This window comes from Pezoporus wallicus, unplaced genomic scaffold (genome assembly GCF_028554395.1).
Source record: "Pezoporus wallicus isolate ANWC-B61680 ecotype Strahan unplaced genomic scaffold, APGP_CSIRO_Pwel_v1 contig_5352, whole genome shotgun sequence".
In the NCBI taxonomy this organism is placed as follows: Eukaryota; Metazoa; Chordata; class Aves; order Psittaciformes; family Psittacidae; genus Pezoporus; species Pezoporus wallicus.
The window spans coordinates 3,685,911-3,825,546 of record NW_026639660.1 but is presented as its reverse complement, the minus strand read 5'-3'; the positions used below and the strand labels follow the sequence as shown (position 1 = coordinate 3,825,546).

The following is a 139,636-nucleotide window of genomic DNA, read 5'->3' as shown; positions in this document are numbered from 1 at the left end:
GCAAAGAACTGAGAGGCTGAGAGAGTAGGTGCAGGAAGAACATAATGCATCCATAGATCAGGAAGACACAGAGCCTCAGTCGCTTATCCAGGTCTTCTAATGCTTATGATATTTCATTAAAATAAGCCACTGTATTGAAGGAGGCTTAGAGGGCAGTAAAAGCATATCTATCTTTAAAATTGGCATTAGTGGTGATCCTGGGAATTACAGACCAATGAGCCTTACTCTGAACTAGGCAAATTAGCTGAAAAGATAATTAAAGTGCAAAGAATAAAACATCTAGATGACAGTGGTGATATAACAGGAACAAACCAAAACTGCTTCAGCAAAAGTATTCGTGCCTCACACAGCTACGAGGATGTTTTGTGCATGTCAGCAAAACAGCAGATAAAGGAAAACTGAGGTGGTTTATTTGGACTTTCAAAAAGCCTTCATCCACACTCCTGATACTGACTGGCACCATCTGAAAGCAAAGCAGTCAAAAGATGTAAGCAGCTATTGAAGATCAAAAACAGGCTCAAAGAACGCTAAAACACATTCAGTGGTCAATCTGGTGAGGGATTTCAAATGCAGTAGCACCTACATGGGTAATAGAATTAACAAATGATCACAGCTGTAAGAAGATTTTAGCAATCTCCTCTCTTTAAGTAGCTCTATTACAAGAGTACCCCTGCTACCTCTTCCGATCACGCAAGAGTGTCTGTGTTCATGAGCCCTGGAGAAAACCATGGAAAGCCGGTTGAGCTTGTGACATCAGTCTTCACCTTTCTTCAGTAAGTCTTATACTATCTAATGGATAGGAAAAGGGGGAGTCTCAAATCCTCATTTCCTAGGCACATGCTATTTCCTGAGCATCTTGGCTTGCTTTCTCCCTATAGATTTTCAAAATACATGATTACAGAAAAGAAAGCTGGAAGCTGCATTTGCTAAGCATTTGAAAAACACAAATAAAAGGAAGCTAAATGAAATAAAATATAAAATCTCAGTGGGATTGAAGTCTGGGACACACAAGGGCAAGTCCCATCTTCTGGGTATGACTATGGCAGCTCTGCCTCTAAAATGATGCAATAGGAACAGACTGCACAGCTAGAGCAATTAGAAGCCCATATCGCTTCTGAATGGGGAGAGATAGGGAAATTGAGGTAGGGTAAGAAGGGTATAGAAAGGAGATGGACACAAGAGATGGAAAAAATGGGTACAAAATAAGATCTGGAAGGGCAAAAGTAAATCGTTCCCATATACAGACTGCCCAATAATACCAGAAGAGAGGACATGTAATTTACACTGAAAGGCAATGCATTTTGGACTGATAAAAGGAGAGACTATTTTTACACAATGAATAATTAACCTCTGAAGTTCACTGTCACAGGATTTTACCTAGGACACGGGCATAGCAGCATTCAGAACAGGAAAAGCCATCAATATGAATAATGAAAATATCCACTGTTACAACTGACAGAATAAAATCTCTCTGCAAGGGGTTTTAACTCCTCCAGGGCCAGTGTAGGACCTCTGCTACTTGACTAGGTGAGGAGAGAGGCCATGCCTCCTGGGCATGTGCTCTGTTCTAGCTTACGGATGACCATCACAGTAGCTGCCACCTCCTTCTCTGCAACTCTTGGTGCTGGGAAGAGAAAGAGGACAGGTACAAGGCTGAGGGATGGCAGAGCCACTCTTGTGTTATAATTCCAGCATTCTGATAGAAGGGGTTTTAATTGCTTTTCATTTCCATCTCTGCATTGTTCAGCCATCTGCCAGTTCCCAAGGCCACAGAAGCTTGATGTCTCTGGAGGAAAGGAGAATTCAGCCTGCTTTCTGCCAGAGGAAGCTGTAGCTTTATATCTTACAAACCTGATCAAAGTATCCCCCCTTGACAGAAGAGCTGGCCAGTTTTCAGCAACTCATCTTGATGTCACCCATACCTTTAGCATTTTCATTGGCAAGCCAAAGTTATACAATATCTTCAGTAGTCTGAAGCTGAAGAGTAAAACCTAGATGCTAAAGACCCATTAGTGGATTTACAGAGGAGACTGGACTTGTCTCTGTGCCATTTTGCATTCAATATTTACCCTCTCTCAGAAAAGCTCAGCCTCATTTACCACTGCTCACTGGGATCAGCATTGATGGTTCCTTGTGAGATGGGTTACATTACCCCTTCTTTCCAGAAGGAGTGAATTTGGCAGAGAAACTTGGTTTGCCATCAGTCCCAAAGAGAAAAGTTGCAACATATCTCCTAGGCCTTCACGCTAAGGCCAGCTTTCCCTGCCTAGGGCTGATCACACATCAGCTCCTGCCTCTGTGGACCATCCTTCATCCCAAGAATGCAAAACATTTCATTAAGGTTGCCTAGGCAGCCCAACACAGCAAGGAAACAGGTGGGCCATCTCTATTTGGAACTGAACAATTAACATGTGAATTAAGCAGCGTATGTGAGTACAAAATGCAGATACTTAAAACATCCCTGCAGAGCCTATAAGCCACGATTATTGCTCCATGAGCAGCTAAAAGCACTGCAATACATCAACCAGGCAACCCTCCACCTGCTTCCTTCCCCCTGCTAGGCCTTTTCAGAGAGTGCTGCCAGTGCCAGCCACTTTGAGAAGCACAGCCCCAGGGAAAGAAACAGTGCTGCTGCCTTCCCTGGAACACCATAGCTCAGGAGAAAACAGGCACAAGCCTCTTCTACCTCTGCCCCCAGAGAAGGACTGGGGAATGATCAATAGCCACCAGCTCTGGTGTTCACATTGGTGGCTTCTGTGAGATTGGAGCTTGAACCCCCAAGCACATTACTGGTACCTGAGCCTGTCTTCCCCATGAGGTCAGGAGTGTAAGAAACACCCTGAGGCTGACTCAGTCATGCCAAAGCCCATCTATCCAAATACCTTGGTTTCTGTGTATTTAGAACACTGATTTGATTCTTTCTCCATGAACCTATCTGACTTCCCCTTGAACATAAGTAAAGTTTAAGCACAACACCCTACAGCAAGGACTGCTTAGCTACATGACATACGACAAACGGATGTTTCCCCTTTTGAACCTGCTAGCTGTCAGCATGGCTTGATGAGCTCCTGGTTCCCGCACTGGACAGGGGAGAAGTTGAAAGCCAGTGTGAGGAGAGGCTGTGTTTCAGGAATTGCTTCCTGCTCTCGGGGGACGATTGCAGAGGCTCAAGTGGATGTCTGAGTCCCAGAGGAGTCAGCGTTAGCTGTGACCTTCCCTCTCACTATCAGAAAGCCAAGGTGCCTAATCCAGGGCTCTGTGGGGCCAGACACATCTAAGGTGAGGTATCAAACAACTCATCTTTGCAGGTTGAGGCAAGTGGCAGATGCTTGCTTGCTCTCTTGCCCCAAGCACAACTGAGCACAGTAGCACTTGCTCCCAGGTATTGTTGAGGGATACACTAAGTCACATCACAGGGCCACCCACAGAGAACAAATCAAACCTATCTGATACTAAAGGGAAAAAAATAAAATAGGAAGGAACCAACAGCAGAATGCAAAGCAAATAAAACCCAACTATTTCTGATGGAGTGCTATTAAACTATTGGATAATGCTGAACTTAGTAAAGAGTATGAACAGTACAGAGTATAACAGGCTTGGGGAATAGTCTAGCACCCATGGGGGTTGTGATAAACTCAGGAAATTATTAACCTGTCTAAAGAAAAAAGGAAGAAAGGGATAAAATTGTTCTTCCTACGGAGGATAAAGTGGATTTTTTATATAACACAAAAAGAAGGTTATCAAGACCATCCTTGTGGATTACTGTAGGCGATTATATACACAGCTAAGTAGGATGAAGTCAGAAGTGGCTTGATTGTCTTCTGGGAAGATATGAATTAACAGGATTTTAGAAGATGTATAAAGAACTCCAGATAAGGCTGTAACAGATCAGAGGATACTGCAGCCGTGCTGTTGCTACATTAGGGTAAGAGCCTACCTGGGGGGAGGCTTTTCAGCAGCAATTAACCCTTAGTCAGTAAACCTTTCTAAAACAGCTAGCAAAGGCATCATGTCATTGCAGTGCCTATAAACTGAGCCTGACAGACCTTGGAATGCCTCTTTTGGGGCTCTCTTGTGTAGCCCCAAAGGCAGGCAGCTGAAACCTCCAGAAACATTGTGATTTGTCTCAAGACAAGCTGAAGAAGAACATTGCCTGCTTCCCTCCCTCTGCCTTGCCTGGCAGTGGATATGGACCCCAATTCATAAGGCCTCAGATCCCAAAGCCTGCTGGATTTTTCACTGACCACAGCAAGGAGAGAGACAAGCTCCTGTTTCTGACAGCTACACCTACAGCCTAGATGTGAAATGAGTTTGCCAAACTCATTTCACACAGAAGCTGCCATGCATTCACCAGGCCTTAATAACATTAGCTGACAAAGATTTTTCTAAATAGAAAATAGACTCTTCCAAGAGAATCTCTTCTCACCTGAATAAAGCAGAGGACTATTAGCCTTTTCCTTGCACGAAAGATCTCCTTTACTGAACTTAGATAAGATGGGGGAAGGGTAAATAACTTCCCGTCTCCCTCCTGCGTCCAAAACCCCACTGTCCTTCACAGTAGGGCTTATGCTAGGTCTCGAGGTGACTATCCAAGCAGAGCCCGTGGAGAACAGGCCCTGTGGAAGCGGTGCTCAGGGAAAGGGCAGGTGAGAAACAATGAGCCTGTCACTGCAGAAGTGAGGAAGCCAGGAATCAAATGCCAGGAACATTTCTTCAGGAGAGACAAATCCTCCCAGCTGGCAGTGAGGAACAGAGGTTGGTGGAAAGGAGCAGAGGGAGCAGTCTTCGATGGCTGATGTGGAGTCACTGTTCCTGCAGCTCAGCCCAATACAAGGGACCAGCATAAAGCCTGTTTTATGCAGGTGGGATGAGCTACTGGTTTGTCTAGCCTACAAATCACTGGCTGTACCTGTAAAGCTCTGAAAGAGCAATCTCCAGAGTGGCCACAAAAGAGACACTGCCTGCCTCTCACCCATGTGTCCCTCTCACTGCCAGGCTGAAGCATGGGCAGGGCATCAAACCCACCTCAGACACACCGAGCCTCACCTAAAGACCAGTCAGCACTCTGCCAATTAAAAGCACTCCATTTGGTGTCTTCATTGGGTAGGATGGGAGGATTTGTCTCTTGCTTATCTGCTGCTGAATGTGCTGGGTTTGCAGCCCACCAAGTGGAGACATGTTGTCAAGTCCTGAGCTTGCAGTGAGATGAGAAAAGCTTGCACGAAGTAATTCTAAAGAAGCACCAGCCACCCAGAGACAGGGAGATTTCTTCTCTTTCTCACTCCTCTTTCCTACTTTGACCCTCAGCAGAAGAGCCTTCAAAGCATTCTGGCAGGTACTCAGTTTAGCCTGTCTTTCAACAGACAAAACTGTTCTACTCATCTCTGCTTGCTTCCAGCTCTCTGCCAGAAAAGGGCAGCCAGAGCTACTGCAGTTCAAGATGAGAGGCAGTCAGCAAGGGTCAGGATTTCCTACAGTCCTGCAAGCTGCTCCTACAAACTCAGGGCCTGTTGTCTCAGGGAACAGCTACAGATCCCTCTATGCTGCATGTGTTCTCACACTGGCCTGCTCTGAGCAAACAGGCCTGGTTGCTTTCCCCTCCCAGGGCCTCCAACCTATTCACCGGCTGCTTCGCGTTCTGCTGGCATCATGTAGGAAACGCACTGTCCTTGTGCCTCAGTTTCCCCAGGTATGAAAGACTGATTATTTGTTTTCTGTTTCCCAAGGAATTGCAACCCATTGCTAATTAGTGTCTGCAAAATGCTTTCAAGCTCCTCAAAGGGAAGGTGCAAAAGAAGGACTAAATATCATTAACAGCCAGCTTTATTTTACACACAGCAGAAAATTAATGAGGTGTTGGCTCCTTGTGAACTGCAGCTACCATCCTGCTGAGTAAATTTTGCTTTCATAGCAGGTATTGCCCACATCTGTGCTCCTGGAGCGCTACCATTCGGGATGTTATCTTCCAAACCAAACTGCTACCAGCTCCTGGTGTATGCTCTCTTGCTAAGGCCTGCGGATCTGCCATGCACAGCTCTTCCATTCATTTTCCTGGAGGTGCCTGGGATGGTGGTGACAGGAGATGGAGACTGGGAGAGGAGACATTTCAAAGAAGGGGTGAGGTGTCTGCTTTCAGTTTCCTAATAAATAGTAAGGGAAAGCAGAAATTAGCTAGTTGTCAGTCTCTGAATTGAATAGCTCTGAGGGCTTCTCCAAGCAGTGCATCCAGAGTGTTTGTTGCCAGTCCCCCATTGTCAGGGCTTTCAAATGGCAGCTTTGGGTCCCTGCTGCTTGCAGGGCTGGCAGCCAGTCAGGGACTGCAAGAGAAGTCATTAAAAAAAATCCTTCTTGCTAATATAAAAGTCAGGTCTCCCACTGAGCACATCGGAAGAAGTGTTGCTTCAGTCCAGACAGTTCACAGAGTGGGTCTCACCTCACCTGGTGTACGGGCTGCCTTCATATGCTAAACATATGCCTGATGGGGAAAAAACATTTCCTTCAGCAGAGACAAGGACAGGGGAGGTCCCAGCCTGGCCCACTCTCCTCCAGGGCAATGCACACAAGGGCTGGGTGTTGGGGACTCCTCCTGCAGACAGGCTCTGTAGCACCGTCTGCTCCCAGAGCCTCTCTGTCCCCCAGGGTGGGGAAGGACAGAGCCAAAGGGCTTGCAGCCACTGCTCCCCATGCTCTGCTGTTTCACCCTGACATCAGTTCATCCACATGCTCCACTATCCCCACAGTCCCTCAGGGCTGCCAGGGAAAAGCAGGTAGGCTGAACACAGAGTTAGGGCTGCCTCAAGCTGGATTCTCCATAACACCATCTATTTCTTACCACGTGCTAGGCACCACTGGATGCAGAGTGCTTGGACAAAGCTGTCGGCTGCCAGGGATGCCCAAAGTCAGGACAGACTGCAAAAGGAAGTGCTGCCTTTGGTGTACTCCCATGGATCTGCATATAGGAAATCCCAGGAGAACAGGGAACCTTTCCTGGGCTCTTTGTCTATAATCCACTGCAGACTCTGCTGCTGGCAGAGACCTCCAGAGTCCAAAGCAGGGAATCAGCATCTTCTTTTCAAGGAAGGAACCAAATAGCCTCCATCTGTAAATTTCCCTGCAGGAAAAGGAATCCACCTCACAGGAGCAGAGTGGCAGGAGTGCTCTGGGACCTAACGCTTTCACAGTATTTCAGCGTCTCCAGTCCCAGCCTTCATCCTCCTTCTTTAAAGGAATTTACAACAACCTTAAAACAGCAGAGACTGGTGCTCCAGGCGAAGGTCAACATGTTCCAGTAAGATACAGGTCAGTTTATCCCTAAAGCCCTCAAAAGAGCATCTACTAGTGCGAGTAAGACCAGTAAGGCATGGTGCTCACTGGGTTGCATGTCAACCAAGACAAAGGCACTCCTCTCTGAAATGAACTGCAGAGATGAGTATGTGTGGAAAACACCCTGGTATGCTCCACCTGAGAGCAAAATATGGCTAAGCCATGTTTGTCAGTCTTAGCAGCTGGTACAAAAAATCACTCATTTGTTTCCCCTATAGATGTCTTACACTGTTTCATGGCATTTCTCCAGCCTCTTCCTAGCCCTGAGAGCATCTCTGAAGCAATCAGCTTGATGTCATTTCAAGGACTGACCATTGGAGGTTGCAGCTAAGTAGTTGCCTAACTTCCTTCTCTCTCCAGGTTGTGAAATCTGGGAAAACAGTGGAGTCCTCTTGTAAAGTCATCAAAAAGCATTCAAATCCCACCTGCATGTGCCACACACAGTTCAAATCCCAAATTAGAAAAGAAAATGCATGCCTTGTGCTGCAGCCTTGTTCCCCTACTGCTTTCTTCCATGCCCTGGTCCCTGTACTGCCTGCCAATGCCGTGCTCACAGCCAAGGCGATGGCTGTGAGACACAGCCCAGAGCAGCGCATCCAGCTGTATCTGGCCTCATGTTGGAGATGGGCAAGCTGCCCCAGGTTCAGAGCCATCCATAGAGCATGGAGTGGTCATATTCTTCCTGGAAGAGGAATGAGCCTCATCAGGGCAGCTAGTTTATCCCTAATACGTAAGGCAGAAGAATTATTTTTCCAGCTCTCTAGTGGAAAAGACAAATGATCTTTTGGACACTTAAAAATTTTCTCAGGTATGAGACAGAAGTAGAGAACATCAGGTGAAGGATAAAATAGAGAAAATGGTGCTGACGTTTAACTTCGTAACATTAATCAGCCAGACAATCTGAGAGAAAAAGTAATAAGGCTATTAGCCTGCTTCACACAGCCACAGCCTCTGCTGTCCACAGACAGAAAACCTTGCAGAAAAGGGAACTCCCCTTTCAAACCAGCATGCTGATGATTGAGGTGCAACCCCCAAAAGAAGGCAGGAGCATATTAAACTGTGTCAGAACCACTCCCAGCTGAGCTAAAAAGTCTCTCAGGCTGTATCCACATTGCTCTGTTAGAGCAGCCTCAAGAACCAGATACAAAAATGATGCTCCTGCACAGCTTGTACCATCCAGTCTTTAGTCCGGTGTATGCACAGGTTTACCCAACCCCGTATAGGATCCCGCATTTGAATACAGTTTGACTGGGCTAAAAAATACACTGTCAATCTTGAGGCAATGTTGAGAGGCTGACTGAGCTCTCAGCAAGTGCAGAGACCCTGTAAGCATCTCATCCAAGTGTGGGTTCAGTTCCTACTCCCACAGTCAGGACTGCTCTGGTCCAAGGAAGGGCAACATTACCCTGCACCGCACACAGCAGGCGGCCTGAGCTCAGCTCCCCAAAAGGGACAGGAAGACAGCTGATGTCTTTGGGGTTCACTCAGAGCTGGTTCACCTCAGCAGGAAAGAGAAAGTACTCAGTTCTCAGCAGTGATTTTAGGAAGATGCCTATCTAGGGAGGCACAGCCCACAGTCTTGCTTGTTGAGGGGAGAGGATTGGGGGCACTCCTCCATGGGCTGTTCTGATGGTCCAGCTTCAGGGGCCAAGCATCTCTGAAATGGGGACAGTGTCACATCATCAGGAAAAGGAAGGAGGTGGGAGCCTGAGCCTTGTGGAAACACAGCCCTCTCTTGCTAGCAATTTCACAAGAAGTGTCTTCATGCTGTGTTGGAAGAATCCCAGCAGCAATTGACAGAGAGGATTTCAATCAGAAATCCATCTCCTGTAAGGACTGCTTTGGGGGCCAAACGGAGAAAGTAACCTGCAATCTGCTTTGTATTGCTGAGCAATAATGGGGCCAGCTCAGATGGAAAGCAGATGAACAGAACATGAATAAGGACCCCAATCACTGGGAAGAGTGGAAACAATCAGAGCATCGACTGCCACAATACAGGCCGATGCCACTTTAACCAGCTCTGCAATAATCAGAGCCCCAGCTCTCTCTTCCCTCAACATTTGCCTCATGACATTCAGGCAGTGAGCAAACATTTTCCTGACCACAGACTAGACTTAAAACCACTTTGGCTGCAGTTTATCTCAACAAATAAAAGACCAGGAGCTGGTCTGATGCGTGACTCTGCTCAGCTCTGCCTACAGGCAGCTTGTGCACAGCTGTTTTCACTCTCCCTGGAGGACTCGCACCCAGCATACTCATAACCTGGTGGATAAGGGGCTGGGTGTACCGTGTAGTACCTAAACCAGAGCCACAGTAAGGTGGTCTGGCTTTGCTGCCACTGATGAGGGGGAGGTGGAGGGAACAACTGCAGGGCATTTGGGAAGTAAAGCAACAATTTGGTCACTGGAGCATCCCACCTCCTCTCACCAGACAGAAACAGCAAGCCTGCTTTGCACAGGCTCTCCTTCTGGGCTGGCCTTGGCTCTGCCATTCGGTCCTGCTCTCCTGCCAGGATTCATCCAGTTCTGCCCTGGCACCTCCACCAGCTGTCTACACTGCAGAGAAGCCTGGACCTTCCTCTCAGCAGTCAACCGTGGATAGCATCACCCAGCCAGCTCTGCCCAGGCATGCTCCAAAAGCTGCCTTGCAGTCAGACCCTTGCCCTGGAAGGAAGCCCAAAGGACTCAGCAGTCAATGCAGGGCAGCAAAGCCCAGCTACTGCCTGCCCTCCTCAGGCTGCCATAGTAGAGGGCTATGATCCTTTTTGATCATCTCTGCACTGAATGGAAATCTTCTGGAATTAGTTTTATTCCCTAAATCCTTGCCCTAGTAGGTTCAAAGGACAACCCGGAGGAAACACAAACCATGGTTAGGTTGGAGAAAGGCTGGAATACATCAACTGAATTTACACAGCAATAGCTTCTTGGTGCCCAGAAGGATTTCTGGCCAAAACAGAAGGAACACAGATCAATTTAAGGCCCTGGAGTATCTCATGAAGAGAGGAGCAGCATCCCACTCTGCTCACCTTGCACCTTTCATTCTCCTTCCCCATCAGGCACAGGGCTTGCCATGGGATCCTCATGAAGCCAGAGCACTGGCCAGAATGGACTCCCCATCTGCCCTCAGTACTTCTCTTCTTCCTGAAGAGCTTTGGGAGACCACAGGCACACCCCTGTGTAGGGTGGGAAAAGGGACTGCAAAATCTCAAGGAAGTTTTATGTAACCACAAAGCCATTTCCCAGGAAGCTGTATTTGTGTCATCTTTTTATATTTCAAGCCTGTTCCAGTTCTTTTATCTTTTTTTTTCTTCTCTTTTTTTTTTCCCCAGCACTAGCAGCAGCAGTGTACTTAGCCTGGTAAATAATGCATACCACTCTTGCTGCTATGCAGACAGACAAAGGCAGGTAGTGTATCAAAGAATAAAATTGTATAGTGAATTGCAGTGTAATAGCTGTAATTTAGTGCCCCGTGGGTGATCAGAGATTCAGAAAGTATCAGAGACCCATGCTCTGCGCTGACTGGCAAGGTGACTGGAGATATAGCACAGTGTTTGACCCTTGGATTGTTTCCAACCTAAGCACAGCCATAAAAAATTCAGAAGACCATGCTGTCTCCCAGCAAAATGGTTTGTGGGGTGGATAAATAGATGGATTTGGTGTGTACGCACACATGGTATATTTATGTGGGCACGTAGAGATAATCAAAGAAACACTGATCAAGACCCAGACTACTTATATAATAGAAATGGCTGGGGAGGCTAGGGGTGTATCTGGGTTGGGTTTTATTGTCTGCTTGCAGGAACGAAGGGAAGTCTTTGTTAGGGTGCCAGCTGGATCCCAGCACAGGAAATCTCAACTCATTTCATGCAGGCTAGCAGCTAATGATGTGTGTGTGTGTCTGTCTGATTTCAGTTCTCTGGCCATCTCAGACTTGGGGGCATTCAGATTCCTTGTCAGGTTCCCATTTCTGGGCATTTGTCTTTGCCAATCACCCAGGAAGTAATTTGAGAAAGCAGAAATGATAGCAGGAGAAATAATGCTATTTTCAGACTCCCCATTAGCCCCTTGATGAGAGGCAGTGAGTTACACGTCCCCTTGGAGCTCAGCAGAGACTTGGAAAGATATAATCACTCTCTTTCTACCTAAACAACATAGGAGCATGCAGGGATGCAGAGGGCTGTCACCTCCCATTTGCACACATCTCAGTGTAGGAGCAAACTCCTTCCTCTTGCTGCTCAGGGAGACACAAACATGCCCTGTCCTCACAAGCCTCTCTCCCATTGCCCAGGGGAAAGGAGAAGCAAAGGGTCCACCACATCCCCTAGAAGCACAAGGGCCTGCCCACAAGTAGCAAGCACTAAGCTAAACAAGAGGGGACTTGAAGCAGGATGGTGCCTGGGAAGAACAGTGCTTAGCTAAAAGCACTTTCTTTTCAAAGTGCATCCCACCATCCAGAAAACCACAGGAGAGGGCAAGCCCTTCACTATTTCTGCAGATGGGGACGGATTCAGTGTAGCTTCACAGCAAGGTGTCTGAGCCAGAGAATATATTTACGTGGCTGTCCTCTCTCACAACAAGTGACAGCTCTGACTGGATCAGCCACAGCACTCAGCAGCCTGTCCACCACATGACAGATGTGCAGAAGAGACAATGTAGGAAGAAGCACACATTTGGCTTCTCCCACCTCTGTCAGCAAGGCTGTGAAACCCTTAAGCACTTCACTACTCTAACAGCACCTGGAACCTTGTAGGACAAGTTCCTTCCCCATGAGATCCAGATAGAGATCATGGAGCTTTTTGACAAACAGCAGATGTGGTTCAGCTTCTCATGGCTTTCACAGCACCACCAAGCAAAACTGGGGATCTTAATGCCCCCGGGACAAGGACATGAGTGAATGCCACACATAAATTGAGTGGGAAGGTCAAGATGGAAACAGAAGAGAACTGGGCATTGGCGCATTAACTCCTAATGACTGCCAAGCAGAGGAGGCAGAGCAGGTGAAAATGGTGTTGAGGCAGGACAGAGACTGTGGTCACCATATGACTGAGCAAGAAACCAGTTGCCCACACAGGACCAGAAACACAGTTGCTGCCTCTGATGCCAGCACCCAATTCTGAAGCAGCACAGAAGCCCAGGGTTGTGTCCTCATGAGACTCTCCAAGATCCCACATGCAGGTCAGAAGCAAATTTGTCCTGGGGTACTGCCGCAGTTATGTTTTCCCTCCTCTGATGTAAACATTGCCAAACATTACAAACAGGGCACACTGTTCCACTCAGTCATGCCCTGATTCAGAAATACACAGATCTCTGTGACTTCCCAGGCAACCCTGGGACCCTGTATTGCCTGCACCACAGCACCCGTCTCTGTGATGAATGCACCTCTGCTAACTGCAGAACAAACTCAGCCACGGGGTTGTGGCCCCAATAACACAGCACTTCATAAAGCTGCTTGGGTCTCTCGCTCTGTTCTCAGATATTTATAAGGGACCCATCCCCACAGTGTATCTGAGCACTTCACAATCAGATATTTATTTTTGTAACTGTGCTCTTACCCTTGTTCAATAGATAGGAACTATGCCCACACTGTAAGTGGCTGGGACAGGCACCAAAAAATACCTCCAAACTGGAACCTGGCATAAGAAAACTTGGGCTGACATGTCCTGGAGTGAATGTTCAGGACCAAACCCGAGGGGAATCTCCAATTTCCAGTAATTCATTTGGGTATATCTGTACCCCTGTTCCCAGGTTTTCAGAGTGGGTTACACTCACTGGACCCATGGATCCCTGTTAGATCCTACCTCTAAAAGCCATTGCTCTAGTTCTCCCATGTCCTCCACACTATCACAGCACAATTTGGAGTTCAGCCTCATTCAGCTTCAGAATGAAATCTACAATTACACACTGTGCCTGGCTCTGTGAAAAGCAGGACTCCATCTGTTCCCACTGCAATTACTGCACTGCATGGACAGTCATGATCATGCATGAGCCACACAACTCATCAGAGCCCCTCATGTTTGACCGAGGCATGCAGGACACAGGATTTCACCCAAACAGAATCCACTGATGAGGGCAGACATCAGCCCTGTCTACTGAAGCCCTTCTTGGCCCAACTCTGCATTTCACCAATGCCAGTTTTGTCTCCAGGTAGGTTGCTTTAATTAATTTCATTTAACTAATTCTATTATCTCAAGTTGTTCCCAGAATCTGTGTGCAGCCCATCAAGATGAGAGCAGAGAACTGAAGATGCAGTCTGTTGGCTTCTCTACATTTATCTTCCCAGAGGAAAAAACCTCCACAACCTACAGGAGCATCCTCTAGCTTACAAAAAGCTGTCAGCATTTTCTGTTGCTGTTCTGTTCCCTGGTGGCATTTAATTCTGCAGTTGTCCCTGCTAGGGGCAGACATATCTGCACTGGAATTTGTGTTCCCTGGTCATCATCACAAAGGTCCAACATTATCCCTGCTTATAGGTCTTGGGGAGAAGGAGAGAATTCATGTGTTGGTCCTATAGGAAGGAAGTGGGGGAAAACCAAAACTCCATAGCTCAGTTCTAGCTAAAACCATCTCTCAGCTCGTCATCTGCCTCCCTTGCACTCAATTTTTTCTTACTTGAGAAGGTCAGTCCCCGCCCCTGGTGACATTTCCTGCATATTCCTTTGTGCTGGGAGTCATCCTGTACTGGGGACCACCTACCTTTCGCTGCATCCTTTGCTGCCTCAGCAGCAAGATGCTTTCTTTCCTCCGTCTCTTCACAGATGCAAGCATACAGAGGAAGACTCACCCTGCCTGCACTCACCTCAGCTTTCCCTTGCAGACAGGACAGGCTTCTGCTTTGACACAGGGCAGTGACTCGCTTCCTTCTACGATCACAATGACCAGCTGCATTTGGTGCAGCAGGGCTGGGAGTGGAAAGGAGACCTGGCACTGGAGCTGTATACCCACTGTGGTGGGGAAACTTGTTCTCAGAAGGTCCCTAGAAGGCCCTCTCCTGTCTCATGGTTCATGAGGCATTGCGTGACAAGCTGGGGAAGGCCATGCTTGGGGTACGAATGACTGCGACCCATGGTATAGCCAAGGATAAGAGGTCAGGCCCCAGGATTCAGTGCTAACCCAGCTACTTACTGGCTGAGGAGATTAGGTCAGATAATGCCTCACCCTTCACATCTATAAAGTGAGATGTCTGGCCTCAGCTTCCCCTCAGACTTGTCACACGACTGATTCATTTGTGCTTACAAAGCACAATGAATCTTGTAGACGGAGAAGGCAAAAAGAGGTAGGAAGGCAGTAAATCAGGAGTGCACAGAAACATTCTCCTAGACACATACAGCAAACCAGCACCAAATGGCTCACATCCATATTATTAAACTCTCTTCACCTCTGAAACACAGTGACCTCATGCAAAAGCCTACTGGGAATGGTCCTCTGTTGATAATAACTCCCAAATCATGCCTGGAAATTGTCTGGGACAGTCCTAGTGGGACCAAGCCAAACCATGTCAGGTTTGCTGACACTTAATTCTGATGATTGAGTTTGTATTCTGGGAACATTTCCTGATGTTGTTTAATTTACTAGTAAAGACTTAATTACTAGTTAAGACTTAATGTCTGTTCTATTAAATTACCCTCAAAGTCAGCACTGCTCTGATAAAAATCAGCAATTGACCCTAAACCTTCTTGAAAACGTTGATTCCTCAGCCCTCAGTCATTACCCCTCCATCTACTCAAGGATGGGACATATTATTAAATAATCCATTTATTAAATCAATTTATTAAATAAAAAATCAATTTATGAATAAAAAATCAATGTATTAAATTATAAAATTATTAAATAATCAGTATTATTAAATAATCAATTTATTATCACTTAAAGATAATAAGAAAGAGTGTTGTAAGAAAGAGCCAATAGAAGTAAAGCCAAGAACAAACCACATCAAACTGGTTAACTTTCTTTGCCACAGTAACTGGAATAGTGGAGAGAGTGTGTCCAGCAATGTGGGCTATCCTGAAGTGTAGTATGGCTTCTTAAAACCATCTTGTATGATATTTGCCATCGTTATGTGCTCTGACAGTAGTTATCAGTTGTTTGCCATCAGACCGGGAGCACTTACAGAGATCAGTCCCAGGGGTGCCTGGTCAGATCTATCAACTGGTTTTCTCAATGACTTAGATGACGAAACAAAGTATGTTTAGAAAAATACAAAGCTGGCCGAGCTTGCAAGAATTAAGTCACACTAGGAGACAAATTAGAATTTTAGAATCACAGAGCAGTTTGAGTTGGAAGGGACCTTAAAGATCATCTTGTTCCAACCCCCTGCCATGGGCAAGAACACCTTCCACTAGATCAGATTGCTCCAAGCCCCGTTCAACCTGGCCTTGAACACTGCCAAGGATGGGGCAGCCACAACTTCACTGGCAACCTGTGCCAGTGCCTCAACACCCTCACAGGGAAGAATTTATTCCTAATGTCTAATCTGAATCTTATCTCTCCCAGTTTAAAACTGTTCCTCCTTTCCCTGTCACTTCATGCTCTTGTAAAAAGTCCCTCTCCGGATTTCTCATAGATATTGGAAGTCTGTTATAGGGTTTCCCTACAGCCTTGTCTTCTCCAGGCTGAACAAGCCTAACTCTCTCAGTCTGTCCCCAAGGAGAGGTGCTCCAGCCCTTGGAGCATCTTCATGTTCTCCTCTGGACTCGCTCAAGCAGTTCCAAGTCCCTCCTGTGTTGGGGGCCCAAGAAATAATAACGATAATAAAATAAATGCACCAGTAAAGAAATGGGGAACAGCCGACTAGACCACAGCACTGAGGGAATGGATTGAGAAGTTACAGGACCATGAACTGAACATGAATTGCCACTGTGAAAGTATTGCATAAAAGGGCAAATTTCATCCTTGGCTTTATCACTAAGGCATACTGCCTGTAAGACAAAGGAGGAAATTTTTTGTTTTCTCAATACCCCAAGTTACAGAGGCTCAGTCTAAGTTTGGACTGGAGGAAGGTAACATCAGTATAAGAGGTGCAAAATGCATAGTGTTGAAGGAAGAGGAATGAGTCCAGCAGGGAGAAAACAGAAGAAGAGATGATACTAAACCTCAAATACATAAGACTGTAAGAAAGATGCTGACTAATTGTTCCCCATGTCTCTTGAGAGCAGGTCAAGATACAACAGGCTCAATTAGGTTATACATAGGAGGGAAACCTTCCCAGCTATCAGTCAGTGGGCACTGTGACAGGTCCTGAGGAGGTCACGCCTGGCATGTGTTAAGGGCAGTTAAGGCAAACACCTGCTAGGGTGGCATTAGGGTATCTGATCCTGCCTCTATGCACATAGATGGAATGACTTCTGAATGCTCCTCCTGAAGTCTGAAGACTCACACTTGTGTGATTTTTAGTTTCTAATGCCACTTCACTCATTTTGGCTGCAGGGATGTGACCCCCCAATACAGTAGCAACAGGCTAATCAGAGCCCCTGAGCAGGGTCTCACCAGAGCCTTATGCAGTCTCATTACTGGACATATTATTTGGTCTTTACCCACATGTCATCACTTCCTGTGCCTTCCTCTTACAGGCTTTGTGTTGGACCATCTCATTCCAGAGCTTACTGAAAACTAATTCTTTCCCTCTCACCCCTCTGGCAGGAGGTGTGCTCCACAATTTGATTGCTGTTACAGACAGAAACTTCTGATTTCCAGCTTAAATATGCTTGTGGCCAGTCAGCAGCCACTTGACGTGGAGTAGTTCAAATTCATGCTCATGCCTGTGGCTATTCTAAAACACAAAAGCTGATGTCATTGCATGTCAAAAACTTTCAGATCTGCCGTTCAGGTTCAAAAAAGGAAAGTATTATAAATCTGTTGAGGAAAAGGATAGGGTGGGCTTTTTTTCCTTGTGTCAGCATATAGGTGCCATGAATGACATTACAAAGGAAATTAAGCTATAACACAGGAAAGGCTTAAGAAAGGGTGCCAGCTGAGGGCAGACCCAAGACCTGGTGATGAGCATAATGAGGTTATCAGATGATGGATTCAGGAGGGCCAGAAGGAGTAACATGTGAATTGAACCCAGCTGCTTGCAGTGCTTTGTGAGGGAAGAACCAGTCCCCCTTTTCTGCCTCCCCAAAAGATGTGACAACGAAAAGTCATACTTGCCACAGAATGGTATCTGTATGTCTGTCTGTGGAGAAGCACATATCTGAGCATTGTCAGTCCTCCCCTGAATCAATACTCTCCTTTGTAAAGGAGAATAACACTTTCTGCTGAACTGATGGCTATTTCATCCCATTGCAAACCATAACAGATGGGTTTTCTTCAAACCTCTGTGCATTTTAAGACTGTATTTACAATCACTAAGCAAGTCTTGTCTAAGAGGAGAACAAACAACGTTCTCCCGCTTCTTCATATTCTCCCTGCCCTGGTGCTGTGCTTTCACCAGGGATGCTGACTGGGTCCTACTCGGCTTCTTTATTGCCTTCTGACTGAGCTGCTTCTGCCTGGAACGCCATTACCTGTGTCTCCCCTTGGAGGTGGGAGTTCTGGCCCCTTTGGGTTCAGCCCTTTGGGTTCAGCTCTGCGGGCTCTGTAACACAGAAGCAAGTACAAATTGGGAAACAACACAAAGTACAGCTATTCCTCATTTTCTGCAGCAAGAAAATGACACTGATACTGTTACCAACACGCGTCACTTCCCATAGTAAAAAATGTAGGGGATTTTTGAAAGAAAGGTAAAACACACTAATTAGGCATTAGTATTATCACTCCTTCTGTGATAGGCATCTGCACTACTGCCACTCTAGCAAGATTTCAGTCAGCAGAAGAGTATTCAGCCAAAATGAAATTCAGTCTGCATCTCTAACAAATGCCGCTGCTGCCCAGCTTTCCATTTTTTTGGTCAGCAAATAGCTCTGCTGTTTCCTGTCATGTAGCAGTCATGTCCTATCCTGAAGACAGATGCATTTCTGTGGTGTTTCGTGCTTTTTTTTTTTTCTAATACAAGATAGCAGTGTTTCATAAAAAGCTTTCCTGGGTCAGGACAAAAGCTGCCATGCATATGTAACACTGTGATTAGCATCTTGCAATAAACTGGCTGGCGTGCACAAAGCGCTGTCTCCTGGTAGATCAAAACCACTGCCTTCTCCTGAAGCTGCTTTAGCATGAAGCTACTGTTTGGGACGGGAGCCCCAAGGACAACCTGAAGTTCTCAGTGACTGTAACATTCAACAAGGCAGCGCCCTGGTGGTGCCTTGTTTTTCTGAGGTAACTGCCTTCCTCCCTGCTAAGCCCTGAACCCCACCAATACAAGAGCAGGGCAGAAGTGGCCTGAGCAGCACAGGGGCTCAAAGCAGGACCAAGCTGGCTCCCTTTGGGGAAAAAAAATAAGTCATTATTGGATCACAGAATCGTTTAGGTTGGAAGAAAACCTTTAAAATCATCAAGTCCAGCCATTACCCCAGGACTGCCAAGTCCACCACTAAACCATTCCACCACTTCCCTGGGCAGCCTGTTCCAATGCCTGATCATCCTCTCTGTGAAGAAATTTTTCATAATATTCAGTCTAAAAATCCCCTGGCACAGCTTGAGGCCATTACCTCTTGTCCTATCACTTGTTACTTTACAGAAGAGAGCAACCTCTCCCAGTCCGGCTTTGCGTTCTGACAAGCGCAAGGGGGGTGCCTGGCCATACAGCACACTGGAGACCCCCACCCCGCGGGAGCAGGGGTCTCTGAGGGGTGGAGAAGCAAGATGAGACAGCTCCGAGAGGTCCCACATCCGCTTTCCGGCCTGCCAGTCCTTCTCCAACCATCCCTCAGCCGGCCCTGCTGGAGCAGGCAGAGCAGGCTGGGGACAGCGCCGGCACAAAGTAGCTGGGCATGTCTGACTGCCGCGGCTAGCTAACCACGACAAAACAGGCTCACATGGCCACAGCAGACACCGGGCGGTCCCGTTGCCGGGGCCGGGCAGAAGCGCCCTCCCCAAGATGGAGCCCGCCCCACAGCGCAACCCCCTCACCAAGATGGCGGCAGCCCTGCAGACGTGGCCGCGCTCGGGCGGTGGCTCAAAGCGGCAGCCTGCGCATGCGCGGCCAGGCCCGGGCCCGGTACCATGGGCAGGAGGCGAGAGGGTCTGAGCGTGGCTCGGGAGGTGAGGGCTGGCGTGGCGCGGTGCGGCCGGGCTTGGCAGGGGCGAGGTGGGGCTGCTGTTACCGCTGAAGGCAATGTTTGTGTGGAGGGCATCGTTGAGGGCTGGGGCAGTGGGGGCTCAGGGGCACCGCTCCAGCTAGCCTGCGCTGGTGTCGGGCCCGGCCGCCATTTTAATGTGCGATGGTAGAAGAGGCCGAGTTGAGGTAGGCTGTGCTGAGCCGAGCCCTCCCGTGAGCGGAGAGCTGACTGCCTCGTCCTCTGCTGCAGGCCTTTGGCCGAACGATGGTGTTTGGTACCCTTGCTCCCAGTGAGCTAGCAAATATGTGTACGGCCTGGCCTGTGTGTGTACTGGTGGAGGTCAGCACCCTGCTGGGCACAGGCAGCCGGTTTGGAGGAACCCGGTGATAAACCAGTGCATGAGCTGCAGTAAGTCACTCAGGAGAAGGCAAAGAAACTTTTTTAAGGCATGACTTTGTTCTAAAGCTGCCTTTTTATTGTTGGGTGTTTCATAATCTCCTGAATGGCAGGAAGGCTGCTGGTGTTTAAACTTTATATTTGTCATCACAAACTGAGGCATGTCAGTTAAGGTCTCTCTGAAGCTTCATTCCAGCTGCAGTGAACAGTGCTATCCAGACTGACTTGGAAATGGAAAGCCCATAGTTTGAGTCTGTGGGGTTTGGATACTTTGGGGACAGCAATTTTGGATTCAGCAAACTGTTGAACTTTCTGACAAATAGCTGAAAGGGGCCATTTGAATCCACTGGCCCAGTGGATTCTCCAGTGAATCTCACTGGTCACCTCTCTCTGTCCTGAAGTTGAGTGTATGTGCAGCAGACCAAGATAGCTAGAATAGAAAGGACAAGGAAAAGACTTGGAGATTGTCGTATATATGTTTCATCAGCCAGTAATGTAAAGGTGAGTGTCCTTCTATATCATGCGTAGGAGTTCAGTTTATAGTAGTTTTCTGGTCTCTTTCATCTAGTTAGGCTTTTGTTGGAGAAGCAGACATTTCTGGGCACTCTAACCCAAATACAACCACCAAAGAGGGTCCAGAAAGGGATTATGCTGACTGTCCAAGCTCCCTTTCAGTGAGCCTAGCAGGGAGAGTCGAAACAATGGATTTTTGGTTGGGTTTTTTGAGATGTGGCAGACAAGGAGAGTTGAGGTGGTAGAGTCTACCTTACAGAAAAAGAGGTGGCAAAAAGGGTGAGCCTGTCAGGGACATGCTGGTCACAGAGTGAAAAGGGACTGATTTTAGCTGCTACAGAATATTCTTGCAAAGTGTTTGGAGACTTGTAGCTTTAGATTTTTTTTGGTTTTTACTTTTCAAAAGTTGTCATGATAGAACATGTTGTTTTTGAAAGGGATGTAGAACTGTTCTTTGGAGTGTTATGGGTGAAAATTTAACCTCTCAATGCAAAGATACAACTGAAAGATAAAATCCTTCCCCCTTGCAGTGATGAGAAAGGTACTGAATCAAAGTTAGTGAGGAAGAAAATATAATTCCTTTAAGACAGAGGAAGTGAGGGCTGTTTTTCAGGTGTCAGAATATGTGACAACCAAGATACTGATTTTGCAATTTAAACATTTTATTTGGTTCAGTATTACTTTCTGAGCTGTTATGATTGTAAAGAAAATTTTCCAAATGAGTCCTAATATGACATGATGCATGGGTAGCTATGAAAGGCCTAATCTAGGCAGAGTCATGCTTGTTTAACTGAAGTCATGATGCTAAATGGATGCAATTTTCTATATGCACACATATCAGATTAGCTTGCACTTACAAATTGCAGGTGTAATTGATATGTCCTGCTTTAAATTGATATAAATGTGTCTCCCTAATGTTGTGATGGTTTAAACTCTTGCCACTTTTCCTTTTATATAGCTCTGTAGCCTTTTGACAGGCAGCTCTATCTATGGACAGTGCTGAGCTGCACAGAACTTTCATGACAAGACTTGTCAGGAAAGTGAAACTGGGAGGACTGGTCTGTTATGTAGCAAAATAGGGAAAATGGAATGAGTTTAAGAGTGGCAAGGATGATCAAAAGTCTGGAAAACTTCTATGCAAGAAACAACTGAGCATACCAGGCCCTTTTAAGCTTTACAACATGACTGCAAGGCTAGACTATCTAGGTCCATATCCTCTGCATGCTATTTGTAGTTTTAAACAAAGAATGGCCGTTCACTGACAATACAAAGTTAGGCTTACCACCTGAAACAAGCAGCTGACAAGCACAGAACAAACAGGAGAGGATGTTTCCTCCCACAACCTGTGGCTGTTGCATGGCCAGAGGATGTTGTAGCCCTTAAAAATACAGTTGTGCCTCAGACAACAACTGAAAAAAAATCATGGAAGCAAAAAAGTGATGCTAGAAACTGCAAAGAGAACTCCCTGTGCTTAGGCAGTGCCTGCAGACAGGATCCAGCCCTTTCTCCTTTACTAACACAGAGGGTTGATCTGTAGGATTTATCTTAGACTTTTTCTGGTGTGTAGTGGCTTGCCTGGTAAATATTTCCAAGCATGCTATGGGCACAGCGTCTGCAAAATGGTTTGCCAGCATGCAAAATGATTCCAAGAGTGTGGTGAAAAGGGAAGTGTGTCCATGACCTGCAACTTAGCATTTGAATTCAAATAAAACTCAACTCTGCTGGGCTGATTTTAATTATCCAGCTGAATTTGTGGATGCAGGAGCCATTAATTCTTCTGTGAAAAGAATGGCTCAAGTGTGCTGGCAGGTGACAAGGCATGAGAAGGCTTCTCAGGGAAGGGTTTGTTTTTTTTTATTTGCCCCCACCTCTTTAGTTGGCTTTGATCTGTTTTGTGAGGGTCAGAAGATGAAAACCTCATTACCTAATGCTGCTGGATGTTGACATATGTGTGATATGGCTCTTTGCCAGGATCTTAATTAGGGAACTCATAAAAGTGGAGGGTGGATGCCAGTTCTTGAAAAGTGCTTTTAGCCTTTCTGCTGGAAAGAAAGCTTTTATTAATTCATTACAGAATGTATTAAAAGGGATCCAGCTCAACTCTGTAAGCAAAGCTGCTGCTTTTTCTCTTCTCTGTCTCTGCCTTTAATGTGAGCCATTTTGGGCTCCCTGCCCAAGATGAGCCCAATAAATGATATTTGTAATAAGTGTGTAAGACAGTTTGGATTGGAATCCACTTCAGGTCTCTCCAGTTTAAAAGGGTCTCTAGATTGCAAGCGGGTATTGCCAGAATTCAGCAAAAATGGCTCAAGGCCTTGTCATACCTTGTGAAGCGGGGAAGGCATCTGGTCTTAGACCCCTGTATGCATCCAAAGCCACTGGGACTTGACTTGCTGGAGTAGCTCTTGAGCAGCAGAAGGGCAGTTCTGCATGCCCCACATTGTTGCTTGGATGCGCCCATTTCATTTGCCCCTTTAACTGACACTACTTGAAGATGTTGCTGAGAGTGAAGTCCTGTGTCCCTGCTACAGGCCATGTGAAGCTGAGGGGTTGTTATGTGAGCTTTCTGCATGCTGCCCTTCAACTCTGTTCCAGAGGATCCTCTTCATGAAAAAGAGAGCTAGAAGGAGCAAGGGTTCAGATTTGCAGTTTGTAAGCCACTGTGCTGAGATTACCACTAAAAAGTTAAGCCAGTGTGAAGTGCAGTGATAGTACAGCTAAGTGAGCTTGGCACTTGTTTTCATGCAGGTTTCCAGTAGGCTTAGGTACATATCCCAACTAACCTTCTGATGTATTAGTTAGTAGGAGGGAAAAGCTTTCCATCCACAATGAGCTCAGGTATGTACCTGCTTCTAGGATTGCTCTCCTGGAGAGTTGCTGCAGGGCATTATGCCAAAGCTCTGCAGATTTTCTTGTGCTACAGCTTTTCAGGCTATGGTCCTCCTGGGAGTTTGCTCAGCAGCCCAGGGAGTAATCAGTAACTCCCAGGCATTACTCTGATTCCTGCCTGTGCTTATTTTCTGTTTCCTTTGCCCTACAGTGAAGAGTGTCTTACATGGCTGAGCTGCTAAAAGACTCCTAGCTTGCAGGAACACATCCCAAATCCCAAGTGAGGCAGTGGCACTGACATACCAAGATAGGGCTCTGCCTGTTGCTGATCAGTATCTGAGGCTAGTTTTGTAAATGAACCACCTCCAGAAGGCAGATAGTATTGTCCAAGTTTATAAGGAGGGAAACTGAGGCACAGTGAGTGGGTAACATCTGAAGCTCCTCAGTCTTGGCCTTCCTTACAAGCCCTATGTAATGCCCCAGACTAGCCTGAAGAAAGAAATTAGATTCTGGAGGAAATAAGTACTTGTTCCTTCAGCTGTGCTTTATTTATATTATTATTTTCTGTCTCTTGTGCCCACAGCTCAGCAAAGCTGATGGTGCAGTTCTGGGGCATGTGGTTTATTAACAAAATTATTGCTCTCCATCAGGGAACCCAAACTTTGGGTTTTATTTAAGAGCTGTAAAACCAGTGGAAAGTTTTAAAGTATTATGTGGAATCTGGATATTTTTAGTCAGCAGAAAGTAGGTGGAATATCCTCTTGTTATGTCTACAAAATGATGGGCAGAGAATGTACTAGTGGGAGCAACTGCAAACTGAGAAGGAGCAGCGGTTCTGGAGGAGAGGGTAGGATGTGCTGTGACACAGGTAATTTAGTGGTGGCATTGGCATCAGCCAAAGCTCTCATGAAATTGTATTATTTAACATGATTTTAAAACATGTTTGCAGAGAAGGCATGGTGCATTGTGGTAAGTTTGCTGGCTAAGGAGCAGCCAGGTAACACATGCTGAATTACCTCCTCCTGTGTATGTGAGGGTTTCCAGCAGATAAGGGAGCAGAGACACAGTCATTTGCACATGATAGAAACTAGCAAGGGAGATGGTTATTCTTAAACTGTAGTGGACAGACACCCCACCTCCACTCCACTGCACTCTGCCATTAAATCAACTTTCTGATAAGCATGGTCAGAGCTAGCTTGGGTGAAGGCCTAGGCTGGCCCTGAAGCAGACTGGGGCAATGCATCTTGCTCACTGAGCTGTAGTGGATGAGAGACAGTGATGAGCAGCTGGAATTAACATTCTTAACTGGCACATCTGGATGTGGAGGAGAACAACTATCTGCCTTGACCGAATGCATTTTCAGCTAACATGCTTCAAAACTATCCGTGTCTCCATCCAAGCAAATCAAACCACAATTCTCTGTGCTCTGGGATAAGGTGATGTGCCTTGGTGCTTCCTTTGAGCTCAGGGGAAGCTGTGCTGATAGCATTTCAACAGCCCTGGCAGAGTTGCCTGATAACAAAGGACTCTGAAATTTCTGTCTGGTAAGATGCAAAGATGAATTTGAGCCTTGTTACATGTGGCCCCTCCCCAGCAATACTGTGCTCCTTGCAATGAGACTTCAGCTGACTGGATAAACTCTTCTTCACAGTGCTTTATTCTCTCCCCTTTACATCAAGCCTCTTCTCCCATCCTGCTTATTTATAACACTTGCCTGCCTTTCCTGAGCAGAAGGTGTGAGATTACTAATGAGCTCAAGACAGATTTCATCCCCAAAGCAGCAATAATTAGGGATCACTATCTTTGATTTTATTTCCCATATCACTGTTTGTGGGAGTGTGTGTGCCCTGGGTCACCTCCGAGGTTGATGTCCAGGCAGCTGGTGTTTCATTCACCTCAGTACTTTACCCAGGACCGTGCTGCCTCTTAGCTTCTGGTGAGTGATGGCTCCCCACCACAGAGAGCCCATGCTGCCAGCCACCATTTGGCCTTGGCCTTGCTTGGAGAACCAGGTACAGCAGGAGTGTTGTGCCAGGTAGCTAAAAAGAGAGGTCATGCCATCTCAGGGCACTGAGGCCATTTTCTTTCAGGCTGGGATGTTGTGTTCATATTATCTGACCAATCCCGCTGTTCCTCTGCTGGAAGCAAGCCTGAAAGACAAAAGTTTTCCTAAAGATGTCTACTCTCTGGTTGCCAGGCAGAAGAGAGGAATGATTCCTTGGAGAACTGTTGTCCACGGTAGGATTCCTTCCTGGGCAATCCATTTGCACACAAGTGGATCAATCTTCTCATTATCCACAGTTACTTCCCTCCACAGGAAGACACAGGGGCAGGATGGCTGTTGGGAAACCTAACGAGGAGACACAAGGAGATGACCAGTGTTTTTCTGCATGGGAACATGTTGCTGCCAAAGTTGGTGCAGGTCAAATATGCTGGTGGGGAATGCTTGAGCATGCTGTGCAGACTGCTGTTGCTGTTGTACGATTGGTAGGTGTCGGTGTTTCCTCTTTGTCCCCTCTTCACCCAGACAGACAGCTGAGGTTGTTTTGTAGTCATGTCCTGTGAATTTCTGTATCCATTCACAGCACTAAATAAAAACCTTGAGCCTCAGGCTTTGGCCAAGGCCAGTTCCTCTCATTTTATCCTCTTTTAATTCCATAAAGATGCTTTACATCCCATCTTTCCTTGTGCAGCCAGATGCAAAGAAACTAGAACAGGTTGGAACAGGATTAGACCTCAGAAGAAGGTGCTGGGCAGCTGCTGGCCACACAAGTGGGAGCATTAGAGATGGCTTTGCTGGCTGGGATTACAATGTCACAGTAGCCTGGAGTATAATAAAGGCTGATCTGAGAGGCAGTGTGCTTTGTGTGCTGTGATCCTTACACATGGCTGAGGCAGTTCCTCCCTTGATTTGGGGAGGAAGGAGGTGGAGTGGCTGAGCTGCCATCCTTCGCATCTGAGTGGGCATGATCTGTGTTAGCTGGGAGAGGAGATGACGGGGACTGTTGTGGTGTCTTACAGATCGATGGGCTGGAGGAGAAGCTGGCAAGCTGCAGACAGAGCGTGGAAGAGGTGGATCTTAAACTGCGCAGGGAGAAGCTCAGCCCTGAAGGAAGGTATTGGTGACTGTCTCCTTTCACAGCATTGGCTGTGCACTTCACCTGCTGTAGTACTGAACATGGGCTCTTGAAGGGGTGGGAATATGTGGTTCCCCATGACAAGACCCTCTTGCCTCAACCTGGGGCTTACCTGGGGAACTTGCCATGGTGAGAAGTTTAGTGAGTTATGGAGAGAGCTTTATCTTACCAACAGCCTGACTCCAACCTGCACCACAATCAGCTAAGCAGCACCCAAAACGTGCCAGTTCATTTGCAGAGCTGGCTCCTGGCCTGCTAGGAAACAGCTCTGATTGTCTGACAAACGTTCACTGCATGCTGCTACTCAAGCCTTGCCAAAGCTGCCTAAATTTAGCTGGGGAGGCGGCAACTAATACTGAGGGCCAAACCAGACTGAGGGAAATTGCTCTATCTGGGCCTGTGTTGCAAATGTGTCGGGATGTATGGATGCATTGACATACACCATCTTTCCTTGGGAAAGGGAAGAGGGACAATTCCTCTGAAATCTGTCACTGACATAGAAAAGGCAACTGAAGGCTTCTAGAGCTGCGACTCAAGTGGGAACTTGACCTGCATTTGTAGCAGACAGAGGCAGAACTGTTTTCTCTAAACCGTGAAGCAAGAGATCCTGAATCTCCCAGCTGAACCTCAGATCTCTCTGCTCGAGGACATTCTTCCAGTCACCACCATCCTGCTGCTCTGTTCCTAGCAAAAAAAAATCTGGGAAGCTCAATTGTAGGCCCAGGGAGCTGTCCTGTTGGTCCTGGTGTCTGCTTTACAGTACTGTCCTATAGAACTCAGCTAGAAATGATCCCAGCAGTGGTGTCATCTCCACACCCCAATACTTACCAGCCTCAGCTTAACTTCTTTGTTCCTCCTTTCTACTCTTTTTCTCACCGCACCACCCTTTATTGGGGTTTTATATCCCCATCTATATTTGTGCAGGGTCCTGGCTCTCGTTTCTAGCTCCTCATCTCAATAGTTTTTTCTTAGGCCTAAATTCTTACAGTGTGCATTCTTTATCTGGTTCTTAGGTGGCCAGCAACCAAACCTACAGTTGTAGTAACTTGACAGAAGATACCTGTATGATTTCTCTCTGAAATACAGGGCCTAGAGCAAAAAATTAGCAATAGGGATCCCTGGTGCCCTTTGTGAATTTTGCACCTTGTATGGAGATGAAATCAGAAATTCTGTTGCCCTAATGCAGACCATTAAAAAAACCCTGGAGAAAGGTACCATGATAAAATTGATTAAGTAGCACACAAAGGAGAGCTCTGCTTTCCCATTTTGAAGTTCAGTTGTCATGGTTTCTTCACGTCTCATTTCCAAAGCTTCTTCCTTTGACTCTCTTCACAAGGCAACTTGTTAAGTAGCAGCTCAGTCATGTTGGTAAATCTTCTCACTTCTTCCTGGCTGCACTCCATGCTGCCTTTCTTCGGTTGCCTTGAAGAGCCCTTTCCTCTCCTGCTGCTCCAGCATAGCTTGCTTTCTTGCCATCCCTTACTTAACTAGCTGTACATTTAGATTTGGGTCTCTTTCCTCTTACAGGTTCTTGCTGTGCCCCAGGGGGAACAACAAACTCAGTTACACTTAACCGCTTTCTCTCTCTGCTCTGAAGCAGGAGATGGTTTGTTAGAGCATGTTTATTTACATGTACAGAGTCTGACTGACTGTGTCCTCACCACTGTAGTGGAAATGCTGCTGCTTTCAGGCAGTTTGTTGTTGTATTTAAACTGTATATTAATTAATCATCTTGTGCAGCTTAAGACAAGGGCTCTGTTGCCCTTAGTCTTTACTGTTATTATCTGGAGTGTTCTGTTTAGTAACAGGTTGTTTAACTGGTTGTCACTGGGCTTGGATTCAGCTTGTTGCCTTGAGTTGACCAGTTTGTGTAAATAGGATACCTCTGACAAAGGGACACCAGCTTAAATTGGTGAGAACTGGTGTTCCAGATGTGTTGGAAGGGCAGGATCCTGCCAAGAGCATGCAGGGACCCTGCCCCATCCCATAGCTGTGGCAGAACTTTGACCCACCTGGGGGAACAGAATAGGGGCCTGTATGACATACACAGAGCCCCCTTTCTAAGCCTGCCTGCATACACTGACACCATCCTGAAACAAGAGATAGGAAGCAGTTTGTGGGAAGGAGAAAATAATCTAAAACTTGTATCTCTTGCACAGCTGGGGGGGTTCTAAACTGTAACCCCTCCACAGTGAAGGGTGAGGGGCTCATTCTGTGAGCAAATAACCCTGGCAGTGGAATAGTCTCTCTTCCATCATATAAGCAAAGAAATGGACTGTGTTTGCCTTGCAGGTAATGAACTTATCTTCTCATTACAGAAAGTCACTGGAGAGAGAGAGAAACTTACTAATGACCAAAGCTGACAACTATGGTAAGAGCTTCATTAAAAATGGTCCCTCTGGGCTGGATGGGATCAGTGCTGCAGCTTAGCTTCATCTTCCAGCTCCTGCCACCTCTGACTTCTGCCTTTGAATTCAGGTTCAACCAAAGAGAGACTGAGGGAAATTTAGTCAGCATATTATGAGTCTGGATCCTCCTGTTTGAGCTGTGCTATCAGAGAGGAAAAAATACCCCAGCATCAACTAACGAGGGGGGGAAAGATGTCCCTTTCACTTACCCCAAGTTAGGAGTCTTTAGACTGACGTGAGTGGCTTTTAACATCCTCTCTCTTTTCCCCTGCTTTTTAATCGAGGCTGCTAAGCAAGCTGGCAAGTGCTCTCTGGAGTGTAGCAAAGTCTGCCCTCCCTGGGGAAAGTTCTCACTGCATCAGTTTCTGGGGCCATTCAGCACACAAGCGTAGGGATTCACACCGAGGTGCTGCCTCCAATTCCAGGGAGTCAGGGTCTGTCCTTGCTGCAAGTGCTGCTTTAGAGTTGAAATGAGAGTCCCTCAGAGCTACGGCAGGTTTGACAGCATTTCCATTCCACTAGGGATGCTGCTTTGAGTGTCTTCAGGCTGCTGACTGCTTGACAATACTCTGCAGCAGTGCAAGCACCATAGCTCACACAGAGGAAGGAAACACAAGTATCCTTTTAGGTTTGGAAAGTTGAAAACTGGGGCATGGTCATCAAATTTGTAATTTTAACTCCTGTTAAATGACTGTTTCCAGAAGATCCATCCCTGGCAGTGTTCAAGGCCAAGCTGGACAGAGCCTTGGGTGGCATGGTTTAGTGTGTGGTGCCCCTGCCCATGGCAGGGGTGATGGAACTTGATGATCTTACGGTCCTTTCCAACCATAACTATTCTATGATTCTATGACTAAGTTATTTTAAACAGATTCAAAGCTGTTCCCTAAGGACCTACCACTAGAAAGAGCATAAGACCCTGCACATCCCTGCCACCCTTTTACCAGCAGTCAGCCATCACCACTGGCACATGAACAGAGCAATGTGGCAGGCTGCTCAGGCAGCAACAGCCTCACCTAATGGTGATGGCTACTCCTCTTGGAACAGAACAGACACTGCATGTGCACACTGTTTAGATCACTGCTGTGGCCTCTGATTAAATCTCTGCTTATTCCAGCTGACACACATTAGGCCACAAACAGCAATTGCTGACAACAGCATTGCTCCTTCTGTTCAAGCTGCCTGGGGTTATATGACTGCTTACCCTTCCCACCCCCTCTGTGACCTTACAGATTCAAGCAGTTTGCGCTGTGGTTGCATGAGAAGGCTTGTCCTGTGAGAAGAACAGGGACAGAAAGGACGGCTAAAAGCCTCTTTTGAGGCTGGCAGCAGTGTGGCAACCTGCAGCACCAGGGTATTCCCACTGGAGTCTGCTAGCGGAAAGTATAGAGACAGTAACCCATGTAGCTCGTGCAGCAGCAAAAGCAGTCTGGAGTCTGCATCCAGCCTTGCCTTGCACAATAGTTACATTTGTTTGGCCATGCAGTGTGTAATGCTATAGAGCTCACTTCCTGCCTGTACCACCAAGCAAAGTCTTGTGGAACAGAGCTAGCAAGAATCAGACTCTGATTTTTGGGAAAGCAAATGGAACACAAGGGGTCATCAGTGGAACTCCTACTTTTGGTAGCCACTTCCTTCATCTTTGCAACTGTGTTTCTCCTTTTGTAAACCAGGGCCAGGGAAAGCTGCAGGCCCCAACAGAGTTAAGGGTCCAGGCTCATACCTGTTCAGCAGTTGCAGGACAAGAGGAAACCCAGATTCGGCAACATTCAGCAGTGGCTACAGTGTATTTACCAGACTGCTACATCTAAAAGATCGTAGAAATAGCTCTCTATTTGCCTTCCACATTCTTTTAAGAGATCAAGCAATTATTCTGATGACCCATTCTGTCCTAAGTAGGCTCCTAGAACAAGATCATTTGCAAACAGGAGCTGGTCTGGCACTGAAGTATTCCCAAGTACAGCTACTGAGGTTGACAGGGTAAGAGCAAATGAAAGGGTTCCTGCTAGTTCACTTCCTGTTCTGCACATCTTTTAATTGGCAGCTTTGCATACTGATCCCAGAAGAGTTGCCCATGGCCAAGGTAGCATTGTGCTGTTAAGACATTTTTGAAAGAAGATGCAGGTGCAAAACAGAACACTCACAGGCAAGGCTTTTATTTCTTTCCCAGAGAAAGAACTGAGTGCGCTTCATAAGGAGAACCGCAAGAATGCTGCCCTTGCTGTGGCTGTGGGACTGCTGATTGCTCTTATTTATGCCTGTTGGACAGTGTGATTGCACTCAAGAATTCTCCCTGCTGACCAAATGACTCTTATGCAAGGAACTCATCCTCCTCTCACCACTGTGCCTCTGCCAAGGGTAAGGATCAGCATTTCAGATTGCTGTTATTGCTCATCCTCTCCAAGCCTCATTGCAGGGAATCTTTCTCTGAGAATTGTGGGGTGCAGGAGACAAACGAGAAATCAAGCACACTTGTGGCTAAGAAACATGGTCAAGCAGAGCTGAAAGTGATGCTTTCTTACTCCAAATGCAGCACAGACCATCCAGCCTGATGCAGGAAGGCAATACATTCTCTATTTTGAAGCGGACCTCTGTGGCTTCAGACAAGTGCTCTCTGCCCAGCCCTGCTGGAATACATGCCACCTTTGTTCCTGCGACTCAGCCATAAGCTGAAGGGACACTAAACTCTCAAAGGGTAACTTTGGTATTGTGACCAAAAGATTCCAGGTGTTCCCAGAGGTGATCTAAATAAGTATGGTACCTCCTGCACACTGACTTGAAGGACCAGAGGAATCCTACCTTCACAAAACTAGATGGGAGGTAGGTATCTCTCTGTAAGCAGGCAACATCCAGCTTGAGATGTGGGTACTTGGGCTTTGAGATCTGCCTACCTCTCCAGTGCATCAACGCTTGGTAGCCATTCTGTGCCTTTGAGAATCAACACTTGAAATTGAACTATCAAGTCCCAAGGATGGAAGTACCTCTGCAAGGGCTTTAAATAAAATAATTTAACCTTGTAACTTCCTGGTTTCCTTTTTTTCCTGTTTTGTAACATCTCTCAGTCACTGCTTTCTTCTTATCCTGCATTCTCCCTGCTGACACACACTGCACCATAGTAAACCTAGAAGGGATTAGGCGTTTAACATACCTGGTCAGCAAGATTTCAGCAGTGTGTTATTGGTCTGTTGTGGCATGGAATCTACTCAAGTGTTTGCATTGAGTGGAAAAGCAGCCTCATATGCTGCATAGGAGTGCTGGGAACTGACACCTGTAGTCCACTCTCTGGTGAAGCAAGATACATTAGGTAGCCCTCAGTGTGCCTGACATGTCAGGAAAGCCATTAAAAGGCGACTGCCTTGAAAATTCAACAGTGCAAGGCATTTCTGTCTCCACACTAACACACTGCCAGACAGAATTCTATGGGAAGCAAAGTGGACAAGCACTGTTGTAAACTAAAAGGGCTGTATTGGTAACAGAGACAATGAAAGCAGGAGTCAACACAAAATGATACACAGCCTAATGACAATACATTGTGCAATTAATGTACATCAACATTCTCTTCAGCAAGACCTTCCTCACCTCCTCTTCCCAACATAATCCCTCGATATCTACCCTGCAGCAGGGAAGCAAGTAGCATAGTGGCTCATGCTTGCCTTCTTGAAGGGGGATTCAGAATCATGGTTCAGTGCTTCAAAAATAAAACTAAGAAGCAAATTTGAATGAGGGACTGGAGGCAACTCCGTATACAGGAAGTATTTGTTCATAAGAGCTGGCCTGCAGGCTAATAGGGATTTATGTACCCTCAGAGGCCTACACTCACCCTGGTGTGCTTCCTAGTCACCCTCCTGGCTGCCAGCCCACAGGAGACCAAAGCCCTGAGTGGAGGACACAACACCTGGGAAAGGAGCCTGGCAATAGGAGCAGCATGCTTTTCTGGTATTGGAACAGCCTCAAGGCAGTTGGAAGTGTCCAAACTCAAATTACTGGTTGGTTTAAAAAGCCAACTGCACACAGGCCTAAAAACCACAGCTGGAAGTTCCTTACTCCTCTGGGACAGATTCTTCTGCATCCCTCATGGAATTGCCTTGCCTTAGCCAAAAACAACCTGCCTGTAACAAACTTCTTGTTCTTTGGGGGTAAGGCCCACCATTTCTTTCATACATGTTTTACCAACACTCAGGAGCTGCATTAACAGCATGCAGTCCCTCAGCTGCTCTGGTAGACCTGTGTCTGGGCACTAGTAATCACCACTATGAAAAGAGCTCTGAGCCATTTCACTTTGGCCAGAGCTTGAGAAGAAACAGAACAGCTCTGCTGCACAGTATTCAGGGCTACCTACTTGTAAGCTTACCTCCTCCAGCTTCCATTGACTTACAGGCTATGCCAGCTTCTGTGCTGCTCCTTCAGCCAGGGGCACAGTACTGCAGTGATCAAACCTGCAGATCATTTTCTCTCGTGTTGCAGCTGTTAATTTCATTTATACTAAACAGCAGAGAATTAATACATGGTTATATGAAGACAGTTTGCTTGGGAAGACATGGAAGTGCTCCAAGCTCAGATAGCACAGCCTACTTGTAGGATAACAACAAAGGAAGTAGGAACTGCGTGCTGAGAATGAGCACTGATGCTGAGCATTAGAGGGTGGAGGTAGGACTTCAACATACCATCCTTGTGCTGGCTTCTCTGGGTGGGGTGCAGGGCACCCATGGACCTACAATGAAAACTTCCATGTCTTGATACATAAAGCTTGTTCAAATCATACATACGGGTGTGGAGAGAAAGAAACAAGAACCTAAACAAGTGCTACAGATTCTAGAACTATAGCTTTCTTTAAGGCACAGTTCAACCCCTAAATCAGTTTCCTCCCTACTGTCAATCTGTGTTTAAAAACAAGCCAAGAACAAAAAAAAGCAACCAAAAGGGGGTAGGGAGGGCAATTTTGCTGCTTGGCCAAAAGCAGTCGACTGTGTTATCTCCTGATTTATGTGGAAGACTTGGAAACAGTGCCATGGAAGCCAGAAGTGAAGGTAAAACATGCAGCAGAAGACAACTTTGAACCCAGCTCCAAAGGGCACATGGAACACTGTTGACACACAAATACCATGCTGACAGTTTCACAGCTCTGTGCCTTCACCCCAGATGCCATTCCAGGGCTGAATGAGACATGAAGAGTTTCAAAGCCCGCTTTGACATTTAAAAAGGAGAGTCAGGTAACCCTTCAGTGGGCACAGTCAGGGGACAGGATTTCTTCTGATTGACCAACATGGTTGAAGTCAAGATCTCTTTTCATGGAAGCCCTGCGGGTTTTTTTAACTAAGTCAGACATTGCCACCACTCCCTCTAAAGACCTTCAGCATCGCAACCTTCCTTTGTCTTCCTCCTGCATCCATTGCATTCCCTGAAGATGTGGGTAATAGTGTAGGGTACCAAGAACTAAAGTACCTTGGTCTTAGAAGTATGAGGCTTAGACATGTTCACAAATTAACCCCAGGCTGCTGGCTCAGGATCAGTCACTCATCTGGAGAGGGGAAATCCTTGTCACAGCAGCTTCTAGAGATCTGAGAAAGCCTTGGCACAGAGCACATCAAATCTGTGCCAGGAACTCTACTCATCACCTGCACTGGCCTTTGTCCAACAGGATACCATCACATAGGAATTGCCAGTGGGCAGCCAAGTGCCTTGGTAAGCAGAAATGTTGGAGACACCAGCAAGAATACATACTTGCATCCCAAACCCAGCGTTCACCAATGAGTGAACATGCTCCACTGGGTAGTGTAGGCCTTTGATGGGCCAAGGAGACAGATAGCTGCCAGGAACGATGCAGGGCCCCTTCAGTGTGCTGCTGCCCAGCTCTGCCCACCAAGACATCTCTGCTCCTTCCCACACTGTCAGGGAAGCATGAGGCTGGAGAGTTCTGGCATGTACAGGGCGCTCCACAAACCTCACTCACTGAATGTTTGAACAGGAGCAAACAAAACTGCCAGCCCCTTGGCCTCATGCATGCAGTAGGTCAGGACAAAAGGGCGTTTGGCCATGGTTCCAGGAGTCACCATGGGTACTCCAGCAGCAGGTGCTACCTGGGCCATCCACATATACACTGCCAGGGTAGAGCCTTGTTCTGTGCCTTCTGCATACAACCTGCTGGCTTGATCACCTCCAGGAAATGAGCTCTGGAGAAGATCAGGATAGAAGTTGTGGAACGTCCGTCCTCAGTCTCATCGGTTCCTGAAGAATCAAAGCTGGGCTCAGCCCCCCCTGCACCCCTCAAGGGAGCAGAGTTAGGGGAAGTGCGCTTGGATGAAAGACAAGACATCCTCCTTGGATAGCTTCTCTGGATCTTGCCTTTTCTGAGAGTCGTGCACTTTGACACCTTCCCCCCACTCCCAAAAGAGGCGGCTGTAATGGCAGACACTGTGGGCAGAGAGGAGAGCAACATTAGTTTGGCAGGGGAGAGGAGGGAAAACACTGTATCCTGACCACAAAGTGCACTAGAGAGACAACTGCCCTAGCAATTGGAGGCACACAGAGATATTCTGCCTAAGGGTTGCCTTAGAAAAAGACCAGTGCATTCATTCAGCTTACAAAGGCTATAGTCCTTAAGGCAACTTCCAAGTCTAAGAGATTTCCATGGAAACAAACATGTTAATTCTAGCTTCAGTCCAGATTTAGTTCAGCATTTGCTGGAAGGAGACATGTCATTAGGGAAAAACCTTCCTCCTCCCCCAGCTCCGAGTTTTTGAGCAGAAACTGTCATTACAGGCAATGGAGAGGCTTTAATGAAGAATTCAGAAAGCCTGCCAGCAGCAGCAATCTAATCATTCACCACAAACCTACTAGAATCAGTAATAGTTGTCCTGTGGAGCTTTGCAAACGAACAGCACTTCACACTGTACAAAACCAGCTAGGATCATCCCCTTCTTCCCCTGGTGTGAAATCACCAGCTCCACTTGGCTGCTGACAGCTCTGGTCCTACAATGCCATCTCTCACGCCATCCACCCCACACATCCCTCCCTCACGGCATCACCACAGTCCCAGCCATAATGAAAACAGAGCTGCTAATTACTGACAACAGAGCAGCCTTTAGTTTTGTACAACTACCGACACTTAATATTCATAGCTTATTTAGTGCCACTGTTCTAACAAAGCAGTACTAGCACAGCGACAAAAGCACATGTCAGTGGCTAATTACAGACACATTAGTACTTACTAACCACAACACCACACATCCTTTCTGGAGTCCCCTACAAGCACTCCCTCCACCTCCTCAGGTGTCCATGCTGACCTATTTCAGAATGCACAGGCAGAACACTAAGCCCATCCTGACAAGTGAATGGAAAAAGCATCCAGTGCCTCTGCTTTTTAAGCCTGTTCTTCAATTTCGATGGTTAAGGAAAGGTTAAGGATTCTTAAGAGCACTGCTGTAGGGTAAGTAAGGAGATTCAAAGTGAGAATGTCAGAAACCTTCTTTCCTATCAAGCTCAGAGGCACAGTCCTGGGTACTGGCATCTCTTGAGACCACCCGAGCACAAGGGGTGCAGAACATCTCCACCCAAGAGACCTCAAATATCACAAACTCAGAATTTGCTGTACTTAACGGCATGGGCTTAGCCTAGTACTCGACGGATACAGATGGGGTTCAGCAGCCACAATGTTAATGGCTGTCCACTGACAAGCCACTCCATCTTTTCCCAAGAAGCCACTGCTTTTCTCTCCCACACTCTCTTTAAACAGCTCCCAGCTGCCTACAGCTTATTGCACAGCCTGGGCTAAATGAAGTGGGATTTGCTCTTACATTATCAACTTCCAACCAAGCATCGTAAAATATAGACATGCAGCAAATTACAGTTACTGGGCTCAATTTCCATTTCCCCGTGTGCAGGGAGGTTCAGTAACTTGCACGCTGCTGCAGACCGGGGAGCAAAGTTGAGATGTGTGTTATTCATAGCAATTAATTGCAAACCCCACGAATCCAGATCAAGAATCATCTAAAAGTATGAGAAGGTGCCAGCTCCTGCAGCACACCCTGCTGGTGTCTAAGCTGCGCCTGCACTGCAGATGACTACAAGAACAGAACTCCCTTCCAAATACCCAGACACACACACACACACACATCTGTTCTTCCATAGCCACAGCTCTGGCCTGTACTCACTGAAAGGGTGCGATGGATTCAGAAGGGAGGTTGTATGTTGTGTTCTTAGTTATCTTGTTGAAGAAGAATTTCTTCTTGGAGTTTTTGCTGTATGCCATTGTCCAGGGATCTTGCAGAAGAGTCACAGGGATCAGACAGAAAATGGCAAGATGGGAGGGAAGCACAGTATCAATACACATATAGTGCAAGCAAGGAGGAGGAATCTGTAATAACTGATTCTTTTCTTACTCCTTTCTCCTTTCCTCCCCCAAGAAGACCTGCTTTCCAAGCTGTTCTCTATTCACTGAGAAAATTCCCTTCTTCCTGCATGTAAAGTTGACATTCCAAATAGAATATTTCCATGTAGTACTACTCGGGAAAATAGCTTCTTGATGAAAAAAAAATATAATCTCATTAAAAAAAGAAAGTCATCAGTCATGTAAAGAAATGAAATCACCCAAACAATAGCTAACTGAGATGCAACAGAAAAACCTATCATATAAATACCCGAAACTTTATCATAGAATCATAGAATGGCTTGGGTTGGAAGGGACCTTAAAAGATCATCCAGTTCCAACCCCTGCTATAGGCAGGGACACCTTCCTCTAGACCGAGTTGCTCCAAGCCCTGTCCAACTTGGCCTTGAGCACTGCCAGGGATGGGGCAGCCCAGCTGCTTATTCAAATCCAAGCTGCCCTCATTACATGCAGTTAATCTCTAGTCATTGGAATACTCACATTAATTTTTTTACCCAGTTACAAGAGGAGCAAGCCTGGTCAATACTTTTTACTTGACGATACAAAGAAAAGTTAAACAAGAGCAAAGATACTCTCTTCCTACCATTCACAGTCCGTACAATGTAGAGTCCTGTGGGCACAAAGTGCCGGTCATCTCGGCCAGTGTAGGACAGCCGTGGTATTCCCCTTGAACTCTTGATGACTTTCATCTCTAACCTAAATGTTGAGAGAAGGCAGTGACAGAAATTTCCTGTTTCTTCCTTTACTATCCTCTTGCACCCAACATGCAACCTGCATGTGCATGTCCTCCCCAGAGGGTCACAGTGAAAATTGGCAGCACTGCACCTAACAGGGCAAAATCACCACATCCTGGAGAATTTGGTTTCTTGCCTCCCCCAACATGGCTAGAGAAACCAGCCAGAGCTGTCTAGATCACGTAAGAAATTAAGTGCTGCAGTGAAGGATCTGTGACCATCTACCACACTCAGTCCAAAAAGCATTCCCATTTCAGGTACGAACTCTTCATCGTTCAAGCCACAGATACTTCTGCACACAAACTCAAGTGCCATTCATACTCTTACCATTGTAAAGCCACTGGCCACATTTACAGCATTAGAACTCAGGAGGATGATGCTCTGAGCCACCAGCTGCGTGAGCTTTAACAGCTTTCTCTAGGACTCCTCAAGCACAGATTAACACATCCCTCACATTCCTGTGCACTGGTGGCTGATGACCTCAATGGGCCCTAAAGTGTCTCACTTGTGCTGCTCACCTCACAAAAATCTTCTCTATTTCCTCCAATCTGTAAACTTCCTTCACTCTGGGGAGAAAAGACAAATAACGTGATTTAAAAATATTTCAACTGTCCTCTTTTTCTGTCCCAGCTACAGGGAGCTGCCAGTTCATTTTGTACAGCAGGAGGTGGTCAGGCATGACTGAGGTCCACCCTTCTCATCAGTCCAGTCCCTTACTTCTCCTGCTTGAGAAAACCCGATATGTGCATGCAGTGCATGCTCGTAAGCAGCATATGAGCCTCCTCGATGCATTTTTACTTTAGGCTGGGTATACACAAGAGGAATGACAACAAAAGTCAAGTGCTTTTGTTTTCCCATAAGGCAAATTCACCAAGGTCAGCCCCAGGCAGGTTCTGGCCTCAGCATGCTACCCTCACAGTAAAACTGAACTGCCTGATCCTCACCATCGACGTCCTCAAGGATGCCACAAACTCGTGTTTTACCCTGAGGAAAAAACAGCTTTTTGTAAAAAAAATAAAAATTAGTAAAGATTATTTGGAGCCATCACTCTTACTATGTCAAACTGCTTTTGGTTTTGTTGTTCTGAGACACAAAAAGACAATCAAAAAGCTTCAAAAGCACTGCCTCTGATCTGACACCCTAACCACCTATTTCCTACATGCTGCTACAAGCATCAGGCTTCAAAAAGTAGTTTGAGCAGGAAAGGACCCCTCTACAACCCATTTCTACAGCTCTCCTTCTTACTTCACCTTCAGCCCTCCCCAGCATTTTGAGCTGCTTCTGTTACTGCAACTGTCTGTCTTGAGTTTCACTGAGATCCCACTCATTATCATTCATTGAGCCACCAAGGAGAACATCCTCTTTCCCTTCCTCCAGCTTCTCTCACAGTATCACAGCATTTCTAGCTTCTGAGACAGAAGCTGTTTTATTCACAGTAACTGTCTGATACCCAGCACAATGATGCTCTTATGCTCCACTGTAGCAGAATTAATGAAATGGAAGGTCAGGAAGCAACCAAAGCTGAAGCTCTTTGTCAGGAACTTTTATGGGATTGCAAGGAAAGCCTTCTCCTCAGGCTAAGTATTTGGAGATTGTAAATACTGGTCAGCACTTCATTTATATACTAGCAGTCAGTATTTCTGTACTGCTGCTGACCCTTCAGGGCAGACAAGGACATAGAAGTCTTTGCAATGATTAAGCTAACTGGGTGATAGACCTACTACAGCACATATTTGAAATCAGCACCAGCCAATCCACCTGTAATGAAAACAAGACTATCATATGTGAAATGAGGGCACAACTTCTCCACTATCAATCTTTATCTTAGATATTTTAAGGGCTTTCATCCTCTTTCCACTGAACGTAACTGTGAATTTCAACTTGAAATTTAACTCTCCTTCAGTTCCTTATCTTCATCCTCCAACACACCAAAACCAAAGCACACCAGGCTGAAGAAAGGAGTCCTCAACTCACCGGATGGGGTTCATATCTGGCCGACTAGGTTTAGACACAGCTTTGACAAACTTCTCTGCCAGCTGAATCCTGAATGAAAACAGAAGGAGAATCCAGGAATCTAGCAAGATCTTTGGCACAGCAGCTAGCTAACGGTTTCAGCAGAATACCTGACTGGACACTTCAGTACATGCTCCACTGCTAGCCTAATGAGTACTGAGCAACTATTTTCACCCTGTCCTCCCAGCTCAGTGCTGAGTGATACTGCCTATTATCCATTCAGAATGGGTCTCCATAGCTCCCCACTGCAAGCCCACATGCTGCTGAACACATTGGTGTATCAGCAGGAAAGCAGGACTAGTAGAGACACCATGTCCCCAAGGAAGGAAACAGAGGCTTGTTCCTTCTCCCTCACCCTGTTGTCTGCTATGCTCATTCATACTCCCCGGATGCTCAGTTTACCCAGACTGAGCCTGACGCACCCCAGACTAAGAAAGGAGCGAGACCTGCCCTCATACACAGAGAAGGTACAGCTGGAAAAGGCTATAAATACTTCAACTTCAGAGCGGGTTCATTCACAGTTCATCTTTATATCAGTGTTTCAGCTGAATGCACTTGCCTCCCTGTACTCAGCATTCTGCTTCTACTGTGAACAATGTTTCTCAGTTGCTCCTACTCACATACAAGAAGCTTCTCCAAGATCCTACATACCTCTGGTTGAAATGCTGCTTTCGAACATCGCTCCCATTCAGCACCAAGACATCAAGGATGTGGATAGCACTGATTTTTCTCTGGGCTTTCCCCTGTGGAGGGCAATAGAGAAATCTACTGATCAGACTTCTGCTATTTTAGTTTTGATTTGTAGCCTATTTTTTGACAGGACATCATTCTCTTCTAGCAAGAAAACACCTTTCCTCAATACTAGAAACACACAATTCCCTGCTACCCATTATAGAGTAACACACCGTCCTCCAAGAACTGCTGTACCCCAACTACACAGTTCTGTCTCAGAGGAGAGAGAGAGGGCAGGACCACAGATGCCATCACGAGCTCTCTGTTCCTTATCAGGTACCACAGCAAGTGTGCACTGCAGCATCCTCATCTGAGATGCCAGAGGACAGGTAAAGTCCCAGGCAGCAGTGACCTATGCTGTGAATACACCATGAGAATCTTTTCCCCAAGGCAAAGACTGCAAACACTACTGAGCAGTTATGCACTCAAAGAGCCATAAACACATTACATCATGTTGGCAATGTCATCTGCTACTGCATGTACGACAACAGTAGTGCGTCCGGTCCAAAGTGTTAAGAGTTCATATCTCTAGCACTGGACAGAAAGAAGGAACTTAATCCAAAAGAGTTTCTCTAAAGATCATATACAAAAAAACCAACCTTGCACCTGGCACAGATGGAATACTTATTCTGCAGTATGTTACAGAGAATAGGTGAAACTGCTCATTGTGTTTGCAGCCGTTTGGTAAAGGAGAGAATAGACTCCTACCTCTCCTTTCAGCTCATGAACAATCTCCACAGAGAGAAGGGTATCTCGTGGCAGCTCCGTTTTCAAATCCAGCTTTGTCCAGCGGTCTGACTGGCGACCATCCCAAGTGTAGATCTGCGATTTCTGTGTGTAGAAAGCAAAGTCAGATTCAGCCAAAGCTTCATGAGGGCAGGGGTGAGAGATCTCTGAATAACTGCAGAACAGCCCTCAGAGAATCTTTTTGTCCTAGGCTGTCATAAGCAGTTTCTTTGTCAGAATTTTCAAGAAAGAACCTTAATCTCTACAGCAAAGGATCAAAAACACTTGTTCTAATCTGGCAGTGACTTTTCATACCCACAGAAAAAAAACAGAAATAGAACACCTTCAAAAGGACAGTGAAGATAATTAAGAGACACTAGAAAGTTTACAGGTCTCTGTGTAGCCTGCAATTATAAAACCAGGGTTAATTAGTGTGAAAGGCAGTGGAGTCACAAAAAAGAACTATAAAATAACTAGTCTGAGGGACTGCTGATGGGGATCCTTTCTGGCCTTTAAGGACAGGAAAGGATGGGCTTGAAACTGCAAGGCAGAATAGCAGCACTGAAATGAACCAGCAAAACTCCCAGACTGTTCTCAGCACTTACCCCTAGCCCCAAGAGGAACTTCTGCTCGCTTCCAGAAACCATACACCGGTAATCTAACACTTGGCGAATTTTCTCCAGTGTACTGGAATTTAGAGGTGTTGGTTTGTAGCTGAAGGTATCGATGTCCATCCCCTAAAAAGCAAAGTATGGAAAAAGCAGATTAGACACAATACATCAACAAGTAGGTAAATGAAACTTCTACGTAGAACAATGATCCATAGAACTAGCTGCTTCTTCCTCTGTTCATTCCTATGGGGAAGGTTCTGTTTGTATGAAAGGACTTGGAACACGCTTCCAGGTAAAGTCTCACCTGGATCAGCTCAAAGAACTTGGACTTTGGATCTGAAGATGAAGGTGCAACACGAGCCTGATCAGGAATCTGAAAACAAATCCAAATAATTGATAAGTATTGGGCTTTTGACACATTCGTAAGAACCCTTCTGGTTCCAACACATGACAGAACATCCTGCCCCTGAATCCCATTTCTTGGAATTCCAGTTCCTAATAAGGTAATCTGTCAAATAAAAGGTCTCATGTGTTTTGCACATTTAATGTAGGCATACCAGATCTCTTGGGAAACAACAGGCAAATTCAGAAAGTTTCAGACTAAATCTTTGATTTATGCATGTTTTGGTGAAATACTGTTTCACTGAAGTCACACAATTACCCTGTGAAACTGCTTTCCAGATCTATGGCCCCACTGCATTCAAAAGCTCAGAAAACTGCAGGCTCCTCAACAAGACCTTTTGGAGAGCTCTGCTGCTTGGGAACTAGCTGCTGAGTTCACTCTGTGTGTGATGAAATATTCTGAACTGCAGCAAAGAAGCCTCCTCAGTTAAGCCATACACATAATGAATCAGAAACATCCTGTTTGCTTACATAAACAGCTTGAAATGGTCTCTGACTTTCCCACAAGACAACATACTAAACCTCTGGCTATAAAGTCCTATCTGTACTGCAGCTCCATTCTTGTTTCACCACAGCAAGACACCTTCACGACCTCCCCGCTTGGCAGCTTGCTTACCCCCCATAGCTGGAGACACTCCTTTCGGATTTCAGCCTGCCGTGGCTCCATCAGCGTCCTAGATAAAGGCAGCAGACTGTTAAGATAGTGAAACTTCCCTACTCTTGCAGCATTACATATCCCCGCCCTATAAGACATACATCTTTCAGTGTTTGGCTTGGGAATGACAAACATGCACTGTTTCTCAACCGGTTACACAAAAGAGGATGCTGTCTTCTTTTCCCACCCTTCACCCACCTCCAATGCCCATGTTCAGCTATGTTTCATGGCTTGCACTACTGATCAGCAGCTATCACTTCATCTGATGGAAGTACACTGGGCATCAAGATTTTCACAAGTTATTCATTAGTATGAACTTGTGCTAATCCCCCAAAGCTGGGTACATAGCACAACTCACAAATAGTAATGAAGGCCTGCTGAAAGCCACAGAAATAAAACAGTTTCAATGTTAGGATTGACTCCTGGCTACCAGACTCACTCAACTTTTCTACTACATATTATCTCTAAATGACACCTGAACAGGAAAGTTATGCCAGGGAAACAGCTATGCATTGCAATGGCTTTAGTTTTAGGCAAGGAATTCCCATCATCAGTTTTAGGTAATTCTAGGTATGTAACTTAGATGCTTTGAATTGCCCCTGGAAAATGAAGAGCTATGAACCACACCCAGATGGTTACTGTAGAATTGAACATACCAGCTGGAAGTTACTTCTCTGCTTACATTCCTGCTAAGAAGCAGACCCACTTACGGTAATTAGAAAATCATGCAATGCTTGGAAGCCTTCTCAACAAAGGTGATAATAGACCATCAACTTTCAGGAATCCTCCAGCCACCTACATGTTTCTGCAAATAACTCAAACTGAGCTACCCAAAAGCACTCTTTACTTCGCTGGCTCCAAAGACCAAGCCAAGTAACAGCTCAAGTCAAGAACACATTAAAGAAGGGCAAAACAATTCATTTACAGCAGGTTAATTCAGTCTTCACCAAAAGCCAGAGGAATATACTCACGTGTCTTGAACAAAGGCACGAATTTTTGCTAATGCCTTTATCTGAACTTTGCAGTGGCTGAAAGAGAGAACAAGTTTCAATCAGGAAGCAAGTTAACTGCCACCAAGATTGTTCTACTGTTCAAAACAAGGAAGAGTGTTGGGACAACAGGAGGAAACCAGTCTGATCCTTAGAACAGTGACGGATCATTACCAACCTGATTGAAAATGTCAGGAAGGCCACTGGGAAGAACTAGGCAGTAGCCTCCTTTCTTTGCTAGACAGTACTCGGGGGCCAGTCACTAACAGTATATAGCATTTTTCTCTGCATGAGGTACCTCTGCTCTGCTAAGCCTCCTAGAAGGCAAAAGCAGAGCAGTGTAGCACCATCAACAAGTACCTCCAGGAGTGCAAGAAGCTACATCTGAAAGCCGTATTGATTAACCTGCCTACAGGCAGCAGCTCTCATTGCCCACAGGCACTCACTTTTCATTGGACTGGACAATGTAATCATAGAAATCCTGGTCGCCTTTGATTACATTCAGTGGGACAACAAGGTTCACATCTACATCTGAATTACGCAGCTGGTTGAGTCTGATGTTCACCATGAAGAGATAGTCCCGCACATCATCAATTCCCAGCTTTAAGCCTTTGCATATCATGTACCTGTAGAGCAAGGAAGAGAGATCACATGGGTTCACATCTTCCACACAACTAACTTTTTAGCCACACTCCCATTATCAGGACAGTTTCCCAAATCACAGGAATTTTTTCCTCCTGGGTATCCCTACGAAGGTGCAATCTTACCTATCACAAAGTGATTATACATTTCCTATGCTCTGGAAAGACTGGGAAACTCAGCCCTATTGAAAAGCCCCACAGATCTCCCTCAAGTAGTAAATCAATTCTGCTAAACTTGACAGGTACAATGATAACACATATAGTATGTGCTAGCTTGACTGGAACCACAGCTGTTTCATGCAAAACAGTTCAACTGCTTTCTCCCCAGAAAGGTAATTTGGCCAGTATCTTCTTTACCTTGTCAAAAATCATAATTTGCTAAGCATGTGAAATGTTTCCTCCTCCAAGACAGCTGCCAACTGAGGCAGCTCACAGAGCTTCCACTAGACTTACCCAAATCAATCTATCACTGTATTTAGAGGATAGGGTTTCTTTAACAGTCCCTCATGCTCAAGAATCTCACCTCTCCGAGTTGGCAGGGCGGCTTGTCACAGGTTTAAAGATACACACTCGCTCAAAGCAGCAATACAGCAGATAAATAAGTCCCACACTGAATGGAGTGAAGAGGTCAAAGGTTTTGCAGACAAAATGTCCTCCTGGGAAACAAACAAACAAAAAAAAAAAAAACAACAAAAAAAAACAAACAGATATATCTGTCCTAGTTCTCTTTGCTTTGTGACAACCATCTCAGGATGTACGCGTACACATTCAATTCTGTGCAACTAAGCCTCACTGCAGAGTGGACTTCATAGAATGTTAATATTCTTCCACAATTCCACCTACATCTTTGAGAATGAGGAAGAAGATGAATGGATAAAACATACCTGTCCGGACAATGGACAGTGCTGTAAGGAACTGGCAAAGCATGAGCTGTTTGCTCAGAATTTCTTGCAGATTCTCCTGACCCTCCACTGAGAAACCCTGCAAAGCACGTAGCATGTGATTAGTATATCCACACATCTGTCAGTCAACCAAAGGATTCTGTGCAGCTATATCACAGAATTATGGTCATTTCTGTTTCTTTCAGAGAAAAACCACTGCCACTGGGAATTTTAATGACATGCCTTGAAGAATTTCACATTGTAACTATGGACACATGTCAAATATCCTACTATATGCAGACTGAGGTAACATTTTTGGTCATTAGAGCAAGAAGAAAAAGAAATGGACCAACCCCATCAGCCATTAAGAAATGCACTCCCTTTTGATCAGTATTGTCCAAAACAAAATTCCGGAAAGCCGTAATGTTCTCTGGGCGAGTGATGTCTCCATCTCCATCAATCCCTCCCTCTCCTAAGGGAAGCAGAAGAGACAATTACTAACATGCCTGCAAGTTCTGACAAAAGATCAGTATGTGCAGGTGATCTATTGTATTCAATTAACATTTAGTCAGCCAATTACACAGACCTTGAGAGGAGAATAAGCATTAATACATTCCCTTGTTCACCACCAGAGATGCCAGTTAATTTAGGAAAATTATCCAGATTGTGTGGTCAGGGCTAGAAAAAGCCATATAACAGCCATGCTCAACTGATGAGTTTTACATCAGCCTCAGCAAAAGACAAATCATTTGCTGCCCTTCCCCGAGATAAGAACTGATGACACAACAACACAATATTCAGATCCAAGTAGGAACAACACATAGTTGAACCTACTAAAAAAAAATATGTAAGGTCCAACCTCACTGCACAGCTCACCTGTTAATAACAGGTTTTCACTGACAAGGCAAATTATTTACATTATGTATTAGCAACATTATGCTAAGTATTCAAAGCATTCCAAAGAAACACAATACTCTATTTCCAAACACAGTGTAATCCTGAATTTTAAAACAAGCAATGCCAAAATAACCCTCTGAAGAAGTTTATAAAAGGAAATAAGGTTTGTGCATGAGTGTTTGCAGTTTTCCCATATGCTTCTTTCTAAAAAGAGATACATTGTCCTCCAGCTTGGTGTTTTAGAATGCTAGTCTAAGGTGTAGTCTAGAGCTCAAGAATGATAACTTGAAATTCTATTTTGTGTTAGTCCCTATATATCTTCTGCAACTACAGTTCTATTAACTGAACTGGAAGACTAGAAAGCTGCGGAGTTCAGGATGCATTATAATGCTCTGAAAACTAAATTCCTCATCAATCATCCTGTCAGTAAGTGAAGTGACACCAGAATATGTGACCATTCTTCACAAGTATCACAGTAGTCTACTTCCTTCCCATCATTATAAGAGTTTGTACACTTCTCACTAGATTTCAGAGTGTAACAGACAGATCAAGAAAATGCATCAAAGTCATTGGGCTATTCATTTCTCAAGGCATCTCCTTCTCTCCATAAGAACACCAGTTTGCAGTGAGTTATGAAGATCCAAATGCTGCTACTGTTAGAACAAAGTTTTTATCTGCCTTGCTGCCCTTGCCATGAACCTTCACTTGAACAGATCTAATCCTGAAGTGCTAACCATTCTCTAACAGTTCGTGGTCAGGTGTCAAAAGTGGCAGTCAAAAAGAGTCAGTGGTTGAGGGAAGCAGGGGGGAAGCACAATAATGGAAAAGCAAACCCTCTTATCTACAATACATTCACACTCTGATTTCCTTTATACAGTGTGAAGTAAGAAGCAGGAATATTAGCAATCCTTGCGTTTCCCTTCCTCTTCCTAGAGGCTATGCAGAAAGAGGGCTCAAACATATGACCATGCTTAACAAGTTACCATCCACAAGGTGAGATGCAGCAATCATCTGCATACACCTGCTTAGTCTGTCTCAGAAGTAAAACATGTTAGCTTAAACCTCTTCAGACTGAGAAGCTCACTTAGTCACAGTGATTCAGATGCAGCCTCTAGCCCAAATCTGGTTTATTTGTTTTTACTAAGAGCCCACAATCACCAAAGCAGACCAAGGGAGGTCCAATATAGAAGCATGCTGCCAGTAAGGCAAGATTTCCATCTCTGGTGCTGCTAATAGACCTTCGGGCAAGTCAGGACACTGGAGCACCTTCCCTGTGAGGACAAGCTGAGAGATTTGAGGTGGCTTATCCTAGACAGGAAGGCTCTGGGGAGACCTTACAGCAGCCTTCCAGTATTTTTTTAAGCGGGTCTACAGGGAAGGGAGGGACTCTTCATCAGGAAGTGTAGTGATAGGATGAGAGGCAAATGTGTTAAACTGAAAGATTTAGATTAGACATTAGGAAGAAACTCTTTACTATGAGGATGTTAAGCCCTGGCACAGGTTGCCCAGAGAAGCTGTGGCTGTCCCATCCTTGGCAGTGTTCAAGGCTAGGTTGGATGGGGCTTTGAGGCCCCTGGCCTGGTGGGAGCGTCCCTGCCCATGGGAAGGGGTTGGAATTAGATGGTCTTTAAGGTACCTTTCAACCCAAACCATTCTGTGATGCTATGGTAAGTCATCTCACTGTGTTCCAGGCTGGCATCAGTGAACTGGGAAAAATACTGTCAAGTAAACTTAAAGCACTTTACAATGTTCAGATAAGCAAAGCACTCAAGTACCAATTATGATAACAGGACACACATTCCCAGAGCAGACTTGAAAGAAGTGCAGAAATGTGACTTGATATGCAAGCTCACCAATCCCAAACTCTCTCGGATGACAGCCCTGTCCTACGTTGCAAAACAGTTCCCTATAAACAGGCTTCTCTTAGATCCCAGTACCAGCCCCACTCCTGATATAGAGGCTGCAGCATAAGCAAAAACATCAGGTAACACACATGCACTACATACCATAATAAGGTTCAAAGAGCTCACTGGAGGCAGAATAGAAGTCCTCTAGTTTAAAATCATTTGGTCCTTTCAAGGTCATGCCAAATCCTTTCGCATGCCACTTCCGCCTCCACAGGACATACTCCGAGAAGCCTCCAGGACCAGCACACACATCAGCAAAGTAGAGCAGCTCTGCATCTCGCTCCTTTATCAAAGGCCTCTGCAAAGGAAACTGATGAAATTCTACTGGCCCAGAAACAGCTCCCAGCAGTCAAACCAGATACACCATGAACTACACTACTCAGTCAGAGAAGTCTCTTTCAAGCACCTGTTTTCACAGCTAGTATCCTACGGATTCTCTTTTCTCCCCACCTTCCCCATTCTGAGAAAGCATTGCTATTTGAAGGTTAAATAAAGGCCCTCACCCCATGGAAGTCCTTCGGGTTCGTAAACATGTAGTCAAAGACATGGTCCATATTTGCCATCTTCATTGCAGCCCTGTGATCACATACATAAGGACCTATTGAGTTTCGACCTTGACTCCCATGGCTGAAAGTGGACATAAACAGGAAAGGGACTATGCTACTAGAAGTTTTGCAAACCTGTTCAGGAAGAAAACTCCACGGATCATCTCATACGGGTTAGACCTTGTTCGGGCTCGACGCATTTCTTCTCCATCCAGCTCATCAAATACACTCTGCGGACAGAAACAAAATTGAGCTGGACTTGACACAGGCTTGAAGGATAGGTAGGCATGAGCATTTGCTACCCTCATGCTTCTCTCCTTAAAAAGCAAACTCCATGCAGGGTTTGGTTCACCAATACAGAATGATTTTTAATATCACATGATGATACTCAGTCTTCTTCTAAGCCACCCCAGTTCTTAAGCAAATTTAGTGATACTGAAGAACTCTCTACTGATAGTTCCAGAGCCTGACAACGTGGTTAGCCGCTTCAAAAGCGGTCCTAGCCCATAAGGTATTTCTGTTGTACATATACACAGACTCACACTTCACTGCAATTTAGAAGGGCATGATAAAAATCTAGGAGAGAAGATGGAATATACAACAGAAGAAAAGGGAGTTTATTTCCTTAGCTTATTCAAGTCTTCAGCCTTTCAGTCCAACTAAGAAAAGGAGACTCTTTTCATTCATCAATTTGAAGGCCAAGGTGCAAACCAGGTTGCTGAACAGACAGTAACAGCCAAGTTCTAGGTCATACCAATGGCATGGAGGTGAAAGAGGATGTTCTAAGCTCTTGACAATCACCTAAGTAAACTACTCAATCCTTTTCAATATTTCACTTACTTCCCCAAACTTTCAGTTCACCTCTAAAGGAAGGGACTCACCTTGCACTGCAGGACATTATGTAAAAGCTCTTCACTACAGAACTCTGTCTCATCTTCAATCACCATCTTCCTCTGAAACAGGATAAGAACACAGATAACAATTAGCAAAGATATCGGAATGCATTTCAGAATATCATTTCAGAACGCAACATGTGCCAGTAATGGATAAAGGCTGCCAAACACATAATAGGCTATATTAGCAAAAGCATAGCCAGCAGGCTGAGGAACTATTCTTCCCTGTTAGGCATCCTGAGAATACATGTGGAATACTGCAGCCAGTTCAGCACACACACACCCCCAGCACAAGACATATACTGGAATAAGATCAGCAAAAGGGCCACCAGGACAACAAGGGTGCAGAAGCACCTGGTGTATGAGGAGAGACTGAGAGAACAATGTGTTCAGAATGGAGAACTGGACATCCCACTGCTGTCTACAAGTACCTAATGGCAGGAAACACAGAAGCTTGACCTAGACTCTCAGAAATGAACAGCAACAGGAAAAGAAACAATGGACACAATCTGCACATAAAAAAAGTTGCCAGTTAGCCATGCAGAAATTTTATTTCATCAACTGGGTTATCAAACACTGAAACAGATGAACAGGTTGTGAAACATCCATCCGTAGGCATACTCAAAACTCAAACAAAGCCTTGAGCAATTTGATGTAGTTGGACCTGTTTTAAGCACGAAACTGCACCAGCAATCTCCAGAGGTTCCCTCCAGTCTAGGTTGTTCTACAACTCCGTGACAAGCCAATTGTTTCAGGCTGAGCAGTCCTGTGTTGTCTTGGGCTGGTTAAGTACTGAGATGTAAAAAATTACCTTCCCCACAGTCATCCACTCCTTCAGCTCCTGGGCATCAGGGATTTCCGTGGTACACTCAAGGCACCAGTCTACCTCCTCGTAGGCACTAGGCTGCAAATGCAAGACGTGGGAAGAGCCAAAGATGTTTTTGCTAGCAAAATATAACAACTAATTGCTCCCTGAAGGTTTGCCTCCCAAACCTAGCATAAAGTGTTACGCCATGACTTTGGGGCCAAACATACAGTTCTTTTTCTCCTACTCTAAAATATTGTATGTTTGGATTTAATTTTTTTTAAACTAAATAAAACTCAAACACAAACCTCCCCACACCACTCTCCTCTCATTAGAGTCTGATAATCAAACAAATCAAAAGCCTAGAGAAGGTTCCTAAGGTGCATTTTAGAGACACTGCAAAAGAGAGAGTTACAAAAAAATATGGGCTTAAAACACTTCTATGATGTCAGAAAGGATTTTTTTTTTGCAGTTAAAATTGAAGTGATGCTACTTCTCTACAAAGAGAGGCTGCTAAGATCTACTGACCTTATATTTATTACAGTAGTATCATCCACAAGGGTTAATCATATAGAACAGTTAATTGCTGTGAGGTGCAGAAACACACTGGAGAATGAGACCTAAACCAACGAGCCTACAGAACAGGTCTCAAATTCCTGGCTCTCAAGGAATAATCTCCGATATTCAACTACTGAAAACAATTCAAAGAATGGAGAGTGAAGTACTATAACAAGCACCATATACGACTGGACAAGTGATGCTGCCCTTGACTAACAATGGCTAGGACCTTCTAGGTTACTGTCCTTCCACTCCTTAAAGGGGGACTACAAGAAATTTGGAGAGGGACTTTATACAAGGGGGAATGGTTTTAAACTGAAAGAGGGACATTTAGATTAGATATTAGGAAGAAATTCTTCACTGTAAGGATGGTGAGGCACTGGCACAGGTTGCCCAGAGAATCTACAGCTGCCCCATCCCTGGCAGTGTTCAAGGCCAGGTTGGACGGGGCTTGGAGCAACCTGGTATAGTGGAAGGTGTCCCTGCCCATAGCAGGCGGGTTGTAACTGAAGGAGCTTTAAGGTCCCTTCCAATCCAGACCATTCTATGATTCTGTGATTTCTATTTCCCAGTGTTCTTTCCTGTTAGAAGCTTGACAGGACACAGAAATAAAACATCTGAACATTTTATTTGGGACTATTAAACAGAAATAATTCTTTTTTAAGTCACCTACACAGACATGAAAAATGATATACAAATAAAAATTAGATTTGCTTTCAAGCTCTTTAGGGTTTACCCATCACATTCACTACTCCACACTCAGACACAAATCCTACAGACCCCAGCAACAATCTACCTGAAACTAGTTTTGTGCCAGAACTTTAACACATGATACAGAACAAGTTTTGCCATGCTGTTCTGGGACAAAATAAGGCCTGAGTGTACCCATAGGAGCCACTTAATGGTAGCCAGTTGTACCAGACAACACTGAACATCATCCCTAAAGGGGAAATCCTGAACACAGCAACAGAAATGGGATTCAAAATACTACATACTTACCTCTGGCTCATCCTGCCAATCAATATTGAGCTCCCCATCAAATCCTTTGAGGGTCAGCCCAAAGCCTCTCCTTCCCTTCTGGTTGGAGGCCTCAACAATATCCTTCCTGCCTTGGCCATATTTTCCCAGACCTTCTCCTTCCCGGAAGCCCATCTTGGCCTGTAAAGAAAGCAAAGGGAGCACACTCAGGCAAGTGCACTTGAGTTTATGTACTAGTACTGGGGTCAAAACATAGCAGGGAAAGTGGCATATCACCCTAAAATGACTTGAAGGCATTGAGCATTTTTAATCTCAGTTGTGGTTTTAGAACTTGATATTGAGTTAACTTCACTTTCACACAAGAAAACTAGAGCTGAAGAATAATGTTTGAGATGACAGCAAACTACAAAAGGTTCAATAATTTGCTTGCTCAGAGGGAGAAGTAGTGAGGAGCCTGGAGCCATTCACAACAGTGTTCAATAAACGCAGAAGGTTTATAAAACAGAAGACGCTGGTACACGAAAAAATTCATGTTGTGATGATATTCTTGGTTGCGAACGTGCAGGCACATACATTTCAAGCATCAGTTAAAACTTCACCTAAAACTCATGGAGGAATGCAAGATACATTCCTATCTGTTAGGTTAAAAGAAGTATGTTCATTAACTGCTAGTTTCTCAGGCTTTTCTCCTCATAAATTTTAGCAACAAGAGAACAACAAAAGCATGAATGCAATCAATTTCACTCCCTCTACTATGCATCTACAAGACAATAAGTAAATAAAAGACTTAATCCCCAAGTTCCACCTTGAATTAATGTTATTCATATAGCCCTTCCTGTTAGAAGCAACAAAATCATTGTTTATTACCAGTCTGTATGACAAGCCACACAAGAACATCTGATAGGGTTTATACAAAGGTACATGGTGTTTTTCCATTCCCTTTTCTGTCTGGATCTAAATCGGACCTTGAAGTATGTACACCAAATGTAACAGCCGCCTAGCCTGTTATACACTGGTTTTCTGAGGACAGAATACTGCACATCTAGTAATCAAGGACTGTTTTCTTTTTATGTACCTAATGCTACCACATCATTCAACCAGACTTGATATCACATCAATCTTTACATTCAGATTTATGAGGCCTTACAAACAAAAGCCTCCTGAACCCAGTAGCAAAAGCTCCTGCATGGTGGCGACTGAAAGGATACATCCTGACTGGCTCAGAGAGAACTTTCCAAGTGAAAGATAGTCTTCTGCTAGAATCAGCACACTGTAGCCCAGTGCCAAAATTGCACATGGACAGATTCTGAAAGATCTGCAACAGGACTGATCTGCAGAGGCACAATCAGCAACTCTCAGGCTCTGGATCCCATTGAGTTTTGATCTGAGCAAGAAAGTTCTTTTTTCATGTAGAGGTATAATCCTGCCGGTCAGCAGCATTCCACTCCTTCAGAGGCAGTATCTCTCTGTTCCCACTCCTAGCAACAGCTAGCACTTCCCAGCTTCTAGCAGAAGACTGAACTTCTAACTTGGCAAAGGCAGGTACAAGCAGGCCTACCATCTTGGAAAGATGGCTGACCCCTGCTCCTGTGAGTATGGCACCAGCACAGAACAAAGAGAGACCCAAATTCAGTCCCCAGTCAAGTGTCAAGCCTCCTGTTTATTTCAAGTAATACACAACTATACATGTCATCTTCTCTGCTGCCCTTAGAAATAACATTTTTGTTTCTGTTATCAAGAACAGAAATTCTTTCAGGATTACAAGATACTTGTGATACCACAGTGACAAAGTTTATATCAGGAAATAACTGTAACAGCATGTGCTGAAAAAGACTCCTCTTTTTTACAGCCTACTATTGCCTTTAAACTCAGGAACGAGTTGCTAAATTTGGGACTACCATGACCATTTTCTTAGAACTTCCTAGAAGTTCTTTATTCCCCATACTAACAATGTGCAGTCCAAGTGATCACCTTTAAACTTCAGTTGTCACAGCTGCCATTGTTCACAATTCCCTGCCTTTCCACAGAATTTCTGGCCTTACATAAAGCAGAGTAGCAATACTTGGAATACCATAATAATTAAGGTAGCAATTCTACAAGTGTATGCCAGCCAGCCTCCAAGACCAAACAAATTAATGTCAATCACAGACTTTGTTAAGGCCTTTCTCACAAGGCATTTACCAATGCAAGCATTGCAAAATAACATGGTAGGACTCTTTTTTTCCAAGTTCAGCAAGCTGCCTGACACAGAGGTCCTTCCCTTCACATTCACCGCTCTGCTCCCAGGCCTTGGATATGAATCAACTATTTTTTAGCAGATCCCCTTCAGGCAAGCTCTCCCAGACTCCCCTAGCTGCTCAGCAGCTGGCACAAAGCAGCAGAGAACCCTGATACAAGGAGGATCAAAATCAGAATCAAAAATCTTTTAAAACAGACTGTTCTTTTCACTTTGCTCTCATCACATCCTAAGAGTTTGGTCCAAATTATTTTGACCTACCATGAGCTTTTGGGAGACACTGTTATACATTGAGTAGCGAGATGAAGTACCCTCCACAAGAGAGTCTTGTTTGAACTCATTGCTGAAGACTGGTCTTTTTTCATCGTTCTCACTCTCAGACCCACTGCTGCTACTGGAAGACTCTGAAAACAAACATATAAAAAAAAAAGTGAGAAAAGTGAGTATAAAAATGGAAGACATTTCATTAAACACATTAAGAACTATACAGTGTGACTCATTAAATCCTCTCGAAACACACATAGAGAGGACACTTCAGTATGTCAAATGTGCTATGTAGAACCAACACCTGGTTATCTGCCCCTCTGTCTCAGGCACACACAAAACCTCCGTGGGCCAATAGATGCCAGACCCCCTTACAGCAGAAGAGCAGCCCACAGCATCACCATGATAGCCCACTGCAGCGTGCCTTACCTTTGCAGTGGCCTTGAGGAGTTGAGAAAGTCCACAGAGATCCTCTCCCAAGAATAATGACAATTACTGACACCTTGACAAAACACACTGGATTTTCCTACCTAACAACAGGTGTAAACACATCCCTAACTTAACCAAAATTCCACATCAAGTACACAGCATCTACCAAATGGCCAATACTGCAGGAAGAAGAGTTGAATCCTTTAGTCCCCATATTAAACTTCAGTTTGACTCCACTACATACCTCAGTAGCAAAGATCCCCAAGTTCACTACAGTAAACAAGACAGTTTTTCACCTCTAGAGTTTCCTGATGCATACAAACCCAAGTGAAAGACAACATTAGAAGACACCCATGTAGTTTAAAAATACCATGACAGAGACAAAGGTTTGAGAAAGAAGTTAATTAAGCCAATGGTCCAATCAAGGTAAAAAGTACCACCACACACAGCAGGCACTCAAAATAAGCTTTTGTCACCTGAAACTGATGCAGCAAAGAAAGCCTTCATGGGCAATGCACAACGAAGCTCTGCCTGTACCCAATTCCATCTTGATTTTCAAACGGCTGTCACACAAGCTACATTTCTCTTTCCTTCACAAAGGTTTTCAAAATCAACAGGATCACAAAGGTTTTTGCTTTAGGGTCAGTTTCTGCTTCTCCAATACATGGTTTCAACTAACTTTGCTGCCTGCTTTTGAGCTGTGTCTTATCTTCCAGAGGCTGATGATGTGCCTCAAACACAACACCCACTACATATATCACAATTCTCCTTGCTTTTAACATTAGCTAGACCATGCCAAGCTGAGATCAGACTTTAAATCACTTCTCTAACCCAACCTTCTTGCATTCATCAGAAACTACAATGGGTGTAACAGACTGCTAAACAATTAACCCTATCTAAAATGTTGTCCTTGAACTGTATCAACTTGTTTCTTAAACATTAAGGCTCACAGACTTTGACCCACATATGAACTCAGTAATCAAAAGGGTGAAAAAGAAAAAATATTGGTTTGAATTTTTTAGCTCAGCCCTGAGTTCACACAGCATTCCTTACCCTAAGCTCTCACACCCCACACCTCTGACCTCCTCACTCACCTCCAGCCTTGATAGAGCGCCATACACACCCTGTCACTATGACTATTCCCAAACTTATCTTCCATACACATCCCCTTTCATTTTCATAAGATGAAGGCTTCTTTATATCTTCAGGCCCTTTCTCACTAATACTTTATGACCATCGGAAATTCCAAGACTCAGAAGTAGCAGATATGACCATGAGACAACCTGAAGTACCATCCTGAGAGAGTTTAAAGCACTCTGCAACAGCAACACCAACTGTGTAGGTTACTTGCCCCATCTTTGGCATACCCCAAGCTTCAGGTGAGAAAGCACACTCCAACTTAAGTAAATGAATTGCCTACTTTTTTCTTTCTGAGACCAAACACCTGTGAGCTCTCACAACTCCCACCCCAAACCACGCTGAGCCAGTAAAAGCAATGGTGCTACAATGCAGGAGTTCCAGTCAACCCGCCCTTTGTATTCATCTCAATGTATCACATTTCTGCAGATGGGGAAGATTACTAAATTTTTATTTTTTAAACAATGAGAGATTATTATGTTTCTTTATGGCACAACACCCACAGCTCCTCATTACTAAAGCTTCCAAAACAGAAATAACTGCTGGGACTGAAGACACTAATGCTGCTCATGTATTATAAGAACTTTTACTGCTTTGGACCATACACTGTCACCTTCCTAATATTCTATTTTCTATTTCTGAATTCATGCAGTTTCCAGACCAAACTGTTTACATGAGGGTTGTTGTGGTTTGGTGTTTTTTTTTTAAAAAAAGCTTATTAAAAAAAATAAATAAAAAAATCACACCAATCCAAGGTTGTAAACAGTAATCTAGTTGTAATCTAGTTTTCCTCTGAAGAAAGTATGCCCCTGAAGGCTATCAGTTAGGATTTAGGAGACATTGGTTCAATTCCTACTTATTATTTAGATTACCAGCAGCAGAATATACCTTATCTCCAGCCTTACCTTGAGTAGTATGATTACTACATTGAGTTTCATCATCTGAAGTAGAACTGAGAGTTAATCCCAAGTCTTCTATCTTCTTCTGCTTCTTTTGGGGGCTGCTAAATTCAGGTTCTGTCCTTCTCTTCATTTTTGCTGAAAGAAGATAAACACACTTGGTAAACATTAAGCATATTAACTTTCTCCTGCATGCTGAAGGATAATGCATAGCATGGTGGCATAGATCGTTTCATGGACTTTTCAGTATCATGCTTCTCAGCTGTAGTTTCCTTTATGTAAAGGTATTGGGTTCTTTTGAACTTACCCTTTTTAATTGCTAGCCTCAACTAAACAAACAGGAAATCTATGCAGAAGCTTCTCTATTATTGATGACTTGAATTTCAAATAATTTCTACCACCTACTTACCATTAAATGCTAGCAGATGACGATAACTCAGATGTCAGCACTTTGATAACTGAAATATATGATAGTTGGTTTCTAGCAATAAATCAAAAAATTTTATCCAACCACACACATGCAAAGAGGAAATAAAGTCAATCTAATGGAGAATGTGCAAAGTGGAACCAGTTTCTCAGAAGAGACTCAGAACACCCCTGAGCCCACCTCTGCAAATGTTAATTAATAAAAGAACTTGCAGTGTGCCCAGAAAGCCAACCATATGCTGGGCTGCATCAAAAGGAACATGTCCAGCAGGTTGAGAGAAGTTTCTGCCCCTCTACTCTGCTCACTTGAGACCCCATCTGCAGTCCTGCATTCAGCTCTGGAGCCCCAACACAAGAGGGACATGGACCTGCTCAAACAAGTCCAGGGTAGGGCTGCAAGGATGATCTGGGGATGGAGCACCTCAGCTATGGAGACAGGCTGAGAGAGTTGGGCTTGTTTAGCCTGAAGAACAAAAGGCTCCAGGGAGACCTCATGACAGTCTTTCAGTATCTAAAGGGGACCTACAAGAAAATTGGAGAGGAACTTTTTACAAAGGCATGTAGTGATAGGATAAGAGGGAACTGCTTTAAACTGGAAGAGAGTAGATTTAGACTGGATATTAGGAAGACATTCTACCCATGAGGGTGGTGAGGCACTGGCACAGGTTGCCCAAAGAAACCCCATCCCTGGCAGTGTTCAGGGCCAGGCTGGACGGGGCTTGGAGCAACCTGATCTAGCGAAAGGTGTCCCTTCCTGTACAGGCAGGTTGGAACTGGATGAGCTTTAAGGTCCCTTCCAACCCAAACCATTCTGTGAACTTTCCTACAGTAACTTCTAACAGAATTCTACTAAATACATATTAAATTCTATTAATTATGTATTAAATACAAGGGGGGGGGGGGGGTGTTTGTATTTTGACCAGGAATCACTGGCAAGATATCAAGCTTCTGGCTGCAGCTGATAAACTGTATAAACTCACAGAAAGGATTAGCACTCAAGACAGAGTTAACAGAAGTTAGCTGAGAAGGCCTGCAGAGGACAAGAAACAAGGAACAGGAAAGCAGGTGAAAATTAAAAGGCACACATGCTTAGAACACTGGCTAAACCTCCCTGGCATCAATAAAAAGCAGTAAAATCCTACTGATGTTTATTTTTCTACATAGAAATGCTGGGCTAGAAGAGACACCCCAGATGGCTGATTTTTTATACCTCTGTTATCAAAACTTTTTTTCCAAAAACACAGGGCAGCTTAAAACCAGCTCCTCTATTTACTCCCAGAACTCCAACTGCGAAATCATCCCACTGCGGCCAAGAAACCTTTTCCCTTTCACCAACAGATCTTCTACATCAGTTCACACTCCCTTGCTCTTATGCCAATTTAGAGGCTTGGGTTGGTTTGGCTTTTTTCCTTACTTATCTGTAACAAACTGGGAGCCACTTCCTGTTTCTCCCGAGAGCCCCTCTGACGAGGCGACCGCACTACGGGCTCACACTGCTCCTAGCCACCTCTAGGCATATCTACCCCCTGGCCTTACCAAGGCTCCCTTATGGCACGATTTCCCGCTACATTTCAAGCCACGCGAAACCACCTGCCCGGTGACCGACACCCGCTCCCTCCGCACGCACGCAGCCGGGAGGGACGCTCATGCCCCGGGCACCACCTGCAGCGGTTCCGCTGCTCTGAGCCCGCCCCTCAGCCAGCCCCCACTCGCGCCGCACCAGCCGCCCCACAGCTCCGGGACACGGGGTCCCGCAGCCCGCCAGTACCGGAGCCGAGCCGCGGTCACCTAGGCCGAGGGCAGGCTGCACACTGCTGGTGCGGGGCACTCACGGAGGCAGAAGAGGCGGCGACCCCGTCCCCCGCGGTCCGGGCGGCCTGTCCCTGTCGCTCTCCGTGTCCCCGTCCCTTCCCGACCACAGCCAGTTTCTATTCCCCGTGTGGAGACGCCGCTGAGCACCGCCCCCTTCCCCGGACCTCAAACCCTCTGCAAGGACCCCTGGGATCGCCGCGGCATGGCGGCCTGGCCGGGTCACCCGCTCTGCCCCGTCCATAGGCAGGGCCGGGCCGGGCCGGGCCGTGTGGGAGAGCGGGTAGCCGGAGGCATCGGTCATTCCCGTTGGAGGCGAGGTAGTGGTGAAAGATATTGGAGTTCTATGTGAAATAATACACAGTTACAAAATCTACATATAAAAATGTATTGAAAGCGTGTCAAGGCCCATGTAATTCAGGCACTGACTGAAAAGGAACGCTTTCTGCGAAAAACAGGGGTTTGGTTCTAGGCTTCCGAAGGAGACTTGCCTAACCAGCACCATAGCAGTGACTTCAGGCAGCACGCCCCGAGCCCAGCCATGGCCGCTGCCCTTCCCTGCCCGCTGGAAACGGCATTAGTCCCACACGCAGCGCAGGTTTCCGAAGAAATTGCCTGCATAGAGCCTGCTTGGCACCAGGTGCTTCATTAACTAACCACATCTCCGTTACTTAAGCAGGGCCAGAACAAGTTTTGTAAGCAAGTGACAGCAAAGCTTTTCATGCAGTAAAAGCTTAATACATGGCTACAGATCGCTTGCCATGTGAATTCCAAGCACTGATTGAGCTGTCTTGTACTTCTCATTAAGCTTGAAACCCAGGGCCATACAGCTCAGTACACAAGCATGAATGCTTAAGCTTAAAATACAAAACAAACTCAGCATATAGGAATAGGAGTATACTATTTAGGAAGTGTAGTTTATGATTATCTAGTTGCTCTAAGATATGTATGTCTAAATATGTGACATTATGGCAAAAAAAAACAGCAAGAGGGAAGACTATGAGCACGAGGCAAAACACTGACTAGTCAGAGCATAGTTTTGGAAAGACACTTAAACTGGGGTGGGGGGAGCACAGCTGGATTGTTAGATTACCTATTACATGTTTTGCAAAGTTAACTGACAGTGTTGCTAAGGCTCACCATGCACTGTTGTGGTAGATTACATGTGCAAGAGAAAAGTGACTGTCAGACTGATCTGTACGCCATCTGCTGTGATGGTCCTGTCCAGCAGTCCATTAGCACTCCTTCCCATCTATTCCTGCTGATGTTGATGAACAGTATGCTGCTCTGGAAGTGTTTGATTATCACACTACATGAAAGCTATCTTCCACCTGAAAGCAGCAAGTTATGAACTTGCATCAACCTTGCTGTGCATCAACTGTGACGAGCTCAGTTGTAACCTGAATCCCAGATGCAAGACTGGAAGTGCTTCATGCCATCCCAAGACAGGCAACAGTCCAGGGCATGACATCTCTAAGGGGACATTCAGATACACAATCAAGAAAAGATACAGACCTTAGACCAAAGGAGAGCACAGTATTAGAGATACAGACATCTTTTGCAGAAGCTACATAGGTTGCTGTACACTTCTGTATGTCTAGTCATCAGCTCTGTATCTGACAGCAGTGAGCTGGGAGGACAGGTCTGCTTTTGCAAGTCAACAGTAGGCTTACTTAACCTCTCCTTGTGGACCTTTATGTACTATGCACCTACTGGTAACAGTGGAAATGGTTTGGTATACCACTTACATCCTTCATACTCTAGTAAAAGAGGACGCGCTCAGAAATCACATCAAAGAACTAACGTGTTACTAAGAGAACCACTAGCCTTCTCTGCAATATGCATAAACATCAGTATAACAAAATAAATGTATTTAGCAAAATAAACTGAGCAAAAATAGCACAGCAGCATGGAAGAGATACACAGAAGAACCTGCAGTACTAGAGTATTTTCATCCTACTCCTCTCCACCAGGAATGCCTGTTCCAATGTCAGCCTATTTCACAAGTATTTTGAGGAATCTCCTTCTCTCAGATATCCTAGAGAGCATATATTCTCAAAAGAAACTTTCATCAGCTTATAAAAAATGAACATGGGAAAGAGGAAAACTCAAGATATGATAATGACTCTTCACAAAAGAAACATTCCACTACGAATTTAAGGAAGCTGCCTGGTCCACAGATCAGACCTATCTCCTATTTAAGTTCTACTAATCAAACCTGTCAGAACACATTACTTCCTTGGGACAGCAGCATCATCATACAACTTTTTAATGAGATCTTTCTTTACTGGAAGAAGAGAAGAGGTATGATTGTATCTGCTAAATTATCATTAGGGTAGCCACAGGCTTGAAGAGTTGGGTTGTCTTTCATCAAATCCTGAATACACAAGTCTTTCAAATAACTTTAAAAAAAAGTCATACTACTTACAGCAGTCAAAACATGAAGCATAGTCATTAAAATGAGATTTTCAAAACATGAAGCATAGTCATTAAAATGAGATTTTTCTTTTTTTTTTTCTTTTTTTTTTTTGAGAAAACACAGACTAAGACTACTGGGAGAAAGACATTCACTTCAGTAGCTGCACCAAGAAAGACTAATGCAGAAATGAATTTGTATTTTCCTTCCTAATGTTAAATAAACACAGAAAGTACATACAAATAGCCAAAGACATATTACAGATGAAAAGGGTTTCCCCCATCCTCTTTTCACAGTGTAAAACAGTCCTTTCCATGTAACAGCTAAATCTAAAGCATATGCCACTGAAAATGGAATTCCATGGACGAATTCATGATAGGATGAGGCAAGACTTGTTCAGTTTCTGAGTGATTTGCTGTGAGGGTAGTAAAACCCACAGCTCAACAGCAATGTTTTGTAAACAATATAACTAAATACTTCCTTCTGTGCCACATGGTTACCTACAGAAGCTGCTTTCCTAGCCTGCCAATAGGACATTTCACTAATTCAGATAGCAGCACCTGTGAAGAGACAAAGGTTCCTCTCTGCTGCTGACCAGAACTGTGTTTCTGAAGTCACTGTTAACTTCTGGATGTGCTGCCTCTCAGTTCTAAAACCCTTTATGCAAAAAGCCTGAAGGGGGAACAAACCAAAGATACTATATAGGAAGAGCACTAGCTAAGGAATTCTGGAAGATTTAGTCTTCTCCATCCTATCTTAACAGGAAATGGGTAATGCCAATAGAGCAAACTGATGGCCAGCAGCTCAGCTTACAATGCATTTAAGCACTTAAGGCTGACAAGGTCCACAAGCCATCCTTGATTACTGGCAGAGGCCTGGGATGATTCTAGCTGTCAGATGAAATTCAAGAGGAAAACCCACATTGGCACTTTTTCCTGCTACACCTCTCCTGCCTGCTGGTGGAGATGGTCAGGTTCTCAAACAGAGCCATTCCCTCTGCTACCTGAAATAAGGGAAGCTGTTGTATGCATTTAAACATGTCGTTCACTAAGGAAAGGGCAGGGATGCATATACAAACTATTACATTACACTGAGCAGGTCACAAGCAATCGTGGAACCTGAAGTTTTGTATGTCATCTAGCCTAATGGCAGTTTGATCTCTCACAATCCCAACTTTGTTCTAGAGACCAAGCTCCTGTACATTCATTTAAAAAATAAGGTCCTTCTTCCAAATGCTGATAGTTCTCAGCTCCAGCCTCTTCACAGTCTCTCCTTCCAGATGTCCAGTCCACTCAACCAGTAGTCAGTCAAACATCACTAGGTTGGTTCTGGGCAGCACACACGCAAATGAGTCTGCAGTAAGAGTGTTTAGATAATGTAGTAGCTTTCATTATAGTAATAATCCTCTTCAGAGTCCTCATGGTCACAGCTGCTCATTGACAAGATGGAGTAGATGGGAGGAGTGACACTGCTGTCATTGCCTGTGGCTGTCTTCACCAACGCATTCTGTTTCTCTGCATTCAAAACACACATGCACAAAAGTTAGCAGTAACCACTGTACTCCCAATCTCTAAAATTACTAGTTCTCTTTGAAACTTACAGCCTCTCACTCTCAGTCTGCAATAGATCTTTCAAGCTGCAGAGCATAGGCCTTTTCAGTTTTCAGCATTAAAAGAACAAAGGGTTGTAGAGGTTTTTTGTTTGTTTTCTTAAGTTTCCTGTATGCCTTTTCCACAGTACAGATGAGGACACATTCTCCAACCCTTCACTGGCACACAATTGTCAATGGAAGTGGCTAACAGTGCCTTGCTAGGTAAGGAAGAGAGAAATGTAGTAAGTAGCTCTCAAACCAGCAATGGTTGTTCAGGACACTTACGGCCCCATCAAAACCTCCATAAAGTTAAGAGCATAAGCTGTCCTATTGGTGCCTGTTCTACTAACGCTCTTGGAAAGGCTTCTTAAGAAGCTCTGAGCTTCTGAAGTGCCATCTGCATGACTATTCCTCTTTCAGCTGGTTTCTCTTTAGGAAATCCTGTTTCCTAAACATACAGTTATCCACATCGCAATCAAAATGTTTCCATCACTGAATAAAAAGATTAATGGAAACAAGTCATCCTTCCTCCTGAAGTGCATTGGTGAAGCTAAATGATTTCCTATTAACAGTCATTTAAATAATTAGAGCATCGCATATGAAGGTAGGCTATCAGCTTATTTCTTTTTAGTTCAAACAAGCATGAAGACCACTGGTTCATCAGACTGAAGTGAAGCAGGATCCCATGAACGTACTGCTTCGCCTATCACCATTAGCTACTGGATGAGACACGTCAGTAGCACTTATGACACACTGCAGATGTGCATATTACATAAGAGCAGTGTCAGGTCTGCAGAGGTGAAAGCAATTCAGGAAGCTGAGCTGGGAAGCCTCTCAGCAGTGTTTCATTTCCTGAGGCAATCAGCCAAGTTGCTTAAATAGGTTATAATTTCAAGTCTGAACTAACATTGCTTAGGAATGTCAATCTGTGTCACCACAGAGAATCAGAAATGTTTCAAAAGCACCTTTTATTAGGTAAAAGGCTTGACACACTGCAAAATGAAGGATCATGCAGTCGCCTCTATGAGAGAGAAACAGAACAATTACTTAAGAGAATACAGCAAAAGAAATGTTTTCAGGGGTAGCAGGAAGACATTTCTACATTTTCCAGCACCTAAATACCAGCATCAAGCACTCTAGAAACAAATCTGGAATAGAAAAGCAGAATAGGAATACCCCATACTGGAGTTTTACTTAAAGCCATCGCTATCATGCAGTCTTTTAGCTACAACTAGGCAAGAGGTTATGCATTTAAGCCACAACGGCTTCAATTTCACAAAAATAACATGGCAGAAGAACTGCCAGTTCAGCCTTATGCTTATGTGACACATCAATGTTCCCTTCAGATTCCCTACACAAACCTAGCACACAGAAGAGAATTCAGTTTCTCATCACTGCTTTGCTGATGTTTTTGCAATCATACAGTCAGCAGTTTAATCAAAAGGTGCCTGGTTCCATATAGTTTTGTATTTATTTAGTGATCTCTTTGAAACAGCATAAGCTTTAACATGGTTAAGTTGTTCTGCTCAACTGTGGAATTCATACTGAAGTCTTTCTCCAAATTTATTTTTATTTTGCTGTGTAGTAAAGCTAGTTATGCAACATATCTTAAAATTAATTTTCTGGTGTTTCTGCTGCATTTCCTGAGCATCCCCTTGGTATATAGGTGCCAAAGAAAGCTGTACAAAATAGATGGAATGAGAGATTGTACTCATCATGCCACATCCACCCACCTCTCACCTTTCCGCTCTCTGATAAGGGTCAGGCGGTGCTCTTTCATTTCCACATCCAGTTTTTCTACCATCCTGTCAATGCAGTTATCCAGCACCAGAGAGCGTGTCTTTGATTTGATCTCCTGCCTGCAGATAGGGCACTCCACTTTACGTTTTGTCCACTCATTGATACAGTAGGAGCAGAAGCTGTGTGCACAGTTCAGAGTGACTGCCTATGGAATTCAACAGAAGGATACTTATCAGAGCATGATCACACAAGCATTGTCAAGAAAAAAAATAATGAAGTTAGAAAACCAGTAGATGAACACTTCCTGTAAGGGAAGCAGGGGGAGAAGCCTGAAGCACCTTTACTTCAGCCTTCATAGGGATTACACACAAAAACTCCCTCATGCCAGAGTGCAGACAAGTTCTAAGAGTTGGTTAATGAATTCATCGTAGAGCATAGCAAGTCAGAAACACAGAGAAAAAGCATTAATTCCAGTATAAATTTCCCCAACTTGAAAAGGATAAATTATGGAAAAATACAGATAGCAGAATAGCATCTTATGTTACTGAGAAACCAGAAATTAAAATTTCAGCTAACTCTTCAGTAATTATTAGACGACTAACACATCAGGGTGCCTGTAGTAGAAATTGATAATAAAACTGAAGATCTAGGAAAACAGAAATAACAGTCTATGTTTCAGACACAGCCTATCACACTTCTACAAACTAAAGTAAGACGGTTTCTCAAAGAAATTGTTCAGATAAACTATGTAAAAGATTCAGGACTTGACTGAACACTGCACCTCCCTTCCTTTACTAAGCTCCTCCCACACCTAGACCTGAAGCTGTCCAACCCTAGTCAACTTAAAGCAAGGTCTACTACAAAATTATTCTTCCTCAAGTAGGCTGCCAACAGCAGGTTAAAGCCCCCCAAATCTGCTGCAAGCCTATATGCATCCCAGGATTAAGTACTCATCTCTGTGCAGGTAGCAACATTAAAGCTGACATTGCTCCTCAGAGTTAGGGTAGACAGACTGAATTTCTGCTCCCACCCTTACCCAGAACTCACTGTGTGTCTGTTGAGACTGTTAAACTAGCCAAGTAAAGAAATAAGCTTGACTGTTTCTTTAATAAAGATAGGGAAAGCTTCTCAAGTGTCTACTTGCAAACCTGTACCAGTTTCAGCATACCTCAATGAAGTACTCAGAACAGATTGTGCACTGCAACTCATTCTCCAAAACGTCATTCATCTGATTCAACACCTCTTCTTTTTGGGCTCTCACCTTTTCCTTCTCCTCCTAGTGGAAAAGTACATATGGTCACATACCAACAAAGAACAAGGTTTTACTCAACATAATATTGGCAGGAAGTGTGCATGCAGAGGAAGATAGTACAAGCAGAAAAATCCAAGTCTCCACATGTCAAGTCTATTATATACCCAGATCTGTAACCTCTTTCCTCTTTGTAGTCATGGCAATAATGAGAATATTCCCATCCCCTGTAGAGAACTTACAAGCAAGAACAGCAGCTGTTTCCAAAATTCCCCTCAGTCTAAAGAAACTACTGGCAGGATAAATCTTTTCAGAATCTATTCCAACCTCTTCCTGGCATGTGTTTTCTTAAGTCAACAGAACAGTTCTTTTATGTCTGATGTAAAGAGCAGAACACCCAACTAACAAAATGCCTCAAATATTAAAATGAGGAAGCATAAGAATTTAAAACATTTACTTGCATTTAACTGTCCAATAATTTTGTTGTTGTTTGGAGTTAAATTAGGCTCCCAGGTAGCTGCTCTAGCTTCTAAAAATAACACAGAAATTCTTCAAATTGAAGCTATACTTGAAACAGGAAGAGTTACAAAAAAACCTAAAGCAAACAGCCAGAGGTGTTTCCATTTTGATCACTTTCATTGGTGATCATTTCCAAGGGTAAGACACAGGAAAGGATCTCCTCATTATTTTCCACTCATCACCTTGTGTCGAGGACAGAGAGAAATGTGGCTTATCTCATTCATTATTCAAATTACATGTTGTTTCAGCTGGAACACTACAGTTTTACTTGAACACAGTAACTAAAAATGAAGTACCTCACTTTTCAAGCACACTTTTTTTTTATTTTTATTTTTTTTAAGAACAGGTGGAATGAGCTCGCTTATGCACAACACACAGTTCAGGTGCTCTGGGCTTTCTTTACGATTGCAAAAGATGGAGTAATCACTGTTCAACACTAATATAAGAACAGGGCAAGGTGTATCCTCCTCAATCCTGGAAACTAGAGTCAGCTGCCACCTCAAAGTACAGGAGGTTTTCACCTTAACAGGCAAAGTACAGTCAAGACCAACGGTGAATAAACCATTTCCTCTGCTGCAGCATACCATGTTTCACTTATGAATAGAACTAAGAATGTTATTCCTTACCTTGGTTTCCTCCAGTTCTTTATTTTTGGCTTGGATTATCTCCTCAAAATCTTTTTTACTACGGCTCAGTTCTTCCATCAAAGCATGATGCTGTAACAATACAATTCCAAAAATTATAAAAGGGCCATTATAAGCTATCCTATTAAAATACATGGCCATAATCATGACGCTCAGCACACTCATTTCTCCTAATCTCCTCTTAATAGAGCAACACATGTCTGTATGAGTTGAGGTGTTAGGCAGTTTAGACTTAACTTAAAACTGGAATGTACTGCCCGTTACTTATGTCCTTCCCAGTGTGATAGCACTGCTCATTCCCTCTCCCAGGTTACGCTTTCACTTCAGTTAGACTTTACAATCACCATTTTGAATGTACAGTATCCAGGGGTATTTGACACATAAAGATCACAAAAACACTGTCCCTGTATGAAGCTGCTTTCAGATTAGTTTTCAAAAAGGAAAGACCTTTTGGAAAAAGACTAGAAAGCCAAAGTTGTGGTAACCTCTTTCAAAAACATTCCTGACCAAGAGTGATTTTTCTTTTAATTCCATCTGGTTAAAATTCCCTAAACAGATTTCTACCAAGAGGCCACACAGCAGTAAGATTTAAGTATCAGTTATACAGTTAGACCAAACCTAGATGCATAACTACTTGCCTCTTGCAGGACCTGGGCCAGCTGTTCCTTCAGATTTTCTTCTCCATGTTGCCCCTTTACTCCCTGCGTAGGGAAGGAGAAGAGGAAATTAAAAAAAAAAAAAAAGTACTTGAAGAAAGCAAGCGACAGGAAACAACTATTTTGCACACTCTCTCTAGAGGTTATGTTGAAAGAAACAACCCTGGTTTTCAGCAAACCCCGAGATGTCCCGCTCTAGTGTGTCACACATGTGTACAACAAATTAGAGCAATCATTTACTATGAAGGGTTAAAGCAGATGCATCATTTACAGTTACATACTTGGAACACCTCCACATTGCTCTAGCTCTAAAGGCACTAACATATTCATAGAAGCAAAGAGGTCAGCAACAGCTTAAACATGAGAAAAAGCTGCAATTCTACCTTTGATCGCACTCAGACATACCTACAGTTCCAGTGGAACTTCCCCTTGTGCCTAAGCACCCAACTCCAGGCTTTCTGTACCTTTTCTGATATAGGTATCTTTCTTTTTGCAGCAGACTTTAAAGGAAGTAACTGGTAAATTATGAAATTCACTCCAAGATGAATCCTTACTTCCTTTAAATCAGATTTTGAGCAAACAAGGATAGAAAAAACTTCAGTGTGTTATCTAAAAAAGCTACTTATCAACATACTCATGCTGCTTGAAGACACAGATTTCAAGAAAGGGTTTTTTGAAAACAAATTTTCCCTCCCTCCAGGGATTAAAAAACACAGTAATTCACTTGCTTGGAAAGGCAATGGATTTGCCATGCAAACTGAGCATTAATACAGCCACGTACCAAAAGAAATTCACAGTTAGGGTGAATTCTTTTCAACTTGTCCTCTCTAACCACAGGAGATCAGGCCAAGGCTTTTGATTTATTTAAAGACACACTTTTTTACCAACTGAAAAGCTTTACTATCTTGCTGTAATTTACCTGTTTGTGAACAAATTTAAAAAATATCATTTTGCACCTTTTTCCTAATTCCCCATGCAGCCCAATCTTTTCTGTCTCTGCACTTCCTTTTGGCACACATGCCTGGAAGTGAAATACTTCCATGACAATTTTAACAGGAGTAATTCATGCTATGTTATTTGTTAGTGTATGGGTCAAGATGTTATTTTGGATCAATGTCTTATATTAGAAATTAATATAAAAGACACAGGCCAAAAAGATTACCATCATTATACCTCTAGATTCTGCTGCTCTTTACAGAACGTCCTTTTCAGCTCTTCCACTTGTTGCTGGTGATGCTCTTGCTCCATGCACAGCTGGTTCTGCAACTCCCGCAGCTCTTGCTCCATTGCCAGGATATCCTTCTGAGCACACTTCCTGCGCTTCTGCTTCACATTCAGAACTGCTGCCTGCTTCTCTTGCACTTTGACCTTTAACTCTGTTATATCTACTAAAGTTTTTCTCAGCTTTTCCAAGCCAGTCCATGACTCTGCAAGACCAGAGCCCTTCTGGTCCTTATGCAGGACAGACACGGCTTTCTCAGCATGCACAGGGCTGCTACACACTGGACCCCTATCCTCCTCACTTGGTCCAGGAGAAGGCAGCTTGACATCCATCTTCGCTGTGAACTGTTTGACCTCTTCTACCCTTCCCCATGATTGACCCAAAAGTTCACTGTCAAAGGACACTCTGTCTCTCTTGGATCTGGAATTTGAGGGGCCTTCTGATCCAGATGTCTCCAATTCCTCCAGACTAATTTTACGTTTAGTTCTTGAACTCTTAGCTTTCCCCAGGTCATTTCTCTGGGCTAAAAAGGGTCTGATTTTCTCCCATTCATCTTTAATTACTTCATACTCATATTCAGCACTCTCTTTGTTTTCCAAAGGCACTCCCAATTGGATACGGTCTCCTTCAGCAATAGGATAGGCTTTTGAGGGATCCAGACGCTGTTTGTTAAGCCAGACTCCATTTAGACTCTGCCATTGAAAAGAGAATCAGCAAAATTTAATATGCAGTTACACAGTCCTCTACAGGTTATTTCTGGCAGCCGTAAACATATCCAATCTCTTCAGCGCTGCAGTCAGAACAAGCCACCTCTTTAAATAAACTTTGCAATATCCAATTTATTGGCTTAGTGTCCCATTTATTAGTTATTGCATTATATTACTTACCATGAATTATTCCTGCATTACAGATTTTCTGTACAAGCACTAAGAACAACATTAATAGATGCACTTGTGCAGAAGGAAAAGAATGAACTCCAAGGGGAAAAAAACTGCCCAAAACCTTCAGAAATAAAAATTAACCAATAAAAAGACTCCAGAATTGTCAAGAACATTGTTCATTGTCAAGAACATAGAATACTGCAGCGATTATTCTTGACAGCTAATGTTACCTGAAATCCAAGAAGAAACAAGAAAAAGGAGCATAGCTTACACTGCCTAAAGGAAAAAAAACAGTTCTCCATAAATACAGTGAGAATACAAACAAGAAGGAAAATGTTAGAGATAATGTTCAAAACAGAAAAGGGGTTTTAAATGAGATACAAGACTAGCTCAGGAAATGGTTTTGAAAAACAATAAACTGATCTGCACTTAAGATGAACTGCAGAATCATTAACAACTGACACACCTCCAAAACTTAAACTGGTAGCAATGAGAACAGAGGAAGAGTTAATTGTTGATCTACCACAGTTGTTTCCAATCATGCAATTACTGTAAGTTTCTACAACTACTCCAACAGTTTTCTTTAAGAGCTGTGTAACTTTCATAGTAGCCACTATTAGTGGCTACTAACAGTAGCTCCTTTCTGACTAACCTGGTGTTGACCTAAACAGCCTTCAAATCCCCATAACATGTCGAATAATTTCATTCTATCAGTGCTGTTTTAAGGCAAGTTACTCATTTTACAGCTTTCAGCCTGAATGAGAAAGGGGAGATCATGATATAAAAAACAGGCTAGTGAAATTACAGTGAAACCTAGCTGAGGACTCCGATGTTCACACTTATTTCTGCTCAGCTAAGGAGGACATTCAGAAGAAACTTACTGGGACATAACATAAAGCATAGTCTTTCTAAAAATAAAATCTTGTAGTTGATTATAACTAAAGCGACTGCATCACTACAATAAGGAGTAACAATAATGAGTATCAGTTTCTCCTTTCATTAGCAGTACAAGAACATTATCCTTTTGAATACTGCCAAAAATTCATGGGATTTTTATTCTTTTTTTTTTTAACAAAACAGGTTCACAGGCTGCAAAGTGTCCTTGGCAAGACTACAATTGTCTGAAAAATGCTAACCCAAGACAGAAATCTATATTCAGAAAGCAATACAGTTTGCATCACAATTGCAGCAGACTGAGGCTTCCTGTTGGAAGTGCACAACAGGCAGCGCACATTCCCATGGACCTTCTATCACACTTATACCATAGTATATCATAACTAATGCATTGCTTGAGCCCAAACAAGGCATTCTCTCCAGCAAATCTCAAAGTATAAGGTCTTTAATCAGTCTCTGTACCTTGTTATCCTTGACAGTCCACTGCCCTTCTGCATTTTGCTGGAAAACACAGTGCTTACGAGAGATCATCAAGGGGCAGGTTTTTGACACCAGCTGATACGTGAGATCTAATCCTCGGCCTATAGTTACCTAAAAATAAAGTAGTTTAGTAAGTGCAATCAGCAACAACATAGTAAATTCAGTTTATGTCATTTAAATTTAAACTGCAGCAATCAATCTAAATCAGCATCTTATAGCTATTTCTGAAGAGCATTTAAATTCAAGAGTAGGAAGAAAATGGAAACCTACAAAGTTTGAAGTATTCTCTTTTTCTCCCACTGAGGAAAATTTGATTGCCCTAAGGCAGATTACAGCCTTGATTTTATGGAAATCTTCCCTGGCAGCAGAACTGCTCTAAGCCCCTCTCAATCCAGCTGTGTCCCACCTTAGTCATCACCTAACTTCTTCAAACCAGTGCAATTATTTGTGGGTCTCAAGATTACTTCTTACCCTCTTCTTTTGCTACTTGCATCTGTTCAACTGTTTGTGAACAGGAAAAATTCAGGAAAAAATAACCCAGAAAATTGCCATCAAAAATGTGCACATACAGCCATGCCCTAAACACACAATACTGTTGTAAATCACACCATCAACCACACGGCTCAGAGTCTAAGCTACATGCAGTTCATAACCAGTAATGAAAGTGATCTGAATAATCAAATTAGACTCTAATAGCTTCTTCTGGGAAAAGGGACATAATTTAATTGTACCATTTCACAGTATCTTATTAAATCTGATTTAACTTCAGGCTGCCATTTAAGGCACAGCTTTGCTCTCCTTCCCTTCACTGCCTCCTTTGCAAGATCTGATAATCATACACACTCTTCTTATTCACCTGTCCACTGCACAAGTTCTCAGCTTATCATGTCATTAGACAACTGCATGGATCCAACACAACACAGCAGGAACACGCAGCCAGACAAAGCAGCACGAACACCTTTTAGCAGAAGCCCATAGTTAAATCTGAGGAAGACTATTACAAAAGTGCTCTCTGCTTTTTATACTTTAGACAAAAGCTGCCCTCCTTTTCTCCCACATATCTCCCAATTCCTACAAGATCCTACAGTCAAGAAAAGTTCATTCACTACACATTACCTGAACAGGCCTCACCTTGAATTCAAAGCAAGAACATGGACTCCCACCTTATAACTAAATGTAAGGAGACAAACTAAGAAAGCCAGGTTGAATGGGGCTTTGAGCAACCTGGTCTAGTGGAAGGTGTCCCTACTCACAGTAGGGGTGTTGGAACTGAATGATCTTTAAGGTCCATTCAACCCAAGCCATTCTATCATTCCATGATCATGCAAGCAAACTTAACCATGTTGGTCCCTGCTTCTTTAATGCTTCATACCTATTGGTGTTCTGTCAACATGGACCGCATATGTAAAAAGCACAGAGACTCAGGTGGGTAAAGACTCCACACTTCAGGTGGACTCAGTTATGAACTCTGCACTTGTCCGTGCAGTTGCAGCAGAAATGCTTAATCCATGTGAGCAATCCTTAGCACCCAGCCACACACACATTGTGGCCTCCTTAGCACCAGTACAATCAAGACCAAATACGGCTGGTCACAAAACTTCCCATTGATCAAGTTCGTCATGCAAACTGTAGCAAGGGTCTCAGGCATTACTGCTCACCCATGAGCTGGCTGCTGCTGCCCACAGCAGTCCTGGCAGGTCACTGCCGTGGCAAGGCAGTTTGGCACTGGCACTTAAATCCCAAAGAGGCTTCAGCTGAAACACCAGCCTGTGGCCTTGCCTGCCTGCAGTACCAGGATGCCAGCAGTTCTGCTGTTGCCTGTGGCACTGTAGCACTGTGCAGAAAATCAGAGTAATAACATCTTGTGAAGAGAATCTGCACAATTATCAGAGCCCAGGCTGCAAGTTTTGCAGACATATTAACTCAAGTCGTTCACTGAGCGCACCTGTACACCTCATGGCTTCAAATCCATGATGGGAGAGTAAGAAAACTATGTTTGCTTAAAGAGCTGTGAAGACGGGTACCTTTTGAAATGCATAAAAGGAATTAGGAGCAGCACTAATCCACGACACCCAACTACCTGAATTCTATGCCTGACTTCCACCACTAGAGCAGGAACCCTCTTACAGCCCACAGCATAGGGCTTGGCCTGCTGGGTGTAAGGGAAAGAGGACAAAGGCCCATGTAGGCTTTTCAATTAACAAACCGATCACTAAAAAGGGGTCATTCCTGGACCATACTGAAAAGTAACTGAAACAGACTTAAAATATACACCTCAATACCTTAAGTCACAAAACTCAAATATGTTATGTACTGTTAACCTTGTCAAAGCAAGTCCACAGAAGGGCCACAAGGATGATAAGGGCACTGGAGCACCTCCCACAGGAAGACAAAATTAGGGCTGTTCGACCTGAAGAGAAGCTACATAGAAACCTCATAGCAGCTTCCAGTATCTGATGGGGACTACAAGGATGCTGGAAAGGGACACTTCATCAGAGACTGTACAGACAGGGCAAGGGGCAATGGGTTTAAATTTAAACAGGGGAATTTCAGGTTAGACATTAGGAAGAAATTCTTTGCTATGAGGGTGGTGAGACACTGCCACAGGTTGCCCACAGAAGCTGTGGCTGCCCTATCCCTGGCAGTGTGCAAGGCCAGGCTGGCATGGGGCTTGAAGCAACCTATCGAGTGGAAGGTGTTTCTGCCCATGGCAGGGGTGCTGGAACTGGACGATCTTAAGGGACATTCCAACCCAAACCATTCTATGATTCTATGATCAACTTGTTAACCAGGCTAAGCACCCCCCGCCACTTTGATTACTGCCACACACTCGGCTCCCATACAAATACGAGACCGCGTTCAAAGGCTCTAACAGTCCCCAGCTTGGCAAGCCAGAGCCGAACACCCGCCCTCCGCTCCCTCTCACATTACCTGCGCTGAAACAAGCCTATTCTGGCCGCTGCCTCCCGCCACCCCGGGGTGAGCCCCACGGAGGGGCCGGCCGCAGCAGGACTCAGGCCAAGCGGCGCCGGTAACGGACCCCGCCCCCGGCCCCTCGTCGCTGCCCGGCTCACCTGCGTGCCGGCCTCCAGCAGCAGCCAGTCACCGCTGGCCCCGACTCGGCGGAGGCACCATGCCAAGCGAGAGGGCCCCCGCGTCGCCATGGCCGCCCGCCGGAACAGGCGGGAGCAATCGCTGCTGCGGCGGCGCTCTCGCTAGCTAATCCAACCCGAACCGCCAGCAACGGCTGCGCATACAACCTGAGAGGCGGTGCTCCTCTGCTATCCCGGCGGCCCCTCCGCCACCGCCCTTTCCGGGCCTCGCAGCGCCGCCTTCCGCTGCCATGGCGGCGGCCGTCCGGCTGCGGCGGAGGGTGCTGCTGGCGGTGCCGTGGCGCTGGTGCTGCAGCCCCCGCCGCGGGGCAGCTGACGGCCCGCCGGCCGGCCACGTCCGCGCCGCCTTCCTCCGCTTCTTCCAGGACCGCCACGGCCACCGCCTCCTGCCCTCAGCTCCCGTGCGGCCCCGCGGCGACCCGCGCCTCCTGTTCGTCAACGCGGGCATGAACCAGGTGCTCCCCCCCAGTCCCCTCTTCCCTCCGTCCGCCCCGGGGCTCCGGCCCACGCAGGTCCTTCCGCTGGCTCCCGAGGAGCGCGGCGCATCTCGGGGTAGAATCATAGAATCAACTAGGTTGGAAAAGACCTCTAAGATCATCAAATCCAACCTCTACCCAAGGACTGCCAAGGCCACCACTAAACCATGTCACTGAGGGCCTCATCTACATGGTTTGTGAACACTTCAAGGGATGGTGATTCCACCATTCCCCTGGGCAGCCTGCACCAATGCCTGAGCACCCTCTCTGTGAAGAAATTTTTCAAGTATCCAATCTAACCCTCCTTTGGCACAGCTTGAGGTCATTTCCTCTTGTCCTGATGCTTGTTACTTGGGAGAAGAGACCAATCCTGACCTCACTACACTCTCCTTTCTGGTAGTTGTAGAGAATTATAAGGTCCCTCCTGAGCCTTCTCTTCTCCAGACTAAAAACCCCCAGTTTTCAAAGCTGTTTGTCATCAGACTTATTCTCCAGACCCTTCACCAGCTTCATTCCCCATCTCTGGACCCGTTCCAGTAACTCAACATCTCACTTGTAGTGAGGGGCGTAGAACTGTGGCAGGGCAGGCTCCTACATGGGCTTATCACACTGCTGCCCTCCCATTCACCTCTGGCTGGAAAGGCACAGCCCGCAGTGCCAGTGGTGTCCAGCAATAGCATGTGTTTCTCTGCCCTGATTTCCAGTTCAAGCCCATCTTCCTAGGCACGGTGCACCCCCGGAGCGAACTGGTGCAGCACCGGCGGGTGGTGAACAGCCAGAAGTGTGTGCGAGCGGGAGGGAAGCACAATGACTTGGAGGATGTGGGCCGTGACACTTACCATCACACGTTCTTCGAGATGCTGGGGAACTGGTCCTTTGGGGATTACTTTAAGGTGAGGCAATAGGAGAGAGCCTTCTCTGGGGGGGAAAGACAGCCTTTCTTTCAGAGCTGTGCTGTAGTGACGTAAGACTGTGCAGAAAGCATTTTGGTAAGCTCCAGATGATGTCTTGGGAGCTCTGTGGCCTGGAGTACAGGTACTCAGCTGGTGTTCTGAACCACTAAACGTGCCCTGCAGGCTCTGGAAAAGGTCAGCCTGTCAAAGCTGCGAACAGCACGTACAAACCACAGTTCTGTATGTGAATGCCAATGTTGACCATTCGGTATGTTGCAAAAAGATTACCAGTTCATTTGGTGCTTCTTACTACAAAGTTTGAAAAGGGGAGAATGATAAAAGATGCTATTTTTTTTTTGGCAGTAACTCTGCTAGTAAGTACATGGTTGTAGACAGTGCTGTGATCCTGAAGGTCTCCCAACAATGTAGTGATGTCAGTTTCACCCAGGCAGCAGTGAGCTGTCTCACTTGCCTGACCCTCATCCTGCTCTTTGCAATATGCCTTAAAATTGGGAAGGGAGGGAGCAGCAGAAATTAACTTCTTTGGTGCTTGACTCTCATCCTAAAGAGCCTTTCTGCATCGTTGTGCATCCCGGATTACTGTGCTTCATTTGTGTTCCCTGCTTGCTCAGGAGGAGGCATGTAGCATGGCCTGGGAGCTCTTGACAGAGGTCTACGGGATCCCCAGAGATCGTCTCTACGTCACCTATTTTGGTGGAGACTCCTCGCTGGGGCTGAGCGCAGATGAGGAGTGCAGGGACATATGGCTTCGCCTGGGGTAAGCATGTTAGAGAAGAGGTTCTGAGAAGTAGGGCTGACACTTTGGTCTCCATAGTCCCCCATTTGCTCTTTAGTTGACGTGAATGAGATGTAGGGGCCAAAAGTTGTCTTTTAAACTCATTTTGTTTCTGTTTTGTTTGGGCTGTTAAAAAAGTCAGCTGGGCTCTGGGTGGTCTGGGGCACTTGACCTTTAAGCTGTTACTCAGATGTCATCAGTCTGGGGAGATGTGTACCTGAGTCTGGCTGGCCTGGATGAAGTGTGTGAAGGATCTCTGATCTTTTGCTTCCTCTCTGTCATGAGCTGCAGAAAGTGTATTTGAAAGCTAGCTTCAGTGTGAAGCCATTGAAGGGAGTGCTGCTCTGCTTTGGGATCTTGTCCAGGGCTGTATGTGGGTTTTGAACCCAAGGCAGCCAGCTCTGTGCTGCTGTTGGTGTTCACCCTTGTCCGCTGTGATCAGGTTTTAGCTGTGCTGGTATTCACTCCAAGGAGGAAGACAGCTCATTAGTGGAGGGCCTGACTCTGTCAGCAGGAGCCAGATTATGTTTGCCAGCCATTCTGGGCAGTGAATATGATCCTGTCTGGTTTGGTCCAGCTTCTTCCTACTAAGGAGAATAATTCTGTGTGAACAGAAGCAAAGGAATCCTAATGTGTTTGGTTATTGAGTTTGTAGTAGTCACAAAGGATTCCTTCCTTCCAACTTTCTCTATGATCTAGGCTACTGTGTGCTTTGTGTGCATGCCCCACATGTTATTTTCCTTTCCAGGGTGCCTGCCAGCCATGTGCTTCCTTTTCCATTGAAGGACAATTTCTGGGAGATGGGGGACACAGGTCCCTGTGGTCCCTGCACAGAGATCCACTATGACCACGTGGGTGGTGGCAGAAATGCTGCAGCGCTGGTGAACCAGGGCAACCCCGATGTAGTGGAGATCTGGAACCTGGTCTTCATGCAGTACAACAGGTACCAGGCATCTAGTCTGAACTCCAGAGTCTTTCCCCCTTGTCTGACTCCAAAATTGTATGTCTGTATTTTCAGACATCTCGCTGCTTTCCAGGAGGTTACAGTACAGGAGCAAGAAGGGAAGCTCTGGATAGATGTCCAGTGTGGTTTTTGATCCCCTTTGTTTTATTTGTCCTGTCTTTCTTCAACCTCAGTTGCTTATTTTCCTTCACTGCTGCATCCCAGAGGTCTCTTGAGGTCTGCAGCAGCCTGGAGACACCTGCAAATGTGTCTGCAAATGAGACACCTTTGGCTGCTGTCTAGAAGGCCTTTTTCCCTATGTTGCTGTCTATCCCGACTATCTGATGTTCAGATCCTTGCTGTCTGACAAGGCAGGCTGCTGTTAAGTCTTGTCCCTGAACATCCTTTTGTTGGGTCACCTGCTGTTTCTGTCCCCCATCACTCTCCCATTTTCTGTTATTCACGTGCTCCTTTTCTTCACCCCTGAATTGACCCTTGCTTTTCTTTTGCATTTTTTTTTCTCCGGCTGGCTGACAGAGAGGTGGAGGGGAATCTGCTTCCCTTGCCACAGCATCACGTGGATACAGGAATGGGCCTGGAAAGGCTGGTGACAGTTCTGCAGAACAAACGCTCCAACTATGATACAGATCTCTTCACTCCCATCTTGGATGCCATTCACAAGGTAACAGTGCTTCTATTTAGAGTCATAGCTAAGCAGAAGCTGCTTGAGTGCAGACTTCTTGCCTGGTGCCATGGCAGAGCCTTCTCTACATATGTCACTGTGTAGTAGTTTGAGAAGGAAGTATGTCCAGAGCAGCATTCTGGGGAAACTGGGGAGAATTCTAGGCTGGAAATGTGCTAGGCTATTAGCAGTGATGATGCATTTTTCCTCCAGTTTCTTAAATTCCTCGGTGCCATGGCATTGGCTGACCTGGAAGTCTTGGTCTGTAATGCTCTGGAAGAATTTAATGAGTGCACCTCAACTGCACATGGTTCAGAGGTAGTTGAGAAGCATGATCTCAAGTGTAGCTGGCTGCCTCATGTATTGAAACTTTTCTTTCTGCTGCCATTAATTTCTGCTGATCTGTCTCCTTGCTGGTTTTTTTTAGGGCTGCAGGGGGCCTAGATACCAAGGTCTGGTTGGGGATGGTGATGTTGGCCATGTGAATATGGCTTACCGTGTGGTGGCAGATCATGTGCGCACCTTGTGTGTGTGCATCACTGACGGCGTCTACCCCGGCTTCTCAGGAGCAGAGTAAGAACATAAGGAAATGGCATCGGGTGTAGTGAGTTTGCTCCAGAAAGGAATATGGATAGCCAGGGGAGAGGTTCTGGTGTGGGCCCAATATAGGGAGTGCATGAGCTTTGGGGAGGCAGGAAGGTGAGTCTGGGAGAGGTTCTGATATGCAGGCTTATCCTTGGGTGCATGTAGAGTGCTCAGAGCAGCTGGCCTGTGGCAGTAGATGAGGCCAGAGGAGCTGTGGCACGCTGGATGTGGGAGCTGGGCAGAGATGCTTACATGGCTGTCCAGCAAATCCTGCCCTGTTTTCAGGCTGGTGCTACGTCGGATCCTGCGCAGGGCTGTCCGCTTTTGCTCTGAAGTCCTTCATGCTCCACCTGGGCTCCTGGCCTCCCTGGTGCCTACTGTAGTGGAAGTTCTGGTGAGTAAAAACTGCTGCCCTGGGGGAAAAGAGTATCATACCTGGCCTGTTCTGCCCCATGTCCCTTTACTGTATGCTGTCAGGAGATGATCTTGGATGTGAACCTTGAAGCGCCAAAAGGGTGTATCTGGTGCTGTGCATCACAGCAGTAAAAATCTCTTGTCTCTTGATCATTTGTGATGGGAAGGCCCCTTGTTTGACCAGTGGTACTGTCAGCACAAGTATGTGTGTAAGTGTATGCAAGCACACACTGTTCCTTAAATGCAGTGGCTTCCAAGCTGTTACATCTTGTTTAAACCATCTGAAATTGGTCCCTGTGAGTACTAACAGCATCCTAAAAGAAGATGCTTTCTTCCTATGGTGAATGGATGTGTTTGCCAAGAGATGCTATGCAGAGGCTAGCAGAGGCAGGTCACAGGGAGAGAGCCAAGAGATAGCAGCTGAAAGTCCTAAGTGTGATTCTTCCCCTGTGCTGCTGGCCCTGGAGCTGTGTGCTAGGGCTCCCTTAACGCTCACATCCTTGAGAAGCCTCTGTAATGCTTTTAGCACACTGTTAGATCCCCTGAGGAAGATGCTGAGGATGTTATCACTAACTGAAGCTCACTCCACAGGGAGATGCTTATCCAGAGCTGACAAAGAATACAGACCAGGTAAGTGATACGGACTCTCCTGGAGAGAAACCCCATCTCTCATTATCTTTGTGAGGCACTGCTGTTGGGCAAAGTCAGTCCTTCCTTGGGACTTAGCTGAAAGAGTTTGTATAGACTCCTCCCTAACCATGTTTGCATGGTGGGCTGAGACATGCTGGGAGCACAGGGGTACGAGAGGTATCTGTGGCAGATTTTCTTGCAGGAGTTCTACTAGATGCTTACCAGGGACTGCTTGTCCTGGCATAATGCAGCTGTTGCTCTAAAAAAGCTACTTTTGTTGAGTGCATGTACAGCCTGTCCTAGCCTGGGTACTCTTTGTCCAAAGTGGATTGGTGATTTCAGACTAGTCCTGGCTTGCTTCTGCTGACAGCAACTGTGATGAGCAATTTTGCTGGCTGTTCCAGCCATGCAGTTTTTAATTGGATCACAGACATGAATGTCTGACAGGGAGCGTTTGTCAGCTTAAAACTTTCCCCAGGCAGATGCTTAGTATTTCCTTGACAGGAACAGTGATAGGAGCCCCAGTGACTTTGGCACTGTTCAGTAATGCATCAAAGCGATGTTGTGATGGACACTTAGAGAACAAAAAGTCTGGTTCAAGCAGACACTGTGTTAGACACCTGCTTGATTTGCTTTGAGCTGACTGTAGCAGGGCTGAGCTGAGCTGTGAAACTTCCCAAGGTGTTGTGGCTAACCCTTCTGATCCTTGAGCAGATCATGGATATCATCAATGAGAACGAAGCCGCTTTTCTGTCCTCCCTTGAGCGTGGGAGGCGCATCATTGAGCGGACAGTGCAGCAGATGGAGCCCTCCACAAACTTCCCAGGTGAGTCTCTCTCCTGTGACAAGCTGAACTAAAAGATGGTTTGATCCAGGCCCTCACAAAGCACTGCAGTCAAAACTGGTGGACATCTGCGTCTCCCACTTGTTTTCAGTAGCCCTGGCAGAGGAGCAGATGTTGCTCCTTTCTCCAGACTGCAGTTGTTTCCTGGCACTTTGTTCTCACAACAAACTAGGCACCAGGCAAATTAGAAATATTCCCTTGCTGCTTTACTGGCCAGTTAACTAGGTCCTTACAAGTCACAGCTGAAAGAAGGAACTGGGGACCCAACCAGCACAGCTGCCTGTTGAGATGTGCTGCACTAAATTTTAGCAGGAATAGGGCTGTGGGGCATCATGAATACTCAGTCTCATGCAAGAGCAACTGCATGGCTTTTCTTCCCCATTACTGGTTGAACACAACATATATGAATACAGTTCTTATATGAATACAGTTACCAAGGCACACATTAGACTGGTCCCGTTGAAGCAAATCTTGAGATACCTTTGCTTTCTGTGTTTACACAGAATTCATGTCCTACTTTTGTCCTACAGCTGAAGTAGCCTGGTCTCTCTATGGGAATCTGGGATTTCCTCTGGATCTGATTGACTTGATGCTTGAAGAAAAGGGAATCAGTTTGGATTCAGCTGCTTTTAGTGAACTTGCTCTGGAAGATGCGAAGGTAAGAGGGAGACTCACTCTGTCAAAATAATTCAGAGCCTTCCCTCTCGCCTGTGAGCACGGATGCAGAATTCCTGTCACTGCTGAGGCTCTTTGAATGCGCCACAGGGCCATGTGCCTTTTCCCTGAAGGGGAAGTAGGTCTGAAACCTCAATGGGGTCACAATGCCTTTGCTTTTGGGTGTGGGATTGAGAGGTGTTGGCTGGTGATTCTCTTCAGATCAGTAGAAGTGTTTTATGATGCTGACTGTTGCTGGAGTGAAGGTTATCGTAGCATTATATAGTTCAGGAGTGTCCTGTCAATCATTTAGTCCAACTCCTCACCCAGAGCAGAGCCAGCTTAGACAGCCCAAACAATAAGTGATTTATGAAGAGTTTACAAAATGTCCTTGGTCTCTGTAGTGCTGGAAGACTTGCATTGCCCACCACACACACACACATGCACACACACGCCCCCATGTAGTAATTCGTTCAAGGTCTCGGTCTTCTGAGTTTTAATGGTCTAGATGTTGCACAACTACACAGCAAGCTGTGCCAGGAGGGTTGTGTTAGCTGTTGCTTATGGCCTGCCTCAAGACTAGTACAGGGTGGTATTGAGTCCTTGTGGGGTTTGAAGGAATGGGGTTGGTTTAGCAGTAGGCTCCATCAGCTTGGATCTCAACAAGCCTTTTCCAGGAAGGTAAAGAAGTTGTTCCTAGCCTTATAGCTCCAGTTATCAGTTTGAGTGCTCCCAGGTATCTCCCATCATTTGCTCATACCCCTCAGTGTTACACTTTATTTGTGGTCTTGGCAGTCCTGGGGTAATGGTTGGATTTGATGACTTTAGAGGTCTTTACCAAGTTAGTTGATTCTGTGATTCTCTGCTGTAGCGGAAGGCTCGTGGCCCCCAGGCAGGACAGGAGGAAGACACAAACACACACCTTGATGTGCACTCGCTGGCTCAGCTGCAGAGCAGCAACGTGCCTGCTACTGATGACTCTCCAAAGTACTCCTACACACTTGGGCTGCACGGGCAGTATGGTAAGTGACCAGGTCCTGTCTGTAAGGCAAGTTCTGCCTGAGGGCACTAGAATCACTCACAAGACTACTTCTACTGCCTAACCTCATGCGTGCAGAGCATGCACTTTGTGATTCAAACCTGTCCACCTTGCTGCCACATCTTTTCCCTGCCCCCGTACCTCATCCCAAAGTAGGTGCTTTTGTTATGGCTGCTGGTATGTCCCCAGTGACAAGAGCTAGTGACAAGGTTGTGAGCTGTGGTCTGGTATTACTGTGCAGTGGTGAAAAAGAGACTGTTTATTTCTTCTAGCCATGACTCTGTCCCCAGCAATTAGGCTTCTGGGTCTGAGCGCTAGGAAGAATGAAGAATTATGCAAAGGGTTTAGGTGGCAGTTTAAAGCCTCACACTTACTATTTCTTTGGCAGACCACTAGATGCCAGTGCAGGCTTTTTATCATTGAGGGTAGCTGAGGTTGCTGGTGCTCTAGGGAAAGCATAAAGCTAAACCACAGAGTAAGTGGTGGTGTGGCTGTCACAAACCATTAGAGATAGCTGAGTACAGCCAGCTCCGTCACACCCAGGGTGCTGGTGGCAACCACACTAAGCAGAAAGTGAGGCAAATCAAGCTATATATCCATGCAAGAGCATAACGGAGGAAAAAAGCCCAGCAGTGACGTTGGCTGAAATCTCCAAGCTAGAGCTGTCTCACCTCCTCAGTCGCTGAATTGTGGAATAATTCAGGTTGGAGGGGATCTCTGGATATCTTGATCTAAGGAACATTAGCTGCAGTCAGCTCAAGTTGCTCAGAGCCTTTTCTATTTATGTTTTCAGTGTCTTTAGTGACAGAGATCTCTCTGTTCCCCGTTCTTTATCACTCAGTGTGAAAAAGTCTATTTCTTTACAACCGGAATTTCCTACACTCTAGATGCAGTCTCACAAATGCTAAAGAGGGGTGAATAACCACTTTCTTTGACCTGCTGGCTGTGTTTCCGTTCATACAGCCCAGCAGGCAGGCAGTCAGTCTTCCTTGCTGCAGGGGCACCCTGCTGACTTGTGTTCAGCTTGCTCCTGAGGACCCCAAGGTTTCTGTCGGTCCATTTGTTTGGCCTGCTGTGATGCTTCTGAAAAGCAGCCCTGCTCTTCAGTGTGTCAACCAGTCCCCAGCAGTTCATTGCCATACAGAAGCAGGATATGGGTACATCCCATCTTGTAGTGTGTAGTCATTAGAGAACGGTCTCAAATGGTATATGCCCTAATACCAGCCACCAAGTAGCTTTACTAGTAAAGGAATATTGAACTATTAAGCAATTCTATGTGAGGTCAGCCGCCCAGCCAGTACCCACCTTATGGTCTACCCACCCAGCCCATATTGCCTAAATTTGGCTTCAAGGAGCCTACAGAAGAGCATGTTAGAAGCTTGCTGCATCGAGGAAGGCAATATCGCTGTTATCTCTTGTCCACCAGGTCTCTCATCCCTTCATAGAAGGCAGGCAGGTGTAACAAGCTTGCAGTGTAGAGAGTTGCAGATGTGTCTGTGCCACATCTTGTTCTGTCAGGCTCATGTAGCGCTAGATTGGGTGTCCCTGCCAGCTCACCTACTACTTAGCAGGTCTGTCACTAAGTAGGTGGAGGGTGATGTAGTTTCAAACAACAGCTCCTTTGTGCTTTCTGCCAACAGCAGTTCCACTCCTACCAAGGCAAAGGAAAGTGCCAGCTTTCAGAATAGACTGGGTATTGACAGGGTTGGCACAGGGAAGTGGTCCCTCCTTTCCTGCTGCAATCTGACAGGGTGTATGCACTAATTGCTGTCATCTTCTTTCTCCTGACAGAGTTCAGCCCATGCCAGGCCACTGTCCTGATGCTGTACAGAGATCAGTCTCTCCAGAAGGAGGTTGGGGCAGGGCAACACTGTGGTGTCATCTTGGACAGGACTAACTTCTATGCAGAGCAGGGTGGGCAGGACTGTGACAAAGGCTACATGATACGGTTAGGGCAGCAGGTAAGACCCTTTGCTTCCTGAACCCAAGGCCACTGTGAGTCCTGAGGCCAGGCAGAATACCCCAAATGATAGGCTGGTTTGCTGGGTTAATCTCCTAGCTGTTGCCTTGTGAGAGTTCCCTTGGCTTTGCATCAGGGTTGGTAGGGTGAATGAGAAGCAGCAGTATCTTCACAGAGGTGTACCTGCTGCTCTGGTTGTCTCTGTCAGCCCTTTGAAATTCTGTCTTGCAGAGGAAGACTGTAAAGTCTTCTTGGGTCTCCCTTCAGTGTGCTGCATTCTTGAGGTTGCAATGCAGAGAGAAGGCAATCAGTGACCAGAGAGTCTGTGAGCTGAGTAACATCTCTGGCCAGTCCTGGACAACTGCAAGCAGTGCCCCACCCGAGACCCTGTGCAAAAACTCTTATGCCTCCAAAAAGCATCAGGGAGGACCTCCACTTCCCCAGCATATTCCTTCAACCTTGCCAGAGGGAAAACTTTGACCCTCTCCTGGGAAGTTACATGGGGTGCAGCTTTTTTTCCTTCCACATTCCAGCTCTTGAGAATCACCCCTGGGCCCTGATGCCACCTTTTTAGCCTTGCAGAATGTGATAGTGGCTTGCTCAGCACTTCTCAAGCTGAAGTGGGGATCAAGTTTCTGTTGCCAGCCCAGTGAGGTAGAAATGGCACCTTGGCTGCCTGAGACAAGTGCCTTGGAATCTGCTGTCCATTTTCTCATGGACAAGCATCCTTGTTAGGATTCATCAGCATTGGTGATGTTTCTGCCCATCCACTGCAAGCTGACAACCTCAGCATGTTGTGCAGTGAGTAGCTGGATGCAGGGAAGGTCTGAGACTCTATGGTTGCATGCACAGTAAGTTTCTCCCTGCTTTTGCCACCCTGTCCCTGTCTTAGGGATCAGTGGGGGTTGTGTTTCCCAGTCAGATCAAGCAGGCACCTATTTGGATTTTCCCTGTGTCCTAAAGCTCATCTTTCTGTCTTTTTGCTTAGGACATACTCTTCCCTGTAGAGTCAGTTCGTCTCTGTGGTGGTTACGTGGTCCATGAGGTCATTGCTGTGGAAACCCTGCGTGCTGGTGATCAAGTGCAGCTCTTTGTGGATGAGGTGATAACTCACTGCTTTTAACCTTTTCCCAGCCTTACTTTGAGAATCCTGAGTAACCTGGGCATGTCAGAGCCTTGTCCCATGTATTCCTGAGACTGCTCTTCACCATGTTGTGCAGTGGGAAGGAGACCTCACAAGTGACTCTAATCTTCTATCAGCCACTGGTCTGTCCAGAGGTATCCAGCCTACCCTTTGCTGTTTTACAGAGGTGATCCCATGGCAAAAGAAGTTAGATCTGCCCTGTGACATAAATTAATCTGACAGCTGTACTACCCATTGTTTTTCTTCCCATTCCCTCATGTGCAGCCTTTCCCCTGTCTTCCTGCCACCCCTGCTCCCCTGAGCTGTGGAGAACCAGCACTCCCTGCCAACCTGTCTGTGCTCTCAGGCCCGGCGGCTGGCGTGCATGACAAACCACACCGCGACCCACGTGCTGAACTTCGCGCTCCGCCATGTCCTGGGTGAGCACACAGAGCAGCGAGGGTCCCATGTGACAGCAGAGCAGCTGCGCTTCGACTTTGACACCAAGGTGACTCTGGACTTGTGTTTGCTTGTTCTCAGCACTACCAACATCCTAGTGCTGGCCTTCTCCCCAGGGCTTTTTCTCCTCTTGCCATAATCACTCTTTCAGAGACAGGTCGTGGTTTATCTGAGCAAGGAAACTTGGTTCTCTGGACATGACTGCTCTGCTTTGCATTGACCTGACTCTGAGCAGGGCTTGCTGAGCAGATTAATGAGGGTCAGAAGGGAAAGGACTTAGCAAAACCAGTCATGAGACCTACTTGAGTAGTGTAGAGGTGTCTGAAAGATTCACCATCTTGGCTGTGGCACATTCCTGATGTCATCCAGGTGAGAGCAGTCAGGAGCTGAAAGCTGTTGGATCAGACTGAGCACTGGCCCTGGTAACCTGTCACTCACTGCAGCATCTCTCTTGAAGAGTTTGATTGATTCTCTTGTATCAAAAATCCTTATCCCTCATGGGAGGAGTTGGTGGGAGGGTCATGATGCTCTCAATTCCCTTTTAAAAGTAGGGAAGATGAGATGCAAGGGGAAATGGTTCCTTGCTGTTCCTTGGAGGGGGCTGTCCCACTTCTCCCTCCTTTGTTCTATACTTCGCAGGAGGCTTCCCTTGAAAGTGTCTGATTTACTTCCTCAGGGCCCTGTGACTGTGGAGCAGCTGCAGCAAGTAGAGCAAGTGGTCCAGGATGTGATCAAACAAAACGAGGTTGTGCATATGGCTGAGGTCCCCCTCACATTGGCAAGAAGAGTTCAGGGACTCCGTGCAGTGAATGAGGTATGCCAGGATGGCAGCATGCATCTTCATGAGCGTTCTCCTTCAGCAGCGATCATCTGGGTCACAAGAGATGTTGATGCAATGGGTTTCTGCAAGGGAAACGACTCCCAAAACTCAGGAAGGAAAATAGGACAGAGATGAGATCTTGGGACACTGTGTTGTAAACTGTGGAGGCTGGTGATGCACAGGCTTTCTGCTCATTTTTCTTGACCAAAAGCTTGTGTGTCACCCAGTTGTTCTTTCTCCCTTTACTGTTTGGTAGTGGGGAAAAAGCAGTGCTCCCCTGACTCTGGGGCTACTCTAGAACAGGGGAAAAATGAGGCAGACACCTGAAGCAAGCAGTTAAGTGTTTAAGTGCTCCTGAAGGACCATGTTGTTAGCTGCTGATGCCTGTCTCCTCTGTCAGGGGTATCCAGATCCAGTGAGGATAGTGTCCCTGGGGGTCCCTGTGGAGAGTGTGCTGACCCGCGACTCTGAGGCTGCATTGCAGACCTCTGTGGAGCTCTGCTGTGGGACGTAAGTGGCTTTTGCTTGCAGTCAGAAGTTATGTTTGTGGGCACCAGTGGCTGAGGTAGAGACATTCTTGCAAGCTCCCGTCTCTGTCCCTGTGCAGCTAAGTTTCCTCACCAGAAAGATCTTGTGAGGACAGGATGCGCTAGTTATGAAGCTTTGGAAATCCCAGGCTGAGAAAACCCCAGTGAAATGCAAAGCATTTTTCCTTGCTTCATAGTCTGAAACCAATCTGGAAGCAGCAAGGGACCAGCAAAGTGTGGAAAAGGAGTGTGTGGCCAGTTACACCAGCATTACAAAGCTTTGGGGTTGCAGGAGAGCTGGGAACCCAGCAGAAGATCTGGGAGGGTTGTCAGACCTTCAGACCACTCTGATTATTTTAATTAATCGTCTTTGCCCTCTTCTGCTTTTAGCAGTAATGAGAGTCAAAGGAGAGTTAATTAATCTCAATACAATGCTGACACACACACAAAAAACCCAAACAAGAGCAAATTGGCCTTTGAGTAGATACAGCTGGAGATGAACAATTTTCTAGTCATGAGATCATTCTTGTGGGAGTACTGGGATAAGAAACTGTATGGGAGCAGAGATGATTGATTGTTGTGAAGCTGAAATGATTACTTGTGGTAACAGAATCTAAGACACTGTACTTGTTTTCATACCCAGTGTTTAAGAGCCAAGAAAGAAAGGAGAGGTTGTCAGTGCCCTGTGTCTGCACAAATACATTATGACTGGAGTCTACTGGCCACTCTGTGAGCTGGCCTGACAAGAGAATGGTGGAGTTGGAGGAAAAAAGTGCTTTTTACAAGATCTAGTAGCAGCCAAGTAGAAGAGAAAAATCCCAATTCATCCCACTGCTGAAGGAAAGTAAGGCAGAACTTGGCTGTTATGCACCATTTGACAGCAGCCTGCTGAGTGGGTAGCACATAGGTTCCTCTAGAGTAGCCTCAAGTTTCTGTCTGTTGCATGACAGGGTACCATCAGGATTTTAGGGATGGGAACAGGTTGCAGCTATTTGGATTGGTGAGGGGCTGCTGGACTTGAGCCTTGTCTAAAAGGAAAGCTGGCTTCCTGATTTCTGTTCACAGAGAGCAGCTTGTTTTCTGTTCTCTGCTGACTTTGCAGGCACCTTCTACGAACAGGAGCTGTGGAAGATCTGTCTATCATCAATGAGCGTCAGCTTGTTAAAGGGATTAGCCGTGTCATTGCAGTGACAGGGAGACAAGCCAAACAGGTAAGAAAGGGGGAACTGAGATTTCTGACGTGTTGAGATAATGCCAAAAGGAATCAATTTTGTAGGTTCCTGCATAGACAATTAGCTTCCCTATGCTTTGGCTGGAGTGTCCCTGCTGCACCTGATCTGGCTTCCTTCTTCCCCCCTGAACTCAGCTGTGTTGCCATACCTCACTCTTCACCTCCATCCCCCCCATCCTAGTCTCCTGTCTCCTTGGCCTTCATTCTGTGCCTCAGACCCCTTTTCCAAGATAAGCACTTGGCACAAAAATACCAGGAAGCTGTTTGATATATATATTTATATCACCTAGCCATATCTCCTCTGGACTACAAATTTCAATCCCTGGGTAGGTGCGCAAAGGTGTGATCCTTTGTGCTTTGGTTTCACCTCCTGCCTATCACAGTTGGATTTGTACTTCATGATTACAGGGCTCTGACCTCATTCATACAGCCCTTTTGCTTCTTTTCTTCAGTCTTTTTTTTTTCCAAAATGTTCTGGTCTCTATAAAAAAGTAAGAAACCTGCTGTTGTGTCTCTGAGATCACACTGTCCTTTAAATATCTGGAAGTGTCAGGGGGCCCCACGAGTTTGCCTGCTTCCTTTAAGGCTACAATCAGAAGGGAAGAGTGACTCACTGTCGGTGGAACTGGGAAGACTAAAGGCAAAGCCCACCCCTGCAAATCTGTTGCTTTTTGGCTGATTGTCCCCTCTGCATCTGTGACCCTTGGAAGGCTTTTCTTAGTGCAGAGGAATGAAAAGCTGCAGGGCACATCTGCATGCTTTGCTGGATGTGCTGACCTGGAGAGACCCCAAGACAAGCTGAGTGCATGTGTTAGACAGGGGAGAGTAATCAGAGAGAGTGAGTGATTTGAAACAAGGGACGTGTGTCCAAGCTGGACACAGCAATTCTCGCTGTCCACAGCTTGTCTTATATACTTTCTGCTGTCCTGGTCTAAAGTCTCACAGGACCATCATGGGCACAGAAATCTGGAAGGGAGGAAATGCTCCAAAGCATAAGGATTGTCACTGGTGAAAAAAGCTTGTATTAAGTTTTTGAGGTTTTTTTTGTGTGTGTGAGGAGGAAGGTTATTACTAATTGTAGCATTGGTGTTGGGGAAAGCAATAAGAAACATACACCAAGATCAGCTGAACTCAGGAAATACGCTTGAACAGCTGATGACACTTAAAACACTTTAGTTTTAGTGTTTCTTTTGTTTCTTTAGTCAGTAGTTTCAAGATTGCTCTTGATAATGAAATATGATAATGAATAATTTTGATAATGAAAAATGAGCTCTGAGAAGTAAACAGGGCTGCCAAGTTTTTCTCATTGCAATCCTGATGACTTGGTGTGAGATACTGAGGAAGCAGGAATGCACGACAGCTTGTCCCCCAAGGTGTGACTGTCTAGTGTCAGTTGCAAGTCTAGAGGGAAGCTTTTGAATAGAGTCTTTTTAGGACGTTTGTTCTTAAAGCCTCTGTAGGTGTCTTCCCACTACATCCTGAGAGCACTCCAGTGCTTATGACCCTGCTGCCTCCCCACGTTCTCCATCCCTGCTCATTCTTTCTGTTGCTGCATTTGACGCATTCTTTCTTTCCATCTCTCAGGCTCGGGAAGTAGGCCAGTGCTTGGCTATGGAAGTGGACTCTCTCTCTCTCCGAATGAAGCAGAGGAGCACCTCTATTCCTGAGATGCAGAACCTCTCCAAAGAAGTGGGCCAGTTGACCAAAGTAAGGATTACATTTCTTTACAGAAAGATGCCAGCACAGACTTGAGGCACATGACTTCTTTCCTTCCAGGTTCAGATCTTACCATGGTCAATAGCAAGGGCAAGTTGCTATCTGCTGTTGCCTCTTTGATCACAAAAATTTCTGCCAGTGTCTAGATGTCTCTGTTGCAGGTGACATGCTGCCAGAGGGAATGTGAGAGAAGACAATGGTGGGGAGGGTAAAGCAGTGAAAGAGGGCTCCTGGGCTTTAGGTGCCCAGCTGAAAAGAAAGCTACACACCACAGTGACTGCTGGGCCTGATCACATAGGGGTGTAGGAGCGTCTGTGAAGAGGCCAGGCTCCAGCCTGACTTCCCAGAGAACTAGCAAATAATGTCTAGGTACAGTTTAGTGTCCTTACACAGCAAATTGTCTTGCAGGTGGTGACTGAGACTGCAATGCCCCAGTGGCAAAGAAAAGAACTAGAGACCATCCTTAAAGTGCTGCAGCGAACAGCTAACACAGCTGTCAAGAAATTGGAGATGAAGCAGGTACCGTGGCAGCAGCACACTAACCTGCAGCCTGCTGATAGCAGAGCTGGTGTCTCTGTCACACTTCACAGCCACTTGGTCACTAGGATCCCATTAGAAAGCAGGTACAATCACACAAAGTGCAACACAAGCCCTGTGTTAGGCTGATTTCACTAGCGTTAACCAGGGTCATAATTTAAAATGCAGTGAGTGACTGACTGGGCTTTTGACACTGCAGAATCCCTCTGTGTGTCTGCCTGTGAGGATGGAGAGCCCCATACCAGCACTTTCAGCAAACACCAACAGGCAGATAGGCGTTGTCTCCTTGTTTATACATGAAGAAGATGAGATGGCCCTGACAGTGGGATTTATGAAGTTATACAGTAAGAGTGTGGCAGGACAAAGCATTTCTCCCAGCCATATGGATATTGCATTATTAAAAGCCCTTTGGAAGTGCTTATTGGTCACTTAGTGTTCTCAGCAAAAAACATCTTTTTCTTAAAGAAGGAGCATCTTGCCACAGAAGCCCTCCTGAGGTACATGGAAATGTGTGTCCAGGAGAGAGGCTGGGGAGTGAACGAGTCACTCTCTATTCCACTTTTGACAGGGGTTCATATCTGCTTGATTTTGAGGAAGGAGGGTTGTACAGGTCTCCATGTGGAGATTTCAGTCTGCCAGTCCTATTTTGACTGGTGTTGACATACATATCCCCTCTATCCCACAGAGCAGCACTTCCATTCCCTTTATATATATGTTGCATGCATAGATCCCCATCCAGCCCACTCTGCCACCTGTAGCCCCTCAAGTGCTGTTTGTTTCCTCTTCTAGGCGGAAGAGAAGGCACAAAACCTGCTAGCAAAACATTGCAGCCAACCTGTCATCGTTGATACTGTCCCAGCTGATTCCCTCTCTGTGAGTAATCCGCTTGTAATTCTTGCAAGGGTAATTCTTGTTGGCCTCAGGTGCTGCATGCAGTAAGAGGGACCTGCTGGGCACATTTTCTGCTGCATGCCAGTTACCTTTGCTGTAGCCTGACCCCTCTACTCCCTGCCTTTCCTAGATCCTCATGAAGGTTGTGAACCAGCTGTGTGACAAGTCTCCTGGCTCATCAGTCCTGCTGCTGAGTCCTCAGGCTTCTGGTGAGGTGCTCTGTGCCTGTCAGGTGTCCAAGGTAAGCATAACCCTGCCCACAAAGAGCGATTGGACCTGCTACTCAGCAGGTCCCCATTGAGGCTTTTCTTGGGATTCTGCACAGTGTTGGAGGGTAATCACACAGTGAGAGGACATGAGATGACTGTACTGGGACCAGATAAGCTTTCAGTCTCTGCTGGGCACAGATATCTCTAGATGTTCCAGGCCATGTTTGCCCAGGGGTAAACATGTATTCCCCAGGGGCAAACAGTATTAACGTATAAGTTCAGCCTTTTCTGTCCTCACAGTCATGACTGCCTCAGTTAGGGAGGGCCCAGGCTGGGTGAGGAGAGGATGTTGTTACCTTGTTTTATCCAGATTGCAGAGTGCTCACCAGTCTAAATGACTTTGTTCTGTGTCTTTTCCCCAGAATTGCCTCCCTGTGTTCTCTGCTGCTGACTGGGCTGTGGCTGTCTGTGCACAGATGGAAGGGAAGGCAGGAGGCTCTCCCGTTGTCGCTAAGGGCAGTGGAAATGCCAAGGGCATGCAGGGAGCCCTCACTACTGCACTGAAGTTTGCTCAGAGTAAACTGTGATGCTTTGGTGGCAGGACAGCTGTATGCACCCCAGCTGCAAGCTACGTGGACACTTGATGCAGAACACATATCCTGCTGATCTGAAAGGTTTAACAGCTCCCACGCTGAGCATTGCTGCAACCAGTGCATTGGAGAACTAGATTTCTGACCATCCAGGATCAGCAGAGACCCCACTCCTGATCCCACTGACAGAACAATGCTGCCTGTTGTCAGCATGAGCGTATGGGGATTGAGCCTGAGAAAGCATGGGTTGCAACAGCAGGTCCTGCTTCTCCTGGAAGAGTGCGGTTCTTGCCACAAGACCGGCACAAATGTTCTGTGAGAGCATAGGCAGATGGCACAGTGTTATCCTAAAGCCATTAAAGGGTAGAGAGTGTCCAGTCCCCTGATGTTTCTTGTTAGCTGCACCTTCTAATCGTCCCTGCCTCCACCTCTTTGCTTTGGATGAATGTTCTTACCCTTGTTTCTTCCTGCCATTCCCTTGTAACTCCTTCTCACACTGCCTTCTGGCTTCTTCCTTACTAGCACCTACCTAAAAACCACCACGGATGTGGTGAGCTGTGTGAATGGGATTGCTGTGTTGCAGCATGGAACTCCCTGCAGCACTTAGCTCCTTAGTCTTGAGGTGAGCAGGTCTCTCTCCTAAATGGTTGTTTGTCACAAGCATCAGCAGACCCAGCAAACTCAACTCATTGTTAGTGATATGTTGAGCTCCTGGCCAAAGCACCGTTATTTTACATGCAGTATTGACCTAAATGAAGAGAGATCACAAACTGTAGCTGAGGCAAAAGTGCAACAGGATAGTGATACAAGCAGGTTTCATCCCGTGAGCAGCAGCAGCAGCAGCAGCAGCAGCCCCAGAGGGATAGATTTCACCAGCAGGTAGGGTTGCCTGGCACTGTGGAGGGAGGTGGAGGCGGCAGTAGCTGCAAGCTTTTGGGGAGAGGGGGAGGAGAGGTGGAAGCACAGTGATGCTGATGGATGGGGAGCAGGAAATGGCTGTCACATAAATATGGATTAGTGAGGATGTAGTGGAGAATGGCTCAGTCTCCTAATGAGAGACTTACAACTTTCAGCTGTCTCTTTGAGGGGGAGAGGGTGGATAGCTGCTGTGAGCAAAGCCTCCTCTCCCCTTCCTCTTCAAGTGAACAGTGTGCCTGGGGAAAAAGATACGTGGACTTGATGGTATCATTAGAGAACAAGGGGATTTCTTCCCTATGTCAGTGGCTGTCCATCCCACAGTCTCGTATGTTGTCCCTAACGCTTCATGTGGCTCCTACTCATCTTTGCAAAGTGCCAGGAGCTGATTTTGCACTTGGATAAGTGTCAGACATAAATGTGAGCACTCGGAGGCAGAAGGAATGGGGAGGCCTTAAGGGCCGGTGGTGCTCCCCACTGCCCTCCTCTGCTCCCCCAAAGCACTGACAGCTGCAGCAAGAGCATAGGCCTTCAGCCTTTCGTTCAGTAAATGCTGCTTCCAGCTAGGGAGCTTAAAGCAGGGCTTGCTGCAAAGGGGACTGTGAGCCAAGGTTCTGCTGCCAAGAATTCAGCCATCCCCCTGCTCACCCCAGATCTGCCCCTGTTCCTGTATGCTGTAGCAGAGCCAGCTGAGTGCTTTTTCAAGTTTGTTTCTGGAGGCAGAGGTCCTCATAACATGCCTGCAAGGCACCTGAACACAGGAGAGAGTTGGAACATCCAGCTCAGTGTTTCACGGCCTTGGAACAAGGCTCGTGTAGGGTTTGTGGAGTCCCAGGGGATGGTTCATGCTGTCACCTGAAAGCAGCATTAGTTCCTGGTGTTGCACAGCTCCTGTGTTTCACTTGGGCCACAGTGGTACCAGGTGTGAGGAGGTGCAGGGGTGCTCTAGCTTACTGGGAAAGCACCTTCCCAGGGTGCTTTTTGTGTTGCTATATTAATAGCTGCTACAGGAGATGATGTCTCATTTCGGTATTGGAGAGTAGGTGTGAGGAGGAGGAGAGGAATACTGGGTTAAGCAGCTCCTGCACCATGCTACAAAAGCAGAGCGTGAGCTCTCCAGCAGTAGCCTCACAAAATTAACCCCCTCTGGCCTGATTTTTAGTTGAAAAACTACTGACCCCTTTTAGACTTCTGCTCAGCCCCTTAAGGGGCTGCAGCCTGCTGTGATGGTGCTATTCATTTCCTGCCTCAGCCAGGGCATTCTTGGAGGGAGCCTTCAGCTTGGAGCTCATTTTCTTTCTTCTCATTTGCTGCTCTTGACCTTTCTGGGCACGGAATTCAGAATTTCCCTTCCTCTTTCTGAGCCTGCAAGGATTTACGAGGTCACTGCATAACCAAATCATGATCTGACTCCATCTCATGAGCTCAGCAGCACTAAACCTGCTCTGTAATTGGAGGTGGAAAAGGATGCTGTCCTACAAAAGAGTAGTTCTGTGGAGGCACCCGTGGTGCCCATATCCCCCCAGCCTGGTAAATGGGTCATTGCAGTAGCAATTCTGGGTTTTGGGCTGTGGCCATACCAGGTTATCACTGGTCCTGGAAGAGAGCATTTCCTGCTGGTCTTCTGATGAACCCCCCATTGCACAGACTTACATCCTGTCCGCCCCTTTCCCTGCCACACAAGGACAGTGCATTAGCACCCTGTGCCATAGCACAGTAGCTGCCACGTTTCTGCCCAGGATGCTCTGTATTTAGAGGCAGGTCAAGCAGCGCTCAGCTGGGAGGGCTCTGGGGACTGAAACACAGGGTTTAAATATAGTTCTCTGGCCAGAATAGTAGCCTACATTCTCTTACAGTCATCAAGGACCCAAGGGGCGAGTAGTACCCTGGGCCCACATTGGCAACTCCAAACACACGCCCGCAGAAGGGACGGCAGGAAGCGGGAAACTCATTAAGAGACAATGGTATTTTTGCTGTGAGCAGGTGCTGTCAGGTTGGCAACACCTCCGTAAGTCCAGATGGACCCCGAGGTCCCTTAAGGGCACGTGCAACGCGAGGGCTTGCCAGCCCCAATCGCAAATAACTACCTGACTTCAGCAAAAGGAGAGCAGCAAGTACTTCCTTGCCTTTCTTCACCCCACTTTGCTGCAGGAGCATCACTCTCAATAGCCTGAGCTGCAGAGTGAGAGGGTGCCACACAGGGAAGCCCAGCTCTCCCTGGGCACCCCTGCCACCCAGGCCTGGGGCAGGCTGCTGCATCCCGGGACTCATTCCGCAGAGGTGCTGGGATCTTAGCGGTGGTAGCAGAGCTGAGCCACACACTGCTCTCTTCTCCCACAGCAGCCAGGCACTCAGGCCATGCAGCACCCATGCACGGCACACACAAGGCTGCAGTAGCGAACCGCAGACCCAGAGCACCCCTGGTGAGATTGGGACATCCCATCCCGCGGGGGCAGCTCAGGGCCACCTGGAGCTGGTGGTGCCTCACCTTCTGCACCGCAGCTGTCTGGGAAAGGAGGGGATGGCTCTGCACTAGAGGTGTTCAGCTGAGGGACAGGAGGAGCGTTAGGGCATGTGGGCAGGGCAGGAGCTGCCCATGGCTGAAATCCCCCCTCTGTCCCTGGGTTCCCGGCTCCGGGGAAGCGTTGCTGGAGCTGGACCACGTTTCCATCACAGCAGAACGCTGTCCGCAGCGGGGAGCCGACAGCCCAAGGAGGCAGCAGAGGCAATTCAGGAGGGATCCCGCAGCTCGCTCTCCTCTGCTGCGTGCCCTTCACAACCAGCCGGCTCCCTGCAGTCAGCCTGGATTGCAGCTGTGTTTTCTGCCGCTTGCCGGGAGGCGCGATTTGCTCAGCTGCAGCACAGACACCTCTACTCCAGAGAGCAGCAGCGCTGGGAGAAGGGGACTGCCTCTCCATCCTCCCCACCACCAGCTCCACCGCTAGCCCTACAGCTGTCAGGAGCACCCTGCTGCTCAGCCCACCCTCCGGAGCTGCACACAGCCCACTGGAGGGAAATCAAGGGATGAATTTTGATTGATTTATGTCATTCTGGGGTTTAGCCTACTGGAGGAGTCCCAGGACATCAGCATATCACCCGGCTTGCATCCAGATCCACCATCCAGACAACTGCGCACTGCGGCATTCACTACAGGCTGCCCTCATGCAACCAGATCAGGCTCCCAGCGGAAGGTGAGCAAAGCTACACCCATGTCCAGCCCCGGACATTGGGGTGCTGCTGCCCACCACGTGCAATGGTTCCCTTGAGACTGGAGAGGGGATGGAAGGAGACCATGTCCTGCAGTGTGCTCTTGGAGAGGCTGAAAGGAGCTCCATCTTGCTTGAGCCCATATTGCACCCAACGCCTGTGTGTCACTTCTGCAAGCTTGGGAGCTTCAGACTAAGTTGTGAAGCCCCATCATCCACAGTCACTTAAGACTCCCATGGAGGCTGTCAACCTCTAAGTCCTTCTGTGATTCCAGTCCAAAGTCCTTCCTGTGTTTTCAGCTGGCTGTGGGATCCCTATCCCAGAGCTATTGCCATCAGATAGTCCGGTCTTCCTGGGATGCTCCACCCCAAGTGCCTGAGGCTACACAGACACTGGGTTACTATTCCAGTCCCCACTCAAGATCGTTATGTCTCCTTCTAGTCCTTGTCCAGCCTCATTTCATGCGCTTCCTGGGCTTAAGCCCCAGGAAGGGGAAGATGAATCTGAGCCTACATAGACCTTCTTTTCACATGGTGAAGAATTATTTACACTTGGGTTGGGATTTGCTGCTCTACTAATTTTGTTGTCTCCTCGTTTGTCTGTTTGTCCCACATTTCTGATGGCATTTCCTTCCCTCCCCTTTCTTTCCCTCACTGCCCCCTCTTGCAGATGTCTTTCCTCCCTCTTCTTCCTCCTCGTCCTCTCATCTGGCTGGGTTAGGCAGAAGCAAGAAGACACACAAGGAAGATAATCCATTGAATCCAATATCACCGAGTTTTACAGAGAAAGGGGCAAGAGATGCCAAACTGAATGACCTTTAAAGCAAGTGAGCTCTCAGGTTCCCTCCCCCTCCCAGCAGCTGCTCCTCTGTAACCTTCCTCTCCCTGCCCCAGCATTTATTTATAAGTACCATCAATAATTAAGGACCTGCCTGCCTGCTTGCCTCAGCAACGGTGTTGACAGAGGCAGCTCTGACGTGTCCTGGCTCAGTCTGGCTGCTTTGCTCACTTGGACTTTCAGTTTTCTTCCCCTGCCTTGTTCAAAACACAGGAATCACCCACCTGGAACAGACCAAAGGCCCAGAGAGCCAGGATTGCTCTCTGCAGAGGGCTGGTCTGCCTGAGAGCAACCCAAGAGCTGCTGACTCTCACAGCCCCAGAGCAGCAGCACGGGATGTGATGGCTGCAGTGTCCCTGCTACGGGCACCACCATTCCCTGCCAGAGTCAGGCTCCAGGAGAAGAGACCCCTTGTCCACATCTGAGGACTGGGGAGTTACCAAAGCTGGCAGTTTCTTGCTGAGAAAACAGCAAGCGAGGTCTCTGTGGCTGGTGTCTCCAGTTCACCTGGGTGAGCATCAGTCCAGCCAGAGAAGTAGAAGAAGGAAAGTCCCACCAAGCTGCAGTACTACTGAGAAGAACCTGTTGGCCCCAGAGGCCTTGTAACAGAGGGGCACAGCTGGACTTAGAAATCAGGGATGGAAGGCTTCATACTGGCCTGGTGGAAGCAACACAGGGCATAACCTGGGGACAGGCCAGGTACAGAGGCAGCAGCTGGACTTGGTACATCGCTGTCCTTGGGAGGACTCCAGGTCGTTTCTTGTGGGTTTCAAGGGCCCTTGAACAAGCCCTCAAGCTGCAGTTTGCAGGTAGCCCAGCTCAGCAAGCAGAGCCTGCAGCGTGCTGGGACTGAACCCAGGGCCCTTTGTCAGTGCAATCACGATGCGGTGACAGGGCACAAGGGGGAAGCCCGATGGCTCTCCTGGAGCTGGGTGCGGTGCTGCCAGGCACGGCAGAGACGTTCAGACAAAGCGGTGGCAGAGAGCTGCAGCAGGAGGCGTTCGGCGGCGCTCACCCAGCCCTCCCAGCACGAGTGTAATGCCTCGGGCTGCACTGCTCCAGCAGCCAAGCCCTGAATGGGAGCACGGAGGAAGCCGGGGCTGTGCCATGGCCCCAGCACCCCGCTGCGGGGCTTGGGAGCGCCCAGGAGCCGGGCGCAGCAGCAGGGGGAAGCGGATCTGTCATGGAGCGTGGCTCTGGAGGACGGTGATGGCAGATGGCAGCTCCTAGCCCTGCCGGTGCCGGGATCTGCTGGGGTGGGAAAAGGGCACTAAAGGACAGCAGCAACTCAGCAGCCCGTGGCGTGCAAGCGCCCGGGCTGTCCTCTTCCATCAGCGTCCGCCCCGACATTGCCCTTGCTGCGACGCTGTGGATGGGGCTCCCCTTCTGCCCACCCATTCCACGCTCTGGAAATGCTGATGCAGGATGTATGGAGCTGCTGCTGGGGAACACTGAGAGGTGGAAATAGCACCTTCTTCCCCAGGTACCCCCACCTCCATGCAGCCCAGCAGCCCCAGGGGTGCTGGAAGAGCTCACACCCCTACCCGCAGGGCTTTCTCTTCCGTGGACCAGGCCCTGAGGAGCATTCCCAGCCTTCAAGGGAAGGGGTGGCCCCTGCAAGGAATACCAGGTGTACCTCTGCAACAGGTGTCACAGCCAAGCTGGGCTTGAGAGTAAAAAAGGCAAGAAGGGACAATGCCCTCATTTCAAATCTAACAAAGCTCCTGAACCTCTGAGCTGCTTTCTGGTGGCCACGAGGGAAAGATGCTGCACTGCCTGCCCTGGCCTTCTTGAAAAATCTCCCTGTGCGCAGCCTGTGCTGTAGGATCTGATCCCCCACTGCATCCCTCAAGACCTCTTACCCCTGACTGCAAGCACCGAGCACCTTGGGTTTATCAAAACAGCACAACAGGGAGAGGTGGAAATTGGGGCAGGGAATGGAATGACGCAGAGTCACAAGCTAAAAGTCAGAGCACGGATCACTGTGGGGAAAAAAAGACACCATGCAAAACCAACAGACTATCTCCATGAAAGTGCTGGAAAACAACCTCCCACTAGCTCCCATCCCCAGCCTGGGAAGGGAAAAGCTTCACACCTGCTCTGAATGTCGTGAAGGCTGCAACAAGCCCAGCCAGGAATAGAAGTCACTGACTAGATGCTTTCCCTCCTCCGAGGGAGAACGCAGCCAGCTCTGCTCTCCCACATGGTGCCCCAGCCTGGCTCACGCACCCACTGCCAGGTTTATGGAGCGAGGGGATGCCATCCATGCCAGAGAGCCCTGCAGCCAGCAACCGCATGCCAGGGCAGGGAGGCACATGACCAGCACATCTGAGGGGAACTGGGCACAGCCGGCACCCCATTTCATAGGAATAAAGGAGCAGAGGAGAAGGGCAAGGAAAAGCATCCAGTGGCCAGCGTTTCTATACTGATTACATCCTCAGTGGTGCGACCTGCTGCAGGTAGCAATGTTTCTGTGCATCTCTCCTCCTGGACACCTCAGGGAGGTGTCTTCCCCTGCCCTCCAAGGAGCTGAGTGGCAGCAGCCTGGCAGAGAGGGGACACATGCTCCAGGGATAGGATCTGTGGGGGTTACTGTGACACAGTAGTGAAAGTGGAGATCCTAGCGCTCAGGCAGTGTTAATGGAGATGCCCATCTCAGGGTATCAAGAAGAGCCAGCAGAAAGTGTCTGAGTCCCTACCAAAAAGGGGGGGTTGCTCTAGGGGCCACCCAGTTCTGAGCCAAAAGCAGCAGATATTCTGCTAACGCAGCCATCTGAAGCAGAAAGGCTGGGAAAATCTGAGCAAATCCTCCCTGAGTCTGTTTTGCTGCCCAAAGACTGAAAATAGGATGTTTCTGCTGCCCACAGCTTCGAAATCACGCTTTCAGGCAGGACAGTTGCTTTGCTTTTCCTCTCCTCCTCTTCATTTCATTAAGGGGGGGTTAGGGGCTGAGAGAAGCTTGCTGAACCTTCAGAACTCTGCAGACAGTTACCCAGTGGTGGTGAGCAACCCTGGCCAAACAAGGTATTTTCCAACAAGGAAGGAAAGGAACAGGGGTGTGAGAGCACAGAGGAAGCAGCGGCTGTGTTCCAGTCCTGGGCATTGCTTGTTAATCTTAGCACAGGAAACTGGGCACAGGGGACACAGCCTTGGAGCAGGTCCTCTCCTCCCTGGCACGCTGGGGCTCTACCAGCACCTCCCGTGTCAATCCCCCAGTGAGTGGGGCTGAAGACCAGGGAAGCTGTAGCAAACACGGCAGTCTGGAACCTGGCTGTGCTGGTTCTCCGCCTCTTTTCTGTGGACCCAAGGGTGGAGAGAAAGGGAGGAGAGCCTGGCACCGCTCCTGCCTGAGCCTAGTGTGCCATCTGGCATTTGGATGCAACACGCTGGGCTGAGTGGGAGTCAGCAGAGGGACCTGAATCTTCTGGCCTGACGTTGGAGGGATCTCAGAGAGAGGGCTCCAGCAGCAAGGAGGGAGGCGTTTGCTAACGGGAGCCAGTAGGTCCCTAGGCACGGATCCCGCCTGCAGGAGGGTTTTCGTGATTCAGTCAAGAGCAAACACACAATGTGGGAAAAGAAATTAAAACCTAAGAAGAGGTAAATGAAACTGCCTTGTCTGGGGAGCTTCAGCTTGGCAGGATGAGGCAGTGCGACTGCCCCTTCCCTCTCTCCCTGCCACAAGCAGCAAGGGTCAGTGAAAGAAGGGGGTTCCCACAGTGGAAAGTGTTACCAGCTGCTGAGCTGAACCAGGCAGGGATAAATCCAAGTTCTGGAGGAGCAGCAAGGGTTTGTTGAGACACTGTGGCTGTTCAGACGGGCAGGATGGCACAGAGGTGGGGTTAGTGAAGTGCAGCCTTACCGAGCATCTCAGGTAGAGGGTGTTCTGCTCCAGAGCCAGGGTCTGAGATGTACAAGAAAGATCTAATGGCATCCAGTTCTGCCTCCGTCTTCTTGGGATGTGATTCCTGGGAGGTGCAGCCTCAGTGGATGAAGAAAACCTCCTGCGCTATTCCTGCATCTGCCTAAAATAACCTGGATGAAAGAAAACTTCCTGTTTCAGAGCTCAGGCCAGAGGTGTAGTGGCATAATAAGGGAAATAACACGCCCTTGGGCAGGTTGTATCCTGACTAACCCCACTGAAGCTGGGCTGTGCCCTGTGGGAAATGGGGGACAAGCCCTGCTGTATCCTGCACTGGCAGCAAAGGATGCCCTTTTCACAGAACCGTGTGATGCATGGCAGTGGGGATGCCAACCATAATGACAGGTCAGAGCCCCTCATTATTTCTTCTGTCTTGTTTCTTTAATTAAACTCAAAGAGAGAGCATCCAACCCATCTGCACCATCAGGCTTTGGTGGGATTGTTTATCTCACTCCCTGCAGGGCTCCTGTGCGCCATTGGAAAGACCAGGGTGAGCCAAATGCCTGCAGCCTGCCAGCTGCTAGCTCTGCTCCTCCCCATGCCCACCATCCACGGGCAAGGCCTGTGAGATGTCCTGGGGAGATGGGACTCTGTTCCCAGTGCTGATCCCTGCTCCCCACAGAGCCGGCACAGGCAGCAGATGGGCTGGTCTCCCCCTGCCAGCGCAGGCAAGGGGGCTGGAAGGTAGGTGGTGGAACCAAATCCAGTCCAATTAAGGGTAATTACCATTCATCCCAGGAAGCTGTAGGAGACAGAGCCCACGTTCTCCCTACCTATTAATAGCTGTCAGCAGCTGCACAGCTCCTGCGGGGACCCAAGGAGAGCAGACAGCTTTGGGAGGAGTGGCAGCACAAAGAGCATCCTGCTCGCCATCCTCCAGTGCCAGCCGTGCAGGGGGCTTTTTCCTCCTTCCAGGATGCTGTTTCTTTTGCTGCTTCCCCCATGATTCCAGCAGACACTAGGTGCTTTTAAGCAGTTTCCCAGCAAGAGCTGCAGAGGGCCAGCCATCGGAGAGCCTGGACACAGGGCTTTGGAGCCAGTTCCTGTTCCTTAGCATCCTCAATCAGCTGACCACTCCCCGTTTGGGCAACTTTCTGTGCTCCTCACTGAAAAAGGGTAGAAGCCACCTGTGCAAGAGGACTCCCCCAGTGCCAAGGACAGACCTTGCTGGCTGCTGCCCCAGTGAATCCCTTTGGTGTCAGGCAGATATCAAACACCAACTGCCTTCTCTCAAACCTGACCTTCAGCTGTACCCGCAGCTCTTCCCCTCAGAGAGATGAACTGCATCTGACAGATGGGGGCTGCCTCGCTGAAGGCATCAGCTAGAGAAGCTGCCTCACATGGTGTAAAGAACTTAAATAGAATGATATCCTGAACGGGTACAGTGACTTCTGGCTGTCACAGCATGATCTGAGGACAAAGTGGGCTGCAGGAGATGTACTAACAGGGGGACATGTGCAAAGAGGGTGGTTTTCCATCCCCTTCCCTTCCTGCTACCTCCAGCTGCTGCTGAGAGCAAACAGGCCGCTGCCTGCCATGGGCAAAACCTCACCAGATGTGTTTGTGCAGTCCCTGAGGAGACAGCTGGTGCTGGTGCCACCCCACCAGGGAGGAACCAGGAAGCAGATTAGAGGAGAGCTGCTTGGCTGTGGGCTGTGTTGGTGGCTGGGCAAAGCAGGCCAGAGGAGAAAAAGGCACCTTTCTGTGTCCACGCACTGTCCTCTCCTACTCTGGCACTAGGCAATGCCTGGCAATAGTCCCTGTCCCAGAAACAACCAGCACAGTCACTGTTGGTGCTGTGCTCCTTGCCCCAGAGCTGCTGGGGTGAGGTTTCCCCTTGAATCTCCTTCTCTCAGCTGCTCACCTTGAAGTGGAAGATTCCTAGATTGAGAGGGGCCTCATCCAGCATCTTCTTTGAGAGAAGCCAAGCTCTGCTCCTTGCTGGAGCCTGTTACTGAAAGAAACCAGGGCAACAGCTGAGAAGGGAAATGTAAGACTGGATATTTGGGTCAAAAGAGGGAGCTCCCCAGGTCAGCCATGGATGGGCAGCTTGGTCCTTAATTTCTGCAGGTCCCTGAAGCACACAGACTGCATACAGGCCAACAGTCTCTCTCCCTGGACATGCTATGAAAGACCATTTGTGGATGGAGGAGTTTGGAGCTTTCTGACAAAGCCTGAGCTTCTGGTGCCACAGCTCCAGAAATCACACCCAGCTGAGTGAGCTTTAAGACATAGCCAAAAAAAGCAAGGATTTTCCCTTCTCTTCCCTTCCCAGGATGTCATGGTGCTGCCTTCACCCCCACATGGCTCTTCTCCCAGCAAGTCTTTACAAACACCCTCAAAGAGACTAAGATATTAAAGTGGGAGAAGCCAGGTAGGATAACACGTTTCTTGTCCTTCATGCCTAGGACATTAAAATGCATTGTCACCCTACAGCCGTAGCTCTGTCTCCAGAACAGCACTTGAAACCTCACCTTAGCCACAGAAGATGCCATGTGGGGTATGTTCCTCCCACAGAAGACACTGAAGGACCTGGATCCTCTCCTATTTATTTGTTGTGATACCAAGTTCAACTGCTGTTACATTGTCCTCAAACTCCAGGCAAAGACAGAAGAGCTGATAATGCACACCACCATCACGCTGTCTGGGGGAAATCTGAGACCTGGCAGCTAGAGGGATATAGAGGGCAGCTGGGATTTGCTGGTAGGATGATGCTCTAGTCACTAAGGGCAGGAAGCTGTGCCTTCTGCCATCCCCTCCCTCAGATGTGAAGAAGGGGAGTGGGAACGGGTATGGGATTGGATATAGGTGTTTTACCCTCCATGCAGTCAGCTACTCCATGGCATTTGAGGCACAACTGCAACTGCACACCCCATGGAAACACATGCTAATGTCTACACTCGTGGAAGTAAATGCTAAGGTAGATAAAGAGTTAATACAGCTATTTTTATCAGCCGACATTACTTGTTTTCAGTGTATGATTGCATCCGGTTCAACAACTGACTGCAATACTTGGGCAACGCTGTCTCTGGGAATCAATGACTCTGGGCAGACACCGCTGGACTCCACTGGACTGTGAAGTCTTCAAAACATGACATTTGTATTACATTAGGCGTGAGGTAGGCTAAAGACCTCGGTGGTGATAGCTCGTTGAAGGCTCAGCTCAAAATTGTGGAGGCAACTAAGCAGGGCTATTTCTGTGGGTGCAGTTTGGTTCTCTCAAGTCGAACTGAATATGTGCATGGAAATCGGTGCAAGAGAAAGTATTTCTAGCTTTATATTGCTCTCACTTCTGCTTTTCAAGATCTCAAAAGCCCTGAAGATATGTTCCCGGGAAGAATACGGTCAGTGTGAGGCCAGTGTTTGTGGCCGGCTTTGCAAGGCTGCTGACACCCCCGCTGTGTTAAACACCGGCTTGGCACACAGGCGGTGTCACTGTCCTCTCCGGAGCTGAGTGGCAGAATCAGGCCACACCTAGAGAAGAGGCACATTGCTGCCAAAGCCTAACTCCCGATCTCCGACACTCACAAAGGAAGCCTCAAACACTCGATCTTTCTGTTTAATCTGTGCCTCTTCGCACGCATTATTTTGTTGCTCAGCCTTTCGGGTAATCTTGGATCGCATTTGTAACATCCTCGCCACGACCACCAGCTCCGGTTTGTATGGGACTCAGCGAAGCTTCCCAGATTTCCCAGCCCCTGTGGGCTGGCGGGACTGCCGTGGGAGCTGTCAGCGGTGTGATGTGTGCTCCCACAGGGCACAGGCTGGGGACGCTCCAAACACACCCGATACCGAGCGCAGAGCCCGGGCCCCCCCGCACGGCCCAGCGCCACCGCCCCGCCCCGGCAACGGCCGCGTCCGCAGCGACCGGCGGCAGCGGCGGCGGGTGAGAACCGGGGGGGCCGGGGGGGGCCGGGCTGCTCGTACCCCGCTGCCATGGGCGGCCGAAACCCCGAGGGGAGAGGAGGGGCCCCCGTGTTTCACCCCCGGCATCGCTGTCCCCCTCCCCTGGGACACCCGTTGCACACCACCGCCACCCCCGGCCGCTTGCAGCTCTGGTTGTTAACCGGTTGGCCGGGCTAACGAGCGTTCTGCCCCCTCGGGGACTCCGGAGGGGAGCCTGGCTGCGGGCTGCAGTGGGCAGCAGGTCTCGGAGGGCTTTCGTGTTTCTGACCCCCCCCGTGGGGCAGTGACCCTCACCTGGACATGGTGACCTGGAACCACAGCTCCGGCCCCTCGCACCGCCTGCATTATGGTGAGGGCGTTAACCATACCCTCAAAGGGCTGGCTGGCCTTATTCTGCCCAGCTTCCCATTGCAGACAAATCCCGTTATATCTGAAGCTAAATGGATACCTCCTTTGGCACCCTTTTGTTTAAACTTCCTTAAAAGCCCATTGCAGAGCCTCAGCCCCTTGATAACCCTGCGATACGCTGCCATAATGCACACTTAGCATCAGCTTTTCTGAGCGTGAGGAGGTGTGGCGAGTCCCTGCATGTGGCAGCGGGATCAGGGGTGTGTTAGCCAGTCAGCCGCTTGCCAATGTCCCCCGCTAGCCGGCCCGGTGTAGAGGTAACAGCACAAAGGCCAGGGTGCTGCTGCACTGACGCGAGGGCTCCCTCTGTTTCCGGGTAGGCTGAGCTTCAGTGCAGACGTGATCTCTGCTGGGGCATAACCAAGCTCCAAAGGAATTCCTCCTGCACTTGCAAACTCTTCAGTGAAGTTGCTCCGGTTCTTGGATCACTGTACTGCTGGTAGGAGGTATCAGCCAAGGGTCACTAGTTTCTATGCAACTCCTCTTTAGGTCTCTCTGGGCTTTGGTGTGAATCAAAAGAGCAGAAATCTTTTATTCCCAGGTCAGAACAGGTTCAGCTGAAGAAGGTTTGTTAGGCATGCCAGGTAGCAGCATAAGTTGGCTGTGTGAGTGGCTTTCTTCCCGGATAGGGAAGTGTGATTTCTAATTTTTTTACGTATATAGAAGTTTTAGTATAATTTACCTTTCAGCCTAATCTGAGGGTTAAATGACATAAACTGGGAATTTACTACATGACCACATTCATTGTATATAATTTCATAAAGCCTTTTAGCATAGGTGACTGATGTGTATGTAGTGGGTGGGAAGGAGCATACATTAACGCTCTTGACTTGGCTTATTGATAACGAATTACAATGCTTCTCTGGTGTTTAAATACATGTTTAGCAAGCCCCGCTGTAGAAACTGACTTGGCGTGTGTGCTCTGGCTGGGTGAGACTCCTGCAGCCAGGGTGGAGGGGATGCAGTGCTGAAAGAGGCCCATTCCCTGGTGATAAGCAGGGAGCTTACTGTGCTGGGGTGATGGGATGGGAACGGGCACCGTAAGAGCACTGACTCAGCACCAGACTCAGCCCCCGTTCCCTGGCACCACAGGTGTGGGGTTGATTCAGACACCCTGCGGGCTGGCTGTCCCAACAACAGCCTTGCTCTTGCTTCACACCAATGATGAGTGGGGTGGCAGAGCCAGCTGAGCTGACCCATGGAGCTCAGGTCGAGGGGGGCTCCCCAGCAGCCAGGACACAGACACCCGAAGATGTCTGTGTGTCCTTTGAGGCCATCATAAGTAGGGGCTGGACCGCCCCTGGGTAGCGCACACAGCCTGACCTCCTGCTGCGAGAGAGCTTTGCCCAGTGAGCTTCATGCAATGCATGGAGGGGCTGCGCTGTTTCCACAGCCAGGTTTTGGCTCTGCCTGAGGGCAGCTCTGTCTCCCGGCTGGTGCTCAGGAGTCCTTCCCATCATCCTGTATGTGCCATAGCTTAAGTACCCTCTAAAAATCAATCTGCCATAGGTAAACTGGCAATCAGATCATTTGCTGGAATGCAGCCATGCATTCCAGCCATGAATCCTAGGCCACCGACACTGCACTGCTGCACTGGCTTTCCACGAGAGCTTTTAACAATTGCTTCCAAAAGGTCAGGAAAGCCATCAGGAACTCCAATTAGCTGTGACTGGCCTGGGGGCAGAGTGACACAGATGCTTTTTGAATAGGATGAAGGACTGAGCAAGGAGAAAACGTTTTTCCCAGTCACTTCTACTCTATTAATGCCAACTCACTGCCATCCAGCTGTGCCCTTCTGCTGAAGTCCATCAAGCACCAAAAGCTGGGTTTCAGCTCGGTCAGTGTGCTGGGGAGAATCAGGTCTCTTCTCTTCCCCTCAGTGGTGGCACAGAACCTTCCTTTGAGAGCAGGGAGGTTTGCAAAGAAAGGACTCATGGTCCCCACATCTGCCTTGTCCTTCCACACCCACCCTTTTACAGACAAACCAGGCTCCCTTTTCCTACAGCCTTTGCTTTGTCATCTGTACACCAGTGCTTTGCAGGAAACATAGCTTCCCTCTGTGCCCTTCGTCCAACCGCTTTGTGCAGGAGGATGTCCTGCCACTGCCATCTCCACCCTTTCCTTATTCTCATTCTGAAGCGGTTACTGTCTTCTGGGACCTGCTTCAAGTGCATTTGAAGAAGCCTTTGCTGGCATATTTGCTGCAGTACAGCATGAATCATTTTGCTTCTCTCTTCTAGTCCCTTCCTTCCTGCTTTTGCAGGTTGTCTGCAGGCCGTTCCACAAATGTCTTTTGGAGGGGGAAGGAGCAGAGGGAGTAGCTCTAGAAAGGCCAGTTACAAAGCTTTCAGAGAGGGACCTGTGCTGACTGAGGCAACACAGACTGGGAGGGAAGAGGAGAAGGAAGCAGCCTTGTGCGGGGGAAGGACCTAAGGTGTTTCATCTGGGGAGTGCTGCCTGGCTCATGCCCTTCACAAAACAGGAGCTGTTTGGGATCAAAGTGATGTTCAGCTGAGGGATGCTGTGGCACAAGATGCTACATGGCAGTTACTTTCTGTGCAGGATGTCACTGCAGGGTCCTTTTGACTCTACTGGGGTGCAAGGCCACCTTTGCCCTGAGGCCTCCTCTTGGTCTTGCAGGACACTGTCCTCTCCTCTGACATTGCCATCCAGCCATCTGCCTCATGCTTCTTTTAAGTGTCCTGCAGTCTCTAACCCCCCAGCCATGCACTGCAGCCCTGTTATGTCCAGTTAGCCCCAGTAAGGATCTGCATGGGTCTGTATGCCTTGGGAGATGCTCACCAAGCCTGGGTACTTTTGTTGAACCCAGAACTCAAGGGCAGATTCCTCCCTAGTGTCTCCTCTGCCTCTTTCAGCCTGGTAGGGCTGGTAAGGGAACCATTAGGACTTCCAGGCAGTATCTATACATGTGGGAACCTGTGAGCTGAGACCATAGGTCCTCAGGTTGGGGTAGGAAACAGGAAATGGGAAACTTTGGTCTGGGAAAGCTCTGCAGAGATAGTAGGAGTGGGCATCCTTCCTTCTGCTCCAGTCTGGTTCTTTTAGCTCGTATCTGCTTAGGCTCAGTGTGGTTTGAACAGGTCTCACTCATCTCATCAGTTAATGGATGTTTGGAAAGAGATCAGCTGGACAGTGCATTGGGAAATGCAGAAAAAATAATACAGTTATAGTGTATTCATCTGTAAAGCATCTGTCTTTAAAGAATCATAAGAACAGGCATACTGGATCAAACCAGGGAGGAGTCTGGCCCAGTATCCCATCTCTGACAGTGGCTAGAAACAGAAGCACTCTTTCTCCCTCCATCCATGTCCAACTCATACTCAGCCAGATGTTCTTTCTGTGCATTGAGTCAGTCTCAAGGAGTTTCTCTTCCATGGACTCATCCTGGAACCTGCACAGACTCTCAGCATCCACAACTTCCCATGGCAAGGAATTCCCCAGTTCAACTGCAGGCTGTGTGAAGAACCACCATTTTCCTTTTCTTAAAACCCAGCTCTTGCTCTCTTCACCTATTTCTTTTACTGGAAAAGACAGTAAACAAGCAATCCCTGCCCATCCTCTTCAACAGCACTCTGAATTAACACCACATTATTATCTGCTTATTACATATGGTACCTAGAGACCTTTCTATGCAGGGCAGTGTGTAAATATATGGCTGAAAAATCGTTTTGCTTCAGTGCTTCCAGTGCAAGCAGAGGGGGCAAGTAAAGGGCAGGAGCCAAGTGTATTACAGGGGAGCAGTGTGAGCAGGCCATTCTCATCACTGGCCTCTTTCTAAAGTTGCCTTTTCGTGTTGCAGCTGGAAAATGTGGCAGTGACTCTCAAGCAATTTTCCTTTTGCTTCTCCTGAAGGAGAAGTGGGTCCTGAGCAGGATGCAGCAGCCAGTGGCTGGTGACAGGAGCACGGTGGTTCCCTCGCAGCATTCACTGAAGCCCAGCCTCGCTGCTGACTTACACTGTGCACACCGTCTCATCGAGGATCCCGAGTGGTCCCTCACCACTGTCCCCTGCCTCACCGAGCTCTGCCTCCAGCACATCGCTCACAATTTCGAAAGTAAGTGGGAGCGTGTTTCGCCTGGGACACACAGAGTGAGAGCATCAGTCCTGGGGAGCAGAGAGTCAGCAATGCAGGCAGATGCATCTGAAGGGAAGAGTGTGGTACCCAGCCCTGCCAAAGGAACAGATGGGGAGAAATATCCCCTCGGGCAGCTAGTTAAACAAACTGTTTAGTTGCTAAGTATATACTTGTACACTCCAGGGATGGCTGTAGTCCTCTGGGCTGCCGTCCAGGATGGGAATCTGCCCTAACCTTGTCCTGTCATTTCTTCTTCATTCTGCGCTCTGCTGGACTCACTTATCTCAACCATAGCCAGGGCTGTGGAGTCACAGTTTCCTCCTCTTGATTCATGCAGGTGTTATGGTAGTACTTGAGGATGGAGCCCCATTGTGCTGAGTGATGTACCAAGAGGTAGAGAATTGCTCCTTGCTATCATCAAGTAGCAAGCTTGGTAGATGGGAGTTACCATCTCAGAATACATACTGTACTCACAGTCTCAGGCCTTCTCCATGGCTTTTGGTGGTGATGTGACAAGTTATATCCTCAGGCAGGGAATGTGCTTGTGAAGCAGGTGGACTGATGAAACATGGCAAAACAGAAAAAGGATGTCTTATCTGGGAATTGACTGGGAGGGGAGGAGGAAGGGCCTGTATGTCTTTTTGGCTGATGGTGACATGGCAGCAAAGACCAAAGATAGGTCTAAGGCTGTGTCCACATTGGGATGATAAGACAGTACAGAGGATCTCAGTGCAGCCTTACACCAGGAGCTGATGATACCTGGGGGGGTGAGCTGGGACACCCTTGCAGTCCTCAGTCTGGTCAGTCAGTCTGATGCCAAATGGATTGGACTACGCTGCACATGAAGGCAGTGTGCTTGGTGTCCCTCACACCATTACGTGACCTGCTGTGGCCTGAGTGAGCCCAAGTGAAGCCAGCCCAGTTCTGCCCATAAGTCTCCCACCTCTGCATCTGTCGTGGGACTTTGCAGAGAAGTCATTGCAGTGCCAGCGGTAGCACACTGGGCTCCAGGAAGAGGCTGAGGTAAAACTATGGGTTTTTCTTCTGGAGGAAATGCCAGAGAGACAAAGGAAATACAAAGCCACCCCCACTTTGTGTCTCAAAATCTGATTTCCCATGTGCAAATAGAAATCATCCCCTGATGACTTCTGTTACTCAGCACTGCCGTGTACATGTCACCAAGCGTTCACGGTGTGAGTACGTACAGCTTTTCTGTGGCGTTTCTTACCACAGAAAACTTCCCCCAGACAGAAGCCAGCTGAGGCTTAGGGTGAGCATTCGGAAAGAGGCTGAGGGGAGAAAGCTCCTGGGAAAAGAGAACTTTTAGTTAAACAAGATGAGCCTAAAGGCTGAGTGTATCTCAGTGGAAGGAAACAGGAATCAATGTGGGGTAAGACAGACACCTGAGTTAAGATGAAAAGGCACAAGGACTTCCATGAGGAGCACACAGTTGTTCTCAAATATCATCCTTCAATATGCCCAGAAACCAAAGGGAGCAAGTTCAGCAAATGGCAAGCCAAGCGCTCCCATTGCTGTAAGGCTGAACTAGCTCTCTTGGGAGCAGAAGTCCTGCTCTGAGCATAAACTGCATTCAAACTGAATTTAAACTGGGAGATGTTTCTGATGCAGTTCCCAAATATTACAGAGTAAACCCAATTGAGCTCATGTTTCATTGTAAAAGTTAGAAATCCTGCACAGAACTGGAGGTGAATCCTGTATGTTCCTGCCAGCTTTGCTCCTCACACCAGTCGCTGGCAACTGAGCAGAGAGCCAGTACCAGCAGAAGGGAGGGCATGGGCATGCAGGTGGGGAGAGGGCAGAACCACAGCGCCAGCCATCGTTCCTACAGCCCAGACCAACCTCTCCTTCTATTCATCCCCTACAGAGAACCCTATTTTGGATCGTCTGTTGCCTGAACACCAAAGGAAAGTACTAGACAGGCTCCCCACTGGCCTTCCACTCGCTATCACTGCCAACCTAATAAGCGATGAGGACTACTGGAAGAGGTGCTGCACCAAGCGCTGGCAAGTGTGTGACATCTCCAGCTACGGAGGCAGCTGGAAAAGGATGTTCCTTGAACGTCACCTGGAGAACACCCTGAAATGTTTCATCCCCAACACCACGGACCCCAACCAGGTCCTAGAGCTCATCCCGCTCTGCAAAAACTATGTGCGGAAACTGGAGGTTGACCAGTTCCTGCCACCATTGGAAGTGGATCAAAATGAGAAGAGGGATGACCTCTCTAAGTCAGAGAGTGATATGGAATTCAGTGAGGCCTCCGTGCATCACTACGACCTGAGAGTCCTCGTTACTGCTCTCCCTCACCTTGAAGAGCTTCATCTCACTTACGGTGTGAAGGACTGTGGCATGAACTTCGAGTGGAACCTCTTTAACTTCACCTACCAGGACTGCTGCAACCTGGCTGTCGCTGTGAAGATGTGCCAGAACTTGAAAGTAACGCACCCCAAACCAAACCTTCCTCCCTCAGCCCAACCTTCAAATTGCTTGGGGATAGAAAACCGGGGACCATTTTTACTTGCTGGCAGCACCCTTCCTTTTGCAAGTTGCAGTCTGGCAGAGTGCAGAGATGTTAACTTGCTGGCCTTGTGCCGAGTACCTTGTTCTGCATATGTCCTTGTTAGAACAGGTTGTCAGAGGGTCGGTGAGAAAAATACTCCCACAAAACATGTTCCCTATAGCACAAGAGAAAGCAACACTCCTGCTCTGAGTCCTCACACAGTTCTGTGAAGGAGGAGAGAAAAAGCCAGGAGAGTTTTTCATAGGGAGTTTTTGGTAGTTATGCTCAGTAAATACGTGTCAACATGCCCCAGTGGAGCAGAGATGCCTAAGAACAACAAGGGGTAATACTCACATTTGCCTTAGGGTGATGAGGGGTTTTCCTTCTGGGCAGTAACAGCATCTTCAGTTCTGTGGCAACTGCAGCGCCGATACTCAGCCCCTCCAAGCCACCAGCAGTCACTGCTGGCTGGAGTGCAGCCAGGGTGAGCTGGCTGGGTGCTCTCCCCATGGATTGGCATGCTTTGGGAAACAGTTGTCTGCTTGGCTTCCAGAAAAGAAATTACCTCTCCTGTGGTGAGGTGCCCTGGCCATGCAGGCCATTGCCCTTCACAGAGAGTGATGTGGTTACCACGGGTGCATGTGCTCATTCAGTGACTGTTCAACTGATGAGTTTTGCTGTTGTTCTCTGCAGGCATTTTGGTGGCCTTATCTTGTTTTAATTTTGCCCCTTGTTAGAGATCGCACAGAGCCAGAAGAAAGGAACAGGCACTACCAAGAGATGAACCATTTCTCCCTAGGATAAGCATGGGACATCAATGGCATACCCTGTCTGCTGGAAGTATCTGGCCACTCTAAAAGCAACTACTTGAGCCTACTGGCTAAAGGTTTCTGTCGTGAAGGGAGATGAATCCTGTCTGGTGGACCATAGGCTTAACTCCTTTGAGGTCTTGTACAAAGCTCAATCCAAAGCACTGAATGTTTTAGTGTCACTGTCCTTTATCCCCACAGGTTTTCGAGCTGACGCGAAGCAAAGTGGATGATGACAAGACCACGCTGCTGGTCCACAGCTTGCTGGATCACCCCTGCCTGGTGGAGCTGAACTTGTCCCACAATCTCATCAGGGACAAGGGAGCACGAGCTATTGCCAAGTTGATCAAACACAGCAAATTAGAAACCCTCGACCTGTGTAACAACCAGATCCATGACCTGGGGGCTCAGGCTCTTGCTCAAGCCCTGGCAGAGAGCTCCACCCTGACCTCTCTGAATCTGCGCCTCAACTGTGTGGAGGACAAAGGTGGGGAGGCCATCGGCCGTGCCCTGCTGACCAACGCCACCCTGCAGTCTCTTCACCTGGGAAGCAATAAGCTGTCAGAGCCAACTGCTGCACTTTTCTCCCAGGTCCTGGCTCAGAACACCACCCTGACGAGCATCAACTTCTCATGCAACCACCTGGGGCTGGTAAGAGAAAACCCTTCTCCCCGCAGTTTCTGAGCCTGTGTGGTGGCCTTGCAAAGCAGAGGCTCAGCCTGCCCTGCCTTGAAGCCACAGGGGCAAATGCATCTCTCACTTTGCAGTCTTGCTGCGATAAATATTACTTGAGAGCAGACAAGAGACTAGCAGACGGCAGGAAGAAGGATATCTTCCATGCACACATATCCATTTATCTCAGTCAGCTTGTTCACAGGGTTGAATCTGGCTTCCAGGCTTCGGGCTTTTGGGCAGAGAAGGCTTTTCCCCCAGGAAACTGAAAACCAGGGAGTATGCCCGCAAAAAATCACAGCCGCTTCACACATGTGGGAGTAGATAATAATGATAGGTGGTATGAGATGAGGGCCTAATGCATAGCCTCTGTGCTTTGGATCTGCTGTGCCATCTGTCACTCAGTAGCACATAGATAGTATCACCCTTCCCAGAACCTCTCCCGTCCATCATGCACTCAGAGGAGACTGTTAGAAAATTGGCTCGGTTGTCGAGCTCCTTTAACTCACCCTGCAGCTCTGGAATGCTGTGGTAGGTCAAAAGTGCCACATCTGGGTGCTTGTAAATGGCTCCTAAAACACAGGCTTACATTTTCAAGACAGAAGAACATCCACAAATCTTACTACATCCCTAAAAGCTGCAGTATGCAACATGCCCACAAACCAGACTGCTTCTCTTCTGCTGATTAAAAAGAGCTTTAGAAATCTGAAACTAGACAGCCAAATGCAATCATGCTGGCTTTTAAACTTTCTGCACTGCCTCAATTTTTCTCGCTGTCACAATAAAGAGACAGCAAGACCAGCTGTCCCTGCTAGCAGGAATATTGGCATCAATGTGTTTGACAACGGTTTTAAAAGGATTTGATGGCAGAAAACCTTTTGTGAGTTCTGAGTTTTATGATCCTGGATGTGGAAAACCATTTGAGTTTAATGATACAAGGGGGCAAAGGTTGGAAAGAAGGATTTTTGCTTAGTAAATAATAATGTCTGTACTTAGCATCTTCCTTCTCATGAGCTCTCCTGTTACCCATTTGTGAAGCTCCACAGCAGCCCAACAAAAGGGTTTGTAGTATTATCTTTGGGGAAATGGGGGGGTTTGCTAGAGATGCATCAAATCCTGACCTCTGTACCCCATTAAAAAGAGACTCCTTCCCTTTTTGTTCCAACTTACTTGGCAAAAGGTCTAACAGGCAAGATGCTGGGATGAAGGGACCACCTGCATGAAGGAGATGGGGACAGGAGGTGTATTTGTTAGCTGGAAAAGAATAGCTGTGGGGGAAAAAAGTCAAATTGTCACATCCCTGAAGACAGTGCTTTAGGTAAAGGAGAGCAATCCCCCAAAGGGAGTGGCCTCCCTAAGGCTATCTACACTGCATTTTCTGTTCCATGCAGGCTGGATTTCAGTTGCGTGCGATGTTCCCCTCATCTCACCAAATGGAAAATGGCATCCAGATAGGACACTGCCAGCACTGCGGCTCTTGGCACTGCCAAGATGAGGAGCAGCACTCTAATAACACTGCCATTTATCCCCAGCCAGCAGTGTGCAGGGAGCTGGGGGACAGGGGAGAGCAGAGACTCCTCTCATGGTTATCATCACCAGCCGTGCTATTAACCAGCCTGAGCTTGAAGACTCCTGACATTGTACCCAGAGGGAGTCATTAGCATATGCCATATCACTGAGTGCCGCATAAGGTTATACTCTTTCCCTGTACTTCTCCTGTGAGCAACATTTCGGGCTTGGGTGAAGGCCTTCATCCCTTTTGGCACCATCTTCCCACTCACTTCCCACTGCCGGCAGCTGAGAGTGCTCTGGGGAGGAGGGCAGGAAAGCAATACATTTCACTGTTTGACCTCCTTCAACCCTCCCTTCTCGCCCACTTGCAGGATGGTGGGAAGCAGATGCTGGAAGGGCTGGCAGGTAACAAGGTTCTGATCGAGTTCGACCTCCGCATGGCAGGGGTGGGCCAGGAGACCGAGTACCTTGTTCACCAGGTCCTGTGGGCCAACCGGGAAGCAGCATGGCCGGAGTCCCTGCAGCAGTCCAGAGAGCAGTGAGCGTTGCAGGTGCACTGTTGGAGACGCTTTACCTCAGAGGCTTGTTTTCATTTGTATTTGTGAGAAACGTTCAACCTGTGGCTGCTGCCGCAGTCTTACCCAGATCCCCACCATCCAACCACTTTAATACATCCACCATTTTAATACAAGACAGACATTACATGCCGTGGGACTGCAGCGGCATTACAGAAGCAATCTGCCTCCAGAGTCCTCTCTCCCACTGCACCCAAGACTAAATCCCACCTCCTGTGGCATTTCTTACATGCTCCATCAGCAACTGGATGTTGTTCCACCTGCAAAGCAGGTAAGGTGAAGTCTCCACGATCTAAATGGTCTAATCCAGAGCTAACCTTCACAGCAGGCTGCTCTTTTAGGCTTTTTCCTGAGGAGGATGTGAGATGAACAGAGGATGTAAGAACGTTGTTCCTTGTCCCTCAGCAAATTTTTCTGATCACTGGATTTATTTGTATTTTATTTCAAAATCTGTCTGCAGTCTCAGATATGGGTGGTGAAAAGTAAAAAAGAAATAAAAATAAATCCAATAAATGATCAGTCTCTCCACCATGGTTTCCTGCTTCAGGTTGCTATGCCTTTGATCAGTGCCAGCCTGCTTTGCAAACAGGGGAATTCTTTGCAACTAGATGTTTATCCTAACTCGTAGTGCTCTTCTGCGCAAGCCTGTCAAAAGAATCAGCGTTTTGAGTAACTTCAAGCTAGAGGGGTCCCTGCAGGACTGCTAACCCACACAGCCCACAGGGTTGAAAACAGAGCAGCTTCTTCTGCCTTGGAGGAAAACGGAGCAGCTTCCTTCTGCTCCATGCATGGCTGTGGCCACCTGGGGACAGGACAGGGCACATACGTGACTGCCTTGGTCCTTCGGCCAACCCACTCAGGAGAGGTCAGCAGGGAATTAAGGCTGATCTCCATCGCCTCCCGCACTCTGAGCAACTCAGGGGCTTTACACCAGCACCAGCACTGACAGACCCACCGCTGGCAGCCACCTCAGTGAATCATCCGAAACTTTTATTACACCGATTTGGTTTACAATCTTTGTACTTTGATATTTCCAACAAAAAAGGCAACATTGTGATATACTGTTCGTACATATATAGAGAGACAGACAGAGCTAGATCATATTGACAGAGTTGAAAAGTAAAAACTGTTTCCCAGTATTCACAAAAGAATTTGTTCGCCACGTACCCGCTTCTGCCTTGCTCTGCCTGATGGATACAGATGCCTGTGGTGCCACTGGCCCCCGGCCGACAGGACCTTTACCGTGTCATGTCATGCCCTTACAGATCAGAAAGGATGGAGTGCGAGGCTGACCCCAGCAGTCATGGCCGTGGCAGGGCCACCATGCTGACGGGGCTCAGTCCCAAGCCCTCACAGATCATGGATGCTCCAGGGGCTCGGTCCACAAGAAACCCTAACCAGCAGCAGCAGCTGAGAAACCTCCCTACCTGGGTGTCTCTCACAACTCGCTTTCCATCCTCGAGACCGAGGTATTGAATAGATTTGTTTCTTTTTATTTGCACTTACAAAGTATTTCCACTGAATGACACACCTGAATGAGATGAGAACTTGTGTTCAGAAACAGCAGAAAAGACCCAGGTCAGCATCAGGCTGATGAAGGAACAGCTCCAGCAGCAAGGGTGGGGGTTTAATGGAGGAGGCCTGGTCCTAGGCAAGCCTGCCTGTAGCTCCAAGTACAGGGCTGCGTCTGGTCAGCCAGCTGTGCAATGAAAGCTCGTGCTGGGAGGGCAGCGATGAGATCCCTCAGCCATGCTAGCAGACACAGAAGGAGGAACTGGCTGCCAGAGCCAGTGAGGAACAGGGATGGAAAGAAAAGGGCTTGGGGAAACATATCATCACCACAACAACTGTTGACTTGCTTTCCAAGGATACTCACATCTCCTTTTCCTGCAAATGGCCAAGGCTGTTAATGCCACCTGAGCACACTCCTTGGCTGCCACGTGTAGGAATGCTTGGACAACCCTTTGCCTTCCCTCCCACCTATCTCTTAGCCAAAGAGAAAAGCCCAAACCAAGCAGGCTGCACCACTTGCCCACACCAAGACCAACAGCCTGCTATCTGGCAGCCTGCAAGGGTCGAAACGACTTCAAATGCCATACATGTTGGTAAAAAAATGAAAGCCCTGACAGCAACAGCAGCTTGTGTGAGTGTGAACACTCCTGTCATTGCTGGGTCACTTGTCAGCTCCAGGTCTGGTTACCGTGCTGTGGGCCCACCATGCAGAGCAGTAACCAGTAGGTCACTCTGTGCTGGGAAGGGCCAGTATGAACCCTTTAGCTCTTCCATGAGATCCATCCCCAAGGAGTGCTGCAGGGCTTTGAGGAGGGGGTCAGCCGTGGGCCTCCATCTGAGGAAAGAACAACCCCTGGCACCTTGCCTGGGAGCTGGTCTTCTCTCCCTTGCACCGATGCAGCGTGAGCAGCATTTGGCAGCAGAGGAACCCATCCAAGCTGGGAGCATCCCCTTGTCCATGTGCCACAGACATGGGGAGAGACAGAGGGTGGCTGGGAAGTAAAGCAGGGGGAAAGACACAAGGGCTTGCACTTGGACTATGCCAGTGGGTGCCCACTGGCCCGGAGCAGGGGTGTCTGGCTGGCTCCTTCCCACAGCAGATGGCAAGCCCTGCTTTTGCTCTGAGCACAGCTCACGCAGCAGCAGGAGCCAGTGGCTGGCTTCCCAAGCCTGGCGGCTTCTGCTCACAGCGACCCAGGCATCGATTTGCAAGGTGTCACACTGGCATATGCTGTAAAGAGGATGGCAGGTTGACTTCAAGCACCAATTGGGGGTGGAGGAGCAGGCTGCCGTGGGGATGGGCAGAGGCTGTGCATGGAAACGGTTGCTCTGTTCAGCCTCCCTTTGTTCCCACAGAGCTGCATTTGTCCACTCTGAGCTTCTGTCCCTGCCTGCCCTATACCTGCTGGCCCTCTGCACAGCCAGCTGAGGTGCTGGCGGCTGGGGCTCAACAGCAGGGGAGGAAAAGACAACTGACACAAGCTCTCCTGATCACTGGGGACACACCACTTTATCCCACAATCACCTACAGCATGTGCCCTATGTGCAGCAGCCTCCCTCTCCAGCTAGCCCTGGCTGGGGCTCACGCACTTCCCTGCAGACAGGGCACTTCTGGCTAAGCTAGACCCTCCTGCTTCTTCCTTCCAATGCAGTGAAGAGGGATGAAGCTGAGCAGCACAGAGCCAAGCCCTGCATCGGCTTCCCTAGGTAGAGGGGATGGCTCAGAAATGAATTGTGCCTCCTCCCTACAGGCTACGCCTGAAATAGCCATGCCTGTCAGATCCCTGTCCCCAGCTGTGATGGATTGGCCTCTCCAAGGCACAAGGCAATTTATTCATTAGTGACATTTACACCTTGTGGCTGCATTAGCCATTGCTGTTTGGTGACACGTGCTCGAGCTGTCAGTGCTGGGCTCGGAGGCAGCATCGCTGCTCTGACAATACAGCAAGGCTTGGTCTGGGCACCTCAGCTTCGAAATGCCTCCTGCCTGTCTCCCTGGCCTGGAGCATGCTCAGCCTGCAAGGAAAGCCTGCTTTATTCCTGGGCTTCTCCATCAAATGCCCTGGTCTATTTCCCACACCCTCCGTGCCTCACAGCAGCACTGGTCCAGCACAGCAGCCCTCAGCCCTGTCTCGCCTCGTGTCCTGGTAAAACCCATCACATCTGCAAAGCCTTTTACAGCTGTTCTTCAACATCCCCTCCTCTGCACATATCTTGCTGTGCATTCACACACTATTCTGCCCTCCTCATCGAGCTCCTCCATCAGCTGTGTCTTGTTCAGCCCACAGCAAAGCTGCCCTTGGTCCCAGCAAAGAAGCACAGAGCCTTTGTTTGGAAACTCACCCAGAAGACACCCTGTCCCCTGGTCCCACACTGCCACAACAGCTGATGTGCCTCTTCTGCCAAGAGACAGCACTAGGAACCCAGAGACCACCAAAATGTCAAGGCCTTCTGTCTTCTACTTTTGGTCTGTTGGATCTACCCTGTCTACAAAGGCTCCGAGAAGCGCTGTGGAATTCTCTGAGAGAACATAAAGTGATGCACAAGTGAGGCCCGGCTGTGCTGCCTCTCCACCAAGCAAGCCCAAGGCACGCCAGGGCAGGAGCATTGCTGGGAGGCTGTATGCAGGCAAACCAGCAGGTTATGGCAGGCTCTGGCCACCAGCACGCCTGAGGTCATCACACATCCACTGGCATTTCACGGCTGCCCACAGTGCTAGCATGGAGAGGACCAAAACGATGTAAATGCACAGCCTTGGAGGAGTTAGGGAACAAAGTCCTTTGGCTACCCCAGAGGAATAACAGTTTGCACATCAGGTTTGGGAGGGTGAGAAGAGCTGAACAGTGCTGGCCAGGGAGCAGATCTAGCAGCTCTCCCATTTCAGGCAGCAAGGGATTAGCTCGTTCTCAAACACAGCTTGCACCATGCTTTTATCCCTGCTCCCTGCCACTCGCTGCAGCAAATGTGACACTTCACACCATCTCCTCACAAAAACCAGGTCAGGAGTTTCCTCTCACGAGGAACAAGCAATGCTCTGTTACCCTGCAAAGCCCTTGCTGCAAGGACAGACGGGTGACACCAGACCACAGCCACAAACACATCAACCCTCTGCAGGGCTGTGGGTCCCGGGTGTGCACACAGGCATGCAGAAGCCCACCCTGCCATATGTGCATGCTTGGGTGGACAGCCAGGTCACAGCTCCAGGGGCAGAAGAAGCCCTGAAACTCCAGCTTTTGTTTCTGATCACCCTACCCCATTGTGGAGCAACAGGGCCACCATCCCAGTCTTCCTTGAGCAATTCTTCCCCACAAGCACTGCACACGTCTAACAGAGCTGGCTGGAGTGTTTAACCACACCTCATCATCAAAAATCTGTTTTTTCCAGCAAGGAAGAACAGCAACCTGGAACACTTCTCGCCACTGTTAAGGCCTTTTGGTCTCACGTCAGTGTGAAAAAGCCATTGGCATTTCAAACTTGAAATCCTGTTATTTTGGGCTCTAGCTGTCACCACTTTTCCCCCAGCCTGCTGAATGGTGCTTGCATGCTGCTTGGTCAGACATACAATTACTTTCCTTCCCCTCTGCTCAGCCCCTGGGGACAGGCTCATCCTGGGAGGAAAGGTGCAACACAAACAGCCCAACAGCCTCTAGCATGGCTGAGCAGGAGGTGATGTCTGCTTTCAGCTGATCCTCTCTCTGCAGCTGCCTCTGGAGACAAACACAGACTCAGGCTTGGGCTTTTCCAAATGTTTTCACCCTGACTGGTTCATGGACTGCCATTCAAAGCCTGAATTCACGGCACAGCTGCTGACGGCGCTGCTAATGGACATTGGGACCATGGGACTGATACAAAATACTAAGTCATCTCACCACATTCTAGCTAGGCTTTTTCTTTCACTAATGTGAGTAGCTAAGACCACAGAAGCAGCTTGTGCTGATGGAGAGTGAAAGAACCTCATGTGTCTGCGTGTGAAGTTACTTTGCTCTACAAAATCTGCTAGATTATAATCACAGTAGGGGATCCATCCATTCCCGAAGTTCGAAGGACCAGGGAGAGTTCAGGATGGGCACCAATTTCTCACAAGCTTAGTTTTCCCAAATGAAGTTAGCAAAACCGAAACAAACGAACAAAAAGGCCCAACAAAAACAGTCTTCCTTGGTGGGGGGGGAGGAATAAAACCCACTTAGCTTTCCAGCAGCCACTGCGCTTATTCTCAGTGCTGGATGGCCATGCTGCACATTGCAATGGGCTCCTGAAAACTTGGCAGCTTCTGGAAGTGTTGCATAGGTGGATGATGTACCTCTTAGTAGAGCCTGTTTACGAGCTGCAGGAAGAGGAGCTTGCTGACCTCCACAAGAAACTGTCCCTCCCCCAGGACAGACAGAGGTGAGGAGGGAAGGAGGAAGGGGAGACCACGGATCTTGCAGGTTCAGTTCTGTCCCTGGGACCTCTTTTCCCTCCTATGTGGAAAGGCTGTAGTCCTGTGGGACAAGGCTCCTCTCCCAGTGTGGTGGAGGTCAATCTGCTTGTTGTCTTGCTTTTGAGGGAGTTGATGAGATCGCATCCATGGGCATAACGTTTCCCTTGGCAGAGCAGCTGTGATGGAGGCAGTAGAGCAGAACAATTCAACCTACTGCTTGCAGATACAGTATATATTCAACATTCATCCATGTTGGCCAAGTCCCAACATGAACTCAGTGCATTAAAGCAACACTGTGACAGATCAATTTACCTGGATTCAAGGACAGACCACTATGAGGAGTTGCTAAGCCAAGCTCACATTGGTACAGTACCACCAGCTTCAATAAAACTGCACTGGTAATGAACATAACCCATTCATTTCTACCTGAAATGTGACTAAGCACCTTTCCCCTCTTTCCAGAATGCCCACAGGGAGAAGATCCTAAAGCAGGTGCCATCCCAAGTCCCCACTGGGCTACGAACCAGCCTTTGGTCCCCACACATAGCTGGCTCAGTGGAGACTCTAGGCCCATGTGCATCAGAGGAGGCAGCATTACCAAATAGAGCTAACACTTAAACCATGTTTCATTTCAGAGATGATCTGAATCCAGATCATGTTCATACAGACCTTATTCTAACCACCAAATATGAACGAAACATGATTAGAAGCACGTATCACAAATTGAGACTTACAGCTCTTTGGCAACACAGCTTCTTAGTGGTGGTGTAGTATTTTAGACCCATGCCCTACAGCTACTGCAGCAGAGTAGAAGCACCTTGCAGCAGGGCTGTACCCTGCTGAAAGTAAGGCAGCACTCTGGTGATACCAGACAGCAGTACTGAAGCCATGGTTGGAAAGTCTGGAAGGAGAGTTTAAAAGGTATTATTCTTCCCTCAGGCTAATCAGCAGGCACTGATTTAACAACATTGGATGCTACCTAATTTTCTTAAACTTCCCTTAATAAACCCCTTCCTGCAGTCCCCTCCCCATGGGCACCCATCAGAGGTACTGAAGAGCTCTGCGGCCTCTTGAGTGGAGACACAACAAAGGTGACAGGTTTGGGCTGGGTCTCCAATGTGTGCATTTTATAGGGAGCAGAAAGGAAGGGGGGATGTGCTTGTCTGAGATCAGAAAAACATCAGCCTTAGCACTAATCCTGAGTTTTTGCCTAGTGTATGACTCTGAAATGCCTGGCCTTAGCCATAAACTGAGATTCCCCCTCCCTGTCCTAACAAATGCCCCTACAATTGGCTCAATCCAAAAGCCCTCTCCGAAATCTCTCTCTTTGGTGTGGTTTGCATGATGGGGGATCAAGAGGTACCACCAGCCTGGTTGATGTCACCACCTGGTTCCTCACAGGCAAAGCGCTAGGCACTATCTGGGCAGCTTCCATTGTGTGCTGAAAGATGGATAAATGGGTGGTGATGTGTCTTGAACATCAGCTAATCCAGAGCTTCTTGCACACTCGTTCTCTTTCTCCTGTTCAGAAAAGCTGGAGAGTACCTGACAAGTATACTGGGAGCAATGAGCAACAGCATAGCACGAATTTTCTGTCCAGCCGTGCAGCAGTAGGGACTATCTCCTTTTTAGCACCAAGAAGAGAGAGGCCAAGAAGACAAGTCGCCTCTGGAAAAGTATGAGGAAAGCCCGCTGACAAGTGCAACGCTGAGCCTGACTCTCAGCCCATGGAAAGCTGCAGTGGGTGAATGACCCAGCTTTCACCTTCCCAGAGGGTGATGCAGGCTGTGCTGCCTTCCTTGCAGAAGAGGTCAGCAGTTCTGTGTACTTCTCTAACTTTGAAGGGATCTTCTGCCCAGAAATGAGGACACAGCCACGCTGACAGACCAAGGCATGGCTTGCACCCTTGGGCCTCTCCTCTTGCCCAGGCCAGGCTCAGAGCAGGAAGGATAGACTTGCTACACAAGGAAAACTTCCGCACCACCGTGCAAGCCAGTTTGATCCTGGGGGAAAGAAGACCCTGGGATTGGCGAAGAGAAGGCTGTGGAAACCACAGATAACGCCTGCTTGTGATGGGAAGGCCATGGGGAAAAGGAGCAGAGCCAATTAGACTTGCCAGTCAATGGAGGATAAGTAATGGGATTAAGATACAGCAGGGAGAACTCAGGTTAGATGTAAGGGAGCAGGCTATCATGAGAGGAGCAGACTGGGCCATCAAATGAGCTGCCAAAGGAGTCGTCATCACCGCACAGACACGGTGAAGAGCAGACGCAAGTCTGCAAGAAGAGCAGATGCCTGAGTGCTGCTCAGCTGGAGCTGTGGAGGGTGGAAGTCTCTGTGCTGAGGAGATGGGACCAATCCACCACAGAGAGGCTGTGCACCAGAACAGACAGACCATCTCGGGTTATCTGTGCTAATAACCTGAGCTGCAAGGAGAATTCAGTCAGCTGCCCTTTGCCCAGGGCACAGTGGTCCCTCACCAGCACTTCGGGGGAAACCTCTACAAGCACACTCTTTCTGGTGGCTCTATCAGCTGTCTGCCATGAGCTTCTCTGTCTGGCTAGACATGCTGCCCTGCCATTGCAGGCAGGGAGAAGGAGAGAGAGCACAACCCCAGCTTCATTCTGTTCTCTCCAGCTCCACCACTTCTTTGCCAAGCCACCATACAATTCCCACCCCTGCTTCCCAGTTCTGCTCCCAAGCATGCCATGCCCTTTCCTGAGCCTGGCAGGAATGCAGCAGGCTGGACCGGGATGTGTAGTTCCACCATGCTCAGTAGGGTGGTAGGGCCAAGAATATGAGGAAGGGGATCTCTAAGAAATCCTGGTGTGCAGTGGGGAGCACTGACTAGAGAGGTCCCACTTCTCAGGATGCTGTGGGTCAGGGACGGCCACAGACCATGGCACTGGGACTATGTCTGACACCCGGATGTGGCTGGCACTGTGTGCATGGGGAAGGTGTTCAGCAACGGGAAGGCTCTGCATGGGTCCTGCTGGCCAGAGCAGCAGCTGTGCCTTAAAGATACCTGTGTCCACCTGGATAGACCACCTCCAGAATAAGATTTCCTGAGAGAAAATGGGGCTAGAGGAACAAGTTGAAGAAAACTCATGAAAAGGCCCAGAGCGAGCCAAGGACAAGGTGCCTGCAAGCAGAACTCTGCCACAGGTGCTAAAGGACAGGGGCACAGAGACCCTACTAATCTGTTAGTATTCAGAGGACTGTCTTTGCCCCAGGGAGCTAAAAGGCCTGCCAAATCTTAGTTATATCCATCTGTCCAAGGCACCTTGGAGGCTGGAGATTGAAAGATGAGCCACCATAGCCTAATTTAAGCAATGTGTAGGAGATTTCAAAGAGAACATGTTGGGAAAGGCAAGCGAACCACATTCCTCACTAATGACCCGTTGCAGCTCCACTGACTGAACCTTTCCTGATTCACTGGGACATACAAGCACACACAATTATCTCCCCAGAGTCACGAGGATCCTCGGCATTGGCCCTGGCTTACATTAAGCCCTTGGAGAGAGAAGTGCGAGTGAACAGCCAGCCCAATGTCACCACTAAACAAGAAAACCCCTAGGGCAGCCAAAGGGGCCGCAGCCACTTTCATCCAGTCTGGATCTGTGCAAATAATGAGAACAAAATACAAAGATGGATGTGCCCACACCAGAGAACTTGTGCTTCTCCGTTCCCAAAGAGACCCTCTTATTTAAAACAACATGATCCAAGTCTGGTAGTGAGATTAAGGGCAGACGATAAGACTGAATCATACCAGGGTGAGATTTTAAAGGACTTTCTGTTCAAACCATCGTCATTTGGAGTCTAGCACTTGAGATCCAGGAGGACAAGCTGACTTGAAAGGCAAGAGACACCAGGGCACGCAAGGCACAAAGAGCAGAATAGACTGCTCTGGGGGCAAAGTCAAGCAGAGCCTTACAACACCTGCAGGCACTGACTGCTCCAGGCTTACCAGCAAGACATGATCTTCAAAAGAGGACTGTGGTGGCAGAGTGTTTGCAGCCTCCCCAGGATATAGGAGGTACAGCAGCATGACTAGAGAAAGAGACCCTTCATTAACAGTTAGCAAGAGGAAGACAGGCAGGACTAAATACAATGCCTCACTGTTTGCAGTTGCATCTTACCCTTCTGCAATGGCTGCAGAGACAGATACCAAGCTTGAATGCTCACGTGCTGATGGACTTGTGGTTGTCATCCAAGACCTGCTGCTCTCAGCCCTTGTGTGCCCCAGCCAATGAGGGAAGCGTGGTGAGGCTGAGGAGCAGTGCTGACTGATTTGGCATGCACTCCCACAAAGAGCTGACTGAAAAGGAGACAGCTTTTCTGCGAACAGGGACACAAGGGAACTGGGGATGTGTTGATGGAGAAGGAAAAGCTGGGTGCTTGCATGCTGCCACCACTCATGCAGCTTCAGTGACATGAAGGGTTCCTCCTCAATGTCACCAAGATCCTTTCCAGCAGGATAGAAGTGGCAGCACAAAGCTCAGAGCAGGCCAGCCTGCCCTGACAGGAGCAAGGTAGAGGAACCCAGTGGATAATGGGCTACCTCACTTGTGACAGCCTGACATCTCTCTGCAAACACCTCTATAGTGTAAACCACTTGGCTTTAAGCAGGTTCCCCTGTAACGTGTCCCCAGCCTCTGTTCTGCAGAGCATCCCTTACAGCAGATGCCTCCCCGTCTCCCACCTGTGGGTCCTGCACCAGCAAGTGGGGCCCCACAGAAAGAGAATCTTTGCTTCTCAATTCCCCAGCCCAGGTTCCCAATGCTCCAGCATGTGTTTCCCCTTTCCAGCTCCTCATAGCTCCCTGCCAAAACCAGGCAGCCAGGAGCCTGCAGCTCGGAGTCTGCAGGCAGAGCCTGGCCTGATCTCATGCAAAATTCACTCTCACAGACATGCACCAACCTGCTGCTCTATTATCAATAGATGAATTGCAGCTGAACCTACCAGAACCTTCCTCGATGCTTGTCGGAACCAATTAGGACTCACTTCAAAGCCAGGAAGGGACCTCGGCCACTTGATGTGCCACTTATTACCACGATGCCTGTCCCAGTGCCATCCTCTCCCCATTCCCCAGCTCAGCGGGGGCCTCCCATTTTCTCTTTCCAGCTGAGCTCTCCTCCAGCAAACAGATCAGAAGTGCCGCAGATCTCCACTTCATCTGGGTTCGCACATTCACCCCTTCCCCGGCGCTGCCTGCCTGCTGTAATCCCAAAGAGAAAGCCCTTTACCTCGGGGATGCTGACTCTCAGCGCTGGCGTGCTGAAGCTTCCTAAGGAGCTGAGCCTGGGATCCTCTGGAGGTGGTGCCATTCCCAGCAGTGAGAACAGAGTAACAGTCGGAGCATGGTCTAAAAACAATGGGGAGGGTGGGAACGGGGGGAAGGGGAAGAGCTGGATCTGTGGCTTTCAGACTTTGTTCTAACCTTGTCGCTCAGCTCCACGTGCCTGGATGCCCCAGACCAGTAGGCACAGGCAGTGACACGCCGCTCCCAAGGGACCCATTCCCTTGCACCCTGCGAGGGGTGTCACTCCAGCATGGGCAGCGGGGTGGGCAGAGGTGCAGCAGGGCACTTCCTGGTGGCTGCCGGTTCCTCGGAGCACGAGCGAGCCTGGAACCAGGGCTGGGAGCCAAAGCACCCTCCTCCCTGCATCAGGCCTGTCTTTTTATTCCCCCCTTTGGATCTTGATGCCATGAATTACGGTGTTGGGGTTGGTTTGGGTTCTTCCGTTTTTTGCATGTGATGGTCGGTCTAGAGTTCTGTGCCATGTCAGGGGGAGCATCAGCACTCACCCCCCTGAGAGGTCAGGGCTACGGTGTGAGGAGCTTTGCTGGCTGCAGGAGCGAGAAGCTCCGTCCGCTCCATCCTGATGTCCTCCTAGACCATCTGCCTCCACTGCGCTCCTCTCCCCAAATCCTGCACTGGCTCGAGCCAGGCAGTGGACAATGAGATCTCACCGGCCTCGGCTTTCACAGTGAGGTCTCCACACAGGACCCATTGCGGTGGAGGTGACGGTGGTCGTGGTTCAGGCAGCCTTCATTGCGGTGCACGATGAGGATGGGGAAGTAGAGGGCGTCCTGGTAAGGAGGGGGGTCTTCCTCCTCCACAGTCACCTGGCTGGAGAGGCGGGTCTGCTCCGTGGGGCAGCTCTGCTCATTGAGGCTCCCGCTCCGGCTCTGCCAGAGGCAGCTGCGCCGTGACCCGTAGAGGCGGCCCAGGGAGAAGCGGCTGCTGCTGAAGGGGATCCTGGGGCTGCCGTTGCAGATGCTCAGGGCACTGCGGGAGAAGATGGAGGAGCTGCTTATAGTCCTGTGGCACCGCTCACAGTTCTGCCGGTAGCCCCCATACCGGCAAGCAGAGTAGTTGGTGCAGCCAGAGAGCCCCACCAAGTCCATCAGGACCGCTTCCGAGTAGCTGGGCACCAGCTGCTGGTTGGATCGGATGTGCCACTCCAGCTCAGTGCTGTCCACCGTGTTGACACGGGGCATCCTCCGGCAGAAGGAGCGCTCCTCGGCCGGTGTCACCGCCACGTAGTCGAACCCAAAGAGTTTCTCTACATGGTAATGGACATAGGAGGTGCGGTACTCATTTAGCACCCGCAGGGGCCAGGATAGGGTCAGCAGAGCCGCCACCCAGAAGACATAGTGGGATACATACCAAGGCAGGTTGTCTGGGTCGGAAAAGGCCACCATGTATTCCTTGAAGTCCACGTTTTTGAGGTGCATGCCCTCCCTGGCCTCCATGTAGTCATCCAAGCCCTCGTTCTCCGTGAAGAAGCGGGCCCGCTGGGTCAGGTAGGAGTTCTCTGACTCCACGTTGGCAAAGCTGAAACACTTGGTGAAGCGGAGCCGTGTGGCCGGGTAGCTCTCCAAGTCAATGAGGTCCTTGGAGATGTCCTTAACTCCACAGTTGGAATAATCGAATTCAGCCTCTGCCACGTGGGTGTTGACCCTCTCGTGATACACCTGGGTGGTGGTGTAGGCATCCCCGTTGCGGTAGCGGGTAACCTGCCGAGTCCTGCGAACATAGTGGTAGCTGATGGCCTTCCACCAGATGCAGGGGGTCGCCTGCTGCATCCGCTGCACGCGTTCGTGCACGCTCTCCACGTCCACTTTGTACTGCAGCTCATTGCGGGTGTAGCAGTGCCAACACTCCACCAGGTACACCACGTAGAGCATCACCAGGAAGGCCAAGGGGATGTAGACGTAGCCGTTGGAACAGGGGCTGTCGTGGTACATCATGGACTTGCCCTTGTAGGCGCTGTCAAACGTCAGACGGGTCACCTTGGTGACGTGGCACCAGGTCATGGCTCCCATGCAGCCGTACATGAGGAGGGACAGCAGCAGGCATTTCCAGTGGGACTCTCGGCACAGGGACTTGCTGAGAGACTGCTTCACCGGCCGCTGCTGCTCCGGGGGGCATGGAGAAGGGAAGAGAAAACAAGAGAGGAGTCAGTTGGCTACAGCAGCAGCAGGAGGAAGGGGAGCAGGCAGCAGGGTGCCATGGTGGCACCTGTAGCCCCTCAAACAGGGACAACACAGATGCTGTGGGGCTCCTACGCTTAACGGGCAGGCCAGAGGCTGGGACTGATCCCAGAATGACAGTCCCACAGGGCAGGCAACTGTGACCCCCTTCCCTTTGTGGTGCTCTGCCCCTCTACGGGAGGCAGCCAGAGCCCACCTGGACACAGAGGAGAGCAACAGAGGGCAACTCTGCCAGCCTGCACCTGAGCATCACCCTTCTTCAATGGGGAGTGACCCCAGCACTGACATGTCCCCTCGATGCACAGCGAGATGGAGGCAGGGGATCTCCCCAACATACCTTGGCTCGTGCAGCCATCCCACCCATGCTCTAACCGATGGGTTGTCCCACCTGAACACCTCACACAGCTCATCCCATCGCGCCTCTCCCCGCTCACACACAGGTCTCTCCCCCTTTCCCAGTAATGACCCATAGCAACATGCAGGTTTCTCCTACCAGGGCAGCACAAGCAGCCTGGGGTGCCTGTGAGATGGAGAAACAGACCTTCTGCAGCTGGGACAGTCTCTGTTCGGTAATGGCAATTCCCACCACAACATATGGCAGCACAAGGGGCTCCAAGTGCCTCCCAAGTGCTTTACAACCTTGAGAATGGGAAAGCTGTTTTCCACGAGTGAAATGCAGCCACCTCTGGTGGGAGAGAAAGCAAATACGGAATAACATCCTAAAAGGTGTGCAAGCTGGCAGAAAAGAGCACTCTGCCAATGTACGGCAGCAGGGAGGGCGAGCGGCCAGTCACGGCTCCCAGCAAATGTCGCTGCTTGCACTGGGATTCAGCTGTGAAAGCCCACACCTCTGGAGAAACTGCCCACAGGTCGCGCAGTGAGGAAAGGGCGGAACTTCAGCAATATGGATTTAAAGGGATTAAACTGGTGCCTTCACCACAGGAACCACGCAGGGCTTCACAAAGACCTGGGGAAAAACCCTACTTAAAGAAACCTCTGTCACTCTGCAACACCCTGCAGTCTCAAGTATTGATCCAGCTTGGTTGGTGAGACCTGACCTTACCACACCCAAAGGGAGAACATGCAAAGAGACTATTTCCCTTCCTATACAAAAGAATCTCCAATGAAGAGACCTAAGAGAGGGGCGCAAGACCCCCAGCGTTGTGCAGATGCTGCTAAACTCACTGAGGCTTTCAGGTCTGTTCTGCCTTCCTAACTGCACGCAGCACCACTCCTGAGCTCACCTCTGCTGCTGAAGGGGCTAGTGCCAGCTGTAATGACACTCCTCACAGCAATGAAGTCCAAGCCTGGCCCCACCTCTTCATTCCTGAACAGGCTGGGCTGGAGAGGTCGCTCATCCAGGGATCCCAAAGAGCTGAGTGGGCTGCTGCTGCTAGAAAGCAGGGAGGGGGCACTTTCACTTTTGCATTAAAAGGGAAATTAAAGCAAGAACCAGAGTTCACAAGGCCACTGGCAGGTCTAGGGACAGATCTGGCCTCGTCTCTTTTAAGAAATCCCCTTGCTCTCTCCTCACCCAATCTGGAGTCCCACATGCCAACCATTCCTCCCTACACCTTGCCAAGGCTGGTTTGAGACTTCTGCCACTGCGACACAGCACAAATCTCCCACAGAGGTGTCTCTCCAGGAGGCAGGGAGCTTCCCTTCCCAGCAGCCAGCCTGCGATGAGCGGAACAGGCAGCATATCCAGAGGGACCACCGGTGGCAGCAGGAACGGTGGCACATCCCACTGTGGGTCCCAAGCATTAGCAGCGCTGAGTCCCCCTCTTTGGAACCACATCTGAGAGCAAGAACAGGTGACAGAGACACAGAGCCCAGGGAAGGCAGGTTGGGTAACGCTGCTCTGCAGGCAACAGGGAGAGGTGTGTGGTGGCTCTGCTCATCACCTCCAGCACAAACTCCTGTGTGCCCCTGTCTTCCCAGTGTGGCCCATCACTTCAGCAGCCTCACAGTCATGGGACGAGAAGGGAACCCTGGATAAAACAAAAGGGGGCAAGGAGAGGAAATGGGGATACCCACAGGCAGAGATGCCTGAGCTGTGCTCTCAGGTCCATGTTGCGGTTCCAAGAGCCTGCCCAGATCCCTCTGGCTTTGCTTGGCTGCAGCACAACTCTCTGCACTTGACAGCTATTACCCAGGCAGCCGAAGGTTTCCTCTTCCCCAGCTGCTTTCTGCATTGCAAATCTTCCCCCTCAGTGGCAATCCTGGCTAGGAGGCTCTACGGGAGCTGCTTGGCCAAAGAAGGAGCAGAGGGAGGGTGTGAAGGGGGGCCTCAAGGAGATGCAAAGTACATGCTAACTCTGGGGTGTCTGCGTGAGAGGGCTGGCTCAGAAACAGTGCTTTGTTCGGGGTGGGGGATAACAGGGAATTGCAAATGGAGCACAAGGAATATAGCAAAGATTCAGCTCGCTCATCTGCCACGCTGGGGATGGGGGATCAGGAAGACAGATCTCTGGCCAGGCTGGTCCCAGAAAGCAAACTCCACCTCCCAGTTGCTCCAGCCCCTCACATTTTACATGCTCCTGCTCAGGAGGAGATACTGGCTGTCCCCCTGCAGAGATGCAGGCAAGCCCTGCTGTGGTTACCCACCTGGGGCAGGGAGCGCGATGCAGCCCAGGCTGGGTTCCAGGAACTGTGTTAGCAGGGCTCTAGTCCATGCATTAGCCTCTTCCTCGGACTACGCAGTATTGAGACACTGCAGCACTTTTACAGGGTTACACTAACCCCTGCTGTAAACTGTTTACAACCCAGTTTTGTTCTAGGATTTTGAGGTAAAAAACATACACATTGGCCACGCTGGTGGGGTTTCTGAGCGCTGATCAAGTGGCAATGACGGGATACAACCACAGCAGAGATGGAGGAGGAGCCAGCTGCAGAGTCTCATCCCAGTAGGAACTGCAGCATCCCTGCTCCTCTCCTGGGCTGCAAAGGGCTCACAGGAGCAAGCAACCGGCTCCACAGCTTCCCCCTGCAGAAGAGGCTGAATAAGGTCGCCTGCTTGAGCTCTTAACCAACCCTGGAGAAGTCCAGCACAGCAAACATGTAGATGAAAAAGCCAGGGAAAGGGAAATCCTTTCTGTCCCAGAACAGTGTCACTGGGAGGAGAGCAGGCTCTGACATAAATCCCATCATCATATGCCCACTGCAGTCTGATGGAACAAGGCAAAATGCTTGCCCTACTTCACTGCAAACAGGGTTTCCCTCCATCGCTGGGAGCCTCCCCCATTGCTCAGGCTTGTGCACTGGAGAGGGGTAAGCAAATCCACTATTGCAGGTGCACCTAAACATCTCTGCAGTGCTAGAAGGCAGAACTGGTCCAGCCAGGGCCTGGCCAACCCCTTTGTGCGACCTCTGTGCTTCAGCTCACCATGTAGAACCCATGGGACAACCCTTACCAGGTGCCTGGGTGCTGGGAAGGCAAGAGCTAGACTCCAGCTACAGCCTTCCCTCCCTCATACATAGCATTTGCCTCTGATATTGCCCCTGAGGTGAAAGGAAATGGAGTTCCACTCCTGAAGCTGTGGCTCTGGGGTGCACAGGAAGGGATGGAAAGGATGACTTATGAGCAGCCACAAAGAGAATGGAGATGGCCATAATGCACTAAACTCCTTTGAGATCTGGGGACTCCTCAGAAAAGCCTCGAGGGTTCAAACCTGCCCAGCACCCCAGTGGCCAAGCACAGGGGCAAAATACCTTCATTGCCCCCACAACCTTTACCGTGCCACTTTGAACACTAAACAACTCCAGAAACCCTTTAAGCTTTTCAAGCTTCTTCTGAAGCAGCCTGTCCTTGGCTCCATCTACCACCCCCATTTAATAAGTGTTCTGTGTCCTCACCTCCTGTGCCTTGCAGAGACCTGCCTGATATCTCCAGTTCACCTCCAGAATGCTCAGCCTTCACTTTATGAGACATCCTGGATTCACAGGGTTGGACTGAAGAAACACTTCAAAACAGCCCCAGAGCAGCAGCGTGGATGCCCAGGTAGCTCCTGAGTGCCAGGCTGTGGCAGCAGCTTGCAGGGGACTCCAGTGGGACTCCTCAGCATCAGTTTCCATGGCTCTGCCCTGCCCATTTGCTTACATCATGCAACAAATGAATAAGCCCTGCTCCCTTTGACCTCAAATCTCCAGAACAAGGCAGGTGGGGAGCATCCAGTCACTACTAAAAATTGCCACCATCTTCCAAGGCCCCGGACAGACACTGGCAACTCCTGGTCAGGATGGTCCCAGCAACCCCTCCCCAGTCACAATCCACGTGCCTACAGCCCAGATTCAGGAACTACCTGTCTAGAAGAAAGAGGCGGCTCAGCCCCGGGCTGGCAGCATCACCAACTGCAGAGGAAACAGAAAGGCTGAGCATCTCAGAGCCAGGGAACCCTGCCAGCAGTCATCTCCTGCACTAGAACCAAGGTCTCCATTTTACACAGCAGCTTGGAGGACGATTGATTCCTTCCATCAGATCTTACCCAAGCAGCAGGACAAGGACTTTTTTTGCTTGCTCCCAGGCTGAAAAGCTCAGCATTTCCTACCCTCCAAGGTGGAAATTCATTGCTGAGTGAGATTCAGCTCACCACCATCAAGTGTAGGTGTATGCATGTGATGCCAACAGGGAGCAAGGGGTCAGCCCACTCTGGTCAGTAGCTCTTGCTACTTGTCTTGCTGGAACAACCTGAAGCCTGCCTGGCCCCTAGACACAAAGACCTGAAAGATGTCAGCATGAGGCACCTTAAAACAGCACAGAGCGTGTTTCCCATTTTCCAGTCCCCACATATCTCACCTGGTTCCCTGGGCAAAGGACCCCTATAGTTGGGGTTCAGCCACATTCACGGGATGCTCAGCAATGCTGGCACAGGCAGTTGGCTCTGATCGAAATGAGGACATCACACTGCTAGGACAGCCTTACACAGGCCCTACAGGGGAGCAGGAACACTCTCCCTTCCCAGTATTTCTGAGGACAAGAGGATTGCCCTAGGTCAGTCCACCAATCCAGGCTCCCCACTAAGATCTCTCCTCATTGCACCAGCTGAGACACCACCAAGCATGGCACTGTCAGGAGAGGCTGCAGCTTCCATCCATTCCACCAGCTGCTTCATGCAAGTCTGTGATAGCTTCTGGCTGCAGGAAGTGTGCCCTTAGCCTAAAGATGTCATGGACTGCAGCCTTCTGCCTGCTCCCACAGGGTACAATTACACTGGCACCCTGGTTGGCAGCCACCATGGAGCAATCAAAGCACAGACAATCTTCTCGGAATCCCTCAAGACAGGGGACACTGCAGGCAAGAGAAACTCACCCGGGCACTGCCCCCGCTACACTTCTTTCATTCAAACCAGCTCTGGCATCTCTCAAGAGCCGCTGTGCTCTCTTGTACATAGCAGCAGTGCTGCCAGGGCACTGGGGGCAACGGACCACATCCCAGCATGGCACAAGCTTGTCCTCATGCTAAAAAGGCACCTCACAGTTTAGCTACCCTGGTCAGGATCCGTTTGGAGAGCCTGGGCTCAGGACACCAGGGTTTGTTGAATGGAAGCAGGGAGAGAGGAGCAGCCGCAGAGCAGAGTAACACGGTATTTGTACAGCTTCACAGTCCTTGAACTTCAGCATTCCTCTCCCGCAATTATTTATAGCTAAATATAAGTCTGTGTATATGGAATAACCGTGCATGGGCATGCACATTCCTCCTAAACCAAAGAAGCAGAGAATACCAGGATTATGCAGCACTTGCTAACCGCAGCTCAACAGCAGAGGACCACTGATGCACCAGCTTTTGAGCACACACCCCCCCCCCCCCAAGCTGCTGCCCTTTGAGCTGTGGTCTCATTGGTGAGGACAAGCCACTGCACCAGGAGAATGCTGCATCCCCTACACTGCTTAGCTGCCCTCCATGGGTCCCCCGCCCCATGCCGTAAGATGGGTCTTCCTAGTCAGTGCAGCTGCTTTCTCTCCTCTTGGGAAGCCCAAGCTGCGAGCATGATGTGTGGAGGCAGACAAAGGGGTTCCCACACCTGCGTCCCCATGCTGCTCCCCATACACATAGTACCCTGCTCCTCACCCTTTTGGGCATCTGCTGCCTGGACGCCACAGAAGCCATCAGGAGGGGAAGGACTGCAGCATACCTAGAGGCAAGGCTGTGCTGGTACCTGGCCTGCCCGAGTCTGCACCTCCTGCTTTCCCCAGCCATCTTCCAGCTGGGAGCAACCACCAGCGACAACCCCAGGCTTCTCCACGTCCCCCCTGCTGCTCACTGCATCTTCCCCTGCAGTGACCCGGGCAGCTGTACTACCTCCTGGCACCCCAAAGCCGGAGCGCAGCAAGGGGGGCTCCCCATTTCTCCCAGGCATAAAACCCTCTCCCAACTGCAGTAAGCCCAAGCAGCGCCCCGCGCTCCTCTTTCGCGGTTTCTCCCTACACCCCGGTCACCTCCGACCCCACCTCCACCAGAGCGGCGCTGGCTGATGCGTCCCTCCCAGCCCCGCAGCACCGCGGACAGCCGGGTGCCGGACAGCCTGCAGCGGCGGGGACCGACGGGAGGGTTTCCTCGCCCCCCTCCCAGCCCCGCGCCGGCCCGCACCGCGGCCCCGGGGCCGGACAGGGCCTCCCAAGGAGGGGCTCCATACCTGTGCGGGCAAAGCCCGGCCCGCGGCGGGGCAGTCAATGAACGCGCCATGCAAAGCGGGCGGAGAGGGAAGGAGGGAGGGTGGTGGGGAGCAGCCCCGGGAGGGGGGCGGCCGCTCTCCTTCCTCACCTCCTCTCGGGCCCCCTCCGCCTCCTCCTCCGGAGGCACCGGCGTGCTGCTGCCTCCCTCGCTGGTGGCGGCGGCCGAGGCCGGGGGGGACATGGCGGCGGGGGCGCCCCGCTGGCGGTGCCTGCGGGCTGGGCAGCCGCATTATCCCGCCCGCCGCCGGGCGCTGCCTCGCCGATCTCCGGGCGGGCGGCGGGGCGGCGCGGCGGGCGGGCGGCGCGGCGGCATGACCTCCAGCCGCGGCACGGCGGCAGCGCTCGCCGCCCGCCGGACCCCGGACCCCGGTCCACGGCCCCGCCGCAGCGCAGCGCCGCTCCCGCGCCCGCGCCCAGCGAGGCGGAGGGCGGGCAGAGCCGCGGTGGGAGGGCCGCGGCGGAGTGGGGGGGACGGGATGGGGACGGGGACGGGGACGGGGATGAGGATGGGGAGGAGATGGGGTGGGGGCGCGGCGGGATCGCGCCCGCCCGAGCGAGACGGCGGATGACCTTGAGGCGCCGGCGGCAGGCAGGGAAGCAGGCAAGGAGCCCGACGAGCCCGCCCCTCGGGAGACCCACCGGGAGCGGAGCCTGGCACTACCGGGGAAGGCTCCCCCTCCCAGGCTCGCCGGCGGTGCGTCAGGCTGGCCGGACTGCTGATGGGGAGAGGTGAGGAGTCCCGTGGGATGAAGTGAGGGAGCTCGGAGGACCCGGAGCACTTTGCTTGAGCTCTAGCGGTTTTCCTAATCCGTGGGCAGCCCCAGCTCGTCAAGAGGAGTGTTTGGGTAAAGGCTGACCGTCAGCAGTAATGCTGGCACTCACGGGGAAACCTTCGGTTGAGAAGTGTCTTCACTGCTGTGATCTCCCCTGGGCCCAAGGATGCTTAGCTAGCTATCACAGAGCTGACTGCAGCATATTTCACCCACAGATCTAACCTGCCTGGTTGCAGGGACAAGTGAGAAAATCTCTTGACCCTCGATCTAAATTCACAGGGGAGAACAGGGAAAACACACACAGAGCTCAAGAACTCATTTAGGTCCACATATTGCAGGTAGAGCCCAGCTTCCTTGACAGTCTTGAGAAATCAGGTGTCTCTGCAGGTACTTCCCCAGATCCAAACTGGGGAAAAGCATAAGCTGCAGAATTTGCTGGAAATCGCTTCACTTTTTCTGAGCTCTGAGGCTCAGCCTTGGTGTTGGGATGAGTGGCTTGCTATTGTTCACTCTGTTCCCTGGGATGAGCAAGGAACAGTCCGTAGGCATTACGGTCTCACTAAAGGAGATGCATCTGAGGAGAATTGCCAGCCACTGCTTCTTGTGGGAATAGGTGTGACAGCCAGGGTGCTGCTGAAGGAGCTCATCTTCAAAAAAGGCTGGGAATGCATTTCCTCTTGCCTTTTTTTCCCTGTTTCCATGGGAACAGCAACAAGCAGGAGCAGCCTGCTCTGAATTTTGTTGCCTACCGCTCAGGCACCCCTGCCCAATCCTCTAGGCAGACTTTGGCTCTTGAGGGTTTCAGACCCATCCTCACATGATAGATCCCATGCCTCCAAGGAGAGCTCACCACTGTGTGTGTGTGTATACCATGGCAGAGCAAGGCAAAGAGGCACAAGCCCAGCGCTGCCAGGATTTCTGTAGCAGCACTCTGTGCTGTTGCATGCACACTAATAGTTGCAAAGAATTTGCATGTTTATGCACAATGTCTGCTTTTTATAGGGCTAGGGTCTCCTGGAGGAAGTGACTTCAGCTAGACCCAAAGGCTCTGATGGGATGGTCACCCTTCAGGAACAGCTCTGGTTTTCACTCGCAGATGGGAATGTCACCCAAAAAGAGCAAAGCAGAAGGTGGAAGGGAAAAAGGTGATATGAGTTTGTCCTTGCATTAATAGCCCAAGGTGGCTCTTGCTCCAGGGAATTTGTTCATTCACTTTTGAATGCATGTTAACTATGGACTTCTAGATGCTGCATGTATTCCGTGGCAGGGAGTTCCACAGCACAGGCCCAAGGAGCACCTTCCTTCAGTGTGCCCATTTTGGGCTTGTTATCTGCTAGGGCTAACCCTTGGGAAGCAGGCTGATGCCACCCCTATGGAGCCATCCGCACAGGGCCCTGCAATTTACCCTCCACCAGTGGATTCAGTAGCTGGAAACTACTACTGTAAACAGTAGTAGGGTTTCTGTATTAGGCATCTGTGATACTAGTCCTGGCAGCATGTGTTCTGTGTCTTGGAGATGACACTGCCAAGCACATCACCACCTGTGCTGTTTCTGAGCTGAGGTGTCACAAAGAAGTCCTGTGCCCTGATGTGTCCAAACTGACGTCGTACAAGTTCTCAGCCTGTTGGAAACAGGCATGTGGCAGGTTTCAACCCCCCAGATAGGAACCCGAGGGCATGGCAGATTACATGCTACAAAAAGCATGGGAGAATGGGAGAAACAATGCTGTATGAGGCATAGGCCTTTTGGAAACTGAAGCAAGACGGCCAAACGTCCAAGATTGAGTTGTGTTACCGTCAGAGGGAGAACCCAGCAGTCCTAGTTATAACACCCTGCCCTGACCACTCAACCCTCCTTTTCTTGAGGGCAAGAGATGAAAATATCTTTTCTCTAATATGTGAGAATCTCCTCCTCACCCACCCCCTACCTCACCCTCCCTGTTATTCCTGTAGGTTTCAGGATGTTCTATTGGAAGATTGCATTGGACAGCAGGACATTTCTGGTATGGGGGGGGCATTCTGATATGACCAAATGGCTGAAAGAAGCAGGGAGGCTTTTAAGAAAATGTGGTGACTGAAGTAGAGGTGGTACCCTTACTGGAATATCAGTAGGTTTGTTCTCCATATACCCTGTGTCTGCCACCCTGCAGAGACATTCATATCTCCAAGCTTATGTTCCAAGCAGACATAAAGCACAAGGTCACATTAGCAGTATTCATTCACTTCCCATAAGGCATCAAAACAGAAAAATTCTCACACTTCTGCCTCTGCTAGTTACAGAAAATGGCACTTTTGCTCCTGGTTAAATATGGGTTTAGTTACCCATGCAGTAAATTTGCATTTAATTCTGGACAATTTTGACAGAGGCTGCATTTTAAACCAGATGACCATAGATACCTACTCTTGTCCTGATATTTGTAGTCTAACTATAAAGCTGGGATTTGCAGCATCATATATTGGGTTTAGCTTTATTTTATCCAATAGGCCAAGTGTGATCAAAACTTAGTCTTTTGTTCTGAAGTAATCAATGATTCCTTGCTATCTGCTGCTTTTTGTCTCTCAAGAAGCTGTGTAGCAGAGAATCCCCTCGTGGTAGGATGCAGGATTTTCTAATTCAGAAACTGATGCCTGTTTAATTTAAGGATTTCAAGGGT

The 139,636-nt window shown here is 48.1% G+C and overlaps 6 protein-coding genes and 2 long non-coding RNA genes across 16 annotated transcripts; 4 read left to right on the top strand and 4 right to left on the bottom strand.

Annotated features, from left to right (window-relative positions):
- Window positions 1-19,303: 19,303 nt before the first annotated feature.
- On the top strand, window positions 19,304-31,774 carry CCDC167 (coiled-coil domain containing 167). Its single transcript, XM_057415369.1, has 4 exons — window positions 19,304-19,457; window positions 26,234-26,328; window positions 28,668-28,720; window positions 30,925-31,774. The coding sequence occupies exons 1-4, from the start codon at window positions 19,419-19,421 to the stop codon at window positions 31,026-31,028; spliced, it is 291 nt and encodes a 96-aa protein (XP_057271352.1). The 5' UTR covers window positions 19,304-19,418; the 3' UTR covers window positions 31,029-31,774.
- A 1,711-nt stretch (window positions 31,775-33,485) lies between these two features.
- CMTR1 (cap methyltransferase 1) lies at window positions 33,486-59,349 on the bottom strand. 4 transcript variants are annotated; one of them, XM_057415359.1, is made up of 24 exons: window positions 59,267-59,349; window positions 57,079-57,210; window positions 54,605-54,747; window positions 52,129-52,287; window positions 50,578-50,670; window positions 49,755-49,826; window positions 49,009-49,103; window positions 48,832-48,904; window positions 48,428-48,626; window positions 45,878-45,996; window positions 45,528-45,624; window positions 45,167-45,299; window positions 44,449-44,628; window positions 43,985-44,041; window positions 42,975-43,032; window positions 42,261-42,329; window positions 41,951-42,082; window positions 41,328-41,450; window positions 40,539-40,630; window positions 39,849-39,917; window positions 38,393-38,440; window positions 37,724-37,836; window positions 36,905-37,013; window positions 33,486-35,165 (listed from the first exon to the last, which is right to left on the bottom strand). In XM_057415359.1, exons 2-24 carry the CDS (start codon window positions 57,203-57,205, stop codon window positions 35,033-35,035), a joined length of 2,493 nt encoding a protein of 830 aa, XP_057271342.1. In that variant the 5' UTR covers window positions 57,206-57,210; window positions 59,267-59,349; the 3' UTR covers window positions 33,486-35,032. The 4 variants fall into 4 exon arrangements, with proteins under 4 accessions (XP_057271342.1, XP_057271343.1, XP_057271341.1 ...); XM_057415360.1 differs by having other exon boundaries at window positions 59,231-59,321; XM_057415358.1 differs by lacking the exon at window positions 59,267-59,349 and having other exon boundaries at window positions 57,079-58,349.
- A 2,556-nt stretch (window positions 59,350-61,905) lies between these two features.
- RNF8 (ring finger protein 8) lies at window positions 61,906-74,818 on the bottom strand. 3 transcript variants are annotated; one of them, XM_057415365.1, is made up of 8 exons: window positions 74,674-74,818; window positions 71,582-71,710; window positions 69,296-70,036; window positions 68,105-68,167; window positions 67,449-67,538; window positions 66,223-66,330; window positions 65,048-65,259; window positions 61,906-63,237 (listed from the first exon to the last, which is right to left on the bottom strand). In XM_057415365.1, the coding sequence occupies exons 1-8, from the start codon at window positions 74,761-74,763 to the stop codon at window positions 63,198-63,200; spliced, it is 1,473 nt and encodes a 490-aa protein (XP_057271348.1). In that variant the 5' UTR covers window positions 74,764-74,818; the 3' UTR covers window positions 61,906-63,197. The 3 variants fall into 3 exon arrangements, with proteins under 3 accessions (XP_057271348.1, XP_057271347.1, XP_057271349.1); XM_057415364.1 differs by having other exon boundaries at window positions 65,055-65,259; XM_057415366.1 differs by having other exon boundaries at window positions 65,055-65,259; window positions 71,582-71,700; window positions 74,674-74,776.
- Window positions 63,151-67,405, top strand: LOC130602478 (uncharacterized). Of its 2 annotated transcripts, none has more exons than XR_008972911.1 (2): window positions 63,151-63,536; window positions 67,169-67,405. It is a non-coding gene; the product is annotated as an uncharacterized LOC130602478 (long non-coding RNA). The 2 variants fall into 2 exon arrangements; XR_008972910.1 differs by having other exon boundaries at window positions 67,164-67,405.
- A 104-nt stretch (window positions 74,819-74,922) lies between the features above and the next one.
- On the top strand, window positions 74,923-93,104 carry AARS2 (alanyl-tRNA synthetase 2, mitochondrial). The gene is made up of 22 exons (XM_057415357.1): window positions 74,923-75,167; window positions 75,893-76,081; window positions 76,714-76,859; window positions 77,626-77,820; window positions 78,358-78,502; window positions 78,930-79,075; window positions 79,373-79,481; window positions 80,093-80,131; window positions 80,846-80,957; window positions 81,506-81,633; window positions 82,501-82,651; window positions 84,460-84,629; window positions 85,617-85,730; window positions 86,119-86,259; window positions 86,887-87,024; window positions 87,431-87,540; window positions 88,660-88,768; window positions 90,373-90,495; window positions 90,913-91,023; window positions 91,831-91,914; window positions 92,063-92,173; window positions 92,564-93,104. Exons 1-22 carry the CDS (start codon window positions 74,943-74,945, stop codon window positions 92,726-92,728), a joined length of 2,961 nt encoding a protein of 986 aa, XP_057271340.1. The 5' UTR covers window positions 74,923-74,942; the 3' UTR covers window positions 92,729-93,104.
- A 1,198-nt stretch (window positions 93,105-94,302) lies between these two features.
- LOC130602479 (uncharacterized) lies at window positions 94,303-104,225 on the bottom strand. 2 transcript variants are annotated; one of them, XR_008972913.1, is made up of 4 exons: window positions 104,084-104,225; window positions 103,474-103,563; window positions 94,825-95,011; window positions 94,303-94,397 (listed from the first exon to the last, which is right to left on the bottom strand). It is a non-coding gene; the product is annotated as an uncharacterized LOC130602479 (long non-coding RNA). The 2 variants fall into 2 exon arrangements; XR_008972912.1 differs by lacking the exon at window positions 94,303-94,397 and having other exon boundaries at window positions 94,785-95,011.
- A 1,228-nt stretch (window positions 104,226-105,453) lies between these two features.
- Window positions 105,454-116,188, top strand: TCTE1 (t-complex-associated-testis-expressed 1). Of its 2 annotated transcripts, none has more exons than XM_057415367.1 (5): window positions 105,454-105,495; window positions 109,797-109,998; window positions 111,905-112,473; window positions 113,548-113,997; window positions 115,902-116,188. In XM_057415367.1, exons 2-5 carry the CDS (start codon window positions 109,818-109,820, stop codon window positions 116,070-116,072), a joined length of 1,371 nt encoding a protein of 456 aa, XP_057271350.1. In that variant the 5' UTR covers window positions 105,454-105,495; window positions 109,797-109,817; the 3' UTR covers window positions 116,073-116,188. The 2 variants fall into 2 exon arrangements, with proteins under 2 accessions (XP_057271350.1, XP_057271351.1); XM_057415368.1 differs by having other exon boundaries at window positions 109,744-109,998.
- Window positions 116,189-120,797: 4,609 nt separating this feature from the next.
- TMEM151B (transmembrane protein 151B) lies at window positions 120,798-136,487 on the bottom strand. Its single transcript, XM_057415363.1, is given in 4 exon segments — window positions 120,798-122,213; window positions 127,000-129,459; window positions 136,170-136,270; window positions 136,273-136,487. Coding segments are annotated over 3 exon segments (1,656 nt in total). The 5' UTR covers window positions 136,391-136,487; the 3' UTR covers window positions 120,798-122,213; window positions 127,000-128,022.
- Between the last annotated feature and the right edge of the window lie 3,149 nt (window positions 136,488-139,636).

Excerpts from the sequence above, each read along its gene's own strand:
- CCDC167 (XM_057415369.1), top strand. The coding sequence starts at position 19,419 with ATGGGCAGGAGGCGAGAGGGTCTGAGCGTGGCTCGGGAG. Across the intron at positions 26,329-28,667 it reads AAGCTCAGCCCTGAAGGAAG|AAAGTCACTGGAGAGAGAGA; the intron begins GTATTGGTGACT and ends TTCTCATTACAG. Across the intron at positions 28,721-30,924 it reads GACCAAAGCTGACAACTATG|AGAAAGAACTGAGTGCGCTT; the intron begins GTAAGAGCTTCA and ends TTTCTTTCCCAG.
- CMTR1 (XM_057415358.1), bottom strand. The coding sequence starts at position 57,283 with ATGCATTATCCTTCAGCATGCAGGAGAAAGTTAATATGCTTAATGTTT. Across the intron at positions 50,671-52,128 it reads ATTGGCAGGATGAGCCAGAG|CCTAGTGCCTACGAGGAGGT; the intron begins GTAAGTATGTAG and ends TTGCATTTGCAG. Across the intron at positions 39,918-40,538 it reads AAGCAGCATTTCAACCAGAG|GATTCAGCTGGCAGAGAAGT; the intron begins GTATGTAGGATC and ends GTTTTCATTCAG.
- RNF8 (XM_057415364.1), bottom strand. The coding sequence starts at position 74,763 with ATGGCGACGCGGGGGCCCTCTCGCTTGGCATGGTGCCTCCGCCGAGTC. Across the intron at positions 70,037-71,581 it reads GGACTGTCAAGGATAACAAG|AGTCTAAATGGAGTCTGGCT; the intron begins GTACAGAGACTG and ends TTTCAATGGCAG. Across the intron at positions 66,331-67,448 it reads AAGAACTGGAGGAAACCAAG|GAGGAGAAGGAAAAGGTGAG; the intron begins GTAAGGAATAAC and ends CTTTTCCACTAG.
- AARS2 (XM_057415357.1), top strand. The coding sequence starts at position 74,943 with ATGGCGGCGGCCGTCCGGCTGCGGCGGAGGGTGCTGCTGGCGGTGCCG. Across the intron at positions 76,860-77,625 it reads GACATATGGCTTCGCCTGGG|GGTGCCTGCCAGCCATGTGC; the intron begins GTAAGCATGTTA and ends TTTCCTTTCCAG. Across the intron at positions 91,915-92,062 it reads TCCCAGCTGATTCCCTCTCT|ATCCTCATGAAGGTTGTGAA; the intron begins GTGAGTAATCCG and ends TGCCTTTCCTAG.
- TCTE1 (XM_057415367.1), top strand. The coding sequence starts at position 109,818 with ATGCAGCAGCCAGTGGCTGGTGACAGGAGCACGGTGGTTCCCTCGCAG. Across the intron at positions 112,474-113,547 it reads AGATGTGCCAGAACTTGAAA|GTTTTCGAGCTGACGCGAAG; the intron begins GTAACGCACCCC and ends TTATCCCCACAG. Across the intron at positions 113,998-115,901 it reads CATGCAACCACCTGGGGCTG|GATGGTGGGAAGCAGATGCT; the intron begins GTAAGAGAAAAC and ends GCCCACTTGCAG.